At 44.4% G+C, this 144,179-nt stretch overlaps 1 protein-coding gene, 1 long non-coding RNA gene and 1 other non-coding gene across 8 annotated transcripts; 1 reads left to right on the forward strand and 2 right to left on the reverse strand.

The window, feature by feature from the left end:
- Positions 1–34,949: 34,949 nt before the first annotated feature.
- On the reverse strand, positions 34,950–76,357 carry ZNF217 (zinc finger protein 217). Of its 6 annotated transcripts, XM_055372780.2 has the most exons (6): positions 76,293–76,357; positions 65,542–65,614; positions 49,396–51,103; positions 46,206–46,322; positions 43,602–45,155; positions 34,950–37,139 (listed from the first exon to the last, which is right to left on the reverse strand). In XM_055372780.2, the coding sequence occupies exons 3-6, from the start codon at positions 50,759–50,761 to the stop codon at positions 36,991–36,993; spliced, it is 3,186 nt and encodes a 1,061-aa protein (XP_055228755.1). In that variant the 5' UTR covers positions 50,762–51,103; positions 65,542–65,614; positions 76,293–76,357; the 3' UTR covers positions 34,950–36,990. The 6 variants fall into 6 exon arrangements, with proteins under 6 accessions (XP_055228755.1, XP_055228754.1, XP_055228753.1 ...); XM_055372779.2 differs by lacking the exons at positions 65,542–65,614; positions 76,293–76,357 and adding an exon at positions 62,013–62,232; XM_055372778.2 differs by lacking the exons at positions 65,542–65,614; positions 76,293–76,357 and adding an exon at positions 61,664–61,732.
- LOC109024420 (uncharacterized) lies at positions 76,325–107,584 on the forward strand. Its single transcript, XR_002003924.4, has 6 exons — positions 76,325–76,450; positions 85,770–85,930; positions 100,123–100,217; positions 102,511–102,631; positions 103,139–103,560; positions 107,348–107,584. It is a non-coding gene; the product is annotated as an uncharacterized lncRNA (long non-coding RNA).
- A 28,962-nt stretch (positions 107,585–136,546) lies between these two features.
- On the reverse strand, positions 136,547–136,608 carry LOC115931761 (U7 small nuclear RNA). The gene has a single exon (XR_004068216.1). It is a non-coding gene; the product is annotated as a U7 small nuclear RNA (small nuclear RNA).
- Positions 136,609–144,179: the final 7,571 nt, after the last annotated feature.

Below are 144,179 nucleotides of genomic sequence, written 5' to 3' on the forward strand. Positions count from 1 at the left end.
TGGAGTCTCGCTCTGTCACCCAGGCTGGAGTGCAGTGGCACGATCTCACCTCACTGCAACCTCTGCCACCAGGGTTCCAGCTATTCTCCTGCCTCAGCCTCCTGAGTAGCTGGGATTACAGGCAGCATGCACCTGTAGTCCGAGCTACTCAGGAGGCTGAGGTGGGAGGATTGTTTGAGCCCAGCAGTTTGAGACTAGCCTGGGCAACATAGTGATATCCCTGTCTCAAAAATACACATTAAAAAAAAAACTTTAACTGCATAAAATGGATATTATCACGAGCAAAATCAATTACATGTATACAAAGGTATTAGTGTATTTATAAAAACAAATCTGAGGTATCATACCCTATGCGCTTCTTTATTAATGCATTTAATAACAAAATTCAGAGCAGGGTTTAATAACCACGATAATTCTAAAATCATGACAAGGTGAGTAATATTTCCAGATATCCACGGCTGCTGGAATGCTATGGGAAAAGATCCATGGCTTCAAATGGTGGCAAAGTGGCAGGTACTTGTGCCACTGCATGGTGTGTTGCCAACTTTCATAATCAAGGAAATGCTAAGTTAGAGTTAGAACTTAGAGAAAGTAACTGTTCGTAGACTTTCCCATGCAAGGTCACAGACCTCCTGAATTCTATCCCTGAAATCCCTGGCTCTGGTAAAGGGAGACAGACAAGCTGATGATAATACAGTGTGATTAAGGGCTAAGATTCGGGGAAGTAATACAAAAACGGGAACTGCAATTCCCCTTTTTAAATATGTCTGCAGGCCAGGTGCGGTGGCTCACGCCTGTAATCCCAGCATTTTGGGAGGCCGAGGCAGGCAGATCACGAGTTCAGGAGATGGAGACCATCCTGGCTAACACGGTGAAACCCGTCTCTACTAGAAATATAACAAATTAGCTGGGCATGGTGGCACACGCCTGTAGTCTCAGCTACTCGTGAGGCTGAGGCAGGAGAATCAACGTGAACCCAGGAGGCAGAAGTTGCAGTGAGCCGAGATCACACCACTCCATTCCAGCATGGGTGACAGAGTGAGACTCTGTCTCAAAAAAAAAAAAAAAAAAATCTGCAAATTTTTAGCCAGACTCAGTGGTTCAAACCTGTAATCCCAGCACTTTGGGAGGCCAAGGAGGGAGAGTTGCTTCACCCCAGGAGTTCGAGACCAGCCTGGGAAAGATAGCAAGACCCTGTCTCTGCAAAAAAATTTTTTAAAATAAGCCAGGTATGGTGGCACGCATCTGTGGTCTCAGCTACTTGGCAGGCTGAAGCACGAGGATCACTTGAGCCTGGGAGGTCACGGCTGCAGTGAGCTATGATCACGCCACTGCACTCCAGGCAGGACAACAGAGTGAGACTCTGTCTCAAAAATAAATAAATAAAATTGCAAAATTGCAAATTTTCTGCAAATTTTTGATGCTCCTCTCAAGAGGCAGAATGTAAGTCCTCACTAACCCACCTCCCCTGAATGTGCAAGACTTAGTGCTCATTTCTTTTTTTCTTCTTCTTCCTTCCTTCCTCCCTCCCTCTCTCTTTCTCTCTCTCCTTTTCTTTCTTTTCTTTCTTTTTCTCTTTCTCTGTCTCTCTTTCTCCTTCCTTCCTTCCCTCCCTCCCTCCTTCCCTCCTTCCTTCCTTTCCTTTCCTTCTTTCTTTCTGACAGAGTCTCACTGTGTCACCAAGGCTAAAGTAGAGTGGCATGATCTTGGCTCACTACAACCTCCACATCCCAGGTTCAAGCAATTCTCCTTCCTTAGCCTCCCAAGTAGATGGGATTACAGGTGTGCGCAACCATGCCCAGCTAATTTTTGTATTTTTAGTAGAGATGGGGTTTTGCCATGGTTGGCCAGGCTGGTCTCCAACTCCTGACCTCAAGCAATCCACCCACCTTGGCCTCCCAAAGTGCTCCCAATGTGTGAGCCACCATGCCCGGCATGGCTCATTTCTCATAAATAGAATATAGCAGAAGTGACATTGCATGACTTCCAAGGCCAGGCCATAAAAGACAATCCGGACATCAAGTGTCAGAAACATGAAAGGGAAGTCTTCGAAATTACTCCAACCTGGGTCATCATCTAACTATGGCTGCAAGAACCACCCCGCTGAGCCCTGCCAGCCCCCGAATCATGAGATACAGTAACAACAAACTATTATTATTGTTTTATGTCAAACCCAGACTAGAGAGTGGGAAAAACATTTTCCTAGAAGAGCTGGTGTTGAGCTAAGACTGAAGAATGAGTATGAGGTGGCCAAGCCAGGGCAAAAAGAATACCTTATGCAATTCATGTCAATTCAAGAGGACAATTTTTGTAGCCAGCTGCCCTAGATTTCACAGAATGCCCACATTGCAGACCTCCATGAACCCCAAAACACTTGAGAGATGCAAATATTTTGGTGTCCAATTTAAATTTCCCACACTGCTTCTTGGACTCAACTGCTGTATAGATTTCTTTTGTCTGATCTTGTGCACCAATTTTGGGTTTGGAAATATGGCCATGCCCCAAATCACGGAAACAATCTTCCGTTCTACGTCTGAAGAATCCTAGGCTTCAGTGATCATGAAAGACATTGCCATCATCTCCTCCTTTTACTACAATCAAACATGAAATAAAAGACCTGTTAAAAAAATAAATAAATATGGGGTCACCATATCCCTATTGTGTGATCTGAGGGATCCCCAGTGGGTCCCTACTTTCACCCATCAACATTCGCCAACCTCCAATTTTCTCATCCTCTCTGTTGTCTGATATTCTACTATCAACAATGCGTTTCTTGGAAGAAACTCTGCCCCTTTCCAAATCACATTTTTTCTCTTTTAAATGCAAGTCCCCTGGGGAAAGAAAGAAATGACTGTGACATTTAGTGCTAACGGTGTAGTATAAATTTGGGTATATAATTTCTTTTCTACTGGAGAGAAGAGATTAAACAACTTGACAGGATCCTTTGTAAGAAAGGGAATGAGATGAGAGGTACAAGAAAGTCTGGTGTTTTGGGTGGCTCCACATTTTTTCTCCTCTTCTCTTGATAACAGCATCCTGATTTCCTTTGGGAAACCACTACTCATTCTCAGTGAGTCTAGTTTGGGTGTGGCTGACTGCTCCATCCAGCTGCAAAGATGAGCAATCTGACCTGACCAATCAGAGTGCAGCATCTCCCTGGGTACAATGAGAGTTTCAGTGATTAGCACCTGACCCAAGCTAAGTCAATAAGAATCTTACCTGGGACTTTCAGAAGAACCACTGAGAAAGAAGTCAAAAAGGATTATTTTCTTTTTTTTTTTTTGAGACAGAGTCTCTCTATGTCGCCCAGGCTGGAGTGCAATGGCACAATCTCAGCTCACTGCAACCTCCGCCTCCCGGCTTCAAGCGATTCTGCTGCCTCAGCCTCCCAAGTGACAGGGATTACAGGTGTGAGCCACTATGCCCAGCTAATTTTTGTATTTTCAGTAGAGACAGGGTTTTGCCATATTGGCCAGGTTGGTCTTGAACTCCTGACCTCAAGTTATCTACTTGCCTCAGCCTCTCAAAGTGCTGGGATTACAGGCGTGAGCCACTGCACCCGGCCAAATTATCTTATTTTCTGTCCAACTTCTCCCTCCAGCAAACTGGGAGTCATCAATTCATAATCAGGCACTGGTCAGATAAAAATGCTTTAGACGCACAGGTAAACATGAGTTAGTGTCCAGTTAGTACAGACCAGGGATCTGAAAATTATAACCTTCCAGTCAAATCCGATGCCCCCACCCCCATGTTTTTGTGAATAAAGTTATGTATTTAGGTGCAATGGCTGATTTTGCACACAAGTAGCAAAGTTGAGTAGCTGCAACAGAGACCAGCAGGCCCACAAAGCCAAATATATCAACTCTCAGGCCCTTTACCAAATAAGTTTGCCAACCCCTGGTGTCAAGCCATGGAGAATATGTGTCTGGAGATGTAGAATCTGGGACTCAGAAGGCTCTTGTTAGGTTAGAAACTTTCGTCCTGGCAATGTTACTTATAATGAGCATTCACCCCTCTTCCTTCCTTCTCTGCAGGGTTAGGTGTGTTTGACTGCATTTTCTGCCTGATTTGATTGCAGCCAACTCTTTGGCAGCATTGTCACTCTGAGGCTACAGAGGGGACTTTTCAGTTAAACTTTCAAAGTCTGCAGCCTACTACAAATCACAGTACTGCTAAACTGAGACAAAGAATGAGAAAGACCTCTTATCCCTCTTTAAACAACCTGGATCCACGGGCTTCAGCAGCTGTGGTCATCTGGCACCAGCCCATCAGACAAGTCGCAAGAAAGGAAGATAAGAAATATGAGCTGGGTGCTCAGTGGCTCACACCTGTAATCCCACACTTTGGGAGGCTGAGGCAGGAGGATCTCTTGAGCCTACAAGTTTGAGACCAGCCTGGGCAACATAGCGAAAACCCTGACTCTACAAAAAAATAGAAAAAATTAGCAGGGCATGCTGGTACATGCCTGTAGTTCCAGCTACTTGGGAGGCTGAGGTGGGAGGATCGCTTGAGCCCGGGAGGTTAAGGCTGCAGTGAGCTGTGATCACACCACTGCATTCCAGCCTGGGCAACAGAGTGAGACCTTGTCAAACAAAAAAAAAAAAAAAAAAGAAAAAAAAAATATGAGTTAGGTAAAGCAATGCACTTTTCCAGAAACTCCCAGAAAGGACATAATTAACCCAGTGAGAAGGAATACCTAATTTAAAATTAGAAAAACGTGGGCCGAACATGGTGGCTCGTGCCTGTAACCCCAACACTTTGGGAGGCTGAGGGGGGCGGATCACTTGAGGTCAGGAGTTCAAGACCAGCCTGGCCAAAATGCTGAAACCCCGTTTCTACTAAAAATACAAAAATTAGCCAGGTATGGTGGCACGTGCCTGTAGTCCCAGCTACTCAGGAGGCTGAGGCAGGAGAATTGCTTGAACCCAGGAGACGGAGGTTTGCAATGAGCTAAGATCGCGCCACTGCACTCCAGCCTGGGCGACAGAGTGAGACTTCGTTTCAAAAAAAAAAATGAGAAGAATGATTTGGAAAACTTGATGAATAACAAAAATTGTTTAAACAATAGTGATTCACCTTTATCAAGTATTTACTATGTGCCAGATTTCTCTCAACTGGAATAAATTAACTCATGAAATATTGCTAACAATGTGAGGTTGATACTCTCATTGTCGTCATCTTACAGCTGAGAAGATTGAGGCTCAGAGAGGTTAAGTTACACAACCAAGGCAACACAGCCAGGAAGAGGCAATGTCAAGATTTGAACCCAGGCTCCTGAGCCACCACACTACACTAGAGTGAAGGTTCTACTACAGTTGGGTCAAGGTAGAGAGTGCTATGTATTATACTTGCTTATAAGCCTTTTTTTTTTTTTTTTTTTCTGAGACAGAGTCTCACTCTGTCACCCAGGCTGGAGTGCAGTGGCATAATCTCGGCTCACTGCAACCTCCACCTCCCGGGTTCAAGCGATCGTCCTGCCTCAGCCTCCCAAGTAGCTGGGATTAAAGGCGCCTGCCACCAAGCCTGGCTAATTTCTGTATTTTTAGTAGAGACAGGGTTTCACCATATTGGCCAAGCTGGTCTCGAACTCCTGACCTCGTGATCCACCTGCCTCAGCCTCCCAAAGTGCTGGGATTACAGGTGTGAGCCACCACACCTGGCCCGCTTATAACTCATTTTTAAAACCTCTCTCTTACATTTCTTCTTCACTTTTTCAACAACCTAATATTGAGGACCTACCAGCCTAGACTTAGGCCCTAGGGCCACAAAGATGAGTGAAAATCAATACTATTCAAAAGCCTAAAATTCTATCCAAATTATTTGTTTAACTCAAAGTTTTGATTTCTGGGCGAGGTGTGGTAGCTCACGCCTGTAATCCTAGCACTTTGGGAGGTTGGAGGTGGGCGGATCACTTGAGGCCAGGAGTTCGAAACCAGCCTGGCCAACATGGCAAAACTCCGTCTCTACTAAATATACAAAAAAATTAGCTGGGCGTGGTGACACGCACCTGTAATCCCAGCTACTCAGGAGGCTGAGGCAGGAGAATCACTTGAACTTAGGAGGCAGAGGTTGCAGTGAGCTGAGATTGCACCACTGCACTCCAGCCTGTGCGACAGAGCGATACTCTGTCTCAAAAAAAAAAAAAAAGTTTTGATTTCTGCTGGCAACTCCTCTTTGGGATGCTTTAAGCTGTTATCCCATGTTAGAGCCTCTGTATAAATCAATGTTTCGCCAGGGACATTAGCCATCCTCCAAAGATTCATGTACTCTCTTTACTACGTAGAGCTGTTTCAAAGTCTTCTTTGTGAAAAAGAAAAATCAACCCTCTTCAGCAGGATGAAAGTGACGGCCCAGACTAGATGTGCTGAGCTACCTCGGTTAGTAGCCTGGTGACCTCTGGGAAGGTTTCGGTGCACATGCTGATGGGCCTGGAAGCCTTTGGTTCTGAAGGATGGAGGGATGGAGGCAGCTCTGGCATTTTGTGGGTGGTACTGTTCATGTGTGTGCTCGTGTGTGTGTGTCTGTTTAGTGTGTTTGCTTTGGGCAGAAGGGTACCCCAAGGAAGTGATTTGGAAGGGAGGAAGGCAAGAAGAAGGTATTACAGCTGTCACCCTTGGAACTGGTTTTAAAAGAGGTGATAATGGAAGAAGCTGATTCACAAGAAACTTCTAGGAGACTCTAAGCCCAAGCGATGTTGCTTGGGTAGAGCTGGCCAGAAAGTGAGGCACTCATTTTGGGCACAAAAATTCAAGAGGTAGTTCCAAAACTTCAGTAATCATGGTAAATATTTTAATGAAATTTTTTTTTTTTTTTGAGACAGGGTCTCATTCTGTCACCCAGTGTCACCCAGGCTGGAGTACAGTGGCGCGATCTCCACACACTGCAACCTCTACCTCCTGGGCCCAAGTGGTTCTTCCACCTCAGCCTCCTGAGTAACTGGGATCACACACCTAGCTAATTTTTGTATTTTTTGAAAGGACAGGCTTTCGCCATGTTGTCCAGGCTGGTCTCAAATTCCTGAGCTCAAGCAATCTGCCTGCCTTGAACTCCCCAAGCGCTGAGATTACAGGCATGCAATATTTTTTTAAAAATCAAAATTAATACCAAAAATTCCATGACGAACAAAATACCAAAACTTAAAGGACAGGACTGGGGGGCCCTGGGGACAACATGTAGCGATGAGCTGGAGAGAGAAGGCTTCTAGCAGCTTCTGCAGGGAAACTACATGTCTCCGGCCCCTCAGGAGAGGTGCCCTTGGGGGCTTTCAGAGGCAGAGCCTGCCGCAGACACTGAGTACTTCAGAGGTGCATTGCAACAAGGCAGGGTAAGACACCATGATGGGGAGTGCATGTCAGCTCTGCTTCTGAGCCTGGATGAAAACCCAGCCACAGACTCCTCCAGAGAGTTGTGGAGGAAGGGAGGTCTTTAACCCTCCAATTATGGGCTGGGAGCCACGATAACTTGAACATCATCAGGGAGAAAGTGCTCATGGCTAGTGAAGCGCAGATGTGTTTATTTACTTTTACAACAAAGACGGATGCCCCTCCTAGGTGCCAAGTATGCTCAGCCACGGGGGACACAGAGCACCAGGAGGCAGGAAACCAGTCAACCCATGGTGAAGGAATCACAAATTATGAGGTGGCCTCAGTGAAGGAGAGCAGAAAGGGTCTAGGTCAAGATCACAGGCTTGATCCCAAGGAGCTACCTGAGCTGAGGTTAATATCTGCCTCTGCCTCTCCATTTCCCACTCTTTCCCCAGTGCTTTTTTTGAGACACTGTCTTGTTCTGTCACCCAGGCTGGAGTGCAGTGGTGCAATCTCAGCTCACTGCAACCTCCACCTCCTAGGTTCAAGCAATTCTTCTGCCTCAGCCTCCTGAGTAGCTGGGATTACAGGCATGCACCACGATACCCAGCTAATTTTTGTATTTTTAGTAGAGACGGGGTTTCACCATGTTGGCCAGGCTGGTCTCGAACTCCTGACCTCAAGTGATGTGCCCACCTTGGCCTCCCAAAGTGCTGAGATTACAAGCGTGAGCCACCAAGCCCGCCTCCAATGCCTCTTTACTCCCTTTTTTTCTTGCCTTCCCTCTTTTCTTTCCTTTTCCTATGCCATTGGAACCTCCCAGCCTCAGTCCTCTGGTAGAATTTGAGGCTGAGCAAGTTCATTACAAAAATATTTCTGAGCTAGGCATGGCGGCATATACCTGTAGCCCCAACTACTCCAGAGGCTGAGGCAGGAAGTTACTTGAGCCCAGGAGTTCTAGCTGTAATAAGCAATGATAGTGCCTGTGAATAGCAGCCATTTTACTCCAGGCTAGCCAACACAGAAAGACTCCTTCTATAACACTTTTTAAAAATATTTCTGAGCCGGGCACAGTGGCTCACGCCTGTAATCCTAGCACTTTGGGAGACTGAGACAGGTGGACTGCCTGAGCTCAGGACTTCAAGACCAGCCTGGGCAACATGGTGAAACCCTGTCTCTACTAAAATACAAAAAATCATCTAGGCACAGTGGTGTGTGCTTGTAATCCCAGCTGCTTGGGAGGATGAGACAGGAGAATCGCTTGAACCTGGGAGGCGGAAGTTGCAGTGACCCAAGATCATGCCACTGCACTCCAGCCTGGGCAACAGAGCAAGACTCCATCTCAAAATAGATAAATAAATAAAAATAAAAATATTTCTGGGCCAGGCACAGTGTCTCATGCCTCTAATCCCATCACTTTGGGAGGAAGACACGGGCAGATTGCTTGAGCCCAGAAGTTTGAGACCAGCCTGGATAACATATCGAAACCCCGTCCCTACAAAAACTATAGAAATTAGCTGGCTGTGGTGGTGCATGCCTGTTGTCCCAGCTACTCCGAAGGCTGAGGTGGAAGGATCGCTTGAGCCAGGAGGTCGAGGCTGCAGTTAGCCGTGAGCATGCCGCTACACTCCAGCCTGGGTGATGGAGCAAGACACTGTCTCAGAAAAATATGTACATATTTCTTTTATTTTTTTCTGAGACAGAGTCTCTGTTGCCCAGGCCAGAGTACAGTGGCCCGATCTCAGATCACTGCAAGCTCCACCTCCCGGGTTCACGCCATTCTCCTGCCTCAGCCTCCTGAATAGCTGGGACTACAGGCGCCTGCCACCATGCTCAGCTAATTTTTTGTATTTTTAGTAGAGACGGGGTTTCACCATGTTAGCTAGGATGGTCTCGATCTCCTGACCTCAGGTGATCTTCCCACCTCCGCCCCCCAAAGTGCTGGGATTACAAGCGTGAGCCACCGCACCTGGCCCATATTTCTGATATAAAAATAGGTGGGGGCTGGGCACGGTGGCTCACGCCTGTAATCCCAGAACTTTGGGAGGCCAAGGCAGGCAGATCACCTAAGGTCAGGAGTTCCAGACCAGCCTGGCCAACACGGTGAAACCCCATCTCTACTAAAAATACAAAAAATTAGCCAGGAGTGGTGGCAAGTGCCTGTAATCCCAGCTACTTGGGAGGCTGAGGCAGGAGAGTCGCTTGAATCTGGGAGGCGAAGCAGAGACCTGGGAGGTGAGCAGAGACCGCGCCACTGCACTCAAACCTGGACAAGAGCAAACCTCTGTCTAAAAAAAAAAAAAAAAAAAAAAAAAAAAAAAAAGATGGGAAACAAGAAAAAAGAAAAAATCAAAAAAAGAGACAAAAACAGGTGGAAAACAGAGAAAAAACTCAAAATTCTATATTCAGAATGATCTAGAGTATGTAAAAATATGTTCATTTAAAAAAGCAAAAATAAAACAAAAAAAACTGAAAGGAAGACAATGACAATGATCCTGGCCTTGGAATGCTGGGACCTGAGAAATAAGCCCACCTCTCTACATTCAGATGTTTTTCCAAAAAAATATATAAAATTTTTAAAAATGGACCAGGCGCAGTGGCTCACGCATGTAATCCCAGCACTTGGGCAGATCACTTGAGATCAGGAGTTGGAGACCAGCCTGGCCGACATGGTGAAGCCCCGTCACTACTAAAGACACAAAAATTAGCCAGGCACGGTGGTGCGTGCCTGTAATCCCAGCTACTCAGGAGGCTGAGGCAGGAGAATTGCTTGAACCCGGGAGGCAGAGGTTGCAGTGAGCTGAGATCGTGCCACTGCACTCCAGCCTGGGCGACAGAGCAATACTCCATCTCAAAAAAAAAAAAAAAAGTTTCTAATTAGACCTAGGCTAGACTTAGACTCCAGAAATGACTAAATAGAAAAATATACGTTATCATCCCTCATAAGAAAATTTACAGATGATATTTCTGTGAACATGAGATTAAATCCTATGGCCTTTTATTATGACATTTTAAAATTTATGTTCTGCCTCATTTCACAAAAGACTTAAAGCAGAAATTTGGACATATTTTATGGAAATAACTATTTAGCTGAGACTATGCTCCATTGCTGTAATATTCAAAATGGGGCTTTTTTTAATTATATATTCAGAGGAAGAAGTCCCGGGCATTATAAAGAAGAGACATTAAATCAGAGGACGGCAAACGTTTTCTGTAAAAGGCCAGAGAGTCCGTGTTTTCAGCTTTGCAGATTATACAGTCCATTCCACCATTAACTCACTCTGCCCTTGCAGCAGGAAAGCAGCCACAGACCACACGCAAACCAACAAGAGTGGCTGTGTTAGCAGAAAACCTTATTTATGGACTCTGAAATTTGAATTTTAGGTAATGTTCACACATCATGAAATATTACTCTTCTTTTACTTTTTTTTTTTTTTTTTTTTGAGACAGTGCCTTGCTCTGTTGCCCAAGATGAAATGAAGTGGCGTAATCTTGGCTCACTGCTGCAGTCTCCACCTGCCAGGTTCAAGTGATTCTCCTGCCTCGGCCTCCCGAGTAGCTGGGATTACAGGCACGTGCCACCACACCCAGCTAATTTTTGTATTTTTAGTAGAGATGGGATTTCACCATGTTGGCCAGGCTGGTCTTGAACTCCTTGCCTCAGGTGATCCGCCCCCCTTGGCCTCCCAAAGTGCTGGGATTACAGGCATGAGCCACCACACCCGGCCCTCTTTTACTATTTTTTAACTATTTAAAAACGTAAAAGCTATTCTTAGCTCCCTGGCCATACTAAAACTGGGAGCAGGCAAGATTTGGTCCACAGGCAGTGATTTCTGGAAACCTGTTCGAGAGCAACGTTTTCCAGTGTTTCCTGAGACAAAACCCTTCCTGGAGATGGTAATTGATGTCTTTCAAAAATAAAGATACGAGACAGGCGTGGTGGTTCACGCCTGTAATCCCAGCACTTTGGGAGGCCAAAGTGGGCAGATCACCTAAAGTCAGGAGTTCGAGACCAGCCTGGCCAACATGGTGAAACCCCAACTCTACTAAAAACACAAAAAATTAGCCAGGCGTGGTGGCGGGTGCCTATAATCCCAGCTACTTGGGAGGCTGACGAAGAGAATTGCTCAACCCCAGAGGTGGAGGTTGTAGTGAGCCGAGATCGTGCCATTGCACTCCAGCCTGGGCAACAGGAGCGAAACTGCATCTCAAAAAAATAATAATAATAATAATATATATTTTATATATATAATATGTTGGACTCTCAGTCAAGTAAAGTTGCATCAATACTAAGTTTAATGAGTATTTTTTCTAGAGAATTCTGAGTCTTTGTTGTGCTAAGGTGCATGGTAAATCCCCAAGAGATGCACCTATTATCCAGTGGTGAATCTTATTATTCATTATAAACATCTTACTAATAATAATCATATAATTAATGTTACTACATGGTGACCTTCTGCCAGAAACCATGCTGAACATTTTGTAGGGATTAACACATTTGCTGGGCACAGTTATTCATGCCTGTAATCCCAGCACTTTGGGAGGCTGAGGCGGGAATATTGCTTGAGCCCAGGAGTTCAAGACCAGCCTGGTAATATAGTGAAACCCCATCTCTATGAAAAACAATAGAAAAAATTAGCAGGGCATGGTGGTGCATGCTCGTAGTCCCAGCTACTTGGGAGGCTGAGGTAGGAGGGTTGCTTGAGCCTGGGAAGTCGAGAATACAGTGAGCTGTGATCGTGCCACTGCACTCCTGCCTGGGCAACAGAGCAAGACCCTGTCTTAAAAAAACACAAAACATGGATTCTTCACTAGAGTTAAGAATTTGTGAGATAAGAATCATTGTTAATAACTTATTCTACAACATTAATGTGCCAAAGAACACAGTTTTGGAAATGCAACTCTAGACCCTAGAACAGGGTTTCTCTACCTCAGCACTATTGATATTCCAAAGCTTCTTTGTTACCAGCACTATTCTGTGCATTGTAGGATGTTTAGCAGCATCCCTGATCTCTACTCAAGATGTTAGGACTACCCTCCCATCCCAATTGTGACTACCCAGGATGTCTCCAGACATTGCCATATGTCGCATGGGAGGCAAAATCACTCCCACTCAAGAACCACTGCTGGAGGCTGCTCCAAAGGTAGTGAGTTATCTCAATTCATTGTTCACAGTCCGTTACAGATAGAACTCCTGGTTCTACTCTTTCCCCTTCTTACTACTGCACTCGACTAGCCTTAACCAATAAATTAAAATATATATATAATATTTTTATATACTATGTTATAACGTATAATGTGTACATGAAATTATATGTAGGTCAGGGTGTGGTGGCTCACGCCTGTAATCCCAGCACTTTGGGAGGCTGAAGTGGGGGGATCACGAGGTCAAGAGATCGAGACCATCCTGGCCAACATGGTGAAACCCTGCCTCTACTAAAAATACAAAAATTAGCTAGGCATGGTGGCACACACCTGTAGTCCCAGCTACTTGGGAGGCTGAGGCAGGAGAATCACTTGAACCTAGAAGGTGGAGGTTGCAGTGAGCCGAGATCACGCCACTGCACTCCAGCCTGGCAACAGAGCAAGACTCTGTCTCAAAAATATATATGTATGTGTGTGTGTGTGTGTGTGTGTATGTACATATAATATATATAATTATATTTATAACATTATATATAACATATATGACATATGTTATATATAACATAATATATATTATATATATAATTATATATATTTTTAAAAACCACTGCTATAGAGTCTGTAGGAATGTGTGCAGATTTTTTAGTGGAAACTGTGTCAGAATGATCTTTTAACTGGATTTGAACAAACTTAGTCCTGGGACACTATCTTAAAAACAATTTGTACTCGTGGCTTATGGTGTAATCAACAAAACAAGTATTGCTATCTCTGATAAATCATCATGTGCGCTCCTTGTAACACTTTCTGGATATTCTAAAATATTCTAGCCTTTGACCCAATAATTCCACTTCTGAAAAATCTAACCATGAGGAAATCGGAAATGTGAACAAAGGTAAATGCACAAAAATATCAACATAGTGTTTCTATAAATAACGAACACTCCAAAGAAACCAAGACTCAGTTTAGAGTATTGGTGTCAAAATGTATGTTTCATTCATCAGTGGAAGGCGTTACATTGTTCAAAAATTATGACTACAAAGAATATTAATAACTGGGGGAATGTTTTCTCTTATACCATTAAGTAAACGAAAGAGGACCCAATTTTGATTATAAAGTTTAATCTTCGCCAGGCGCAGTGGCTCACTCCTGTAATCCCAGCACTTTGGGAGGTTGAGGCATGTGGATCACCTGAGGCCAGGAGTTGAAGACCAGTCTGGCCAAAATGGCGAAACCTCGTCTCTGCTAAAAATACAAAAGTTAGCCAGGCGTGGTGGCAGGCGCCTGTAATCCCAGCTACTTGGGAGGCTGAAGCGCAAGAATTGCTTGAACCTGGGAGGCAGAGGTTGCACTGAGCCCAGATCGTGCCCCTGCACTCCAGCCTGGGCAACAGAGCAAAACTGTCTCAAAAAAAAAAAAAAAAGTTCAATCTCAAAACAAAATGTTAATGTATAAAAAGAACAGTGCTCAAATGTTAATACTTCAAAACTGTGAGATTAGGCTGGGCGTGGTGGCTCATGCCTGTAATCCCAGCACTTCGGGAGGCTGAGGTGGGTGGATCACTTGAGGTCAGGAGTTTGAGACCAGCCTGACTAATATGGTGAAACCCCATCTCTACTAAAATTACAAAAATTAGCCAGGCGTGTTGTCATGTGCCTATAGTCCCAGATACTCGGGAGGCTGAGGCAGGAGACTCGCTTGAACCCGGGAGGTGGAGGTTGCAGTGAGCTAAGATCGTGCCACTGTACTCCAGCCTGGGTGACAGAGCGAAACTCTGTCTCAAAAAAAAAAAAAAAAAAAAAACTGGGAAATTATGAGTATTTTCTTTTTCTATGACCAACTAGGGGTAGTTCTTAATTTGTCAAGAAACCTTTCTCTTTTCTAAAGCAACTGAAGAAACCAGAGAAGAGTAAAGCTCATTCGTTGTTGCTACTGTTTGGATCCACTCCTTAGCACTATGTCCTCACTAGCTGTGTACAGGTGCAAGGTCTGGTGTCCTCATCTATAAAATGGGGATGATAAAAGGTTCCTATCTCAAATGTAGTTGTAACATTTAAATGAGACAATGCATGAAAAATGCTTGGCCCATTGGACATACTCCGTAACTGCGAACTATTTCCCGGTCTGTGGAAATGTACAATGTGTTCGGGGAAATTCAGATGAGTTATTTTTTCTTCGTTATCTTGATTTCCTTAAGAATTTTTCTCAAACCAAAAGAATTAACACCTTTAAAACAATGCCTTCCAACACTGATCTTTATGCAAGTCTCAATGAAGTTTTCACTGATTTGTTTTTCATGAGGGTTTTCTTTTTTTTTTTTTCAATTTAAAGGACAGTCCTTCAGCCTTCAATTATGTTTTTCCAACTGTCTTGCTTTCTCTTTTGTGAAATGATGGTGAAAGCAAATGCCAGTTGGATATTTTGAATACCCTTTCTTACCTGGCAAAATCAAAACTTGGTATCCTTACAACGGCATCAGTTTTTTTCAACGTTACTGGTTAATGAATTCCAAAACTCTGGGAGCTCTGGCTGTCCACCCAAATTAAAGGTTTTCCTGGACGCTTACTTTCATCTGCCGCTGTTGTTGTTGTTGTTGTTGTTTTGTTGTTGAGACACGTTCTCAGTTTGCTGCCCAGGCTAGAGTACAGTGGCACCATCACGGCTCACTGCAGCCTCAACCTCCCAGACGCCAGCAATCCTCCCACCTCAGCTTCCCGAGTAGCTGGGACCACAGACGCATGCCACTGCATCTGGCTAATTTTTCATTTTTTGTAGAGATAGGGTCTTGCTCTGTCGCTCAGACTGGTCTCAAACTCCTTGTTTCAAGCAGTCCTCCTGCCTTGGCCTGCCAAAGTGTTGGGATTGTATGCGTTAGCCACCAAGCCACCAAGCTTCATCTGCTTTTCAAGTAAGCATGTCATGCAATTGCCTGCCCTACCAAAAAAAAACAGTTCTTTGGAGGCTAAGCAGTGCCCTTTCCTTTGGGTCATCATCTGTGTGTGACAACATAAGTACCGGGGGAATCAACCTGAGATCTTATGGGGCAGCTCCAGATGCAATTGTCCGGTAGACAGGAGTGTATGCAGGGAGCCCTTGCTCTCCAGCTTAACAGGTCAGAATCCTCACTGTGACGGTATGAGCCAATGGCTGGTCTGGTTTACATTTGTTTACCCGGAGTTCTACAGTTGCTGATTAATTTCCTAAGGTTGGCCTAGAAATCCAGTAGCTGGTTTATTTTAGTTTCTCTTGCAGCCTTTGTTTCCAAGTTGCAACCAATTGCTATTCTTAGCTAATACTTCCCTCGTGTGGACAGAAGCTGCAATACCAGTGCCTGGGAGAAAAACCTTTTCTTCTGATCCATTTGAAGTCCTCTCTCTAACGGGCTGCCTTTAATAAAACTAAAAGCTGTCTACCTGCGTCTGGGTTCTGAGTGCTGTGGAGAGAGAAGGTAACCCAACTGAGTAGAGACTGCTCTAGGTTGTGAGTGCGAATCGAGGCTTCACTGCTGGGATGACGCCCCCTCAGGCCTCAGTTTCCTAATAAATAGAACAGGCCAGGCACGGTGGCTCATGCCTGGAATCCCAACACTTTGGGAGGCCAAGGCGGCAGATCACGAGGTCAGGAGATCGAGACCATCCTGGCTAACACAGTGAAACCCCATCTGTACTAAAAATACAAAAAATTAGCCGGGCGTGGTGGCGGGCACCTGTAGTCCCAGCTACTCGGGAGGCTGAGGAAGGAGGATGGCATGAACCCAGGAGGCGGAGCTTGCAGTGAGCGGAGATCATGCCACTGCACTCCAGACTGGGTGACACAGCTAGACTCTGTCTCAAATTAATTAATTAATTAATTAATTAAAAAGAAAATAAAATAGAACAGTAGCCTTCACACACTAGGTATAAGATAGAAAAGTTAAAAGGAAAATACAGCATATTCTCCTAGGCATAAATTAAAGTTCAATAAACACTCACTATAACTCAGTTATTGTAGAAATTTAATTATATGCCCAGAATTTATGTCACATATATAACAAAGTTTCAAATGTATTCAAATGTTACAGTTAATAAGATACAAAGCCATTCACTAGACCAATAAATGTCTTGATAGTCTTTGTTATTAAGGGTTGCCTCAACTAATATCATCCATTCATTTATTCAAAATATATTTATTCAGGCCGGACATGGTGGCTCATGCCTGGAATCCCAGCACTTTGGAAAGCCAAGGCAGAAGGATCACTTGAGCCCAGGAATTTAAAACCAGCCTGAACAACATGGCATTACCCTATCTATACCAAAAAATACAAAAATTAGCTAGGGATGGTGGTACATGCCTGTAGTCTCAGCTACTCGGGAGGCTGAGGTGGGAGGATCACTTGAGCCCAGAGGGTGGAGGCTGCAGTGAGCCAAGGCTGCACCATTGCACTCCACACTGGGCAACAGAGTGAGACCCTGTCTCAGAAACGAAACAAAAAACAAAACAAAACAAAACAAAAAACCCAAAAGATATTTATTTAGATGTATTCACTGAAGACTTAGCCAGGCATGATGGCTCACACCTGTTATCCAGCACCTTGGGAGGCCGAAGAGGGAGGATTACTTGAGGCCAGGAGTTTGACACCAGCCTGAGCAACATAATGAGACTTTGTTCCTACAAAGAAATTCAAAAATTAGCTGGGTATGGTGGCACGTGCCTATAATCCCAGCTACTCAGAGGGCTGAGATAGGAGGATCCCTTGAGTCTGGAAGTTTGAGGTTTCAGTGAGCTACAATTGGGACACTACACTCCAGCCTGTGCAACAGAGCAAGACCATCTTTAAGAAAAAAAAAAAAAAGCAAGTACTATTATTTAGACTAAAAGTCTAGGAAAGAGTATCACACTAATATGGGGTCTTAATATTGCAAAGTAAAAGAAAAAAGGAGCAGGGTGACCCACGTGAGCAAGCAGTTCCACTCCTAGTTATACACTCAAAGAACTTAAAAAAGACATTCAGACAAAAACGTGTCCAGCAATGTTCAGAGCAGCATTACTCACGATAGCCAAAAGATGAAGACCATCCAATGTCCGTACTGATGAATGGATAAACAAAATGTGGCCTGCATTAGGCTGTTCTTACATTACTATAAAGAAATACCTGGCCAGGCGTGGTGGCTCACCCCTGTAATCCCAACACTCTGGGAGGCCAAGGTGGGCGGATCACGAGGTCAGGAGTCCGAGACCAGCCTGACCAACACGGTGAAACCCCGTCTCTACTGAAAATACAAAAATTAGCCAGGCCTGGTGGCGGGCACCTGTAATCCCAGCTACTTAGGAAGCTGAAGCAGAAGAATCATGTGAACCTGGGAGGCGGAGGTTGCAGTGAGCCGAGATGGTGCCACTGAACTCCAGCCTGGGGACAGAGTGAGACTCCGTCTCAGAAAAAAAAAAAGAAACAAACAAATACCTGAGACTGAGACTGGGTAATTTATAAAGAGAGGTTTATTGACTCACGGTTCTGCAGGCTGTACAGGAAGCATAGCAGCTTCTACTTCCAGGGAGGCCTCAGGAAACCTACAACCACGGTAGAAAGCAAAGCGGGAGAGAAGCGTCTCAAATGGCGGGAGCAGGAGCAAGAGTTGGGTGGGGGTGCTACACACTCTTAAACAACTATATCTCATGAGAACTCACTATCATGAGAACAACACAAGAAGATGGTGCTAAACCATTCATGAGGATCCACCGCCATGATCCAGTCACCTCCCACCAGGCCCCACCTCCAACACTGAGGATTACAAGTGAACATGATATTTGGGTGGGGACACAGATCCAAACCATGTGTTGGTCTATCCACATCACGGAATATTATTCAGCTATAAAAAGGAATGAAACACTGATCCATGCTCCACCATGAGTAAGCCTCAAAAACATTATGCTAAGTCCCAGCTGGGCTCAGTGGCTCACGTCTGTAATCTCAACTTTAGGAGGCCTAGGTGGGAGGATCACTTGACCCCAGGAGTTCCCGACCAGCCTGAGCAACATAGTAAGACCTCCTTGTCTCCTCAAAAAATAAAAAAAAAAATTACCCGAGTATTGTGGTGAACACCTGGGGCCCCAGCTACTCAGGAGGCTGAGGCAGGCAGGAGGATCACCTGAGCCCAGGAGGTCGGAGTTGCAGTGAGCTGCGACTGCGCCACTGCCCTCCAGCCTGGGTGACAGAGCAAGACCCTGTCTCGAAAAAAAAAAAAAAAGTTACACTAAGGGCAAGAAACCAGACACAAAAAGCCACATAATTCCAGTCATATGGAATGCCCAGAATAGGTAAATCGATACAGACAGAAGCTAGATTAGTGGTTGCCAGGGGCTGGGGGAGGGAAGGATGGCAGGTGGTGGCCTAACTGGGCTTCCTTTTGAGACAATGGAAATATTTTGAAACTTGATAATAGAGGTGGTGGTTGCACAACGTTGTCAGTGTACTAACAGCTACTGAATTGTACACTTTAATATAGTTTTTCTTTTTGAATTTTTTTCTTCTTTTTACATATATTTTGTTTATTGGCCTCCAGCTTTGCATAATGTGGTATATTTCATGTTTTGTAAATTTTACCTCGATATAAATAAACATATACATTTTCAAAACATTTTTAAATGTGTGTGATGTTCTGATGAAGAGAACTCAGGCCCTTAAGCCCAGCAGTCTGTTTCCAGTCCCAACTCAGCCATGTGCCAGCTTTTGTGTGTGTGTGTGTGTGTGTGTGTGTGTGTGTGTCACGGAGTTTCTCTCTTATCGCCCAGGCTGGAGTGCAATGCAGCAATCTTGGCTCACTGCAACCTCCATCTCCCGGGTTCAAGCGATTCTCCTGCCTCAGCCTCCCGAGCAGCTGGGATTACAGGCATGCACCACCACACCCGGCTAATTTTGTATTTTTAGTAGAAACCTCAGGTGATCTGCTCACCTCGGCCTCCCAAAGTGCTGGGATTACAGGCATGAGCCACTGCGCCCAGCCCATGTGCCAGCTTTATAACCTTGAACATGTTCCTTAACCACTCAAAGTCTCGGTTTCCTCACCTAAAAATGGAAGAATATGTAGTTCCTTTTCTTTTGGTTTTGTTTTGTTTTGTTTGAGACAGGGATCTCATGCCGTTGGCCAGGCTGGAATGCAGTGGTGCGATCATAGCTCACTGCAACCTTGAACTCCTGGGCTCAAGCAATCCTCCCACCTCAGCCTCCAGAGTAGCTGAGACTACAGGCACACGCCACCAGGCCTGGTTAATTTTTAAACTTTTTGTAGAGATGAGGTCTCACTACGTTTTCCAGGCTGGTCTCAAACTCCTGGGCTCAAGCAGTTCTCCCGCTTCAGCCTCCCAAAGCTCTGGGATTACATATAGTTCCTTTCCATGAGTTTGTTGTGAAGATTAAACAACACATTTATCACAATTAACATAGCATCAGGATCAGAGTGAGGGCTTTGTAGCAAAGTTTTTGTTTGGTTTTGTTTTGTTATTTGGAATCAACGGAGCAAAAGCAAACACACATACACACACACACACACACACACACACACACACACACAGCCTTTGAAGTGAGACACGCGTTTGAATTTTGGCTCTGCCACCTACAACCTGGACCACACTGGGTAAAGCTGTTTAGACTCTCGAATCCTCAGTTTCCCAGCTCCTTAAGTACAGGATCTCATCTGACCTTCCTCATTAATACTGAATCACTTCAATTTAAGCAACGCCTGCATATATGACTGCTCACTAAAATATTATCTGTTGAGGCTGGCGTGGTGGCTCACTCCTGTAATCCCAGCACTTTGAGAGGCCCAGGCAGGCGGATCACTTGAGGCCAGGAGTTCAAGACCAGCCTGGCCAACATGGTGAAACTCTGTCTCTACTAAAAATACAAAAATTAACCAGGCATGGTGGTGCATGCTTGTAATCCCAGCTACTCAGGAGGCTGAGGCAGGAGAATTGCTTGAACCTGGGAGGCAGAGGTTGTAGTGAGCTGAGATTGCACCACTGCACTCCAGCCTAGGCGACAGAGCGAGACTCCACCTCAAAATTAAAAAAAAAAAATCATTGAAATGATACAATAGAATCTTAACTTTTCCAGTTATTTTACAGGTTATAATAATCAAACATGTGACAACATTAAGCACCCTGGTAGAGGCAAGATTTGCCAGGAGGCTCTCACATACCCCTGCCTCCCACAATACTACCCCCTCCTCCTATGATATGATGAGATGACAAGGCACTTTACCTCTGCATTATACTCCGCAAAACCCGTAATCCCAGACAATCATGAGAAAACATCAGACAAATCCAGACCGGCAGACATTCTACAAAACACCAACGAGTCCTTCCCAACACTGTCCACAGCATGAAAAACAAGGAAAATCTAAGAAATGGTCACAGACCAGAGAAGACTACAAGAGGCATGATGACTGAATGCAAGGTAGGATCCTGGGACGGAAAAAAATCCCACCACTAATGGGAAAACTGGGGAATTCTAAATAAAGTAACATACCAGTGTTAATTTCTTAGTGTTGACAGATGCATTGTGCTTATGTAAGATGGTAGCACTAGGGCTAGCTGGGTGCAGGGTTGGAACTTGGGTTGGAATTCGGGAACTCTCTGCAATCTCTTTACAACTGTTCTGTGAATATAAAATTATTCCAGGCTGGGCGAGGTGGCTCAAGCCTGTAATCCCAGCACTTTGGGAGGCCAAGGGCAGGAGGATCACTTAAGGTCAGGGATTCGACACAAGTCCAGCCAACATGGTGAAACCCTGTCTCTACTAAAAGTGCAAAACTTAGCCAGATGTGGTGGCGCCTGTAGTCCCATCTACTTGGGAGGCTGAGGCATGAGAATGGCTTGAACCTGGGAGGCGGAGGTTGCAGTGAGACGAGATCACGCCACTGCACTCCAGCCTGGGTGACAGAGCAAGACTAAAACTTTAAAAAAAAAAATCCCAAAATAAAAAAGTTTTTTTAAAAAAGTGTGTGTATAGGCTGTGCGCAGTGGCTCACGCCTATAATCCCAGCACTTTGGGAGACTGAGGCAGGAGGATCACAAGGTCAGGAGTTCAATACCAGCCTGGCCAACATGGTGAAACCCCGTCTCTACTAAAAATACAAAAATTAGCCAGGCATGGTGGCGGGTGCCTGTAATCCCAGCTACTTGGGAAGCTGAGACAGGAGAATTGCTTGAACCCGGGAGGCAGAGGTTGCAGTGAGCCGAGATTGTGCCACTGCACTCCAGCCTAGGTGACAGACTCCATCTCGGGGTGATGGGGGCAGTTGGGGGAGCGGGGTAGTGTGTGTGTAAAAACATTTTGTGAGCTATAAAATGTAGCCGAGGTGACCTTCCTGTGGCCTCCTGGTCCTCTAATGACCTCTGGCCTGTTGCCACCTCTGCAGCCTGCCAGTCTGATTTGCCTAAAACTAATTCACTGAATAATCAAATATCAAATGATCATTTCACTGACTTTTCCAATTGTGTTTTTAACAGCTTTTTTAAAAGCAAGAATATTTTAACAGCTTTAACAGAAAAGTACAATTTTGATTGCTGATTATGAAATGCAATTGTCTGAATAGTAGCTAACCAAAGCTGATATGCTGTCTGAGAAGCTGCTGGAAGAATCCTGAACATGCTAGAAAGTTGGCAAAATTGAAATCAATACAAACTAAAACATTCCCTTATGAAGTGTTACTTTTTCCAATCAAAATTCCAACTTTTTTTATTTTTTTGAGACGTAGTTTCGCTCTTGTTGCCCAGGCTAGAGTGCAATGGCCCAGTCTCAGCTCACTGCAACCTCCACCTCCCAGGTTGAAGCGATTCTCCTGCCTCAGCCTCCTGAGTAGCTGGGATTACAGGCACCCGCCACCATGCCTGGCTAATTTTTGTATTTTTAGTAGAGACGGGGTTTTAGCATGTTGGTCAGCCTGGTCTCGAACTCCTCACCTCAGGCAATCCGCCTGCCTCGAACACCCAAAGTGCTGGGATTACAGGCATGAGCCACTGCGCCCAGCCTCCAACATTCTTTATACAGTAGGGTAGGTTTGGCTATTCATGTTCTTCAAATGCTCTTTTTTTTTTTTTTTTTGACAGAGTCTTGCTTTGTCGCCAGGCTGGAGTACAGTGGCGTGATCTCGTCTCACTGCAACCTCCGCCTCCCGGTTTCAAGCGATTCTCCTGCCTCCACCTCCTGAGTAGCTGGGACTACAGGCACCTGCCACTATACCCAGCTAATTTTTGTATTCTTAGTAGAGACAGGGTTTCACCATGTTGGCCAGGATGGTCTCGATCTCTTGACCTCGTGATCTGCCCGCCTTAGCCTCCCAAAGTGCTGGGATTACAGGCGTGAGCCACCACACCCAGCCTTCAAATGTTTTTGAATAATGTGTTCTATTTTATTTATTAGGCAAATTTTAGTTCATTTTTGTCAATTTCACCAATGGCCCCTATCAGCCTTGTTTTTGTTTTTCTAAAAATGAACATTTTAATTAAGTTTAATTTACATAATTTTATTTATTACGCTATTTCTCCAGCTCCTACGATGTACTGGGCAGAATGTCATGTGCTTGGCAGAGAGTTATGAACTATGAACCAAACTGAAGTCATCCTTGACCTCCAGGAGTTTGTGGTGTGCCAAGGGCTGAGGGCAGATAAACTGATGCTCGCAGCCCTGCAAGTAACAGGAAAGTGGGAGTGCTTCGGGATCAGGCAGGAGAGGAGGCCCTACATGTGGGGGCAGCCACAGCTAAGAAAGAACAGCCAGCTGAGATCTGAAAAATGAATAGAAGTTTTTTTTTTTTGTTTTTTTTTTTTGAGATGGAGTCCCATTTTGTCGGGCATCACTTGAGGTCAGGAGTCTGAAACCAGCCTGGCCAACATGGTGAAACCCCATCTCTACTAAAAATACAAAAATTAGCCAGGCGTAGTGGCACATGCCTGTAATCTCAGCTGCTCGGGAAGCTGAGACAGGAGAATCTCTTGAACCCAGGAGGCGGAGGTTGCAGTGAACCAAGATCACGCCACTGTACTCCAGCCTGGGTGACAGAATGAAACTCAGTCTCAAAAAAAAAAAGAAAGAAAGAAAGAAAACTCAAAGCCCATCATTGTTTGAACCCACAAGATGCAAGTCTAATTTCAACAAGGAGGGGACCAGGCCACCCTGAAATAAGATTTTTAGAGCATTTCTAATGTGGAATTCACATTATTGCAAATTCGGTACATACTGTGGAACTCTAACAAGCCTCTAATTCACAACTTCAGATTTGCACAATTCAGATTTGCAGAAAATAAGACCTCACTGTGCCAGCTAAAGTCCAAACAGACCAAATGCTACTTCTCAAGGTCTTTCAGCTTCTCAACTCCAGGTGTCTTTTGTATCATAGATGAAAGGAGGCCATTGGGCTGGTTACGACTTATGACTATTTGCTTTATATTAAGGATCAGCAAAAATCAGTAAGAGTCACTAGAGGGTTTCACTCTTTTTTTTTTTTTTTTTGAGACAGAGGTTCACTCTTGTTGCCCAGGCTGGAGTGCAATGGCATGATCTCAGCTCACTGCAGCCTCTGCCTCCCGGGTTTTAGAAATTCTCCTGCCTCAGCCTCCAGAGTAGCTGGGATTACAGGCGCCCACCACCACACTCGGCTAATTTTTGTATTTTTAGTAGACACAGGTTTTCGCCATGTTGGTCAGGCTGGTCTCAAACTCCTGACCTCAGGTTATCTGCCCACCTCGGTCTCCCAAAGTGCTGGGATTCCAGGTATGAGCCCCTGCGCCCGGCCAGGGTTTCACTTTTCAACGTGTGCTGCACTCACCTGATCACCTTCAACTCTAACTGATAGTATCAAGGACAAATCAATAAAAGTTCAACCAAAAGGTTGTCTGGCCGTTGATTTTTAATGTTGCATGTTCACTTCCGGTCAATGAAATGGTAGATCTTGTCATTCTGCGACTTTGCACTCTTCATTGTCTTTTTTTTTTTTTTTTTTTAAACAGGGTCTCACTCTGCTGTCCAAGCTGGAGTGTGGTGGCGCAATCATGACTCACTGCAGCCTTGGCCTCCCAGGCTCAAGTGATCCTCCTGCCTCAGCCTCCAGAGTCTCTGGGACTACAGGCATGTGCCACCACCCCTGGCTAACTTTTTTCGTATTTTTTGTAGAGACAGGGTCTCACTATGTTGCTTAGGCTGCTCTCAAACTTGTGGGCTCAAGCAATCCTCCCACTTCAGCCCCCCAAAGTGCTGAGATTACAGGCATGAGCCATCATGCCTGGCCTCCTCAGTGTCGTTTTATTGACCACAAGATAATGCCCACATTTTCTTAACCAGCTCACCACCACCTCCTCAGCCTCTTCGTACCCTTTCCTGGCAGAAAACTCCTTACTCAAGGGCATCCCCCTCCTGATGATCCCTGAAATGTGCCTTGTTGCCTTTAACCTCCTCCCAAGACGGAAGTTCAGAGGCAACAGCCGGTGCAAACCCTCCCAGATCCTTGTGCAAGCCTCAGATTAGACAGCTCTTCTTCCAGGAAGCCCTCCCAACCCTCCTCCTGGGGGTCGGGGGCACTGACAGATGAAGCCTTCCAGAAATGGCAATCAAGTTCAATGAGGTGGAAGGAGCAGCTCCGGTCAACCCCGTCGGTGTCTCCGCATGAATATTCAGCCTCATTTGGAATTAACATCAATGATGCAATGGCCCCCGGGTCAGACACCATGATGGAAAACACAGCTGTGCTAAGTCCAGTCACTTAAACCTTCTGCTAAACCTCCCCACAGCTTCCCATCACACCTAGAGCAAAAGCTAAAAATTGGGATGGGTATGGTGGCTTACGCCTATAATCTCAGCATTTTGGCAGGCCAAGGTGGGCAGATCACCTGAAGTCAGTAGTTCAAGACCACCTGGCCAACATGGTGAAACCTCATTTCTACTAAAAATTACAAAAATTAGCCGAGCACAAGCTCGGCTTGTAGCACAAGCACAAGCTTGTAGTCCCAGCTACTTGGGAGGCTGAGGTAAGAGAATCTCTTGAACCCGGGAGTTAGAGGTTGCAGTGAGCTGAGATCGCGCCATTGCACTCCAGCCTAGGCGACAAGAGAAACATTCCGTCTCAAAAATAAAATAAAATAGGCCGGGCGTAGTGGCTCACGCCTGCAATCCCAGCACTTTGGGAGGCCAAGGCAGGTGGGTCATGAGGTCAGGAGTTCAAGACCAGCCTGGCCAAGATGGTGAAACCCTGTCTCTACTAAAAATACAAAAAACTTAGCCGGGCATGGTGGTGGGCACCTGTAATCCCAGCCACTCGGGAGGCTGAGGCAAAGAATTGCTTGAACCCGGGAGGTGGAGGTTGCAGTGAGCCGAGACAGCACCACCGCACTCCAGCCTGGGCAGTGGAGCAAGATTCATCTCAAAAAATAAAAATAAAAAATAAAATAAAATAAAATAAAAATTGGGCTGGGTGTGGTGGCTCACGCCTGTAATCTAAACACTTTGGGAGGCCGAGGTGGGCAAATCACCAGATGTCAGTTTGAGGCCACCTGGTCAACATGGCAAAACCCCATTTCTACTAAAAATTACAAAAATTAGCTGGGCTTGGTGGTGCATGCCTATAGTCGCAGCTTCTTGGGAGGCTGAGGCCAGAGAATCACTTGAACCCGGGCGGCAGGGTAGGCAGCAGAGGTTGCAGTGAGCTGAGATCACGCCACTGTACTCTAGCCTGGGTGACAGAGCAACACTCTGTCTCAAAAAAAAAAAAAAAAAAAAAGGAGGTGTATTGTGAGTCATAACCTCAATTTGTTCATACTTTACTCTGCTATTTTTTCCTTTTTTAAAATTGAAGTATAATACAGCCAGGATTGGTGGCTCATGCCTATAATCCCAGTACTGTGGGAGGCTGAGGCAGGAGGATTGCTTGAGGCTAGAAGTTCAAGACCAGCCTGGTCAACAGATCATCTCTACCAAAGAAAAGTTTTTAAAAGATTTTTAAAAATTAGTCAAGCATGGTGGTGCATTCCTGTAGTCTAAGCTACTCAGGAGGCTGAGGCAGGAGGATCACTTGACCTCAGGAGTTGGAGGCTACAGTGAGCTATGATCACACCACTGCACCCCAGCATCCCAGTGACAGAGTGAGACCCTCTCTGTAAAACAAACAAAAAAACTGAAGTGTATATATATATATATATATATATATATATACACACACATATATATGTATATATATACACACACATATATATGTATATATATATACACACATATATATGTATATATATACACACATATATATGTATATATATATACACACATATATATATGTATATATATATATACACACACACAAAAAGTGCCCAAATCATAAGTGTAGACTTCAATTTATTTTCACAACATAAACCAGCACCCAGACCATGGAACGAAAGGTCTAGAATCCCAAGCGTGTCTGTACCTGCTTGCTGTTTGCCCACCACCATCAGCAGCGCACACGCCATCCTGACTTCCAGCAGCATAGGCTAGTGCTACCCATTTTTGTCATTTGCATGAGTGGAGTCATACGGAACACACTCTTTTGTGTCTGGCGTCTTTTGCTCTGCATTATGTTTGCGAAGTTTCTCCATGTTGCTCTATGATTGTAGATCACCCGTTCTTGTCACTGTATACTGACCACTGCAAGGAGATGCCACAGCTTACTCATCCATTCCATTCTTGGCAGGCTTTTGCACCTTTGCTATTTTACTTTGTTTGTTTGTTTGTTTTTTAGAGATGAGGTCTCGCTATGTTGCCCAAGCTGTTCTTGAATTCCTGGGCTCAGGCGATCCTCCCACCTTGGCTTCCCAAAGTGCTGGGTTTACAGGCAAGAGCCACCGCGCCCAGTTTATGCTATTTTAAAGTACCAAACTATTGGTATTATTGTTCATGTACTACCATTATTTCTGTACTTAAGAAAATCTGTAACCAGAATAATTGATATCACATGGCACACCCAAGGAGGTATTTGTGGCATTAAAGTTGCATCTGGGCTGGGCACAGTTGCTCATGCCTGTAATTCCAGCATTTGGGAGGTCAAGGTGGGCGGCTCACTTGAGGCCAGGAGTTCGAGACCAGCCTGGCCATCATGGCGAAACCCCATCTCTACCAAAAATACAAAAATTAGCCAGGTGTGGTGGCACACACCTGTAGTCCCAGCTACTCGGGAGGCTGAGGCATGAGAATCAATTGAACTTGGGAGGCAGAGGTTGCAGTGAGCTGAGAATGCGCCACCGCACTCCAGCCTGGAAGACAAAGTGAGACTCTATCTCAAAACAAAACGAAACAAAAAACAAAACAAATAAAGTTGCATCTGAATAGAAGTTCAAGAAGCCTTGTGATCTCTGTCATCCTGAGTTTCATTCCCATTTGGGGCGAATGGTGAGTTGGATCATTTTCCTTGCTAGTCATCTTTAGGTCCCACAAACCACACTAAGCCTGGTCCATTTCCAGAAGTTTTTTTGTTTTGTTTTGTTTTTTTGAGACGAAGTTTCTCTCTTGTTGCCCAGCCTGGAATGCAATGGCACAATCTCAGCTCACCACAACCTCCGCCTCCTGGGTTCAAGTGATTCTCCTGCCTCAGCCTCCCGAGTAGCTAGGATTACAGGCATGGGCCACCACATCCAGCTAATTTTGTATTTTTAGTAGAGATGGGGTTTCTCCATGCTGATCAGGCTGATCTCGAACTCCTGACCTCAGGTGATCTGCCTGCCTCGGCCTCCCAAAGTGCTGGGATTACAGACATGAGCCACTGCATCCGGCCCAGAAGTTCTTGATGGATCCATCTGCAAATGAGGGATAGAGGGAAAAGAAGTGGGGAGACAAGAAGGCAGGAGGAAGGGGTGAGAGAACCAGGAGAGGGGAGCGGCTCCAGGCTCAACCCCACCCCGCCTGGAGCTTGAGCAACTCCTTCCCTTCCTTCAGGACTGGCTTTCTCCCTTTTCCCTCCAGGGCCAAATCCTGTCTCTCAGGACTTGACTCCTCCTTCCCAGGGTCATTTACTTTCCCCTGGGCTTTCTTGCCTTACACCCTCCCTAGAAAATACAAGCCCTGCCCCTGGAGCTCTCAGACCCAGCACCTGGGGCAAAGTGGAGAACACAATGGCAGTGAGAGTTCCTTTTTTTCTTCTTCTTTTAATTAAATTGGGTTTTGGGGGCCAGGAGTGGTGGCTCACACCTGTAATCCCAGCACTTTGGGAGGCTGAGGCGGGCGGATCACTCAAAGTCAGGAGTTGGAGACCAGCCTGGCCAAGACGATGAAACCCTGTCTCTACTAAAAATACAAAAATTAGCCAGGCATGGTGGTGCATGCCTATAATACCAGCTACTCAGGAGGCTGAGGCAGGAGAATCGATTGAACCCCGGTAGGCAGAGGTTGCAGTGAGCCGAGATCATTCCACTGCACTCCAGCCTGGGTGACAGAGCAGAGCAAGACTCTGTCAAAAACAAGGAAGGAAGGAAGGAAGGAAGGAAGGAGGGAGGGGAAGGAAATAAGGAAGGAAAGAAAGAAAGGGAGGGAGGGAGGGAGGAAGGAAGAAAGAAAGAAAGAAAAAAAAAACTGGGCTTTTGGCATCACTGGAAATAAATATCCATATAACAGTGGTGTCATTTTGCTCTGCTGTTACAATCACTAAGCACAAGGACTACACTAGGTAATGAACATACAAGCTAGCTCAAGGAACTTTAAATTTTTTTTGAATTATAAAAAATTTAAAGTTTATTAAAAGCGTTACTAACAGAGTTTCATCTTTTCTGCCGCATTTGAAATAACACAAATGTTCCCCACAGCATTTGAAATAACACAAATGTTCCATCTTTGAAAAGTTGCTCAACTATCAAAGTTGAATTTCAAAGCTGGTAGAACAAGGAACTGGCAAACTTTGTTAACACCCGTGCCACCTGGAGGTGACACTTTACAGCACTAAGTAAAATGCCCCATCATTGGTCAGTTAGTTCCATTGAGAAAAATAGCCTTGAATAGTTCAGATGTTCAGTTATTGATGGTCTTCAAGAACGCACTTCTCGCCTACAATTCGGCAGAAGTGTGTTGTGCTCATTGCCTTCTTCATAACTAGAGACTGGTTTGGTTCCCAATGCAACCAAATCCTCATTACTGCTTCAGCTAAATTCACACACATAACCATTTTGCAAAACTCACCCAGCCTGGGCAACATAGCAAGACCCTACCTCTACAAAAAAAAAAAAACGCACAGAAATTAGGCCAGGTGAAGTGGCTCACAGTTGTAATCCCAGCACTTTGGGAGGCCGAGACAGCAGATCACTTGAGATCAGGAGTTCGAGACCAGCCTAGCCAACATGGCAAAACCCTGTCTCTACTAAAAATATAAAAATCAGTTGGGTGTGGTGGCATGTACCTGTAATCCCAGCTACTCGGGAAGCTGAGGTGGGAGGATCACTTGAACCAGGGAGGCAGAGGTTGCAATCAGCCAAGATCACACCGCTGCACTCTGCACCTAGGTGACAGAGTGAATTCTGTCTCAAAAAAAAAAAAAAAAAAAGATTAGCCAGGCATGGTGGCAAGCACTTGTATGTAGTTCCAGCTGCTGGACAGGCAGAGGTGGGAGAATCCCTTAAACCCAGGTCAAGCCATGATCACACCACTGTACTCCAGCCTGGGAGACAGAGTGAGACTCTGTCTCAAAAAAAAAAAAACAAGTTATTATTATTTTTCCATTGAGATGGTCTTGTTCTGCTGCCCAGACTGGATAGAGTGCAGTGGTACAATCATAGCTCACTGCAGCCTCAACCTCCTGGGCTCAAGTGATCCTCCCACCTCAACCTCCTGAGTAGCTGGGACTACAGGTTTGCAACACCATGCCCAGCTAATTTTGTTATTTTATTTTATGTATAGACAGAGGTCTCACTCTGTTGCCCAGGCTGGTCTCCAGCTCCTGGCCTCAAGCAATCCTCCCATCTCGGCCTTCCAAAGTGCTGGGACTACAGGCATGCACCACTATGGCCGGCTAATTTTTGTATTTTTTGTAGAGATGAGGTCTCTCCATGTTCCCCAGGCTGGTCTCAAACTCCTGGGCTCAAGCGATCCACCCTCCTCGGCCTGCAGAAGTGCTGGGATTACAGGCAAGAGCCACCATGCCTGGCTAAAAGATTTTCTTTTCTTTTTTTTTTTTTTTTTTTTTTGAGAAGGAGTCTCGCTGTTTCGCTGAGGCTGGCGTGCAATGGCACAACCTCAGCTCACTGCAACCTCTGCCTTCTGGGTTCAAGTGATTCTCCTGCCTCAGCCTCCCAAGTAGCTGGGATTACAGGTGAGTACCACCACACCTCGCTAATTTTTGTATTTTTAGTAGAGACGGGGCTTCACCATGTTGGCCAGGCTGGTCTCCCGACCTCAGATGATCTGCCCACCTTGGCCTCCCAAAGAGCTGGAATTACAGGGGTGAGCCACTGCGCCCGGCCAGATTTTCTTTATATTAACATGTAGTGGGATTATTGTTGTTCTTGAATTTGTGAATTATTTAATAGTTTTCCATATCTATTAAGGTAAATATCAATAGCTGTAACCTATTCTTTTTTTTTTTTTTTTTTTGAGACGGAGTCTTGCTCTGTTGCCCAGGCTGGAGTGCAGTGGCGCGATGTCAGCTCACTGCAAGCTCCATCTCCCAGGTTCATGCCATTCTCCTGCCTCAGCCTCCGGAGTAGCTGGGACTACAGGCACCCGCCACCACGCCCGGCTAATTTTCTGGTATTTTTAGTAGAGACGGGGTTTCACCGCGTTAGTCAGGATGGTCTCAATCTCCTGACCTCATGATCCACCCGCCTCGGCCTCCCAAAGTGCTGGGATTACAGGCGTGAGCCACCGTGCCCAGCCAAGATTCTTTATAAAGCGTTAATTACATGGCCACCTCCTTTCATCCTCTAGGACCTGTTAGGTCCTGTCCTGACCACCCAGCTCTGGTGGGTTTTCCCAATTATTCTCAGTCTCCTGCTGATTTCCTCCCCAGCCACTACAGCAGGGCCATAACTGGTCTGTTGACCTTTTCTCCCCTCCCCTCCCCTCCCCTCCCTTCCCCTCCCTTCCCCACCCTTCCCTTCTCTTCCCCTCCCCTTCCCCAGCCCTTTTCTTTTCGAGACAGAGTCTTGCTGTGTCACCCAGGCTGGAATGCAGTGGCACGATCTTGGCTCACTGCAACCTCCTCCCACCAGGTTCAAGCAATTCTTGTGTCTCAGCCTTCCAAGTAGCTGGGATTACAGGCGCACACCACAAAACCCGGCTAATTCTTGTAGTTTTAGTAGAGACGGGGTTTTGCCATGTTGGCCAGGCTGGTTTGGAACTTCTGACCTCAAGTGATCCACCAGCCTGGGGCTCCCAAAGTGCTAGAGTTACAGGTATGAGCCACCGCGCCCAGCCATGATGACCTATTTTCAATATGTCTTCCACCACCAGCAACCCCACAAAGACAGCCCCAAGAGGGTAGGAAATGCTACCTGGTTCATGAGACAGATGTCCCTGGCACCCAGCCGGTACTAGCCCTAAGCGCCTGGCACTTAGTGAAAGCTCAATAAAGATATACTGAAGAAATAAAAGCAGGTAGAGAAAAGACCACCAACCTCAACCTCTCCAAAGTAGATTTCTTCGAGTCATTTGATGTTCAGCAGAAAACCGTGTTCTTTTAAAAAAGATTTTTTTTCAGCGTTTTTTTCGTGTGTGTGTGTGTGTGTGTGTGTGTGTGTGCTGTTTCATTCTCCAGGAAAACAATGAAACAGTGCTAAAATCAGCCTGTGCTAGTGTGGACTGTAAACTCCTTTTTAAATAAGAAAGGGAGATATAAATAGACCTGCAAATATGCCTGTATTTTCAAAAAGAATTAATGAAAAGATAAATCAAAAATTAATTTTTAGGCTGGGCGCAGTGGCTCACACCTGTAATCCTAGCACTTTGGGAGGCTGAGACAGATGGATCACCTAAGCTCAGGAATTCAAGACCAGCCTGACCAATATGGTGAAACTCCATCTCTACTAAAAATACAAAAATTAGCCGGGCTTGGTGGCATGCGCCTGCAATCCCAGCTACTCGGGAGGCTGAGGCAGGAGAATTGCTTGAACCCAGGAGGCAGAAGTTGCAGTAAGCCAAGATCGTGCCACTGCACTCCAGCCTGGGCTACAGAGCGAGACTCATTCTTAGAAAAAAATAATAATTTTTAAAAATGGTTACTTTAGGCTGGGCACGGTGGCTCACGCCTGTAATCCCAGCACTTTGGGAGGCCAAGGCAGGTGGATCATGAGGTCAGGAGATCTAGACCATCCTGGCTAATACAGTGAAATCCCATCTCTACTAAAAATACAAAAAAATTAGCCGGATGTGGTGGCAGGCACCTGTAGTTTCCACCTACTCAGGAGGCTGAGGCAGGAGAATGGTGTGAACCCGGAAGGTAGAGCTTGCAGTGTGCTGAGATGGCGCAACTGCACTCCAGCCTGGGACACTGAGCGAGACTCCAACTCAAAAAAAAGAGAAATCTGAAAGGTTCATTGGGCAGTGATAAGAGCAATAACATTGGCATTGTTTCTGTTATATACAGTAGGTTAAAGCCAGGAACCCAGCTTTTCAGAAAATCAAAAACAAAATCAAAGAAAACTCTAAAACGTGAGTTGGAAATAGCAGTATAATTCACTGAGGTTTCCTTTTTGATAGTATTTATTTCCTTTCCCTACATTAAAAAGGCCAGGAGCACAACCACCCAGGTAGGACTAAGTGCCCCTTGCACCCAAATTGCCCTAATTACCGCTTCCCATAAAAGGAACCCAGGATCCTTGGATAAATGACGGTTCCCAGGTGTGGGTCAGTACAGGTGGGATTTGGAACATCTCCGGTTTCGTGTTGGGGTTTGTTTTTAGAGACTGAGTCACGCTCTGTTGCTCAGGCTGGAGTACAGTGGTGCGATCTCAGCTCACTCCAACCTCTGCCTCCCGGGTTCAAGCAACTGTTCTGCCTCTGCCTCCTGGGTTCAAGCAACTGTCCTGCCTCAGCCTCCCTAGTAGCTGGGATTACAGGCATCTGCCACACCTGGTTAATTTTTGTATTTTAGTAGAGACGGGGTTTCACAGTTAATTTTTGTATTTTACCAGAGATGGGGATTCACCCTGTCGGCCAGGCTGGTCTGGGACACCTGACCTCAGGTGATCCGCCCGCCTCGGCCTCCCAAAGTGCTGGGATTACAGACGTGAGCCACCATGCCCAGCCAGAATATGTTTTAACAAAAAGTTAAGAAGCCTTCAGACTTTTGTCCTGCAAACACTGGGCCAACTTGGAACTCCCACTGACCAAAAACAAGAGACTCGAGGCATCAAAATGACGACCACATGCTCTCAACACATCAAGTGTATCAGACTTGTGAGCTCATACCAAAAATGTAAAAGCTTATTCCTGGGTCACCTCTGGAGAATGTTGGCACCAACTCATCCTCAAAGCTGGTAATCAAGAGGAATAAAACACAAACGAAACGAGCATTTCTCCTTTTTTTGGTTGAAACTGTGTTTCAGTGTAACCAAATAATCATAAGGAAGCTCTTCTTAATAGAATTTCAATTAACAGATGTGGAATTTGAAGAAGTCTTTAAAAGTAACTTTTGCAACATCAATGGCAGCTAAAATCCTAAGGAAGGTTGGTGGGCTGGGCATGGTAGGTCACGTCTGTAATCCCAGCACTTTGGGGGGCCGAGGCAGGCGGATCACTTGAGGTCAGGAGTTCAAGACCAGCCTGACCAACATGGTGAAACCGTCTCTACTAAAAATACCAAAATTAGCGAGGCATGGTGGCACACGCCTGTAATCCCAGATACTTGGGAAGCTGCGGCAGGAGAATCTCTTGAATCCAGGAGGCGGAGGTTGCAGCGAGGCGAGATTGCGCCAGTGCAGTCCAGCCTGGGTGACAGAGCAAGACCCTATCTCAAAAAAAAAAAAAAAAAGAAAAAAGAAAAAAAGTGTGGGGTTTTTTTGTTTTTGTTTTTGAGATGGAGTCCCGCTCTGTTGCCCAGGCTGGAGTGCACTGGCGCAATCTCAGCTCACTGCAACCTTTGCCTCCCGGGTTCAAGTGATTTCTCATGCCTTAGCCTCTTGAGTAGCTGGGACCACAGGTGTGCCCCACCACACCCAGCTAATTTTTGTATTTTTAGTAAAGACGGGGTTTCGCCATGTTGGCCAGGCTGGTCTCAAACACTTGGTTTCAAGTGATCCACCCACCTTGGCCTTCCAAAGGGCTGGGATTACAGGCGTGAGCCACGTGCTGGCCTTAAAATTGTGTTTATAAGCCAGGCATGATGGCTCGATACTCGGGAGGCCGAGAGCTGGAGGATCAGTTGAGCCCAGGGGTTCAAGGCTGCAGTGAGCTGTGATTGCACCACTGCACTCCAGCCTGAGTGACAGAGCAGGAGCACATCTCAAAAAAAAAAAAAAAAGATAGAAAACTAAAAAGTTAAATAAAACAAAATCAGAAACCAGAAACACAATAAACACTAAAACGCAAGATTGCAAAACACCAAATCTATATTTACACTTCCACATATAATAACATAACTTTAAGCTGAAATATATCATAAATAAAACAAGTAATGTCTACTGTTCGACAACTTAAGTATCAACAATTAAAATAAATCAAACTGGAATGAAATAAATACATAAACAAAAATCCAACGAATTGTACCTCTATTATATGTACTGTTGTCTCAAAGAAAAAAAATATAAAACCAGTAGTATACCAATAGTTAATACTGATGGACACAAAAACATATTTTGAAGTACAAAGGGCTGTAGGAAAATAATTGGTATCTTTATACATTCATAAATGTGGTTAAAAAGAGAAATCTGAAAGCCCAAAAAATTCCAGCATAATACAAATCGACTTGTTTTCAAATAGATTTGGTGATTCTTTTTTTTAAATACAGGTTTAAATTCCAGCCCTCTATTATCACATACCCCCTTTAAGATTTATGGTTCTAGTCACAGCAAGCTCTCTGTAACACTCATTGGATTAGGCAAAGATTGAGTCAATCATCTTGCAAATGTGTTAATCTTCAAAAATAGGCTATAAAAGTGCAAAAACTATGAAAACAAAATCTAGATTATGTACATATGGCTCAGCTTGTGAACAGGAAAAAAGGTCAATAGTGTACACTTTCCTGATACAAAGCACTTCATTGCAATGCCAGCAGACTGGTCTCAAATGAGTTCTCCCTTGTAACACAGGAGCTAAGACTTCTGTCAAGGAGGACGTCTCACGTTGCATAATTTAAAAACAAAAAAAATCTAGGATTACCCTTGCGCTATGGAGAACAGCGAGGCCAGAAAAATGAACAGTGCAAATTTATTTTTGAAAGTTTCTTAATAAAATATTTTGTGGTCACTAAGCCCATGTACTAATAAACTCAGCCATGGACAGCATATTAAAGAACAAAAGTTTAAAATATCCAGGAAGCCAGCTGGTGGCCATCTTCTCTAAAACCCAAATTGCATGTGCACTGAGAAAAATGTTACTGCTTCAAAACAACCAAAAATGGGAAAATAACTGAGGTCTAGAAACAGATTTTCTCTTTCTAGACTCCCAGCGGGCTCGGCCAGCAGTTCCTTATTCAAAATCAATGTGTCTATAATCAACTCTAGTATGCCCACAGTTCACCCAAATGCCAGATACAATTAAGACTACCAAATACAAACCTAAAATGTTCCCCCCAAAATTTCCCTTAAAACTGTTCCCCAATACCTGCAATTCACAGATATAATTTAGCATTTTTGTTTTTATATACTAATTTAGGCAAAACCCCCCCACCACTGAATCTTCCAACAAAAATGATTAATTTGATAGAAACAAATTTAAATAACTGCACATACAGTTTATGTTTACACAATGTGTGGCTGCTCTACAGAGAAAATGCTTGTCTGTAGACACACTCTCTTAAAAATCCTACAAGCCATCCCAACCCCCTCAGTCAGGGATCCTGGAGGTTCCAGGACAATCTGGAGAGGCGAGGAAGAAGGTGCCTTCCCCAGCTGAGATGCTCAAAGTTGTGATAAAATGCTGCCAGCTTCCGAATGGCTGACCTCGATATCTGCAGCACATATCATAGAGGGTCAATACTTCCATTAACAATTTTAAGACAACAATAGATTTGGGTGGATTCAACATAATACAAAATCATTAACAGTTTAAAAAAAAAAAAACATACATTTTAAATGAAAGAGCACAATAGCAGAAACTGCTCCAAGTGATGAGCTGCATTAGAGAAAAGGAATACACACAGTATTTGAACAAGCAGGTTTACAACTTAGATATTTACAGATTTTTACCTGAGGTGCAAGCATTATATACTTTTCCCCCATCCCGCCCCACCCAACCCAAATGATTTCTTTTCAGCAGCGCTCAAGTATGCAAAAATTCCACTTCTTATTTGGTCAATTCTAAGAAAAATATTATTCAGGGACAAAATAGAGATTTCCAGTCCCCATGTATGTAGGTTCCAACTGTTCCAACTAGTTTGTATTGCTATTTGGTACAAAAGTTAACAGAACAACTTTACAAAACTGTAGTGTTCCTTGCAGATTCCTCATATGTTTTATGTACAGTACAATCACAGCTTATTTCAGTAGCTTTCACCATTCGCTTCTCAAAGGATGAAGTAAAATTTAATTTCATGGGGAGTAAGCACTGACATCCACCAAGACCTAAGGAAAAAAACATTTTTTAAATGATTAAGATCAAAACTGAATACAGTTTAGAAAATTCTTTCTTTAAAAAAGCGTAATACATAGAACCAAACTGACCTAGAAATGCAATGGGTTCTATTTGTTGTTGTTTTCGAGACAGTCTCACTCTGTCGCCCAGGCTGGAGTGCAGCGGCACGATCTTGGCTCACTGCAACCTCTACCTCCCAGGTTCAAGCGATTCTCCTGCCTCAGCCTCCCAAGTAGCTGGGACTACAGGCATGCACCACCACACCCGGCTAATTTTTTTGTATTTTTAGTAGAGAAGGGTTTCACCATGTTGGCCAGGCTGGTCTTGAACTCCTGACTTCAAGTGATCCGCCCGCCTTGGCCTCCCAAAGTGCTGGGATTACAGGCATGAGCCACTGCGCCCGGCCCTGGGTTCTATTTAAGTTCAACTTTTGCTATGAAAGTATTAGGAGAATGACTAACTAGATAATGCTGCGAACTTTGGAGCTACTTTTAGTAATTTAACTGAGATGACTTAACCAAGAATCAGAATTCAGTAAAAGGCAGTTGCCATGCACAAGAAAATCCCAGCTACTCAGGAGGCTGTGGTGGGAGGACTGCTTGAGCCCAGGAGTTTGAGGCTGCAGTGAGCCAAGATCGCGCCACTGCACTCCAGACCCTGTCTCAGACAAACAAAACCAATATGTGAGCTGGTCCTGAGGATGAGAAAGAAGAGGTTGGAAAGCAGAGACAGTGCAGGCAGGATGTTCTCCAGATGAAGGAAACACAAGCAGAGAAGCTCAGAGCTCCCAGAGAGACACCAGCTCCAGATACAGGAACATGGCTGTTTGCTACTACTGATCAGTTGTAATGGATGCTGCAAGTAACCTGTTACTAAAATCTGCTCCTCATAATTCATAAATTATTTTTACGTTTTAATATAGAGTGGACTGAATCTTATTCCTGTGATGACAAAGCTTTACTCCCTCGTGTTCTTCATCTATTATCCTAAGCAGGAGAAAAGACTGCAGAACCACACAAGGCTCACGCTGCCCAGGGAGAACGTCATCTCAGTTCCCATATGAGTCCCAATGAAAATATGACAGAGAAATTCTGTCCTGGACCACGAGCATCTTTTCATCTTCGTATCCTAGCAGCCAGCAGGCACTTGGTGAAGAGGCTGCTCAACGAATATACAGTGACGGTTTTACGGGACAAGAGTTATCTGAGGAAGAACTAAATCTGCCCGTGAGCCCCAAGCTTTCCATTTAATCTTACTGTTGAATAAGTCATAGTATAACCTGTACACAGACATCACACCTTCTGCCCAAACTAATTAACTAAATATAAACTAACAAAACCAACATGCATAATTCTGATACTACTACTTGAGCCTTACGGGACGGCGGTGCACTACAGTGAGACCTTTAACATGTGAACCACATGCTCACATACTTGCTCCTGTCCCAGTTCCCCTCCTTGGCAGATAAGTACTTGCCAAGTCTTTGAACAAGTTCTTAAACTAGAACGTTGGGCATAGAGCCTGGATCTTTGCAGACCTAGGACAAAAACCAGGCTCCTGCCTCTCACAGGCAGAGCAGGGCTTTGAGCAAACTGCATAATCCATGCCTCGGTCTTATCTGAAAAGCATGCACAATACCTCCTAATGCTGGGTCACAAACTTTTTCTGTAAAGGGCCAGACAGTAAATAGTTTCAGCTTTGCAGGCCACGTGGTCTGTCACAACTGCCTGACATTGCTGCTGCAGCAAGGAGGTAGCCACAGACAATATGTAACAGATGGGCATGGTCATGTTCCAATAAAACTTTATTGATGACGATGCATGAAAAGCTAGTTTGCTCATCCCTTACCTAAGCCCTCTGCTGCAACAAAATTAAATGAGATCTTGATTATAAAACACTTCATTCAATGCCTAGCACAAAGTAAATGCTCAGTAAATTCCAGCCACTGTGACTGTTTTTCCTATTATCTTCACTAATATCCAAAGATCCTGAGGACTCTAATTTTAAAACACCTAAAAAATCAAAATCCAACTTAAAAGCAATTTTGTTACATTATATTAAGACAACTTAATGGTTTATTTCCGATCAAGTAAAATCAATCCCCGCCCCCCCCCACTTTTTTTTAGACTGAGTCTCGCTCTGTCACCCAGGCTAGACTGCAGTGGCACAATCTGCTCACTGCAACCTCCGCCTCCTGGGTTGTTCAAGTGATTTTCCCGCCTCAGCCTCCTAAGTAGCTGGGACTACAGGCACCCGCCACCACGCCCAGCTAAATTTGTGTATTTTTAGTACAGACAGGGGTTTCACCATGTTGGCCAAGCTGGTCTCAAATGCTCGATCTCAGGTGATCCGCCCGCCCTGACCTCCCAAATGGCCACCGCACTCAGCCAATCCAGTGTTTTTAATTGAAACATATGCTCACCTTTTTTCCCCCTAATTAGTGAATCAAGTTTTTTTGTCATTTGGTCGATAATGTGCATTCCCAATAAAATTCTCATAGTTTCTCTTTTGTGCCATGCTGTTAGATAAGTGTTGATATGACACAGGCCTTTTTCCTGATTGAAAAAAGAAAACATATTTAGAGTTAAGGTCAAACAATTAGGTAAGATGTGTATAGGTTTTTAGAAGTCAGTTTTCAAAATTTCTGACACTGATAATGTAATCACAACGCCTAAGTCACACAGTCGCATGCAAGTGTTTTCAGTTACAGCTGAATTGTTTTTATGACACTTGTTAGCACAGAATTTGGTTGATGTCACTAACATTAAAATTGTCTGGGCTGTCACTAGAAAGAATTAAAAAGCCGGAAAAAAATGACATCACAAAATACTTGAAACGTATATGCATCATGAACCAAACTATGTAAAAGTGTTGTTTTTTGTTTTTTGTTTTTTTTTAAATCATTTAAAAGGGGATTTGCCAGCATAGGCAACATGGTGAGACCTCTTCTCTACTAAAAATAAAAAATTAGCTGGGTATGGTGACATGCACCTTTAGTCCCAGCTACTCGGGAGGCTGAGACGGAAGGATGGAAGGATTGCTTGAGTCCCGGAGGTCGAGGCTGCAGTGAGCCGTGATTGCCCCCACTGCACTCCAGCCTGGACAACAGAGTGTGACCCTGTCTCACAGACGAGGGGAAAAAAAAAAGAGGATCTGACTTGCAACACACAGAGCCTTTTCCCCATTTAAGTAAAGACAAAGTTTTGATTCATGTCCATTTTAAGCACCATGGGGGGGAATGAAGATTTTTAACCAAAAGGCAGTAAAAATTACTATTTCATCACAATTTTTATAAAATCTACTGGAGTGTCCGAAAGCAATTGTTTTTTAATTTGCTATCTCTACTGAACCAATCAGCATCAAGCAATTCTTGACAGAGTGTTGTCACCACACAGAATCCTCAGTTTGAAACTAACACAAACTGAAATGTGCAAAACTGAATCTGTTTCTTTGGGGAGCACAAACCAGTAGAGCTTCTATGTGATAAAGGAAGATGCTGCAGTTTGATCCAGTTTGCCAAGGAGAAGATGTCCCTGGGACACTGAGCTACTTTTTTACACATACAGGTATGTGCCAGACACCTGTACGAAGTGACACCACCAGGACACGTTTCTATGGGGAAAACCCCAGTCACCTATGAGGTTAACAATCTACCTATGGGGGAAATAAGGTTGGTTTTAAATTAATACAGTTGTCCCTCAGTATCCAGAGGGCACTGGCTCCAGGACCACCCGCCCCCACCACCCTGGCCAACAGATAACAAAATCCATGGATGCTCAGGTCCCTAATATAAAACAGTGTCGTATCTGCAGTATTCATAGTATTTGTAGTACTATTTCTTTTTTTTTTTTTTGAGATGGAGTCTCGCTCTGTCGCCCAGGCTGGAGTGCAATGGCGCAATCTCAGCTCACCGCAACCTCCACCTCCCAGGTTCAAGTGATTCTCTTGCCTCAGCCTCTGGAGTAGCTGGGATTACAGGCATGCGCCACCACACCCAGCTAATTTTGTATTTTTAGCAGAGAAGAGGTTTCTCCATGTTGGTCAGGCTGATTCCCAAAGTCCTGGGATTACAGGCGTGAGCCACCGCAACCGGCCTTGTAGTACTATTAATTTACAGTATCGTAGCGTAACCTATTCACATCCTCCCACATGCTTTACTAACTTATTATTTATTTATTTATTTATTTATTTATTTATTTATTTGAGACAGAGTCTCGCTCTTTAGCCCAGGCTGGAGTGCAACAGTGCAATCTAGACTTACTCACTGCAATCTGTGCATCCCCGGTTCAAGCGATTCTCATGCCAAAGCCTCCCAAACAGTTTGGATTACAGGTGCACACCAACACACCCAGCCATTTTTGTATTTTTAGTAGAGACGGGGTTTCACCATGTTGACCAGTCTGGTCTCCAACTCCTGGCCTCAATTGAGCTGCCCGCTTCAGCCCCCCAAAGTACTGGGATTACAGATGTGAGCCACCACATCCAGCACCTCCCATATACTTTAAATCATCTCTACACTGCTGGGCATGGTGGCTCATGCTTGTAATCCCAGCACTTTGTGAGGCCAAGACAGGAGGATCACCTAAGGTCAGGAGTTCGAGACCAGCCTGACCAAAATGGCGAAACGCCATCTCTACTAAAAATACGAAAATTAGGCTGGCGTGGCGGTGGGTGCCTGCATCCAAACTACTCGGGAGGCTGAGGTAGGAGAACTGCTTGGACCCAGGAGGCGGAGGTTGCAGTGAGCTGAGATCACGCCATTGCACTCCAGCCTGGGCAACAGAGCAAGACTCCATCTCAAAAAAAAAAAATAATCTCTTCGTTATTTATAATACCTAATATGAAGTAAATGCTATGTAAATAGTTGTTATACTGTATTATCTAGGGAATTACGACAAGGAAAAGAAATCTGCAGATGTTCAGTACAGATGCCACCATCCATTTTTCCCCCAAATATTTTAGTCCCGCAGTTGGTTGAATCCACTGAGGCAGAACCCAAGGATATGGAGGGCTGACAACATTTAACAGCAAAACGGTTCACAAGACTCTTTAATCGGAAGTTCTTTTGCTTTCTGCTCTTGCCAGGTCAAGGGTCCACGTGTGGTCCTTACTGGACGCCCCCCATTCTGCCCCGTGTGGGAAGCATGTGACTTGATGCTGTACATGTAAAACATGGTTTCTGCTCTTAAGAAGTTTACAGGCCAGCAGGGAGTGGTAAAATGCGTGAGGAAGAACCCCTAGGCTGGGCGCGGTGGCTCACACCTGTAATCCCAGTACTTTGGGAGGCCGAGGCCAGTGCATCACCTGAGGTCAGGAGTTCAAGACCAGCCTGGCCAACATGCTGAAACCCTGTCTCTACTAAAAATACAAGAATTAGCCGGGCGTGGTGGCACGTGCCTATTACCCCAGCTACTCAGGAGGCTGAGGCTGGAGAATTGCTTGAACCCAGGAGAAGGAGGTTTCAGTGAGCCGAGATCGCGCCACTGCACTCAGGCTGGGCAACAAGAGCAAAACTCCGTCTCAAAAGAAAAAAAAAAGAAAGAAAGAAAGAAAAAAAACCCCGCAACTCCAGGTGGACTGGCACTGACTACTGAGCACACCATACATGTGCAAGGAAGAAAAAGGGCTGTGATGAAGTGAGGCAAGCTGGGGCCTCAACTGGCTGCATCTGGAATTTCAACAGCAAGACAAGAATGGACTACACAGACCAGTGTTCTCACCCACTGTTTCCATGATCACTCCCACAACAGAAAAATAAAATCGACAAGAAAAATTACTCAAGAATAAGGCTGGGTATGGTGGCTCGCGCCTGTAATCCTGGCATTCTGAGAGGCCGAGGCAGGAGGATCACTTGAGGCCAGGGGTTTCAGACCAGCCCGGGCAACAAAGCAAATCCCTGTCTCTACAAAAAAATAAATTTAAGTTAGCCAAGCGTGGTGGAGTGCATCTGTAGTCTCAGATACTTGGGAGGTCAACGCAGGAGGATCACCTGAGGCCAGGAGTTCAAGACCAGCCTGGGCAACTCCATCTCTACAAAAAAAATTTAAAAATCAGCTGTGCATGGTAGCAGCACATATAGTCTCAGCTACCTGGGAAGCTGAGGCAGAAGGATCTCTTGAACTCAGGAATTCAAGACTACAGTAAGCTATGATTACACCGCTGCACTCCAATCTAGATGACGGAGCAAGACCCTTTCTCTAAAAATAAAGTAAGACTAAACAAATCAAAAGAATAAAATGCACAGGGTTAAGAGTTAAACCCACAGAGTTAAGTAAGCCTTGGAGGACCACAAACCACTGCCGTATCTAAGAATGCTTCTCTCTGTGACCCCCAAGAACTTCTGGCTGCCTACCCCCCACCCTTGGGAGTGGTACCATCTCCTCTGAGAATGCCTGGATTAGCTATTAATCACTGTAGGCAGCCATTTAAACACAACGCCCCTCATGCAATACCTTCTAACGTCGAGCTGGATGCTGGACTACCAGCAGGCACACAAGTGTAAAGTGGCCCGGAGCCACCATAGGGCTTCTGAACAGTCAGCATATTTGGAGAATCGACCTCGCTGGAGCTCAGGAACCTTGGTTTGGGAGGCAGCGCCTGCGAGGGATACACACAGTCCTGCGGTAACAGTGATGTGATGCCTCTGACCATATGGTACTTGGGAAGGTCATAGCCTCTTCTGTAATTGGCCCCGGGCTGGTCAACGTCAAGGGCAACCACGCTGGACTTCAGCCTTTTTGGAAGGGGCTCACCAAATTCTGCTGCAGTGTTGCTGGCACTCCGATTACAGAAATAGTCTCTTCCCGGAGGTGCCCACGGGCTGTCGTTCTTGGCGGGGTAGTCGATGGAACCATTGATGTTACTGCTGCCGAGGGTGGGCTGAGAAGGAGCTACTGGGAGAGGTTTCAATTTTGTCTCGGGTCTTTTTGTCTTATCCGGTGCAGGGGAAACACTGGTTTTAGGAAACATCTCAGATTGCTGTTGCCTGGTGGCGGCCCCTTGGACCCCCACATTCTGCTGTGGTCTGTGGGACTTCAGGTTACTTGGGGCTAAAGTGCTAGAGTCTATCCCTGAAGTCAGAGGGGCCTTGCCTGGCCCAGGAGGGCTCTGCTTCCCCTTCGCAGATGGCAGGGATTTGGACTGCGCCGGGAAAGCAGACTTGGGCTTGGGTTTACAGAAACTAGAGAGGGGAGGCACATCTTTTCCCAGCAACGCTGGCGGGCATCCAGTACGTCGACTTCTAAGCAAGGACTTGTTTCGACAGTTTTTATGAACGTCAGGATTGTATTTATGCTCCAGTCTCTGGTGCATCATTAAAACTTCTGGATAAAATGTCTTGAAGGTACAAAATGGACAGGTGATACTTGGAATCAAACTTTTACTCAAAGAAATTGCCGGGCAATTGTGAAGAGCCCCCAGGGATAAATTTAAAGGTGTTTCGTGACAATCCACACTTGGCCTGTATCTGCAGTCAGCTGCAGTCTCCGTCTGCTTCTCTTTGGGGCTAACTTCAAGGTTATGGGTGGTACTGCCATCTGGAGGAGGAGTAACATCCACCTTGGTTCTACAGATGAGGTTATTTGCCTGAGTTTCAACTGCTGATCTCTTTTTTAACAGGTCCAGGTAAGCAGGGGTAGGGTTTTTATTCACTTTATCAGCACTGTCATCAGCTGCATTTTTATGGAAATCCTGAGTATCTTTATGTGCTGGTGAGAGGACAGCGCTGCCCAGAACATTCTGAAAAACAGAAGGCATCTCCTTAAGCTGCTTTGCAGGTGGACTGCCTGTAACATCTTTGGCACCATCAAAAAATCTTTTCAAATTTTTGGTTTGCGCACTGTCAGCGGTTAATAGTGCATCTTCAGTGTCCTGATTTTTACCATCGTTCTTGACTTCAGCAGCAACATCGGTTTGTTTTTCCTTGTGATGTCTCTCCAAGTGATACCTCAGAGATGTCTTCTGGGCTGCAGCATATTCACAAAATTCACATTTGTATGGTTTTTCACCTAAGGCAAGAAATGGCACTTTATTATAGAAGTGTATGAAAAGCACTGAAATAGATCAAATATCTATTTATTAAGAAAACAGGCTTCTTTCCTCCTTTTGCTTTCTCGATCTACTATCACATAGGATTTCTCATCAGTTCTTTATCATCCTTACTGTAATGAATATTTGAAATTATGAATGCCTATCTTCAATAGAAAAATTAACAGCAACACTTCTAACTTATTTAATCTTCCTAACAGCCCTAGGGAAATATGTATTATTCTACTTTTACAGCAAAGAAAACTAAAAGCACAAAAAGGTTAAATAACTTGCCCAAGGGTGCACAGATAGTAAGTGGAAGAGATGAAATTTCAAATCTACGCAGCCTCCTACATCATGATGTCATAGCTCCTTTCACAACCTCAAGACTACTAGATAGATTCTCATTTCATTCTCAATCATAAAGACATAAGATGCAGCATTTTAAAATACTGTAGCTTTTAATAAGATAAGAGTCAGGATATAGCAGTCATAAACTAAACAAATGAACTTTGTCCGGGCGCGGTGGCTCACGCCTGTAATCCCAGCACTATGGGAGGCCAACACTATGGGAGGCCAAGGTGAGCGGATCACTTGAGGTCAGGAGTTCGAAACCAGCCTGGCCAGCATGGTGAAACCCCATCTCTACTAAAAATACAGAAATTAGCCGGGTGTGGTGGCAGGTACCTGTAATCCCAACTACTGGGGAGGCTGAGGCAGGAGTATTGCTTGAACCAAGGAGGTGGAGGCTGCAGTGAGCCGAAATTGCACCACTGCACTCCAGCCTAGGTGACAGAGCAAGACTCCGTCTCAAAAAACAAAAAAGAAAGAAAAGAAATGAACTGCAAATAAGAACAATGGCTCAAGTTACAATGGCACTAAAAGAATAAAAATAACCACTGCAATCAACATGCTACATATTTATCCTTAAGCTAGTCCAAGAATCTGGCAGAGTATCTGAACAACAACAAAAAAATTAGATAACTACATAATTTAACTAACGCATGGTTAAAAAAATAAAAGTTCTTTACCTGTATGCGTTCTGAGATGAATATTGAGGTAATAATTTGAACGGAAAAACTTTCCACAATAACTACACTCTCTTGAAGATGTAAGATGTTTTATTTTTCCTCCATCATCATTTTTATCTTAAAGGAAAAACAAAAATATTTATATAAGAAGGTAGCTGAAGTACCTGAATAAGGCATGCTGACTTAAATATTCTTGACATAAACATTTTTGGAAAGCATGAAAAAATTCTTTTATATAACATCGGGTTAGAACAAAACGGCTAGACACACACCAAATGCTGTTTGAGGTTGTTTGAAGTTTTAGAGTGTTATAACATGATTTTGTTTTGTTTTTTTCTGGGTACAGCAGAGTACACTATTAAACATTCAGTTCTTCGTTTGCCTTAATCACAAGAAAGATCATTTCATAGACTGAATTGCCCAGGCAGCTTCCGGTTCTCAGTATCTCTGAGCAGGCAGGATCTTGCAAACTGAAGGTGGACATACATACTGGCGGGAAAAACTATCTTCTTCAGAATAATTTAGAAAAATGAGCCAATTACAAACCGTCAACTTCCCAACCACCAGGGGAAAAATAAGCCGTTTAAGGTTAGGATTAAACAACTGACCACTAGAGGGCAGCAAGCACAACTTAATCTTCAACAGAAAAGAAAGTTTGGCATTGGGCAAGCACCTAGGAAAGTTTGTCAAAATTTAGCAAAGTTTTGGAAAGCAGGCTGTATTGTCCACAAACACTCATGTGGGCGAAACAGATCTGACAAATGAAAACCTGTCCCCAAATGACACAGTGTTTGGCTTTAGTTTCTGCAGGACAATAGGACGATGTGTCTCACGTGCATCAGTAGAAGTTAGAGTCCACTGGAAGGAGGACAGAACTTCAAACACACACCAGCCCTCCAAAAGACAATCAGAGGTGCTGCCGTTAAAATACCACCCCCAAAACACATGAATGTTTAAGTTTTAAATAAATGTCCCCTCACTGTAGATCATATCACTATCCACCTGTAAGACAAAGACACACCCTTGATGATCTATATAGTGTCTAAAGAAAGAAAAAAAAAATTTACTTGATCTTCTTGTCTTAAAAAAGCCAGGATGATAGTACAATATGATAAATCTAGACTACTAAGATAATATAAGTTTAGGAAAATCAATTCCCCAAATACAGAATGGCCAGCTTTTCTTTCTTACAATCATACCCAAACTAGCTGGGTTTATAACTGGGCGTTGTTGCAACTTCCGACTCCCAACTATGTGTCAGGATTTATGGTATGTTGCGTCATATCCAAAAAGCTATGAAACGCCTTTTCTTTAGAACAAAGGACATGACATTTCCACATCTACCTGGTTCCCGCTCTTTCAAGCATCACCTCTGACTTTACAGTTATATTTTTTAAAGGACTGTGATCTTTTTACAAATAGGCTGTTGAAATTGTCCTTGGGAGGTGGAAGACAGGGGTCAATGAACCATTTTGCAAACAGGGAAATAGTAGCAAAGAAAGGTTAAGCAACTCATAATTGGTCACAAAACAACGCAGTGGTAGAACCAGAACTCAGCGCCAAGCTGGGGTGCTCCCACCCACAGCCAGGCATTCTGTCCTGCCTGATGATCTAGCCCATGTTTTCCACACCACCTACCAGTAACTGGCCTTTTCATTTCTTTCAGGGAACTGGGGCATCTCACAGGGCCCCTGCAACAGTACCGGCACTAGCAGAAACCACTTAGCTAACTGGAGTCTGTGTTTAAAGCCTCTTTTTATGATGCCATTAAGACATTAGATTTGTAGTATGCTAAGTGCTGGGTTTCCTGTGTCCCAGGAAACTCAAAAACATTCTAAAGATTTGATATACAGACTACAGTTCTCACGTCAATCACATGATCAGAAAAGGAACTGGCACTGGCTGAAGAGCAGATGAAGGAAGAGTCCAATCAATCGTGTGGGCAAATTCATCGTGGGTCTCATACACCCAGTTTTCCAAAGAATTCAAGCACACAATCAAGTGACACTGAGAGGAGGAGGAACTTGTTTTAACCAAGGACCACTTTAACAGATGCTTCCCTAAGACCGATTCACGTTCCCATTATTCGCTTGTCAATTATGGCCTGCCCATCAGGGTTTTTTCAACTGTTTCAAGCAGCAAGATCCTCTATCCAAACAAAATATTAAACTCTGATAGGAGAAGCTCTGGCTACAGTGAGGATGGGCGCAACTCCAAACACAGGTGGAATCCTTTGCCCTAGATAACGCCCACCAGGGCTCAGGAATATTATGTGAGCGTGCCTTCAGTGATCACCTTCTCTTTCTATAAATGCCATTAGTACACTGAAAATTCTGCTGAGCAAATGAGCCTTCTTAAAAATGTCTTCAGTGTGCTCACATTCCTTGTATTTTATGACAAATCATTTGGGTTCCTGAGGTACCTATAAATGGATACTAGCTTGCCAGACAGAAAGGACAAGGTTTTGGACAGCACCAAACGGCTGCCCAAATAATATTCCTGGCTCTAGTTGATCATCACTCCCAGTACCTTTTATGGCCACTAGAAATTCACTACAGAAAAAGATCAGGAACGCCAGAAAAACTTAAGTGAAGGCTAGGGTCTCTCAATGCTCAAACTATTGACATTTGGGACCAGATAATTCTTTGATGATGGGGCTGTCCTGTGCACTGTACCATGCTGAGCAGTGTCCCTGGCCTCTGCCCACTGGATGCCAGCAGGCACGCACGCACACACACGTGCATGCACACACCCTCACACACAGTATGACAACCAAAATGCCTCCAGACATTGCCAGATACTGATTGGGAACAAAATCGCCCCAGTTAAGAAGCAGTGCATTTGGGCTGGATGCACAAGTTATTTTTTTTTAAAAAGTGTGTTTTGTGAGCAAAACGATACACGTTTAAAAATATATATATACATTTTCAGAACAAGGAGACCTCTTAACTCAACCCTGTTATTACAGAAATGAGAAAATTAAGGCCCTGAGAGGTTAAATGACTTACACACAGTGATACCAAAAAGAGCCTGGACTTGACTCTGGCTCTCCAAACCCCATTCCTGGCCAGCGTTGTCTGGAGATGGGAATAGAGAGGGGGAGACGGGGAGACAGACAGACAGACAGACAGACAGACAGACAGACAGAGACACAGGCGGAACAGCACGGGACGGAGACAGGGCAGCTTACCCAGATGGATTCCTTCGGGAAGCCCATCCTCAGATCCGTCTTCAGAACCACCTTCCCCTCGATCCACGGCTCCATTTTCATCCAGAGGGGCGGCGAGGTCAGGAGAACACGTTCCCGGCTGCCTCCCGTCCACAGACATGGTGGGCGACTCCGCGCCGGCCCTCCGGTCCTTCTTGTGGACCCTGGAGTGCAAGACCAGCTGGTGGTAGGTTCTGAAAGCTTTGCCGCACTCGGAGCAGTGCGTGGGCTTCTCCTTGCTACTGGCTAACTTGGGATCCGCGTCCACGGAGGGCGCTTCGCCGTGGGAGTGTTTGCACTTCTCTTTCTCTTGCGAGAGGCCTGCACAACTGCCCTTATTTGTTTCTCCAAGCTCCTTCTCGGAACTCGAATCGTCATTGTCGGTGCTCCCTTCTTGCCCCGATTCCTTCACTTCCTGGCAAATGGCAACTTTTCCTTTGGTAGCCAGCTGCCAAGCCTGGAAGGTGGTGAACGGATCGAGCTGAGGGATGCATCTGACAGGCTTCTTCCCCGTTTCAGGGTGAGATTTTGGTCTCAAGTTGAACAACTGCAGGAAGTCTTCCCTCGAGGACGGCATTCCTCCTTGTGGAGAGTCTGTCTGCGCGCTGCTGGTACCGAAAGCAGTTTTTTTGGTGTGCACCTTGCGGTGCTCAATTAGACTTTCTTTATTTGGAAATAGGAAGCCACAAACCATGCAGATTTTGTAAGGAGAGGAGATGCTCTCGGCCGCGTGCACCTGGACGACCTCGTTGATCGTTGCTGGACTACTCTCCAAGCCTTGCTGCAGTTTGCTTCTGGCCCCCGATTTGCCATTATGTGTCCGCATGTGATTTTTAAGAAACCAAGGCTCCTTGAATCTTCTTCCGCACATGTTACACCCGTAAGTGAAAGAATCTTTGTGTGTTCTCATGTGGATCTCAACATCAAAAGCGACTCTAAATGTCTGCCCGCATACCTCACAGCTAAATTCATTTTCCTTGCAGTTCTTTTCCTTGGGAGGTTCTGTTCGCACTTGACTTTTATCAAGCGGACTAAGATACTCTGCTTCAACCCGAAGAACTGCTGGTTCACAGAGGGTAGGCCGGTGTTGCATTAAGACATGTTTATTAAGGTCTTCTGAATGTGTGAAGGTCTGGCTGCAGAACATGCAATCCAAGGGCATATACCCCTCGATTTGGATGACATTTTTTTCTTGTGTAGCTCGGAATGGAACAACAGCGGTCCCTTTCATTGACAAGGCGTCTTCCATCTCCATCTGACTGCCAAGAGAACTGCCAATCACTTCTGGCCCATCCATGTACATTAAGAGGGATTGAGTTGGCATGTTTCCTGTCACTTTCGATTGCATATAATCTCTAAGTTCCGTTGGGGAATTTCTGGAGTTGGAATAAGGCCACTTGTAAGACTTGTCACTCACCCCTCTAACAGCCCTGGGCTTCAAAAACCAGAGCAAATATTTATTATAAAAGTTCAAAAAGAAGTGTATAGTCCTCTAACTTCTTCGAACTTTTAGGAAGCTCAGTGATGGTGTCACTGGTTCTTTCCACAAACAAGGCATACAGGCTTCCCAATGCCTCGATTCAAATATGAATCAGCACAAAGCATTAGTTCTCTTTGTCTCCATTGAATGAGTGTTTCAATTGAGCAAGAAGTCAATCCCAGCAACCTGGAGACAAGGGATTTCCAAACCCTAGAGGAAAAAAAACAGAAACGGTTAGCTACACTCAGAGCAAAGAGAAGGCTGGTGTGGGTGAGTCATACGGTCTTTTCCACGCAGCAGAGAAGGTACCTAATTCAATTGCTTCACTTTTAACTAATATATAGGGCATCCTGTTAAACATGCTTGTTAATTAAATCATTGGCATTTTATCCAGTCAGTACACTTATTAAATCAGAATTTCATCCAGTTAAAATCCAGTTTAAATCAGTGCTTTACCGACTTAAATCTAAAATGTCAAGTTTTAGGTCAGAAATTGCTAAATTCAGCTGAATACATTTTAAATGCCACTAAAATGCACACGTGGATGCCATCAACAGCCTCCCTAAATCTAAAGACTATAAGAACTGTGAAAATTAAGATGAAAAAATTAGAACACTTTAGTAAACTAAAATATTTTAAATCCAGTGTATACAAAACAATTTAAAATTTGTTTCATATACAAACAAATCTGCATCCAAGAAATCTAAGTGCCCAAACACCCCCTTAGAGATTTTGCACATACAGAGGTCAACAAAATGAGCACAGAAATACAGAAACTTTTCCTAAAATCCCCATTCAAGAAATACTTAACACCTCAGAATGGTCACTCATCTTGGCCAGGGGAACCCTGATATATTTTGGTTCACTGGATATTCGAAACCTCAATCCACTGTTCAAATCCCGGCTTGCTTTCCACAACTTTCTGCCTTCAACAAGCACTGGGTGGGGCTTCCTAGTCCATACAACAAATAGGGAAAGACATACACAAAGCTCCTTTGTGAATGTACAGATTTAAAATAAAATCCTCAACAGGGCTGTTTCAACATGGCTTAGTCTTTCATCAGAAAATGGGTCCTCTCATTTTTTTAATCTACCTTTCACATCATGCACTGGCCAGGTGGAAAATTACTTTATTTAGCTCTGCTGCTTCTGGTTTAGAAGCTAATTTTCACTCCTGGAGAAGAATTAACTTCTAAAGCCAATACCCTCTGCCTTTATGGCAAACATTGGATAGGCATTGTTTTTAAATAGTCCCAACTACTTAAGTCAGTTAATTCCACCCAAGAAAACCAAAAGGCATGCAAACTACTCCCAGCAAAGTAACCTTAAAAAACAAAAGCATACTTTACTTTCCTCCCTCTCTCTACTTCCTTAAAGAGCAAGGAAGGCCTGCAGGCTCAGAGAAGCCAAGGAAACATCTCCTCCTTTACACTCCGAAATAGAAATTCTCATACTCCTTGTTATCTTTAGTTTTGAATAAACTAGATCTTTAACATTAAGCTTTTCTAAATAAGACTGCAGATCAAGGATTAGGGTAAAGGAAAGAATGTCCTGAAGTCTTTTCTTTGTTGCTATCACAATGGAGGACCAACACATGGGCTGGTGACCAGCTTGGTGTGATATAATAGAACACTCCAGAGACCCGAGTTCTAGTCACAACCTTCAAGTTGTCACTGCCACATACCACATCTTTCTATTATCTGTTTAATGCAGTTGGTTAAACTATAGGATGGCCTTTACAGTTCCAATATTCTGTGGTTCTGGGGATAGATCTACACATTGAAAAGAATATTCAATTACTCTGCTAATCAGAATATGAAGTGACTTACGTTTCTATACATAGAAGCTTAAGTTTCATTTGCTTATTCAACAAGTATTTACTGAATGCTAGCGTCCCAGGCAAGGTTTTAACTGAATAACAGCACATACCCTAGAAAAACAGTTATCAAATTCTGACAACGCTGTTTTCCCTGGCCAAGAACAAAGACTCATTTATTTGAGGTCCTTCCTACTTTTAGATGCTAAAATACGCTTATTTTTTAAAAAATCAAATAGTGGCAATAGGCAATAGTGGAGTTTTTTGGTTTTTTTTAAATGTCCTTATTTAGCAAAATCAAAGTTCAGTGAAAATTTGAAAAAAAAGTTAGTCCCTATGTCAGCTCTCAACATTATTACTGTAGTTTAGAAACTTGACTAATATGTGAAACTGTAATTTTGGGGAACTCCACTTCTCTACTGACATCCTTTAGAAAAAGAGACACCAGCTCCACAGTCTTGGGATTAGAAATATGATGTGAGGCCGGGCATAGTGGCTCACACCTATACTCCCAATGCTTTGGGAAGCCGAAGTGGGTGGATCACGTGAGGCCAGGAGTTGGAGACCAGCCTGGCCAACATGGTGAAACACCTTATCTGCTAAAAATACAAAAATTAGCTGGGCATGGTAATACACACCTGTAATCCCAGCTACTTGGGAATCACTTGAACCCAGGAGGTGGAGGTTGCAGTGAGCCAAGATCGCACCACTGCATTCCAGCCTGGGCAACAGAGCACGACTTTGTCTCCCCTCTCCGCCCAAAAAAAAAGAAATATGATGGAGTGTTATTTCCCACTCAAGGAAACAGCATAACTTAGTTACTGAAAATATTTACTAATAGAAAGATGTTTTGGTTCCAATTCTCAATTATCTGGGTTAAAGAAGTTACCATCACTCTCCACACAAGACCTTGTAGGATTATTTCACTGCGGTGAAGGACAATGAAGGAGGTTCAGTGGGAAACGACCTTAGGACAGAGGAAGCTTCCACTTTGCCTGGGAGGGTGAACAGCCTGGGAGACCCGGAGATGAGGGCAGGCATTCTAGGCCAAGGGGTCTTCTTGTGTGGTCAGATGGGGAAGGAAACCCTCCTGGCAAAACAGCAGAATTCTTTCTCCAGGAAAGCTTCTGAGACTGACTCTAATAGTCAATTGTGACCAACTGTCCTAGGCTCCCAGGGCCACAGCAATCCTTAGGCACCCCAAATATGCCATCCCTGACTACCCAGCACACCCTACCCCCAAAGTATTGTGACAGCTCAAGGATGACTTCCTCTGAAAACCTCTGTCCAGATCTAAAACCATCCTGTTTGTTTGCTTGTAACTGTCTTTTTCTAAAAGTAACACCTCAGGATGGAGACTCTGTTGCCTTGTCCACTGCTGCCCCCAATGCCTGGAACAAGGTGCCTGACACAGGATTAGGCACTCGACACATAGCTGGTGAATAAATGTCACGGAATTAGCACACGTGTAGAATCAGCACACATGTTTGGCCACAGTCACTAACCGTAACTGATCAGAAATTAAAATTAACTTGCATGTTCATCAAACCTTCTACATGGCTATCAGTGACTGCCATCTAATTGCCATTCTGCAACTTCAAGAGTACAATTTCAAGAGCATAATAAAAAAAATCGTATTTAATCACACCATAAAGTTGATCAGCACAAGCAAAAAAAAAAAAAACTGCACTATTTAGATTTATACTCACTCTCCTTATGACCCTCCAAAACAAAAATGCTGGGCATCCTAGGGCTATCTCTGACAGCAAATGCCTTCAGCTCTTGACTTAGAAACTGCTAACATACTAGACAAAACACTTCCTTAAACTCTAAGACAATGAATAATACTTTAAACCAGGTTTACATCGCTTAAAACCAATTTGCTCATCAGTAATCGTTAAAGTGCTTGTAACAATAAAGATGTTAATAACAGAATACAGCAAAATAGAAATTCTAATCTACTAACAGCAAATCACCATTCCAATTGAATGGGGTGTGTGCACAAACACAAGCCTTCCCAGAAGCCTCCAGCTCTCCACACTCCTGCACACAGAAGGCAGCAGTAAACCGATGGCACTGCTGATAAAGTAAATTGTCTTTCTCGACAAAGAACTGGAGGAGAAAAGCAGGATATTATAATCCAACACTATAATCTAAATGCTTCTAGCTTGCAAGAAAGTGAGCATTATGAACACGCTAAGCTTACTGAAAAGTACTTCACAAAAATGTTTTCCAATGTTTAAAAACATTTTAAAATCTTTACTCAGGTAAACGACAGAACTTAACTCATATACCCCCTAACACATAAGGCAAGTGGGCTATTGAGTATAGCCATATTTTGAAAGAAACTTCTATTGGGATTATTTAAGTAGATACTTTTAAAATTTACCAGAGCATAATCTTTGAAATCCAGTAGGAACCATATTGCTAGAAAAGGCTGGAATAGAAGTGTGATGTTCTTTAGGTCACTAATTACACACTGATTTGTGACTAAAGCTACCATGAATTCTACCACTACCTGTAGATCTTGAAATCAGCAAATAGGACACATTATACACTGCTTAATAAAAAGCACAGTAATCTGTGCTTAAGTACAGCTAACTAGGTACAACAGCCACTTTGCTGACAATTACTGTAACTTGGGAATATTTTTCTTTACGTCCTGATGTACTCAAACTGTTAACTTTTAGAAACAGCACAGCCTCTGTTTCTTCTGATTAACAGGTTATCTTACATTGTTGATATGGAATATGCATCTACCATAATATAGCTTTGAATAAGGTATTCAAAGTCCTCAAAAACACAGAAAAAATGTATTTATACACAATTTGTCATACTGCTAACAAAGCTACTTTTTCCCAAGTTACTGAGGTGTCCAAATAAGGAGTTATTAAAAAATTCAACTTAAATTGCTATTCTCTGGCCAATGCATTTGTACCCTGAAAACTACAAAATTATCTCCGAGACCTGGCTAGAAGTTTACATTTTCTCTGAAAGTTTTTCCCCTGTCTTTTACACACACATTTTTTCTTAATCTGACAAGTGGAGAAAACTCTGCATAGCCATCTACTAACAATCAAAAAGCTACAGGTTTTTTTATTTTTTATTTTTAATGCTCTAAATTCTTCAACACTGTTTCAAGGAAATTACTAGGGGTCACACCCATGAAGCTAAATGGTCAACCCAACTTTCCTAATTTAGCTGTGGAAAGATGCTTCCAAGTTAAGCGAAAGAAAAAGATTGGAATATTCAAAGTTTATATTTAAGGTTACAAGCTAAACTCTTCAACTTGGGAAGCTTGTAAAGGAAATAATTTCATTTTGCTGAAATTGTTCATAAATTACCAATTTTAAATAGGATTAGAGACCAAAGTACTATAAAAATATAATCATATAGCATATTTGAGTGTCATTAACTAAAAACTGCCTGAATTCATCTTAAATCAGTTAAGGTCAGTTAAGGGATCTTAGTAAGAACTTAAAGTATAACATACTAGTTTTAGTTTCAATATTAACAGATACTGTCATCTGCAAAGTGGTTTTTAAAAACATCCTGATCTGAAAAAAAGTTATAATATAAGGAAAGTGAATTTTTAAAAACTTTAATTAAGCAAGATTAAGCATTGCTATCCGTTTCTCCTATTACTACTACTTAACCAGTACAACCTTAAATATCTGTAAAAATTTGACAGGCCTAACTGCACCAAAAAAAAAAGATTTCAGCAAATTAATTAACTGTTAATAAACTGTTCTATCTTTACCTGCACTAACTCTCTGCAATGAAAACACTGAACACGTGTGTATACACACATCTATCTATATATATATACACACACACACAACTATGCCCACTACTAGACCACTACACCATACCACTTTTTCCAGTGAGCGCTCTGAATTAAACACAATTCAAGTAACCTAGTTAAATACAAGCTTAGGCAATGCCTTTTAAGGCATAAGATCGTTCTTCTGCAAGATTTAAATATTCCCCTCCCCATCCTATCTTTTGCTGACTACATACTAAAGTTGTATATCTGGCTCTTTCCAGTCACCTGTTTGCTTTCAAAATCAAGGGGAAAAGTCTCCTCTCAATTAATAATACAATCGTTCAGTAGATTTATAAACTGAAGAAAAACTCTATATTGATTACAAAAGAAAGAAAAACACTTCTTCAGTATAACTGAGGTGCTTTATGTTATCCTTATTTGATAGAGGTAGAAGTAAAAGTAACTATTATTCCTAATGCTGATTCAAGAAATGTCTAGAGTCTACATTTCCAGTCCACTTAACTACATTTTAAATTCCAAAGGTTTCCAGACACACCAGAAAATAATGGAACACCAACACAGAAACACTACACGAGTCTGTTAAAAACCTAGCTTCTGAGTCGGGGGGAGCTTTTCTATAGGAAGTACAGTCATGTGGAGGTCAGAAGCAAGTTTTGTAAAGCTTAATAAGAACAAAGGCTAAGTAAGGAATCCAACTAACTCTCTCATACAACTTCTTCAGCTGTCTTTTCAGGTTTAGTAATTTTATTTCTCAACTTTATCATAAAATTACCAAACTGTCCCCAAATTTCCAGTAACTCAATTATGCTGATACCCTGGGCAGGAAGTAATGGAGATGTTCAGAACAGTCAGTCAACAAATGTTCAAATGGAAAGCATTCCAACGTTAAATATAAAAGGGTAATATGTGGCGGCAGCTGGCTAGCGGGGGCTTCCCCCCTATTTATCTGGAAGATAGATGTGTACAAGAATTGAGCATGTCATCGTGAGCTGCAGATTTTAGGAAAGAATGGTCCCTGTTCTTCCACTTCCTTAAAGTCAGATTTCTATCTCTCCTCGTGGTCTAAATTCAAAAACCTTTGCCCCAGATACCACTGCAAATTTGTCTGTTATTACCGGCTGGGGAAAAATAACCCAGTTCACCTTACTCCAAAAACATGAGCATTTCAGAAAAGTTTTTATACTGCCTCTAAAATGAGGCCATTAAGTGATATTCAATAATCAGGCTTCCTTCACCCGAATTTAAGAAATTTCCTGCCGTCTTTGTGTAATAAATTTTTTTTTCTTCCATGTGCGTTTAAATTTTAACACCCCTCCCCCCCGCAGAATCTGGAGAAGAGGTGTGCGGATCAAGACTCCCCCACCCGCCATTGTCTCAAGTTTAATTTACATGCTGTAACCAAACCCTTCCCTCTTTAGAATATTTAACAAGATTGAGATTCCTTTAATTCCATGTTGGTAGCTGTTCTGTAAATACCTTTCAGGTTTTTATTTTTTAACATCCCAGTAATCTAAAAACTATTCTGTTTTTAGATTTCAATTGTAGTAACTGGATTTAAAATCTTATTACATTTATTTTATTAGTGGAATACTCAGTTTATGCAACTGTCTCATGTTTTCCATTCCTACTTTCTAATTCTAAGGCTTGAAAACAGCCATTGCTCCGTCCTTCAGCTTCACCTTCCCAATTCATTCATTAAACATTCCGCTCAGGGATTAAACTGAAATGGGAAATTAGGAAGGAACGATTTAAAACAAATCATACCCAGCAACCTCAAAATCTATAACACACAGGCCATATGGGCATACAGGAGATGGGACAATTTGAATTTTTTTTTTAAGCAAATGGAAACAAAGCCTCATATAAAACATAAAAAGGGTCCAATCATTTACTTTCAAAGAGTCAGCTAAAAGTAGCTCCTTTTTTAAAGTGGCATCTTTCAGGCAGTCAAGAGTCATTAAAACTACTCCAAAGTTCTTATCAACCAATATCATGTTTGTGACAACTGTGAGAAAAGAATGTAATTTTATAAAGTGGGAAAACAGCACATCTTTTGGGACCCCTGAGGCTCTAATCAGGCATCTCAGAATTAAGAGTGCTCCAGGGTTGGGAAATGGCTACCCTGCTGTGGCAAAAACATGCCATTTCATAATAAGTGTTGTTAAGAGAGAAAAAAGTGATTAGCATGTATCTGCAATGAGGAGATAGAAGGACTTAGTCATTGCCAGGCCATTATATTCCTTAATTATTTCATCAGTTTATAAGTGACTTGATGATTAAGTCTTATTTTCAGATTTCCTCCAAAACAAGTCCACTGGAAGGGGATTAGGGGCTCCTACTCCTCCCTGAAGTTTTCCTGCCAAAAATGGAGGCTCACAAAGAAAAATGCAAATCTACCCCCACCTTAAAAAAGTAAAGGCAGTCAAAGTCAAAACCTTCACTGCTCCTCCTTCCTCCCCTACTACCTGGAAAAAAATTTTGACCTGTTACCAAAATAGATTCCTCAGGGTAAAGGGGAGAAAAGTTTTCTACAAATTTTTTCTAAGTGGTGTATTAGTTCCTTTTTTTGAGTAAGAAGTGAAAGGGAATAGGAACCCAACACAACTGCTAAACTTCGATCTCACAAGTCACTAAAAAACAGCAAAGGTCAAACTGCAAAGCGTTAGAAAAGTGTTGTGAAGACAAAAGGATTAAAAGAGTGGGACACTAAAGAAAAAAGTGTGTGTCCTTCACCAATAAAAGTCATATCTTGTCCTCTACTTCCTCCTTCTGTAGGCAAATAAAGACAATTCTAAAGGACTAGCTTTCCTCATCACGCCAAATCATTAAAATTCCAAACAAACAGATTATTAATCCTATTCTAACAATTAAAATAAATGATAAATCTGCCTTGTAACTACTGACAACTGAATTTTAAATAAGTTACTGCCTCTTGAATTTAAATATAACCGATTAAAAATGGCAGCAACATCAGGGTTAAGAAACAAAACGAAACACTATTAGTCTCCAGAACCCTGAACAAAACAATATCTAAAATAAATATGACTTCTCAGAAGGAAAAAAGTTATCTACCATTAAGGACACACCTTAAAAGTTCTTAGCACACATTAAGTAAGCACAAACTAGTGGCTTGCCTGTTATATTTTCAGACAAAAAGCAATGAGGTTATTCCTCTGCACTTGTCACTGCAGACACATCAAGGCTTTTAGAAACTACATCTATTACTCATTGTCTAAGTATCATAAAACTTAGCATTTTAAGTCTTGTTTGATATCAATCAAGAAAGAACATCCACTTCAGGGGAAAGAAGTACAGTAAAATAAGAACATTGTAAATGTCCTTCTTGACATATACAAAAGAGAAGGTAAAAGGCCTCCTAAGACCCCTACCTAGTGGCCAGGCCTGGACGGCAGCTGTTGCTACCTCGCCTTTTCTTTTGTTGAGCTTAATCTCATGTCAAGTCATTCAACCAACTCAAAAGCAATGAAGACATAATTGAATCAACCTGAACTAAATCAGACCTAGGCTTCTTAAAACATACAGCTTAATGCTTCCAAACGATCTAGAAAACTAAGAAACCTAGCTACGCTGTAGGACACACAGTGGCCAATAATACAGGACCCCCAAACTGGCCAGTGGACCACTGCAACCGCCATTTACTTCCTCCGTGTTTAGGAATGTTCAACGCTCCAAGCCCCATAGGCTGATTCAGGAAGATAAACTGAGGCTCCAGGAATTTCGAAGTGGAACAATACACCAAAGCCTCAAACCTGAAATGACTATCCTTTTCTGGGGGGTGGAGGGAAAGAAAAAGAAAAAAAAGTTTCTGGGGCTCTCAGGGTGGCCCGGATGCCAGGGTCCCAGAAGTGGCCTTTTCTAGCTCCTGTAACTAAACCTGGCGGAAAACTCCCTGCCTGCTCACCCCACCCCCACCCGCCCAAGAATGCGCCTTCCCGTCTTCGGTGGCCCTACCCAGAATCCCAAAATGTGGGTTCCAACCCGGGCCCTGAACGTCTTCTCAAACCCCCGGGACCCAGGTTCCGGCGCGCGCCCCGCGTGCCGGGTCTTGCCCCTCAGGCGGGACCGCCCAGGCAGCCCCAAATCCAGCCTCCCGGGCCCCCAGCAGCGCCCTCCGCCTCTCCACCATCCCGTCCGGCTCGCAGTCGGGGCCAAATCGAGAGACAAGAGGGCTGTGCCTGAAACTGAGCGGTTTCACCACTCGGCACCTCCTGGCAGAAACTTCCCTTCAAAAAAAAAAAGAAAGAAAGAAAAGAAAAAAAAAGCAGCAGCACTTTTGGGCTAGCATTCCAATCCTTCCTGCCCTTTAGAGTTCCCAGTTCTGCTTCCAGCTGGCTTTGGGTGTTCCACTAGCATTGAGTTGTAAAGACATTCTTTTAAGTGTTTATAGAACATTAAGACTTAAAAAAATCTTTAAAATTAGAGGAGGGAAAAAAAAAGCCATCTTATCGCACACATCCAGGAAACGCAGCCCCGTGCATCCCTGTTCAGGGATGAGCAGGCGCCCCAAGACTCCCGGGGACAGATTTTTGGGCACCCGAGGGAGTCACGGGGCGCGCGCCGGGGTCCGCGGCGAGGCCCAGCCCCTCCCGCGGTCCCTTAGAGGCGCCCTCCGCCCGGCCCGTGTGGACCGTCCCGGCCATTGTTTACGGGGGATGCCCGTCCGGACGCATTGTTTTGGCCGCTTCCAACTTGCCCCGGCCCTTCCCCGGGCATCGCGGGGGACCCTACGCCGACCTTCCCCCTCCGCCCGCGCCCCAAGGGCCAACTGGGCAAATTGGGAGACCCGCCCCGCGGGGCGACCCAACTTTTCGGAACAGCCCCCCACCGCCCACCCCCGCAGACCCCCGCTCCCGGCGGAGATTCAGGGAACCCCGCACCCCAAGCCCTTCTGAATAGTGCGGCGTGAGTGTGACGGCCAAGAGCGGATGCAGCCGGGATCGCCCGCACCTTCCCGCGGGCGGAAGCGCAGGAGCCGGCTGGGGAGGGGGCGCCCTAGAGGAGCGGATAGAAAGCTGAGACGGGGAACTGAGGTCATCCTGGGGGGGACAAGACAACGAGAGCCGGGCGCCTCGGGGGCGGCGCGGGAGCCTCCGCAGGACCGGGCGGGCGCCCCGGCTGGCGCGGGCGGGGGGCGCGCCCCCTTTACCTGCGGCTCCGGCTCCTCGGCCATTTCCTCGCGCGGCGGCGGCCGGGACTGAGCTGACACCACTCGGGCCGGCCGGGTTTGAATGAGGAGGAGCGGGCGCGGAGGGGAGGGGGCGGGGAGGGCGGAGGGAGGGAGGGAGGCGTCGCGGAGTTTCTCTCGGCCTTTTGTGCGGACACCTCCCGGATTCCGCGCCCGCACCCGGCCCCCCAAAAGACACGGGGAGCCGCCGGCAAGCGGTGCAGCCATCCGCCGAGGGGCCTAGTGCCTTCGCGCCTCCAAGACCCCCCCAACAAAAAACGAGCGTCCCCCACCCCCACCCCCGCCCGGAGGATATAGGGGCCGGGCTCACCTCGGGCGCGGGGCTAAGGTGAGCGGGGCGGGGGTGCGCACGGGGGGCAAAGGCGCGGGCGCCCCCTACTCGTCCGCGCGGGGACAGTGCAGGCGCGGGGGGTCCCTAGAGCCGCCGGGGCGCGGCGCGTCCGGCGCCGGGGGACTGTTGGGTCAGAAAGTGTTCAGGGAGCAGCTGTTGCGCCCTCCCTCGGCCCCGCCGCTCGGAGACGCCCCGCCCCCTGCCTTCACCGGCCGCCGGCCACGCCCCACACCGCCCCAGCCCCGCCCCAGCGCCCACGTGACTAGCATAGACGCGCCCCCGCTCCGCCCCCCGCCGCCGACTCCGCCTCCGGGACGCGAGCGAGCGGCGAGCGCGCGCACTCCCAGTTCTCGCTCGGCGACTCCCGCGCACGCGCGCGCCGTGCCACCCTCCCCGCGCCCCCCGCCCCGCACCCCTCCTCCCGCCATCCGGCTTAACGTGGCGGGCGCGCGCCGCGGCGGTAGCCGTGACAGGTACCCGGGGAGGCCGGGGAGGGGGGGACCGCGAGGGTGTGCGCAGGCGCAGACCCGGCCCCGTCCCCGCCGCCCCCTCCTCTGCAAGGTGTGCCCGGGCGAGGGGAGGGGCCCGCGGCCCGAACCCCTGGGTCACCCCGAATTACAAACAAAAACCTTAACGCCGTTGCTCGCGGGTTAGAAGGCAGCTGTGCGCGAAAAACACCTCAGATTTTCTTCAAGCTTCAGGAAGGTCGAGAAGATAAACAGTTTTTAAATGAGTATCTTCAGAAAGCTATTTAATTGTTGTGATTTTTTTTTTTCCTGAAAGGGCTGGGCTTGCGCTATTCTAACTTGAGATTTCTAAACTTAGCCTAGGTTCCAAGAATCTACTTGGTTTTGATAGAAATCCATTTGGAGGAAACCGAGGACAAAAAAAGGGACAAAAAAAAAAACAAAAAACCGCTACCCTTTCCCCTCCTCCCTACGCACAACTCATTTAAAGCGTTTCCCAACTGTTTTTTTTTCCTTACTGAAAAAAAGGACAAAAAAAAGATCCTGATTCCTAAGGCCTGTGATATTTCCCCATTTTAAGTAAGCCTCGAGGAACCATAGACATAACAAGCACATCCACAATTTTTCTACCCCAAAATGCAAACTAATGCAAATGTGAAATGGATCTATGCAAGTCGCTACCAACAAAATAGCCAAATATTTGTGTTTTTACTGGCCTTCAGCATATCCAAAATGAAAAAACTTTAAAACACATCAAGAAAAGCATTTAAAATATCTATTTCCTAAATCAAAAGAAAGAACGCACTACAGAAACGATCCGGAGCTGGTGAGCAATGCAATCTTAATAAATAGGAAAAGGAATTTGAGAAGACAGCTCAGCAAAGGGGAAGAATTTGCCAAGTGTCATGTTTTGCTGTCATTTTATATATAACTACTAACCCCACATATGGTCTGGTTAGTCTTTTTAAAAAAGGAAGCGAATCAATTACTCACAATTAATTAGCAGTGCCAGTAGATTCTTAGGCCAGCACTAAAAAACTAAATTGGGTGAATTTTTTTTCACTCAAGTCCACTGATATTGATCACTTTTAGTATTAGGATTCCTTTTCTGACAAAAGGTGAATACCTTCCTTTAAAATACATTTTTTAATCTTATTGTCACATTCTAAAACACAGTCCAAAAACACTTCATAAACAAGAAACTTCATTTAACTTTATGAAAACAAATGACTATGAGCCTTGCTACACAACAAAGAAACTATGACCAAGTGGAACCAGGTTGAGCCTTAAGTGTAACCTCATTCTACATGTTAATGGATAACCTTTGAACTCTTGAGACCTTGAATGCTGTAAACACAATAGCACTGATAGTTAAAAATTCTAGTGTCAAAATCGAGCAAAAAGAAAAGTCCAAACTTTTCAGGGGGAATAGGGAAACAATCAAATATTTTGACAAATAATCGTTTCAGTAAGAACAAGGAGATTCCTGGCTCTCAGACCTTGTTGCTACTGAATTATTTTCTGAGCAAAAACGGTTGTGCTTGTTTTCCCCCTGTGCCCTCCAAAGCTACCACTTTGTTCACATTATAGCATCATGATTTGTTACTGTTTCGCCGCCTCTCTCAAAAAAAAAAAAAGAGAGAGCGCCTTATTATGTTGTAGCTTTTAAAACTGAAAGATGATTATAATTCACTGATCTGTCTGCTAAGAGTTTTATTTATATGTGATCCTCCTTATGTTTGAGCAAAGAATTACAAAGAACCTTGTCCTGGAGTCGTGCCAACGAAACTGGGAAATCGTTGCAAAATTCTGCCAGTGACTGACTGCTGGGTTGCAAATACACACTGTGTTTTCAGAAGGACATAGAGGGATCTGAATTCGCCCGGGAGGGCTTTTCCCTGAGACACATTCTTCCCTTAGAATGTGAGACTCATACTTCCCACTTATTTGGAAAGCATGTATAGTTCAAACAATTAAAATATGGAAACTCCAAAAGTAACAGGAGAACACTGGAAACATTTGGTTTTGTAATAAAAGCTAGGAACTCATACTGCACGAAGTGAAAATTGAAAATCGAACGTTGGTCTTCCTATGCTTAGCTCCACCCACAAGAAATCCAGCTTCGCCATCACTCCCTGCCTAGGCCATCTCTAAAGGAGTCAGGTGCTACTAGATGCCAGCAAAAAAAACAAAGAATGGAACCAAAAGAGAAGCTCTGCACATGGTACTTGGAGAAGGGGCAGAAAAGCCCCACTTCACCTTGTTTCAATGCAGCAAACATCAGCTACACCTCATTTTTCACAATTATCGAAACAGACAGGCCCTCCTTAAGACATATTTCCTAGTATGCGCTTATAAAATCACACCATTATCTCTAATTTAATCCTAGTGATATAAGGCCTCTTCGTTTAGCCAACATCTGATTTTCTATCCAGATCCTGCCAGTCACAGCATGCTCAGATCTAGTAACATAACAAAAAAAAAAAAAAAAGAAGAAGAAAAAAAAACAAAACTTCTGATTTGCTGTATTTAACACTTACTGGAATCCTCTTTTGAGACTCAGCCTTAATTAGAAGAACAGAATGAGGTATGATCTTCTTATTTCACAAGACTTTATTTTACTGTGGAACTATTATAGAAAAACTATTTGGAAACTGTGTGTAAATCCCTGGAGCTGAAACAGAGCCAACATAGATACGGGACGTAAAAGAATTCAGTGTTCAGAGCAGGAAAACCTGAAAAACTGCAGTGAGGAGTTAGCAGGAAAAGAACATGAAAAAGTTAGGCAAACCTGCCAGCATCTGCAAACTACAAAGGACATTTGAGAAGGAAACAGGGACAGCCCCTTGAACAAGACTAAATGCACTAAAGTAAGTAGGAATAACAAACAGCTCGAAGGAGCACCACATTGCTCTTTTCTATTAAGTTTCTTGATCCCATGCAAGTCACTCTTCTGTAAAGTATCACAATAATATACTATTAAAAATATATTTATATATATATATATATATCTGTGTGTATATATATATAGCAGAACTTACCTTTCAGAAGAGAAGGCAGGGTCTGGAACCTGATAACTCTGTAGGACTTCACTCTACCTGGCTCCAAACAATACTGGAAGAGATGTGATTGCCGGTTTTTATAAGCACAGCAAAAAGGGAGGGGTCAAGAATAAGACTTAATTTAAATAAAGGTTTCAGTACCCTCCCAACTTGATTGGATTAGTCAATCTTGATAAGGTTGACAGCATTTTTTAACTGGATTTGTCCTATTCGATGAATGCCCTCCCCCACTGCAAGCACAACTCATGACTCCTCTAATATTCTGGATAGTTTTCTGAAATTACCTTCACTCAAAATGTTAATGTAAACTCCCTTAAAAATTGCACACAAAACACAACACTGGGAACACCTCTTTAAAGTTTTCTGCCTTCATTAGATATTCCAAACAGGAAGTTTTGGAATGAGGGACGGAGGGGAAGAAGAGGGTGACTAACATTAATTGAAATTCAATCATCATTATAATCTCAAGCCAGAATCTTAAAATCTAATCAGGATATTTCATCTCCATCTACTCCACCCTACACAGACCTTGCATCCATCAGCAAACCTTCATATGTCTCAATTGTGTCCATTTATCTTTATCTCTAACAAAAGCCTACACCAGGTACCACTGGCAGGTGCCATGCACGTGAACGTGGAGTCTGCTGTTGGAAATGTGTTGGGAAGGGAGAGTTCCCGGTGAGAATTATGTACATTTAGGAGCTTTCCAAATACTGATGGCATGCTGAGCCATCAGACTGGATAAAATCACATGAAAGAGGTGCTAGTATTGGGCCCTTGGGTGGTTCAGCGCCTGGAAGTCAAGGAGAAGAAAGTGAGCAAAGGGGACTGAGAGGGAGCAGGCAGTGAGGCCTGAGGGACCGCAGGAGAACATGGGGACCCAAATGCAAGGGAAGAAAGGGTGTCAGCTCCATCACATGTTCTCCTCCAGACAGAGACAGTACTGTATATGCAGGTTTCTCCAAACTTCTTCCTTTCTAGGTTTCCCTTAATGCTTTCTCTACCTATAATCCAAGACTTTTACCCAAAAAGACTTTTACCATGGATATCAGATAAATTCACCACCCCTTAATGGCTTCCTATTGCCTTGAGGGAAAAAAAACTCCACAGCTTCCCCCACCAGCTCTGCAGATCTGGTCCCTGCCTAACTCCAGCCTCAAGTCCTGGCAAGCCCTTCACTGAGGCATCTAAACTCCAGCCTTCTCTCTGACCTAGAGCCTTCAGCCCTGGGGTTCCCCTTGCCTAGCACCTCCTTTCTCATTCTCTTCAAGAACTTGGCTTCTGTTCTTTCTGAGAGTAGTTTAAAACCCCTAGTTCCCTGGGAGGGGGAGGAGAGGGGGAGGCTCTGACATAGTGTCCTGGTTATGAACATCTTCTCTCCAATAACTTGGGCTCAGATACTCAGATTCTATCTCTGGAGAGCTGCATAACCCTAGAATATTATTTAATCTCTCTCAGGTTTTAGTTTCCTTATCTATAAAAGGGGAATGATGAAGATGATGAAGAAGACAATTATAATAATTGTTTGTGTTACTTATATAAGTAATAGTCACATTTCTTCAAGACTCTGGAGAATGAAATGAGACACACTACAAAGCTTGTGAGCCTAGAGTTTGGGGGGCCCTGGCACTGTTCTAGGCATGGGAGATAGAACATTAAGCAAAACAAACGAATTCCTTGTCCCGTTGGGGCTTATCTTCTTGAGGGAAGCAGACAACACACTGGTAGTTATATTTACAACCTACTGGGACTGGGTCATAGGAGAGGGGAAAAGCCTGCTGTTATAGATTGAGGCTCCCTGAGGAGCAGAGACCTCCCAGGAAGTCAGGTGGCAAATCATACCGGGATGGGGAGGAGTGTTCCATTCATTCAGAGGGAACAGAAGGTGAGAAGGACCAAAGAGGAAGAGAGCCAAGCTTGGAGAAAGAACTGGAAGGCAGCCAGTGTGTCTGGGGGCCATGGAATGAAGACAGGGTAGGGACAGAGGAGCAAGAAATCAAGGCAAGCCCGTGTGAAGACCGGGGATTTGACTCTCGTTGCAGCAGGATATCAGTGATCAGTTCTCTGTTCCCTAGTATTTGCCAAATCTGCAACACTTGATAGAGCTCTTTCCTGCCTTGCAGTTGGGTCCCCATGCTATCCTGATCTCCTCGCTGGCTGCTCCCTCCCAGTCCCCTTGGCTCCTTCTTTAGACTCTCTTCTTTGACTTCCAGGTGCTGACATGCCCAGGGCCCAATGCTAGCAACACTTTCTTATTCATGTGATTTTATCCAGTCCGAAGCTTCAACATGCCGTCAATATTTGGAAAGCTCCTAAATGTCCATATTTCCTACCTGGAACTCTCCCCTCAACTCCCAAAACACATTTCCAACTGCTGATTTTGTCTCTACATGAGAGGTCCCTGTGTTTACAGGGCAGAAATGTAGACCGTCCCATTCTAAGCGGCCACAATTGACCTTTTCAAAAGTCGTCGTCTGGTTATGTCATGGCCCTCGTGCGTCTTAGAATAAAAACAAATTCCCGATAACACAGCCCTCATGCATCTTAGAATAAAAACAAAGTTCCCAACTGGGCGAGATGGCTTGTGAGATGGCTCATGTCTGTAATTCATAATTCTAGCACTTTGGGAGTGAGAGTTGGGAGGACTGATTGAGTCCAGGTGTTTGAGACCAGCCCGGGCAACATAGCGAGACCCCATGTCTACAAAAAAATTAAAAATTAGCCGTTGTGCGCCTATACTCCCAGCTACTCAGGAGGATGAGGTGGGAGGATCACTTGAGCCAGGGAGGTTGAGGCTGCAATAAGCCGAGATTGTGCCACTGTACTCAGCCTGGGCAACAGAGTAAGATCCTGTCTCAGAAAACAACAACGAAACAACAACAAAAAAACAACAACAAAACAAAACAAAAGTCCTGAGAACATGGCTGTCAAGATCTGGTGGGCCATGCTAAGACTCTGGGATTTATTCCAAGAGCACTGGGAAGCCACTAAAGGAAATGGAAATAAAACCAAAAGAACCATTGAACGTCAAGTAAGTGTTTCTTTCCCAAGAGATATTAATGTCTCCCAAAAGACCCCATCCTGGTTTAACAAAGAGGACATGACAAACTGTAAGAAGTTGGAGTCCTGCTGGGTGTGGTGGCTCACGCCTGTAATCCCAGCACTTTGGGAGGCCGAGGTGGGTGGATCACGAGGTCAGCAGTTCGAGAGCAGCCTGACCAACATGGTGAAGCCCTGTCTCTACTAAAAACACAAAGGGAGGCAGAGGTTGCAGTGAGCTGAAATTGCGCCACTGCACTCCAGCCTGGGCGACAGAGTGACACCCTGTCTCAAAAAAAAAAAAAAGAGAGAAAAGAGAAAACTAAGGCTCAGGATCATTCAGTAACCTGCCTGAGGTCACACAGCTAACAATTTGTTTCCCTACTTTCCCGACTACAATGAAGCCAATGCACTAGTTGAACCCAAGGTCAGACTCCCCCCCTTTATCACCAACCTAAATTTCCTCAATTCTAAAAATTGGCACTGATGCATATTTCTTGACCCCCTATTTCCAGGATGTTTACCAGTCAGTCATGTGTGGCTCTGGGGCAAGGTTGAAACGTCCGCACCCACTGTCCTCCCTTCCCCACATTCTGGAACAGCAATACAGTGTTTCACTTGGTTGCCTGAGGGCTAGTTTCCTCCCACCTGTGTCACTCCCTTGAGTTCTTGGTATACCTGTATTCAGGACCCTCTTCTTCACCAGACTGTAACAGACTGTAAATCTTTTTTGTTTGTTTGTTTGTTTTTTTTGAGACGGAGTTTCGCTCTTATTGCCCAGGCTGGAGTGCAATGGTGCAACCTCGGCTCACTGCAGCCTCCACCTCCCGGGTTCAAGCAATTCTCCTGCCTCAGCCTCCTGAGTAGCTGGGATTACAGGCGCCCGCCAACATGCCCTGCTAATTTTTTGTATTTTTAGTAGAAACAGGGTTTCACCATATTGGCCAGGCTGGTCTCGAACTCCTAACCTCAGGTGATCCACCCGCCTTGGCCTCCCAAAATGCTGGGATTATAGGCGTGAGCCACCACGCCCAGCTGAAATCTCTTTTGAAAGGGAAACCGGGCACAGTGGCTCATGCCTATAATCCCAGCACTTTGGGAGGCCAAGGCGCTAACCTAAACCCAAGAGTTCAAGACCAGCCTGGGCAATATGGCGAAACCCTGTCTCTATGAAAAATATAAAAATTAGCTGGGCATAGGGCTGCGCACGGTGGCTCACGCCTGTAATCCCAGCACTTTGGAGGCCGAGGCAGGTGGATCAGGAGGTCAGGAGTTTGAGACCATCCTGGCTAACACGGTGAAACCTTGTCTCTACTAAAAATACAAAAAAAATTAGCCAGGCGTGGTGGCAGGCGCCTGTAGTCCCAGCTACTTGGGAGGCTGAGGCAGGAGAATGGCATGAACCAGGGTGCGGAGGCTGCAGTGAGCCGAGATTGCACCACTGCACTCCAGCCTGGGGGACGGAGCGAGACTGTCTCAAAAAAAAAAAAAAAAAAAAGTTAGCTGGGCATGGTGGCTGGCACCCATGGTTCCATCTACTCAGGAGGCTGAGATGGAAGGATCTCTTGATCCCGGAGAGGTCAAGGCTGCAGTGAGCCGAGATGGCATCACCGTACTCCAGCCTGGGCCACAGACCCTGTCTCAAAATAAAAAGAAAGTGGGGAAGAAAATGTAATACAAATTAATATACCAACAGCAATTAGAGAGTACCTTTTCCATAGAGCTGGGAGAGGGAATGTTTGTAAAATTAAAATGTTCTATGCTAGAAATCAACTTTCCTTCTATGCCTTCTTTATTTCATCCCTTATAGCTAGTTAATAAATCTCACAAATCCTATCCTTCTAATCTCTCTGAAATGTACCCTTTCCTTTCTATTCTCACCACCCATGTTTCTTTGTTTCCTTGTAGCCTGTGTAATAATCTCATAATCGCATCTCCTGTACCTGCCTTCTTTCTAGTCCAGAATACTTTTTCCTAAATTCCGCTAATAACCATCCTGCTACTGCTTTGTGTGAAATTCTCCAAAAAAAATTTTACTTTTCCAAAATAAGTCAAGCTCCCTCTCTTAGGATGCAAAACCACACCATGGTCCCAGCCAATCTTTCAGCCTGATTCCCTCAGTATATATTTATTGACCTCTCCTTCCTCCCAAGCACTTGGCTAGATAGTAATTAAAGAGTGAAGCACAAAACAAATTGGATTCCTCCCCTCATGGAGCTTATATTTTAACAGGAAACATAGACATTAAATAAATTAAAACACAAAAAAAAGACAAGAATATAATTACAGTATCTATCCTAGAGAAATATCACTCATGCAGAAAGCATACACAAGGATGCAGCACTGTTTCCAATAGTGAAAAGCTAGAAACAACCTACATGTTCACCAAAAGAAAATGGCCACAAAAACTATACCATATCCAAGTTATCCAAATTTTAGAATATAGACAACAGGCCGGGCGCGGTGGCTCACACCTGTAATCCCAGCACTTTGGGAAACCGAGGTGGGTGGATCACGAGGTCAGGAGTTCAAGACCAGCCTGGCCTACATGGTGAAACCCCGTCTCCTCTAAAAATACAAAAAAATCAGCTGGGCACAGTGGCAGGCGCCTGTAATCCCAGCTACTGAGGAGACTGAGGCAGGAGAATCGCTTGAACCGGGGAGGCAGAGGTTGCAGTGAGCCAAGATCGCGCCACTGCACTCTAGCCTGGGTGACAGAGCAAGACTCCATCTCAGAAAAAAAAAAAAAATAGAATATAGACAACAGGCCAGGTGCAGTGGCTCATGCCTGTAATCCCAGCACTTTGGGAGGCAGAGGTGGTCTGATCACCTCAGGTCAGGCGTTCGAGACCAGCCTGGCCAACATGGCGAAAGCCCATCTCTACTAAAAATACAAAAATTAGCCGGGCGTAGTGGCGTGCACCTGTAATCCCAGCTACTTGGGAGGCTGAGGCAGGAGAATCACTTGAACCCAGCAGGCAGAGGTTGCAGTGAGCTGAGATCATGCCACTGGGCAACAGAGCGAGACTCCCTCTCAGAAAAAATACACAGTGAATAAAATGTTTACTAGTTCCATATCCTGCTTTTGGATAAACATTTGATACACCATTCTATACTTACTCCTCTCTTTGCTCTATTCTGACTGCCTGCACCCCTCCCCGCCACCCAATCCCCCAACATATATGCCATATATATAAACATCAACCTGTAACCACCCTAATCAGCCCCAAGGTCACTCGAAATGCCACCTCCTTCAGTTACTCTCTCCTTTGTTCAATGCCTCCTTTATGACACTGTCTGCATTATGCCTAGCCCTGGGTATGTTATTTCTCTTACTACCTGAATAGGGGGGAGGCTCTTCCAAGGGAAGACCAGTTTCCTCCATGCTGTGGAACGGTCAACGCACAGTAGGTGCTCCAATATTTAGCTGTTCCGCTGTTCTGTGCTCCTTGGATTTTTTTTTTTTTTTTTTTTTTTTTTTTGAGACAATGTCTCACTCTGTCGCCCAGGCTGGAGTGCAGTGGCGCGATCTCAGCTCACTGCAACCTCTGGGGTTCAAGCGATTCTCCTGCCTGAGCCTCTTGAGTAGCTGGAATTACAGGCGTGCACCACCACACCTGGCTGATTTTTGAATTTTTAGTAGAGACGGGGTTTCACCATGTTGGTCTCCAACTCCTGACCTCAAGTGATCTGCCTGCCTCCCAAAGTGCTGAGATTGATTACAGGTGTGAGCCACTGCTCCTGGCCTCCCTGGATTCCTTTTTTTTTTTTTTTTTTTTTTTTTGTTGCCCAGGCTGGAGTGCAATGGCGCAATCTCAGCTCACTGCGACGTCTGCCTCCCCGGTTCAAGCGATTCTCCTGCCTCAGCCTCCCTAGTAGCTAGGATTACAGGCGCCTGCCACCACACCCAGCTGATTTTTTGTATTTTTAGTAGAGACGGGGTTTCACTATGTTGGCCAGGCTGGGCTCGAACTCCTAACCTCAGGCGATGCACCCGCCTCAGCCTCCCAAAGTGCTAGGATTACAGGCATGACACACCTCGCCCGGCTCCTGGATTCTTTAATACACTCGTTTTTTTCCTATCTCATGTGACATGTACATATTAAGCACCCACTATGTACCAGGCATTGTTCTAGATGCTGGAGATGCCGCAGGGAACCAAACAGATCAAAATGCCTATCCTCATGGAGTTAACATTTGATATTATAGTGTGTTAGATATTATAATAAGTTCTATGGAGAGAAATACAAGGGGCAAAGGGGCTACAGAGTGGAGGGGTGGTGAGGGAAATGTTAAATAGATTGGCCCTGAAAGGCTTCATCATAGACACATCTAAATAAAGATCTGAAGGGGGTGACAGTGGGAGCCACAAGGAGTTCTAGGGGAAGAGCATTCCAGGTTCAGGGACAGGCAAGCGAAGTCCTTGAAGCAAAGTGCACCCACTGTTTCAAACAACAGCAAGGAGGCCAGCATGGCATTGTGGCTGGCGTGGAGACAAGCCAGGAAATTAGGATGGGGATGGTGCATCTTGATTGCACGGATCTTTCTGGCCATGGTAAAGATTTTGAATTTCATTCTGAATGGGCCTGAGAGCTCTGAATAATCTGAGCAAAATGGCCGGGCTCGGTTAGTAAGTGGCATATTCAATGGGTTCACACAATCAAGAGCGCTCCTAAAATAGTAACACAGGGTCTCTCTCCTTTGCTGAAATCACTCAGATATTTCAATGTATCTCTATTTCAGGTTACTTCTACAACCATAACAGTAATAATAATAATAGTAAGAAGAGGGCTGAGTGCAGTGGCTGGCTCATGCTTGTAATCCCAGCACCTTGGGAGGCCAAGGCCGGCGGATCGCTTGAGTCCAGGAGTTCGAGACCAGCCTGAACAACATGGCGAAACCCTGTCTCTACAAAATATAAAAATTATTACAAAATTAGCCAGGAGTGGTGGCAGGCACCTGTAATCCCAGCTACTCAAGAGTCTGAGGCAGGAGATCACTTGAACCCAGGAGGCAGAGGTTGCAGTGAGCCAAGATCATGCCATTGCACTCCAGCCTGGGCAAAAAGAGTGAAACTGTCTTAAATAAAATAAAATAAAAATGTGCCGGGCTTGGTGGCACGCGCCTATAATCCCAGCTACTCAGGAGGCTGAGACAGGAAGATAATTTGAGCCCAAGAGGTCGAGGCTGCAGTGAGCAGTGTTCATGCCGCTGCACTCCAGCCTGGCTGAAAGTCTCAAAAAATAAAATAAATAAATAAAATAAGAAAAACAGGGAGGAGAACAGGAGGGATAAGAAGGGGAAAAACAGGCCAGCCTCGGTGGGAAGCCAGCACCTTGGGAGGCAGAGGCAGGAGGATCACGTGAGGTCAGGAGTTCCAGACTAGCCTGGCCAACATGGTGAAACCCTGTCTCTACTAAAAGTACAAAAATTAGCCAGGCATGGTGGTACATGTCTGTAATCCCAGCTACTTGGGAGACTAAGGCAGGAGAATGGCTTGAACCCCGGAGGCGGAAGTTGCAGTAAGCAGAGATGGAGCCACTGCACTCCAGCCTGGGCAACAGAGACTCTGCCTCAAAATAATAATAATAATAAAAGGGGAAAAACAAAATGATTTACTGCACCCCCACTATGTGCCACTCTCAGCTCCAAAGCTGATTTATGTTATGGTGTTACTTAGTTCTCCTGATAACCTTCATGCTTAAATCCATTTGCAGATGAGGAAACTGGGGCCTGAGGTTAACTTTCTGACTTAATTCTCTTGAAGATCTACAACTAGAAGAAAGTGGGATTCTAGCCCAGATCCAATGCCAAAAGCCATGCTGACTCATACCATTATTTTCTGTCCTAAGTGGTTGACCTTGGCCTTAGGAAAACAGAATAATAATAACGATCACTGATTGGGCATTGACTCTGGGTCAAGCACACCATCCTCCATTTTGAGATCCCCCAGCAGAGTTGGAATCCAAGTCTCCCAGAGTACAAAGTGGCACCTAGGAGCAGTGACCGCCCCCCCCCCCCCCCAGCAGGTCAGGGCTGAGCTCTTGAAAATGGCTCTCTGGGTTCAAACCAAAACTCGATTCCCCAGCTGTGCCGCTTTGGGGCTTCCTTTGAACTCTCTTTGACTCCATTTTCCCCATTTTACAGATGGGGATAATAGAACTCCCTAACGGCCGGGCGCGGTGGCTCCAGTTTGTAATCCCAGCACTTTGGGAGGCCGAGGTGGGCAGGTCGCTTGAGCTCAGGAGTTCAAGGCCAATCTGGGCAGCATAGCGAGACCCCTCTTCGCCGTCTCTACAAAAAATACAAAAATGAGCCAGGCATGGTGGCTGAAGCCTGTAATCCTAGCACTTTGGGAGCCTGAGGCAGGAGGATTGCTTGAGTCCAGGAGTTCAAGACCAGCCCTGGCAACATAGCGAGACCCCTATCTCAATTTATTTTAAAAAAAAAAATAAATAAAAAATAAAAATTAATAGGCTGGGCACGGTGGCTCATGCCTGTAATCCCAGCACTTTGGGAGTCTGAGGTGGGCGGATCACGAGGTCAGGAGATTGAGACCATCCTGGCTAACACAGTGAAACCCTGCCTGTACTAAAAATACAAAAAGTTAGCCGGGTGCAGTGGCACGCACCTGTAGTCCCAGCTACTCAGGAGGCTGAGGCAGGAGAATCGCTTGAACCCGGGAAGCGGAGGTTGCAGTGAGCTGAAATCGCGCCACTGAACTCCAGCCTGGGCAAAGAGCGAGACTCTGTCTCCAAAAAAAAAAAAAAAAAAAAAAAAAAAAAAAAAAAATATATATATATATATATATATATATATATATATATATGCCAGGCACGGTGGCTCACGCCTGTAATCCCAGCACTTTGGGAGACCAACGTGGGCGGATCACATGAGGTCAGGATTTCAAGCCCAGCCTGGCCAACATGGTGAAACCCTGTCTCTACTAAAAATGCAAAAATTATTTTTTTGTATTTGAGACTTCATGTCAAAAAATAAAATTAAATTAAAAAATAGCCGGGTGCGGTGACTCACGCCTGTAATCCCAGCACTTTGGGAGGCTGAGGCAGACGGGGTGGATCACCTGAGGTCAGGAGAAACCCCCTCTCTACTAAAAATACAAAAAATTACCCAGGTGCTGCGGCGTGTGCCTGTAATCCTAGCTACTCGGGAGGCTGAGGTAGGAGAATCGCTTGAACCCGGGAAGTGGAGGCTGCAGTGAGCCGAGATGGCGCCACTGCACTCCAGCCTGGGCTACAGAGCAAGACTCCGTCCGTCTCAATAAATAATTAATTAATTAATTAAAATATAAAAATAAAATTTAAAAAATAGTACTCGCTGACAAGTGAATTTGGGAGGAATAAGCAAGACCTCACTCGTGGTAACGGGCGCGGGGTGGGGGAAGTCGGGGGGTGGCACACAGCGCTCAATTAAGTCACGCCATTATGATCACGACCACCGCCCGCGGCCGCAGAACCTGCCCGCTCTGCACACCAGGGCGGACACCCACAGACGCGTCCTTCACCCGCGCAGGGACCTGCCAGGGGCGCTTATACCGGAGGGTGTTCAGAGCAGGAAAGGAAGAGATCAAATCTGAACCCGGATCCGTCTCCTACAGAACCTGAGTCGCTCAATCATCAGCTAGATCGCCCCGTGTAGACAAAGCAAGTGGAATTATTTGAAGAGTATACCTTGAGCTGGGCAATCCTCATAGAAGGTGGGAGACGACCTGCCCTTCAGTGTTCCTGGAACATCTTCTCCAAAGTGGAGGTCGAGCCAGGCCTAAGAGGAAAGAGAGGGCAACTGCGGACGACCCCACCGCAGAAGAGGTGAAACCGACGGGCTCCAGGTAGGTGTGTCCTCCCCAACCACACCCTCCCACAGGGCCCTGAGACTGGGGAAGGCCGGAGATGAGATTAGGGTCAGAGCCACACCCCTGACCCGCGTACAGGACAAACTGAAGCCACGCGTCTACACTGGCGCTCCGAACTGAGTTGGCCCAAAGCTTCTTCACCGCTTCCAGCGGAGGGCTTAAAGCGGTCCCCCCAGCCCTCACACAGCGGGTTTTCTCAGAACCCAGTCTCCAGAGACCGCCTGGATTCAAATCCTGCCGCCGCCCTCAGCCGCTGGGAGAGCCGGGCCTTGGCCTCACCTTCTTCCCAGCCTCACCTGCAGAATGGGCGTGTCCCGAGGGTTAAATGCCCTCATCACCATGAAGCCTTAAAACGGTGCCTGGCACATGGCGATACGCAATAAACGTCCGCCAAAATGACGTTAGCCAGGATTCGCCCCGGAAGGCTGCCTGTTCTCATACAGCCCTTCAATGAGGGCTAATCCCTTTGGCTCCTTTAACAACTTTTTTTTAATGTGGTTAGCACATTTTGTTGACTTTTTTTTTTTTTTTTTACAAAGACCAAGTCAGCATGTCCTCTTAAAAATATCTTAAGAGATTATGTTTTGTTCCTACTTGCTTTGAGGAATGACTTCGTCCTGGTTGAGTGGGGTGAAAACAGTGAAATGCGAACAAGGATAATAAGACCATCTTTCCTGTACTGTTTCTTAAAAAAGGAGGGGAGGGAGGAATTAAAAATTCAGATGCTGGATTTTAAAGACTGTCATGCTAAGTATTTTCTTATCAACTTCCTTCTCTTTTTTTTTTTTTTGTCCTCTTATAAACATAACAGTAGTTGAGTTTTTCCTTTCTTCTTGACTCAAAAAAAAACTGACACATAAACTTCTCCAAACCAATACAGCTGAACTTTCTACAAAGATTTGTAACTGATATATTCCTTAAAGAAAATAAGAATGCTCTGAACAGAAATAAACAGTTTCTGCAGCAGTTTTATTTGAAGCCCACAAATAAAAACAGCATGTCCCCAAGGAAACAAAATAGAATTGGGAGTCGCAGCTAAAATGGCTCTGCCCTAATCCTCTCTTACCCAGTACTACGGGGTTTGTTTACAGGAAACCCTTGCCACGAGAAGTTTTCTGCTAGTTTTCAACCGTATTTTGGCATCATCAACTCAGGCATATGGAAACAAATTAAATATTCAGCTTTAAAAAAAATTACAAAGTAAACGAAGAGAACGCTGACCTGTTCCTTTCTACCTTCTTCAGGATGGGTAGAGGCATGAAGAAATGCAGGCTCCCCTCCCCCTCCGGGCCACGCTTCCCGGCTGGGTGGAAACTATCTCATTACCACATTTTCAACAAGTAGACCAGTTTCCTCCTTTAATCAAAGTTACTTTGTGGTTGTTTGGCAGTCTGCGCATGCCATGTTTTTATAGCTATAGAAAATGCGTATTTATTTATTTTGAGATGACTATGACCATATGACAAACCTAAGTCAGCCTCTTATAGCCAATGATTTATAAGAGCTCTGAAAAGCCCGGCCTTTAAACATTTTAATAGAGGCTCTCTCATCCTTTGTAAGTGGAAGTGTAAATTGGTACAGTCCTTTTGTAAACAACTCAATGAGACAAGTCAAGGGCCTTACAAATGTTCATACATTTGGATGCAGCAATAACAGTCCTGGAATCAATCCTAAGGAAACAGCCCTAATGTAGGAAAAGGTGTTAGGAACAAAGATCTTCGTGGTAACAAGATTTACTACGAGGGGGAGAGCAATACACGTTCACTCTCCATGCATGTGTGGAGGCACACAAATAAAGGAGTGGTTAGTCATCCAAGTTATGTATCCCCACACGATTACACACAGCCATTTTAGAATTAGAAAGCTTTGAAAAATAGGCCATTGGGAAATATTTATAATAGCAAATGAAAAAACCGAGATGCAAAGTTGTATTTTTAATGAACTCTAATTTTTTCTATTAGTAATGAAAAAAGGATGTGATATACATAAAAATATTTAAATTGATTTTATCAGAAAAATTTTAGTACAGACTGAATATTATATGAAAACAAAAAAATTTTATTTCATTAGCTGTGATAATGGCACGGATTATTACAGAATATGTATATATATATATTTAAAGATGTATACTGAAGGATATAGAAGAATGACATGACATAGGAGAATTTATAATACTTTAGTAAATAAAAAAACAAGAGAATTGAACCAAAGGTGGTTAACATCTTGAAACTAGAACTTGTCCAGGCACAGTGGCTCACGCCTGTAATCCCAGCACTTTGGGAGGTCGAGGCAGGTAGATCATGAGGTCAGGAGATCAAGACCATCCTGGCTAACACGGTGAAACCCCGTCTCTACTAAAAATACAAAAAATTAGCCGGGCGTGGTGGTGGGTGCCTGTAGTCCCAGCTATTTAGGAGGCTGAGGCAGGAGAATGGTGTGAACCCGGGAGGCAGAGATTGCAGTGAGCTGAGATCGTGCCACTGTACTCCAGCCTGGGCGACAGAGCGAGACTCCATCTCAAAAAAAAAAAAAGAAACTAGAACTGGGCATCAGATATGGGGGTTACTCATTACACTATTTTTATTATTCTCTCTACTTTCGCACACATTTCAAAATTTTTATTAAAATTGTTTCTTTTTTTCTTTTTTACCCTTAATCCTAGGACGGGTTATATTTAAAAATTTTTTTAATGTTTGTTTTTCAATAATGGCATATGTATGACCCTTTTTCTACTTTCTATTTTTCTCTAATTATTTTTCATAATATACTTATATTACCTTTGAAATAAATTAACATTTATTTTACCAAAAAGAAATTTAAAATAAGGATAGTAAACAGTTCCACAGAAAAGTTTTTCTTGCCGTGTAATTCTAGTGAATCCTCAGAATGCTATGATAAGCCTGTGTGCCTTAAAATGTGAGCTTCTAAATGGTCCAAATCTTTTGGGACGGCACCGTGCCATCTGAGACTGCTGTAAATATGATCAGCTGATAAAAGGCCAGCTGCAACTAACCATTTTAAAGATTAGGAACCATTTAAAAACACACACACACACACACACACCACCTCTGGCCTCTTAAGTGTTAAGTGGCAAGATATTCTGGTTTATTTCTAAAGTTTCATGCAATAATCACGTAAGCACCGAGCAGGACAGAATTCTACATACCGCCAAGCTGACTCAGAAAGAAGGGTTCCACATTCCTTAATTAGCCGCATGAGAAAAGCACCACTTCCTGCGGTGGAGTTCCCATTTCATCCAGCCACTCCACTGGCTCAGTACATCCTCAAGTCCACGAAAAAGATTTTCATAAAGTCTGGAGACACAGTGTTGTTTAATTTATTTCATTTTACTTTGTTTTGTTTTATCCTACTTTATTCTATTATACTCTATCCTACTATATGTATTCTAATTTTTACAAATTGAAGATGTTTGTAATGACGTAAATTCTTTGTTTCTAGACTTTATGGATGCCTGTATATACTGAAATCACAGTTGGAGGCAGAGTAGGTGAACACTTGACCAACTTGAAAATACAGCTTTCACTTTGGGAGGCCAAGGTGGGAGGATCACTTGAGCCCAGGAGTTTGAGACCAGCCTGAACAACATAGTGAGACACCCCCATCTCTATTTTTAATCTTTCTTTCTTTTTTTTTTTTTTTTAAGACAGAATCTCACTCTGTCACCCAGGCTACAGTGCAGTGGCATGATCTCGCCTCACTGCAGTCTCCCTGTCCCGGGTTCAAGCAATTCTCATGTCTCAGCCTCCCGAGTAGCTGGGACTACAGGCATGCACCACCATGCTCGTCTAATTTTTGTATTTTTAGTAGAGATGAGGTTTTGCCATGTTAGCCAGGCTGTTCTCGAACTCCTGACCTCAAGTGATCTGCCCACCTAAAACTCCCAAATTGTTGGGATTACAGGTGTGAGCCACACACACACCCGCAGCCCCCACCACCACCAGTCGTCTCTATTTTTTAAACGAAAGAAAATACAGCTTTCTTGATTATTAACAGTCAAAAGATTCAAAGTCCTAGACCAGAAGTTTCTTTTTTAGTACCTATGACTTAAGTTTATGATTTGGATTAAAGTTCTCTGGCAGAACACCTACAGGATGCCAAAGCCTGAGGAAGATTTCCAAACAAGATTACATGGTTTTCCAATGGGATACATTTGATCACCTGTGAAAACATGGTGGCAGTACTACTGCAACCTTAAATGAAAGGGCAAATTCTCAGGAAACACATTCTACTTGTAAATATTGGATGTAACCATTGTAACAGTTATTTACTTTTAACTTCAGAGATTTTAAAGAAATGTAGCCGGGCGCGGTGGCTCATGCCTGTAATCTCAGCACTTTGGGAGGCCGAGGCAGGTGGATCACCTGAGGTAAGGAGTTTGAGACCAGCCTGGCCAACATGGTGAAACCCCATCTCTACTAAAAATGAAAAATTAGCCGGGCATGGTGGCAGGCGCCTGTATGTAATTCCAGCTACTCGGCAGGCTGAGGCAGGAGACTCGCTTGAACCCAGGAGGTGGAGGTTGCAGTGAGCCGAGATCACGCCATTGCACTCCAGCCTGGGTGACAGAGCAAGACTCAAAAAAAAAAAAAAAAAAAATTTCTAGATTTTTTTCCTTTTTCCTTTTCTAAGCTTTTAAAGATTTTATGTCTGTCTTAGTTTTCAAGTTATACAGCAAAACACTGTAGATCCATTACAGAAACACTAAAATTTTAGGGTATAAGAATTCAAAGCTTCTATTTTCTGGAACACAAGGGCACCCCTCATTGCCAGTGTATTCTATTGTGTTCTGTTTGCATAGAATCCAGCCTAAATGCTGCCCACATGGAGTGAGTTGCTAGATGGACTGAAATAATCCTAGCAAACTTGTAATGGTTTGGGCACAACCACTGCTCCTTTGCCATCTAGCTGGTACTGCTGCTGTTACCAGGTCTGTTAGATAGCGACCGATGAGGCCTCCTGGCCTTGTTGATATTTCTTTGCCTATCAGTGGATCGTTAGTTGGAGTATTTCCTTAGTCACAGACCGGCCTTTTATTGGGATGTTCTCGGTAGGAACTACATTTGCAGATAACAGATGGTTATTTAAATAAGAATGTGAAAAATACATATACTCTTTCTCTTCCGGGGCCTAAGATGGTTTTTGCTGATTCTTACACCTGTAGCTGTTTTCATGAGTGGATATCTGATTTTTTAAAAATCTCTCATGACATGTAAATGTTTAAGTTGTTTGAAAACATTTACATTTTCTGACCAGCCAGCAACACTTAAAATCTTCCATAGTTCCTAAGATTAAGAAAATAGGAGAAAGCTAGAGAGATTTGGCAAAGTATGTAATAACCTAGCAAGGAAATTCTTGAGCAAGAGTATATGGGTTTGAATTTATTGGAACATTTGAAAGCAATTAAATTTTTTTTCCTCCAAACTTATTTTTGTCCTTTTTAAAGCACACACAGGCAAACAACTGAAAAAGATCATTGCAAGTAAAATGAATCATTAAGCTGATCAAGCCTAGAAACCACCACCAGAGGTATTTATAGCATTTTTAGGGTGGAGTAGCTATAATCCATTCTCAGACTTATTATAAGTCTCAAGATCCACCCTTTGAAAAGCTAATCCTATCCTCAATCTTCAAATTTAATTAGTATTTATTGATCTCATATGGAACGTCCAGCACAGTGTTAAAAAGGACCATCTTCATCAAAAAAAAAGAAAAATAAAAAAACAAAAAAATGGAAAAAAATAAAGAAATTAAAGAAAAAGCAAATAAAACAAAAGGTACCATCTTCCAAATGTGAGAATAGGTGCTCAAATGATATCTATGGTTCAACTATACATGTGTGTTGAACAAATGTAAACAGCATATAGTAGAAGCCACCGTAAATGAATCAGAATGATTCAGGTTAACTTTACAGTAAACTAGAAGAACACTGCTATTAGATCTGTGTATCTGCCATATTTCAAATACAAGAGTCCTCACATTTTACAAGGTCACTTAGGAAAGATTAGAGGACACACTTTAATATGCAATGTATAATTCTTTTTTTTTTTTTTTTTTTTTTGAGACGGAGTCTCACTCTGTCACCCAGGCTGGAGTGCAGTGGCACAATCTCGGCTCACTGCAACCTCCGCCTCCTGGGTTTAAGCAATTCTTTGCCTCAGCCTCCTGAGTAGCTGGGCTTACAGGCGCCCACCACCGCACCCAGATAATTTTTGTATTTTTAGTAGACATGGGGTTTCACCATCTTGGCCAGGATGATCTTAAACTCCTGACCTTGTGATCCACCCACCTGGGCCTCCCAAAGTGCTGGGGTTACAGGCATAAGCCACCATGCCTGGCCAATTCTTTTGTTGTTGTTGTTCTGGTCATGCAATGTATAATTCTTTTTTGGTTGTTTGTTTGTTTGTTAAGGAGTCTTTGCTCTGTCACCCAGGCTGGAGTGCAGTGGTGCGATCTCAGCTCACTGCAAGTTTCGCTCTTGGGTTGAGGCCATTCTCCTGCCTCAGCCTCCTGAGTAACTGGGACTATAGGCGCCCGCCACCATGTCCAGCTAATTTTTTTGTATTTTTTAGTAGAGACAGGGGTTTCACCAGGTTAGCCAGGATGGTCTCAATCTCCTGACCTCGTGATCCACCTGCCTCGGCCTCCCAAACTGCTGGGATTACAGGGGTGAGCCACCATGCCTGGCCTTTTTTTTTTTTTTTTTTTTTTTGAGACGGAGTCTCACTCTATTGGCCAGGCTGGAGTGCAATGGCATGATCTCAACTCCCTGCAACCTCTGCCTCCTGGAGTCAAGCAATTCTCCTGCCTCAGCCTATGAAGTAGCTGGGATTACAGGCACCCGCCACCACGCCCAGATAATTTTTGTATTTTTAGTAGAGATAGGGTTTCACTATGTTGGCCAGGCTGGTCTCAAACTCTTGACCTCAGGTGATCTACCTGCCTCGGCCTCCCAAAGTGCTGGGATTACAGGCGTGAGCTACTGTGCCCGGCCGCAATGTATAATTCTTAAAGAATACTTTTTTATTTTTATGATTAGAAAGCCTTACTTGGCTGGGCATGGTGGCTCACATCTGTAATCCCAGCACTTTGGAAGGCTGAGGCAGGAGGATTGCTCGAGGCCAGGATTTGGAGGCTGCAATGAGCCACGACTGTGCCACTGCACTCCAGCTTGGGCAGGAGAGCAACACCCTGTCACAAAAAAAAAAAAAAAAAAATTAATCCCTACATATCATTATAGAAAATTTCAAAATTGCACCCATAAACCCAACACATAACATGCAGAAATAACCACTGTTCCAATTTTGCTGCCTTCCTGCAGCTTTAAAAAAAAATAGCCATTTTCCGAAACATTATCTGGGCGTGGTGGCATGTGCCTGTAGTCCCAGCTACCTGGGAGACTGAGTCGGGGGGATCACCTGAGACCAAGAGTTAGAGGCTGCAGTGAGCCATGATCATGCCGCTGCACTCCAGCCTGGGCAACAGAGCAAGACTCTGTCTCTAATGATTGAGAATAATAATAATAATGTAAAGCTTTTTATTTTTCCTTTTTTTGAGACAGGGTCTTGCTTTGCACTGTCCCCCAGGGTGGAGTACAATGTCAGGATCATGGCTGAGACTAAAAGCTCATGCCACCACGCCCAGCTAATCTTGGCTTTTTTTGTTTTTTTTTTTTTGATGGAGTCTCACTCTGTCGCCCAGGTTGGAGTGCAGTGGCGAAATCTCGACTCACTGCATCCTCCACCTCCCAGGTTCAAGCAATTGTCCTGTCTCAGCCTCCCGAGTAGCTGGGAATACCGGCACGCGCCATCAAGTCCGGCTAAATTTTGTATTTTTAGTAGAGATGGGGTTTCGCCATATTGGTCAGGCTGGTCTCAAACTCCTGACCTCAGGTGATTCACCCACCTCAGCCTGCAAAGTGCTGGGATTACAGTACAGGCTTGAGCCACCGCGCCCAGCCATCTTTGCATTTTTATACAAATAAAAATAAGTAAATACGGGCTGGGTGCAGTGGCTCATGCCTGTGATCCCAGCACTTTGGGAGGCCAAGGCGGGTGGATCACTTGAGGTCAGGAGTTCAAGACCAGCCTGGCCAAATCGTCTCTACTAAAAATACCAAAATAAATTAGCCGAATGTGGTGGCTGGTGCCTGTAATTCCAGCTGCTCAGGAGGCTGAGGCAGGAGAATCACTTGAACCTGGGAGGCAGAGGTTGCAGTAAGCTGAGATCACGCCAATGCACTCCAGCCTGGGTGACAAGAGCGAAACTCTGTCTCATAAATAAATAATTAAATAATCTTTACCCTGGTCCTAGGGATGACCCTGCAAAGGGAAGGGGACTCAAGAGTCACGGGAACCACAGTGGGTGGGAGAGAGACTGACTTTTCTCTGTGTACCTTTTGATATCAGAACTATGTTTTAACTTCATAAAAGATACATATGTCGATTTTTTTTTTTTGAGACAGTCTAGTTCTGCCGCCCAGGCTGGAGTGCAGTGGCGCGATCTCCGCTCACTGCAAGCTCCTCCTCCCAGGTTCTCGCCATTCTCCTGCCTCAGCCTCCCGAGTAGCTGGGACTACAGGTGCCCACCACCACGCCCAGCTAATTTTTTGTACTTTTTTAGTAGGGATGGGGTTTCACCGTGTTAGCCAGGATAGTCTCGATCTGCTGACCTCGTGGTCCGCCTGCCTCGGTCTCCCAAAGTGCTGGGATTACAGGTGTGAGCCACCGTGCCCGGCTCTTCTCTTGTTTTTTATTTTAGAATCAATTTTTCTGGGGTTAGGGCAGGGGTGGGGTGAAGGGCACAGTAACTAATCATAGGACACCTCTATTTTGCCCTTGAGTAGATTTTCAGAAAAGCCTTGACAACACCCCCAGAACTAGATGGCCTAACCAAATAAAATGGCAACACCTAAAGATACTTATAAAATAAATCTTTAGGCCCGGCACGGTGGCTCACGCCTCTAATCCCAGCACTTTGGGAGGCTGAGGAGGGCAGATCACGAGGTCAGGAGATCGAGACCAATCTGGCTAACACGGGGAAACCCCGTCTTTACTAAAAATACAAAAAATTAGCCCGCATGGTGGCAGATGCCTGTAGTCCAGCTACTTAGGAGGCTGAGGCAGGAGAATTGCTTGAACCCGGGAGGCGGAGGTCGCAGTGAGCTGAGATCACGCTACTGCACTCCAGTCTGGGCAACAAAGTGAGACTCCATCTCAAAAAAATAAAATAAAAATAAATAAATAAATCTTTACACTATTTGTGGTTTATATTCTAGGGCTTTTTCACTCATTCCCTAGGCATGTGGGACCTCGAGGATGCCTAATCAGCTAACGGGAGGTGGCTTGAGTAGGATTTGCTGCCAGCTAAAGCGTGAGATGCTACTGCGTGTGCAAGGCAAGGCTTTCTTCAGCGGCATCATCTTCCAAAATAGCCCAGGTATATCTCACCAGAATTAAACCGGGCTGCAGGTGGCCTTTCCTCATACTTGACCAATCACGTGATTAATTTAGATCTGTTCTGAAGTATTTATTTAAATCCATTCTCTCCCTGAGTAGGTGTGAACTTTCCTCGTCCTACTATTTCTTTGAAATATTTCCACCTTACATGAATGAGCCATTGCACTGGAGCAAGTTTTCTTCCAGAACATAAAATAGATCATATGTATTCACACAAATGTAAAAACGATGTGCAATTTGAGCTTTCCCTCAAAGAAAATAACAGTGATTCTGGTTTTAATTCCTGGTATTAAATGTTGCAAGATTGGTAATTTGATATCCAGTGTGAGAATCTAACATGGGGTGCCTCTCTTCTTTGTCTATCTCTATTCTATTTCTTTTTCTTTTTTCTTTCTTTCTTTTTTTTTTTTTTGAGATGGAATCTTGCCCTTGTTGCCCAGGCTGGAGTGCAATGGTGCAATCTCGGCTCACTACCACCTCTGCCTCCCAGATTCAAACGGTTCTCCTGCCTCAACCTCCTGAGTAGCTGGGATTACAGGCGCCCGCCACCACGCCCCGCTAATTTTTGTATTTTTAGTAAAGACAAGGTTTTGCCATGTTGGCCAGGTTGGTCTCAAACTCCTGACCTCAAGTGATCCACCTGTCTCAGCCTCCCAAAGTGCTGGGATTACAGGCGTTGAGCCACTGCGCCTGGCCCTCTATTCTGTTTCAATCCAACTATATGTCTGGTTTGAGGAAATAGCCAGGGACCCTCGCTGTGATTAGCCCAACAACCCAAGCAGGGCTGACTCCTGAAGCCAGAGTAGTAACAATCAGTTCTGGCCTGGCTGGTCACGGTGGCTCACGCCTGTAGTCCCAGCACTTTGGGCGACTGAGGAGGCGGGGGCAGATCACTTGAGGTCAGGAGTTCGAGACCAGCCAGGCCAACATGGCAAAACCCCATCTCTACTAAAGACACACAAGAAACTGACAGGGTGTTGTGCTACACGCCTATAATCCCAGCTACTCAGGAGGTTGAGGCAGAAGAATCGCTTGAATCCAGGAGGCAGAGGTTGCAGTGAGCCGAGATCGGGCCACTGCACTCCAGCGTGGGTGACAGAGTGAGACTCCGTCTCAAAATAAATAAATAAATAAATAAATAGGCGGGGCACGGTGGCTCATGCCTATACTCCCAGCACTTTGGGAGGCCAAGGCAGGCGGATCACAAGGTCAGGAGATCGAAACCATCCTGGCTAACACGGTGAAACCCCGTCTATACTAAAAATAAAAAAATTAGCCGGGCGTAGTGGCAGGCGCCTGTAGTCCCAACTACTCGGGAGGCTGAGACAGGAAAATGGTGTGAACCCGGGAGGCGGAACTTGCAGTGAGCCGAGATCGCACCACTGCACTCCAGCCTGGGCGAAAGAGCCAGACTCCGTCTCAAAAAATAAATAAATAAATAAATAAATAAATAAATAAATAAATAGTCAGTCCTGACCTAACACAACAGACATGAATGGCAAAAAGTTTGATTGTGCAATTTTCTCCATAAGAGGACCTGAGGCAGGTCCTATGCTTGTTGTCTAGAAAATAATTATAATGTATTTTGGATTCATCCATACTAAGCAGTTTTTGCTTTGTTAACTGTTTCACTTTATGAGATTTTTATTTTGAGAACAACGTGTGGTGAACGTTGGGATGTTTTTTTCTTCCTCCTCTTTTTTTTCCCTTCTGCTTTAAAAGTAAGATAAGCTTGTATGCAAATAGAGTTCAGGGTGACCACAGTAACATTCTCAGCTTTATTTACTGAATTACGGAGTCTCCCTTCACTTGATTAAGTTCCATTTGCGTATCTTTAACATGAGAAACACTTTATTCCACTTTATTCCATTAATGAGTCATTTGAGACATCTTCAGAGTTTATAGCAATGCTGAAAGAATGGATGTCTTCTGTATGAAAACTTAGGGGTTGTTTATGTTCAGAGAAAGAGAGAGACAAATAGAGGTTTTTTTAAAAAAAATTCTAAAACTGAAATGTGCTCAAATGAATTAAAGATATTTGAAATATATTTATGTATATATTTCTAACTAAAGAAATATATAGTATAACATTCTCATTCTATGAAGAAATAGGCTATTTCCTTTTGTGCTACATATAATTCGTTTTCTTTTTTCTTTTTTTTTTTTTTGAGATGGAGTCTTGCTCTGTCACCCAGGCTGCAGTGCAGTGGTGCGATGTCGGCTCACTGCAAGCTCCGCCTCCCAGGTTCACGCCACTCTCCTGCCTCAGCCTCCCGAGTAGCTGGGACTACAGGTGCTCGCCACCTCGCCTGGCTAATTTTTTGTATTTTTAGTAGAGACGGGGTTTCACCGTGTTAGCCAGGATGGTCTTGATCTCCTGACCTCGTGATCCGCCTGCCTCGGCCTCCCAAAGTCCTGGGATTACAGGCGTGAGCCACCGTGCCCGGCCATATAATTAGTTTTCGAAGAAGAATAATAACTCTATATGTTTACTATTTTTATTTTTTTAATTTAATTTAATTTTTTTTTTATTTGAGACAGAGTCTTGCTCAGTTGCCCAGACTGGAGTGCAGTGGCACGATCTCGGCTCACCAGAACCTCCACCTCCTGGGTTCTAGCGATTCTCCTGTTTCAGCCTCCTGAGTAGCTGGGATTACAGGCGTGCACCACCACACCCAGCTAATTTTTGTATTTTTAGTAGAGATGGGGTTTCACCATGTTGGCCAGACTGGTCTCGAACTGCTGACCTTGTGATCCACCTGCCTTGGCCTCGCAAAGTGCTGGGATTACAGGCGTGAGCCACCGCACTCGGCCTATTTTATTATTTTTTATTTTATTTTTGGAGAGCAATGGCACAATTTCGGCTCACTGAAATCTCGACCTCCCGAATTCAGGCGATTCCCTTGCCTCCCGGAGTAGCTGGGACTACAAGCGCCCACCACCACGCTCGGCTAATTTTTGTATTTTTATTAGAGACAGGGTTTCACCATGAGGGCCAGGCTGGTCTTGAACTCCTGACCTCAAGTGATCTGCCAGTCTCGGCCTCCCAAAGTGCTGGGAATACAAGCTGTGAGCCACTGCGCCTGGCCTGAATTTTTATTTTTTTTTTTGAGATGGAGTCTTGCTCTGTCGCCCTGGCTGGAGTTCAGTGGCAAGATCCCAGCTCACTGCAACCTCTGCCTCCTGGGTTCAAGCAATTCTCCTGCCTCAGTCTCCTGAGTAGCTGGGATTACGGGCATGCGCCACCACACCCAGCTAATTTTTTGTATTTTTGGTAGAGACGGGTTTCACCATGTTGGCCAGGCTGGTCTCGAACTCCTGACTTCAAGTAATCTGCCTGCCTCAGCCTCTCAAAGTGCTGGGATTATAGGCATGAGCCACCGTGCCTGGTTGAATATTTTTAAATAGGAAAACAAAAGAGAGAGAAAAAGAAAGACAATCTCAATGCTTTTCTCAGAAAGAACAGGAAGCCTCAAGGAGGAAGTAGGTGACAGTTTATTTTTCAACAAGCACACGTTATCAAGTGAATGAAATTCCTCTGGAAGCTATAAAATTGAAGATTGGAGGATGGCAGTGTTCAGATAGCATGAAAGGTTGCTCACTATTTAGGAATTTTTTTCAAAGCTAAGTTATTAATGAAAGCCAATTATTTGCACTTTTCCAGAAGGAAACACTGAGTCATTCATGAAATGATCTAAGATTTTGAAACTTGCTTACACCATTTTTTTCCCCTCCTCCTTTCTTACCTGTGCCAAAAACAGAAAAGCCAACTACTCACTGGGGCCTAAATCCAGGGAACCTGCACCAAATTAGCTCAAGACTGGAGTAATTTAACAGACTCGTGATGCCCCGAAGGCTTAGGTCCTACCAGGATGGTAAACTCTGAAGTGCCTCCATTGCCCCCGCAGGGTGCAGAGCACAGGGGCCTGGTCCCCACCTCTGGAGGGCCTGTGATTAACTGGTTCTGGCTCAGTAATTATTTAGCCATATCCCTGGACTGCCTCCAAGTTTCAAGTCGAACAGCAAAAGGGCGTGGGCCCACAGATAGGCAGGACCGTGTTCCTAGGAGGCATTACTTATTTACAGCCAGATCCCTACGGAATTTGGCCAGAGATGGGATACAGATGAGAATGTGTTTGGCTAGGAAATACTGACTTCTTGATGCATTTATGGAAAGTTTGTGAGCTTAGGCCAGTAAACCATGTCAAAAACACAGTCAACAAATGTTTGTTTCAGGAATAAACTGTGAGCGAGGTGGTTTTAACCTAGGGACAGCTTCATTCTGTTTCTTTCCTGGTGAGACTATTCCTAGGTAATTTTTAAAAAACGTAAGTTGAGGCAAATTCACTAAGAGTCAAACCACTGAAGTTTCTGGTTAGGCCATCAGTGGAAGCTGCTTATTTCATCTTCACAAACAACTGTAAGTCCATGTAGATAAATAATGTAGACAAGGAAACAATGTTTTGATCCAAACAATACAGAAAAGCTTGGAATTGTGCCTCCTTAACGTAACACCTTATGTTTGCATTGTTCTGTTAAAAGGATTTTACAGATACATTATCTTAAAATGTCACTGCAAGGTACAGAGGGGAAGTTGAATGTCCCATTTCACAGATTAGACAACGGTGGCGCAGAGAGACCATGACCTTCCGAAGGTCACAAAATTAGTACATTGCAAAGTCCATGCTTAAATCCAGGGCCCCTGGCAAGAGTGCTGAGCTTGCCCCTTACAAACCGGATCTGAATGTTCCCTTCTGTATACCAGGACTCTGTGAGCTTATGTCCTTTGGTTTTGCATTAAACCTGAGCTTTTAGCTCCTAGAATTCACAAGAAATATTCAAGTCTATTTCCACTCCCTACCTTGAAGCTCCTGGTCTGTTTTCACAACAGGGGATGTGCCTGTTTGAGAAGGAAGTGGTCTAGAGTCTGGTATTAGTGTAAAATGGCTTCCTCTTTTTCTCCTTGAATTTATTCTGGTAGTATTTTATCCCAATACTCCTCCCCTGCACCAAAAAAATCCCAAATTCTGCAACACAATTGAGGAACTTAAAAAAAAAAGAAAAGAAAAACCTTTCTCATCCACTAAGATGTTACTAATGATCACCAGTGATTTTTAATTCCCTTTGTATATGTGTGTATTTTTCAGCTTTTTTTTTAAACAATGATATAGGGTGGGGTTTTCTAACATTTAGGGAAAAAATTATTTTTAAAAAATCTCATTCTTTTTGTGTAATTCACATGGTGTAATTCAGACAATGGGTGGTTATTACTAACACCAGTAGGAAAAAATATCACAGGAGCTTCATGACAAATCCTTAGGCAGGGTTTAGGTCTCACTAATTTAGAATATGCCTGGTAAGCACTGGTTAAAAATTGATGATCCCGGGAAGTCTTTCTCAAACGATTTTTGTAAAATACCTAGGAGACCTTGAACGGTCTGTTACGGAGGTTCCAATCCTGAGGAGAAGGACGGAGGGTGGCGTTCACGAGGGATACTGCCTATTACTCAGCTAAAAGTCCCCTTGGCTCTGCCCTCCTCCTCCTCCTCCTCGTGCTGCAAGCTGGGAGGAGTCAGCGTTTTCTCTCCCTAACTGGCATTTTTACTAGGCAGAATAGTTGTCTTTTGTGAACGTTTTCATTTTCAAGACATATAAAAGAAAACTTTGTTCTTTAGTAAGTGATTTTCTCCCGCGACAGGGAGAAGGGTTACAAATCCCTCCCTCTCCAGCGGAGTTTTCTTATCTCTTATTTACAGAGCAGTAGCCATTTTGGGGAGGGGGAAAAGTTGTCAGCAACTCACGTCCTAATAATGGCAGATATTTTTCTTAAGCCCTCAACGTGTCCCAAGCACTCTCCCAAGAGTTTTACATGTATTAAGTCAGTTAATCCTTCCTACAGCCTTATGGTATACGTGCTATTAGGATCCCGATTTTACAGAGGAAGAGACTGAGGAACAGAAATGTAAACTAACCTGCCAAGATCACACAGAGGCTGGGATTAGCTCTCTGACCTCTGTCCCAGAGGAAGAATTTTTTTCTAATCTCACGAGTATAGGTGAAAGTCAGAGTCTCATTACAGATTGAGACTGAACAGAAAGTTGGAATCCATTGAAAAAGAGGTGTGTGACATTGATCAAGGCCAGCACTTTTATTTTTGCCCATTTATACTTCCTTAAAAATCTATGCGCCAACTCTGTTGTTACAACACAAACATGCAGTGGTTCCCTAGCCAGGTCAGGTCAGCTAGAAAATACAACATACGCTCTTGAACAACTAGATTTATTTCAACCCAATTTTCAATGTTTATATAATTCAATTGTAAAATGTTAAAACTTGGAGGATTTTATTCACCAGCTGAAGGACTCATAGTTACTATCTTAAAAAACAGCAGTGAATAAGCAAACTATAAACTAACAAAAAAACCAAGCACAACAAAACAAACAGCAGATTAGGTTTAATCATAATGCTTGGGAGAATATGTATTTGGCTTAATTATATTTTCTTCTTCTTTTTTTTTTTTTTTTTTTTTTTTGAGGTGGAGTTTCGCTCTTGTTGCCCAGGCTGGAGTACAATGGCACGATCTCAGCTCGCTGCAATCTCCGCCTCCTGGATTCAAGCGATTCTCCTGTCTCAGCCTCATAAGTAGCTGGCATTGGCCGGGTGCAGTGGCTCACACCTGTAATCCCAGCACTTTAGGAGGCCGAGGCAGGCGGATCACGAGGTCAGGAGTTCAAAACCAGGCTGGCCAAGAAGGTGAAACCCCGTCTCTACTAAAAATACAAAAAATTAGCCGAGTGCAGTGGCAGGCACCTGTAATCCCAGTACTCGGGAGGCTGAGGCAGGAGAATCGCTTGAACTCGGAGGGCGGAGGTTGCAGTGAGCTGAGCTCGCGCCACTGCACTCCAGCCTGGCGACAGTGTGAGACTCCGTCTCAAATAAAAAAAAAAAAAAAAGAAAAGTAGCTGGGATTACAGGTGCCCGCCACCATGCCCGGCTAATTTTTGCGTTTTTAGTAGACACAGGGTTTCATCATATTGGTCAGGCTGGTCTCAAACTCCTGACCTCAGGTGATCCACCTGCCTCCGCCTCTCAAAGTGCTGGGATTTCAGGCGTGAGCCACCGTGCCTGGCCAATTATATTTTCTAGTTACTCAGCTATCTACAAATAAAGGTTTTGTTTCGTCTTTACATATTTTAAATATGTCTTACTATATATTTATATGTATACATAAATATTTCTTGTACTCTTTTAATATGTAAGAAATAGTTTTCCATCTTTAAACATGTTTAATATGGTAAACATCCTTTTTTATGAAACAAGATTGAATATCAATAAACTAAACCACAAGTAGAAAAAACTCATTTTTCATGGAGAATTCACAGTTCTTTAATGCTCTCATTCTGAATCTGAATAATCATTCATGATGAAATAGAAAGCACAAATAAGTTTTACCCACATGGACTCTTCATAACATTCCCTGGAGGCTTCCTTTTTCAGACCAAATCTTTAATATCAGTTCTGTCCTTATGATTTATCTCTTCCTCCTTCAAAAGAGAAAGTAAAAAAAAAAATAAAAATTAAAGGCTTTTTTTTTTGAGACGGAGTCTCACTCTATCGCCCAGGCTGGAGTGCAGTGGGGCGATCTTGGCTCACTTCAACCTCCACCCCCTGGGTTCAAGTGATTCTCCTGCCTCAGCCTCCCGAATAGCTGGGATTACAGGCACCTGTCACTGTGCCCGGCTAATTTTTTTATTTTTAGTAGAGACAGGGTTGCACCATCTTGGCCAGGCTGGTCTTGAATTCCTGACCTTGTAATCCACCCACCTTGGCCTCCCAAAATGCTAGGATTACAGGCATGAGCCACCGCGCCTGGCCTAAAGTCTCAGTTTTTATACATACACACACACATATTTTTTAATGTGGCACATACTATATAGAATATTGCAGTGCAATTTTAACAAGAGAAAGAAAAATGATCTTTGAGACACAATTGAAATTGAAGTACACAGAACTTATAATGTTCATTAAAACTTGTCTTTATTATACAGTTTCTAAACACTGAAGGACACAGGCAAAAGCTATGACCAGTATAAATTTAATTAAGCTTTCCATTCTGTGTATGATGAAAAGAACCGAAGTCTGTCATTTTAAAGTGAACTCCATGTAAATCCCAAGAGAAAAGTGTAAATGATTTTATTGTATGAAAAAGTTCAGTGAACTTTGAAATTCTTATTGAGCATAATAGACTTATACTGATCAAACCAGGCCAGGTGAAGTGACTCACACCTGTAATCCCAGCACTTTGGGAGGCCAAGGTGTGAGGATCACTTGAGCCCAGGAGTTTGAGACCAGCCTGGGCAACAAAATGGCACCCCATCGCTATTAAAAAAAAAAAAATTAAAAATTAGCTGAATGTGGTGGTGCACACTTGTGGTCCCAGCTACACAGGAGGCTAAGGGCAGGAGGCTTGCTTGAGCCAAAGACGTCAAGGCTGCAGTGAGCTATGATCGCACCACTGCACTCCAGACTGGGCAAAAGAGTGAGCCCCTGTGTCTAAATAAATAAATAAATAAATAAGAAAAAGCCAAACCCCATGATGCAAAAGATTTTGCCAATCCCCCTGCACCAAGAAGTGGTGTTCCCTCACCACAAACAGAAGATGTTTCATTCAGGGAATCCTTCACTAAAGAAAGACATAGTAAGCCAATGCAGCCAAAAAAAATCATCTATGCAAAGTCCATGGCTGTCTTCTATCTTTAGCATTACAGATTTCAGAATCAAATAGATATAGGCTGAGTGGGGTGGTTTACATCTGTAATCCCAGCCTTCTGGGAGGCCAAGGTGGGAGGATCATTTGAGGCCAGGAGTTGAAGACCAGCCTGGGCAAAATAGCAAGACCGCATCTCTATTACACTTAATTTTTTTTTTTGTCTTTTTTTTTTTTTTTTTTTCATTTTTGTGGAGAACGGGGCCTCCCTATATTGCCCAGGCACGTCTCGATCTCCTGGGCTAAAGCTATCCTTCTGCCTCTATCTCCCTGAGAGCTGGGATTACAGGCATGAGCCATTGTGCCCAGCCTTGAGGAGAGTTACACTTCTTTTTTTGGTCTTCTTTTTTTTTTTTATCTCTATTAAAAATAAATAAGGCTGGGCGCAGTGGCTCGCGCCTGTAATCCCAGCAGTCTGGGAGGCCGAGATGGGTGGATCACCTGAGGTCAGGAGTTCAAGACCAACATGGTGAAATCCCGTCTCTACTAAAAATACAAAAAATTCCCCAGGCGTGGTGGCACATGCCTGTAGTCCTAGCTACTTGGGAGGCTGAGCAGGAGAATTGCTTGAACCTGGGAGGCGGAGGTTGCAGTGAGTCGAGATCGCGCTATTGCACTGCAGTCTGGGCAACAAGAGCGAAACTCTGTCTCAAAAATAAATACATAAATAAAAATAAATAAAAAACAAATAGATATAGAAAGAGGTTTATGACATGACTGATCTGTAATCTGAGAAAAATCCTATCAGTGTGCAATACATGAAAATCTTACCCTGGGCCGGGCGCTGTGGCTCATGCCTGTAATCCCAGCACTTTGGGAGGCCGAGGTGGGTGGATCATGAGGTCAAGAGATTGAGACCATCCTGGCTAACACGGTGAAACCCTGTCTCTACTAAAAATACAAAAAAATTAGCCGGGCGTAGTGGCGGCACCTGTGGTCTCAGCTAACTCAGGAGGCTGAGGCAGGAGAATGGCGTGAACCCGGGAGGCAGAGCTTGCAGTGAGCTGAGATCGCACCACTGCCCTCCAGCCTGGGCAACAGAGCTAGAGAGAGAGACTCTGTCTCAAAAAAGAAAAGAAAACTTGCGTAGTGTTTGCAAGTCAGCTTCTCCTTGGCACAGGAAATAGAATACCCGAGGCCCATGATAATTTTAGGGGCCCACAAAAATACTTTTATTTTAATTTATTTTAAGGACAGAAGAGAACATGAATAATATTCATATATATAGTAATATAAAGCATTCATATATAATATATAGTAATGATTCCAGCCTGAATTATATTTCCTCTTCAGGCCAATGTAGTCATAAAATATAATTTTTCATATCCTTTTATGGAGGAAGGGGTCCACAAAGGCAAATATATCTCAGGCCCTTAAGAGTCATGATTGGGCTGTGTATGCTATGGAAACCTGTAAGGAGCTTGGAGGTGGAGGGAGTTTGGATGAGCCTATGAGGCTTCTAGGTAGGAGGGACCCATTGAGTGGAGACCTGAAGGGAGAACAGAAATCAACTATGCTAAAGGCAGGGCAGAGGCCGGGCATAATGGCTCACGCCTATAATCCCAATACTTTCAAAGTCCAAGGCAGGTGGATTACTTGAGATCAGGAGTTCGAGACTAGCATGGACAACATGGCGAAACCCCATCTCCACTAAAAATTAGTCAGGCATGGTGGCATGTGCCTGTAATCCCAGCTACCTGGGAGGCTGAGGCAGGAGAATCGCTTGAACCACGGAGGCGGAGGCTGCAGTGAGCCGAGATCGTACCACAGCACTCCAGCCTGGGCAACAGAGCGAGACTCCATCTCAAAAAAAGATAATAATAAATAAATAAAAAATAAAGGCAGGACAGGGAGGAATGAACACTGAGAAGGCAGAACAAGGAAGAGTTTTCTTTCTTTTTTTTTTTTTTTTGAGACAGAGTCCTACTCTGTCATCCAGGCTGGAGTGTAGTGGCGCAATCTCAGCTCACTGCAACCTCCGACTCCCAGGTTCAAGCGATTCTCCTGCCTCAGCCTCCCGAGCAGCTGGGATTACAGGTGCACCACCATGCCTGGCTAATTTTTTTGTATTTTTAGTAGAGATGGGATTTCTCCATGTTGGTCAGGCTGGTCTCCAACTCCTGACCTCAGGTGATCCACCCGCCTCGGCCTCCCAAAGTACTGGGATTACAGGCGTGAGCCACCTCACCCGGCCAGGAAGAGTTTTCTAAGTAGAGGGAACAGGATGTGCAAAGCCCCTGGGGTAGGAAGAAACAGGAACATTTGAAGAACTAAAAGAAGAAAGTAACACTGGTTAGAGAAACTGCAGCCAGGGGAAGAATAGTGTGAAAAGAAACAGAAGCCAGTCAATGCTGGGCTTATAGACAATGGGAAAATATGGTCTGTTTTTTTCTCTCCTTTGCCTGATCTCTAGTTTGCTTACAAAAGGAAATAAAGATTTCCTTTTATTGGTTTGCAAATTGTACATGAGTATCTACTTTATCTTTTTTTTTTTTTTTTTTTTGAGACAGAATTTCGCTCTTATTGCCCAGGCTGGAGTGCAATGGTGCGATCTCGGCTCACCGCAACCTCCGCCTCCTGGGTTCAAGTGATTCTCCTGCCTCAGGCTCCCAAGTAACTGGGATTACAGGCATGCACCACCACGCCCGGCTAATTTTGTATTTTTAGTAGAGACGGAGTTTCTCCATGTTGGTCAGGCTGTTCTCGAACTCCCAGCCTCAGGTGATCCACCCACCTCAGCCTCCCAAAGTTCTGGGATTACAGGCGTGAGCCACCTCGCCAGGCTAGTTATTATCTTTTTTTTTTCTTTCTTTTTTTTGAGAAAAGATCTCACTGTGTTGCCCAAGGTGGACTACAGTGGCATGAACATGGCACACTGCAGCCTTGACCTCCTAGGCTCAAGCGATCCTCCTGCCTCAGCCTCCCAAAGTGCTAGGATTACAGGCATGAGCCACCACACCTGGCCAGTTATTATCTTTTTAGTGCTAATAACCATCTAGGTTTTGGTTGTTTGTTAGGATTTGGAGATATCTCTGAAAAAAGAAGGAAGAAAGCATTCATGTTTCTTCATATAGAATGAGCCAATTTATAAAAAAAAGAAATGAACCAACTTTGTCTTTCAGAAGTTTTCTTAGATACTGAGATTTGATAGTGAGGCAGGATAATCCAGTTGTCATCATGACTATTATAATTTGAAATGTTCCCAAAAGCTTTATGTCTGACTGTAAACATATTCATGAAGATTTTAGTTTCACAATACTTACTCTTTACCGTTATAGAACAAAGGTAATGTATTTTGGTAACTGCGAGGTAAAAGGAGAATTAAAACTGTAAATACAGGCCTCCTTCAGTATTTATGGGGGATTAAGTTCTAGGCCCTCCCATAGATACCAAAATTCACAGACGCTCAAGTTCCTTGTATAAAATGGTGTAGCATTTACATATAACCTAAACATATTCTCCAGTATACTTTGTCATGTCATCTCTAGAGTCCTGCTTTTTTTTTTTTTTTTTTTTTTTTGAAATGGAGTCTCGCTCTGTTGCCTAGGCTGGAGTGCAATGGCGCGATCTCAGCTCACTGCAACCTCCGCCTCCCGGGTTCAAGCAATTCTCCTGCCTCAGCCTCCTGAGTAGCTGGGATTACAGGTGCGTGCCACCACGCCTGGCTAATTTTTGTATTTTTGGTAGAGACGGGGTTTCACCATGTTGGTCAGGCTGGTTTCAGACTCCTGACTTCGTGATCTGCCTGCCTCAGCCTCCCAAAGTGCTAGGATTACAGGCGTGAGCCGCCGCACCGGCCTCTTTTTTTTTTTTTTTTTTGAGACGGAGTCTCGCTCTGTTTCTCAGGCTGGAATGCAGTGGCGAGATCTCAGCTAACGACAACCTCTGACTCCCGGATTCAAGCAATTTTCCTGCCTCAGCCTCCCGAGTAGTTGGGACTACAGGCACATGCCACCATGCCCAACTAATTTTTGTATTTTTAGTGGAGACGGGGTTTCACTATGTTGGCCAGGCTGGTCTTGAACTCCTGACCTCGTGATCTGCCCGCCTGGGCCTCCCAAAGTACTGGGATTACAGGCATGAACCACCTCGCCTGGACCCAACTTATTTATTCTGTATTCCTTTTTTTTGAGACGGAGTCTTGCTCTGTCGCCCAGGCTGGAGTGCAGTGGCGCGATCTCGGCTCACTGCAAGCTCCGGCTCACTGCAAGCTCCGCCTCCCGGGTTCACGCCATTCTCCTGCCTCAGCCTCCCGAGTAGCTGGGACTACAGGCACCTGCCACCATGCCCAGCTAATTTTTTGTATTTTTAGTAGAGACGGGGTTTCACCATGTTAGCCAAGGTGGTCTTGATTTCCTGACCTCGTGATCCGCCCACCTTGGCCTCCCAAAGTGCTGGGATTACAGGCGTGAGCCACCGCGCCTGGCCCCAACTTATTTATTCTTAATATCCACTAGGCCAAATACAGTGGTTCATGCCTATAATCCCAGCAAATTGGGAGACCAAAGTGAGAGCCTGGCTTGAGCCCAGGAGTTTGAGGCTGTAGTGGGCTATGATCGTGCCACTGCATTCCAGCCTGGACAACAGAGCAAGAACCAGTCTTTATTGATTGATTGATTGATTGATTGATTGAGACAGAGTCTTGCTCTGTCACCAGACTGGAGTGCAGTGGCGCCAACTGCAACCTCTGCCTCCCAGGTTCAAGCAATTCTCCTGCTTCAGCCTCCTGAATAGCTGGGATTACAGGTGCCCGCCACCACGCCTGGTTAATTTTTGTATTTTTTAGTAGAGATGAGGTTTCACCATGTTGGCCAGCTTGGTCGTGAACTCCTGACCTCCGGTGATCCACCTGCCTCGGTCTCCCAAAGTGCTGAGATTATAGGCGTGAGCCACCGCGCTCAGCCAGGACTACTTTTTAAAATAATAAAGTCTGGGCACGGGCACAGTGGCTCACCCCTGTTATCCCAACACCTTGGGAGGCTGAGCCTGGAGGCTCACTTGAGCCCAGTGGGTTCCAGACAAGCCTCGAAAACATAATGAGACCCTGTTATTTTTTACAAATCGTAAAGATTTGTAAAATCCTTGTAACATTGTGCCATCGCACCCCACCTTGGCCACAGAGCAAGACGTTGTCTCAAAAAGTAATAATTCGTTAAGAACTTAGACAAGGTCTATACATTGTGCTTGGTTGTTATTCTGCATCTATCATATATGAAGCCTGAAGCCTGCTGCTGGTGCAGGGTGTGTACCTAAGAAAAGCACCTTCCTCTCCCCGCCTTGCCCCTTGGCGACGAGGCTCAAGGCTCCAGGCTGAAGAATCAAGTTGATCATCACAACAGCAGTAGCCTCCTAAGCACTCTCTGCAGCTCCACTCTAACTTCCCCTCTGGGCTCTTCTCTTCACAGGTGCCATTCATGCCACTGATCTTTGTTGAGCTCCTACTGTATGCCAGATACGTCAGGACACATTACTGCAAACAGAAACCTTGGTCTTCATGGAGGTAACAGCTTAGGGGTTTAGGAGGGGAGATTTTAAAAAATGATAAACAAGATAGTAAGTTAAATATAGAAAAGACAGATGATGATAAGCTATTAAGAAAGAAGGATAGGGCCGGGTGCAGTGGTTCATGCCTATAATTCCAGTGCTTTGGTAGGGCAAGCTGGGTGAATCGCTTGAGGCCAGGAGCTAAAGGCTAGCCTGGACAACACAGCAAGACTCCGTCTCTACAAAGAAAACAAATTTGAACAACATTTTTAAAAATTAGCTGAGCAGCCAGGCACAGTGGCTCATGCCTGTAATCCCAGCACTTTGGGAGGCTGAGGTGGGAGGATCACCTGAGGTCAGGAGTTCCAGACCAGCCTGACCAACATGGAGAAACCCCATCTCTACTAAAAGTAGAAAAATTAGCTAGGCGTGGTGGCGCATGCCTGTAATCCCAGCTACTCGGGAGGCTGAGGCAGGAGAATTGCTTGAACCCAGGAAATGAAGGTTGCGGTGAGCCAAGATCATGCCATTGCACTCCAGCCTGGGCACCAAGAGCAAAACTCCATCTCAAAATAAATAAATAAATACACAAAAATAAAAATAAAAATTAGCTGGGCAGGCCGGGAGCAGTGGCTCAAACCTGTAATCTCAGCACTTTGGGAGGCCAAGGTGGCAGATCACCTGAGGTCAGGAGTTTGAGACCAGCCTGGCCAACATGGTGAAACCCTGTCTCTTCTAAAAATACAAAAATTAGCCAGGTGTGGTGGGCATTCCTGTAATCCCAGCTACTCAGGAGGCTGAGGCAGGAGAGTTGCTTGAACCCGGAAGGGAGAGGTTGCAGCGAGCCGAGGTTGCATCATTGCACTCCAGCCTGGGCGACAAGAGCGAGACTTTGTCTCAAAAAAAAAAAAATTAGCTGAGCATGGTGGTGCCCACCTGTATTCCCAGCTATTTGGGAGGCTGAGGCAGAGGGAATCTCTTGAACCTAAGTGTTCAAGGTAGCAGTGGGCTAGGATTGTGCCACTGCATTCCAGCCTGGGTGACGAGAGAGAGAGAGAGAAGAAACAGCGAGCCAGGCACGGTGGCTCACGCCTGTAATCCCAGCACTTTGGGAGGCCGAGGCGGGCGGATCACGAGGTCAGGAGATCGAGACCATCCTGGCTAACGTGGTGAAACCCCGTCTCTACTAAAAATACAAAAAATTAGCCGGGCGTGGTGGTGAGCACCTGTAGTCCCAGCTACTCGGGAGGCTGAGGCAGGAGAATGGCGTGAACCCGGGAGGCGGAGCTTGCAGTGAGCCGAGATCGCGCCACTGCACTCCAGCCTGGGTGACATAGCGAGACTCCGTCTCAAAAAAAAAAAAAAAAAAAAAAAGCACAACATGTGGCCTGACCCTACCATCTTGGACAGCACAAATGTAGATTTCTATCATCACAGGAAGTTCAGTTGGACAGCATTGCTCTGTAGGATTCATCTGACTCTGTTTTTCCCAGATAGATAGATAGATAGATAGATAGATAGATAGATAGATAGATAGATAGATAGATAGACAGATTTTTTTTTTTTTTTTTTTTGAGATGGAGTCTTGCTCTGATGCCTAGGCTGCGGTGCAGGGGTGGAATCTCAGCTCACTGCAACCTCCTTATCCCAGGTTCAAGCGACTCTCCTACCTCAGCCTCCCTAGTAGCTGGGATTACAGGTGCCCGCCACCACTCCCGACTAATTTTTGTATTTTTAGTAGAGACGGGGTTTCACCATGTTGGCCAGGCTGGTCTCAAACTCCCGACCTCAAGTGATCCACCCGCCTCGGCCTTCCAAAGTGCTGGGATTACAGGCATGAGCCGCCGCACCAGGTCATGTTTTTATTTATTTTTTATTAGATACTGGGTCGTGCTATATTGCCAGAGCTGGTCTCAAACTCCTGGGCTCAAATGACCCTCCCGCCTCAGCCTCCCAAAATGCTACTTTTCCTTTTTACGTGTTAAAGAAACCTGGACACATGTCTGTAAAAGTTCCCCACATTTTAAACTCTGGTGATTTCCAACTCCCTGGTGTTATTGAACCTGTTTCTCCATTCTCTGTACTTCCTGTAAACCAGGAGTTAGACCTGGAGGCTTGATTAGATGCAGGGTTGATTCTTGGGAGCAGTTGAAGATGACAGGCAACCTGATTCTCGGTATTGTGTTAGAAAGCACACAGAGTGAGTGGAATCTAGAAGGATGTACACCAGCACGTTATCGGTAGTTATTTTGGGGAAGTTGAGTGACCTTATTTTTGCTGATCTAAATTTTATTTTATTTTTTTCACAGTGAGCATGCCTTTCTCCTGAAAAATAAAAAATAGTTGGTGTTTACTGCAGTCGTATGCCAAATACTGTGTTGAGAGATTAATTTACATGAACTCATAGAACCCTCAGGACAAGTTTATGAGGTATTTACCATCTATGCTCTGCAGTAAGTATTTATTTATTTATTTATTTATTTATTTATTTATTTATTTGAGATGGAGTCTCACTCTGTTTTCCAGGTGGAGTGCAGTGGTGCAATCTCGGCTCACTGCAACCTCTGCCTCCCAGGTTGAAGTGATTCTCCTACCTCAGCCACCTGAGTAGCTGGGATTGCAGGCATGTGCCACCATGCCTGGCTAATTTTTGTGTTTTTAGTAGAGATGGGAGTTTCACCATGTTGGCCAGACTGGTCTCGAACTCCTGACCTAAGGTGATCCACCTGCCTCAGCCTCCCAAAGTGCTGGGATTACAGGCGTGAGCCACCGTGCCTGGCTGCAGTAAACATTCAGAAATATGAAGTAACTTGCCCGAGTTCATATGGTCAGTCTTGGGTAGAGGTGGATTTTATCTCTCAACTGTCTGACTCTGAAGGGATTCTGATTCTGGAAAGTGTGGCATGCAACCTGAGAGACTTAATTTCTTTCTGGAAGATTCCCTTAAGTTATTCTGATGCAGACCCAGGCCTAAGAACCACAGCCTCTCTGCCCACCACATGATGTCACCATCCATAAAACATCTGCTCTCCAGCCTAAATTTGCTCTCAGCTGAAAAGTATTCTGTGCCCATCACATGTGAAGCCTGAAGCACGATGCTGGTGCAGTGGACCCAACAAGAGCACCTTCCTCTCCCCGCCTTGCCCCTTGGAGACGAGGCTCAAGGCTGAAGAATCAAGGTGATCATCACAACAGCAGTAGCCTCCTAAGCACTCTCTGCAGCTCCACCCCAACTTCCCCTCCAGGCTCTTCTCTTCACAGTGCCATTCATGCCACTGGTCTTTGTTGAGTTCCCACTATATGCCAGATACGTCAGGACACATTACTGCAAACAGACAGAAACCTTGGTCTTCATGGAGGTAACAGCTTAGGGGTGTGGGAGGGGTCAGTAAAAAACAGATAAACAAGATAGTAAGTTAAATATAGAGAAAGGCAGATGATGATAAGCAAGAAGGATAGGGCTGGGTGCAGTGGCTCCTGCCTGTAATTCCAATGCTTTGGTAGGGCAAACTGGGAGAATCGCTTGAGGCCTGGAGCTCAAGAGCAGCCTGGACAACACAGCAAGACTCCATTTCTTAAAAAAAAATTTTTTTTTTTTTTGAGACAGAGTTTTGCTTTTGTTGCCCAGGCTGGAGTGCAATGGTATGATCTGGACTCACTACAACCTCTGCCTCCCCAGTTCAAGCGATTCTTCTGTCTCAGCCTCCCTAGTAGCTGGTATTACAGGTGCATGCCACTACACCCGGCTAATTTTTGTATTTTTAGTAGAGACGGGGTTTCATCATATTGATCAGGCTGGTCTCGAACTCCTGACCTCAGGTGATCCACCCGCCTCGGCCTCCCAAATTGCTGGGATTACAGGCCTGAGCCACTGAGCTCGGCCACAAAAAAAAAGAAAAAGAAATTAACAAATTAGCCAGACATGTTGGCGCCCAGTTGTACTCTCAGCTACTTCAGAGGCAGGCTAAGGCAGGAGAATCCCTTGAGCCCAGGAGTTCGAGGCAGCAGTGAGCTAGGAATGTGCCACTGCACTCCAGCCTGGATGACAGAGTGAGACAGAGAGAGAGAGAGGAAAGAAGAGGGAAGGAAGGAAGGAAGGAAGGGAGGGAGGAGAGAAAGAAAGAAAAGAAAGGAAAGGCCAGCCACAGAAAGAAAAGAGAAAGAAGAGAAGAGTAAAGAAAAGAAAAGAAATGAAATGAAATGAAAAGGAAGAAAAGAAAAGGCGAGGTACAGTGCCTCATACCTGCAATTTAAGCACTTTGGTAGGCTGAGACCGGAAGATTGCTTGAGGCTAGGAGTTTGAGACCAGCCTGGGCAATGTACCAAGACCTTGTCTCTACAAAAATTTTTAAACAGTTATCCAGGCTTGATGGCACATGCCTGTGGTCCTAGCCACTCGGGAGGCTGAGGTGGAAGGATCACCTGAGCCCAGGAGGTTGAGTCTGCAGTGAGCCATGATCATGCTATTGCCCTCTAGCTTGGGCAACAGAGCAAGAACCTGTCTCAAAAAAAAAAAAAAAAAAAAGAAGAAAAGAGTAAGAAGAAGAAGGAGGAGGAGGAAAGGAAGGAAAGGAAGGAAAGGAAAGGAAAGGAAAGGAAAGGAAAGGGAAAAGGGATAGGTTGAATAGGGATTGTGTGTGTGTTTGTGATTTTTGAGAGCATGGCCAGGGAAGTACTCCCTAAGGCAGGGGTCAACTAATTACGGACCGAGGCCAAATCCAGCCTACTGCCTGTTTATGTACAATGGCAAGCTAAGAATTGTCTTACATTTTTAAATAGTTGAAAAAAGTCAAAGGAAGAATGTTTTCTGACACCTGAAAGTAACTTATGTGACATTCTATCTCAGTGCCCACAGTGAAGTTTCTTTTTTGTTTTTTCTTTTTTTTACCCTGAGTCCCAATCTGTTGCCCAGACTGGAGTTCAATGGCATGATCTCGGCTCACTGTAGCCTCTGCCTCCTGGGCTCAAGCAATTCTCCTGCCTCAGCCTCCCGGGTAGCTGGGATTACAGGGGTGTGCCACCACGCCCGGCTAATTTTTGTTTTTTTTTGTTTTTTTTTTTTTTGAGACAGAGTCTGGCTCTGTCGCCCAGGCTGGAGTGCAGTGGCGCAATCTCAGCTCACTGCAAGCTCCGCCTCCCGGATTCACGCCATTCTCCTGCCTCAGCCTCCTGAGTAGCTGGGACTACAGGCGCCCGCCACCACGCCCGGCTAATTTTTTGTATTTTTAGTAGAGACGGGGTTTCACCATGTTAGCCAGGATGGTCTCGATCTCCTGACCTCGTGATCTGCCGGCCTCGGCCTCCCAAAGTGCTGGGATTACAGGCATGAGCCACCGCGCCCGGCCTAATTTTTGTATTTTTAGTAGAGATGGGGTTTCACCATGTTGGCCAGGCTGGTCTTGAACTCCTGACCTCAGGTAATCCACCTGCCTCAGCCTCCCAAAGTGCCGGGATTACAGGTGTGAGCTACCGTGCCCGGTATCAATGAAGTTTTATTGGAACACAGCTATGCTCATTGGTTTACTTACTGTCTGTGGTTGCTTTTGCCTGACAAAGGCAGAGTTGAGTATCTGCCACAGAGACCCTGTGGCCCACAGAACGTAAAATATCCACCCTCTGGTTTGTTTCTTTGTTTGAGAGGGAGTTTCGCTCCTGTTGCCCAGGCTGGAGCGCAATGGTGCGATCTTGGCTCACTGCAACCTCCACCTCTCAAGTTCAAGCGATTCTCCTGCCTCGGCCTCCTGAGTAGCTGGGATTACAGGCATGTGCCACCAGGCCCAGCTAATTTTTTGTATTTTTAGTAGAGAAGAGGTTTCACTGTGTTAGCCAGGATGGTCTTGATCTCCCGACCTCAGGTGATCCGCCCTCCTTGGCCTCCCAAAGTGCTGCGATTATAGGCATGAGCCACCACGCCCAGCCTACTCTCTGGTTTTTAACAGTTTGCTGACTCCTGCCCTAAGATGTCATTTGAAGAGACACCTGAGGCAGGTGAGGGAGCCAGTCATGCATTTATCTGGGGGAATATTCTAGCAGATGTCACAGCAAATGCAAAGACCCTGAAATAGGATGTGTGCTGTGTTCTTGGCAAGGCATGAAACTCACTATGACTGGAGCAGAGTGGATGAGGTCAGAAAGAAAGGATGGACCAGATCACGCACAGTCTTTGCTCCTAGCCTGAGGCAGATGGGAGCCATGGCAGGTGTGTGTGTGTGTGTGTGTCTGTGTGTGTGTGTGATAGGGTTTTGCTTTGTCATCCAGGCTGGAGCACAGTGGTGCAATCATAGCTTACTGCAGCCTCAACCTCCTGGCCTCAAGTGATCCTCCCACCTCATTCTCCCGAGTAGCTGGGACTACAGACATGAGCCACCATGCCTGGCTAATTTTAAAATTTCTTGTAGAGACAGTGTCTGACTACGTTGCCCAGGCTGGTCTTAAACTCCTGTCCTCAGGTGGTCCTCTCACCTTGGCTTCCCAAAGTGCTGGGATTATAGCTGTGAGCCACTGCACCCACCCGCCATGGCAGTTTTGAGGCAAGCGGTGATGTGGTCTGGCTTATTTTAACAGGATCTCTCTATTTTAAGAATAGACTGGCTGGGCACGGTGGTTCACATCTGTAATCCCAGCACTTTGGGAGGCCAATGCGGGTAGATCACCTGAGGTCGAGATGAGCCTGGCCAAAATGGCAAAACCCCGTCTCTACTAAAAATACAAAACTTAGCCAGGTGTAGTGGTGTTTGCCTGTAATCCCAGCTACTTGGGAGGCTGAGGCAGGAGAATACCTCGAATCCGGGAGGCAGAGATTGCAGTGAGCCGAGATCACGCCACTCCACTCCAGCCTGGGCAACAGAGTAAGACTCCACCTCAAAAAAAATAAAAAGAATAGAGTGAAAGATAGAGTGAAAGGGAGGGCAAGAATGGAAACAGTGAAACTAGCAATGAAGGCACTCTAATAATCTGGATGACAAATGATGAGGGGTTGAGCCAGGGAGCTGACAGAGGAGCTGGAATTTATCTAGTGGGATTCTACATCCATGTTGAAGGTACAATAGACAGGATTTGCTCTAGACTAGATACATGAGGGAGCAGTCAGGGATGACTCCGAGGTTTCTGGCCTAAGCCAATAAATGCTGGACTCTCCTTTACCAGAACTGAGAAGACTGTGGGAGGAAGACAAGGTACTCAGTTTGTGTTATAGTAAGTTTAAGATGCCTTTTGGATGTTCCAGTGGAATTGTCAAGTAAGTAGCTGGATATGGAAAGCAAGAGCTGGGAAAGGTCTAAGTTTGAGATACATATGTGGGTGTCAGCATCGTAGGGCCATAGCACTGGACGACATCACTGAGACAAGGGATGCAGATGGGAAAGAGAAAATGTAACTCATACCATGCTTGTTGCTTACCCCATCCCGCAAACGACCTCTCCAGTGGGCTTTCATCTTTTTGCATAATAAAATCTAAAGTTCTTACCATGTCAATGTTTCCAGAGCACTAGTCTTACCAATTTTCTCCTGGCCTATCAGCTATTAATATCACTGCACTATCCTTTCCTTTCTTCTGGCCGCAGCTCATTCAGCCCTGGGGTCTTTGTCTGCAGTCTCCTCTGCCTGGAATACTCATAGACTTTTGCATGGCTTGCTGGTTTACTTTATTCATAGCTTGGTCCAAATATGAGCACTGCAGGGACCTTCCCCAACTCCTTTAACCAAACAGCTCCCCATTCATCTTGTGTCCATGACCCTGTTTTATTTTCTTTCTACCTATAAATTTGTATGTTTAGTGTTTGTCTTCTTTGGTGAAACTGTAAGCTTCCACTAGGGCACGGAAATTGTCTTACCGTTGAGCAAAGCCTGACATCATAGAAACTCAAATATGTGTTAAATTTAATGAGTAAATAAGGGAGGTACAATAATTTTCTGCTATTTACAGTCTGCATTTTCTACCCAAAAGCCTAGCAATGTACCCCATAAACACTCAGTTTAGGAGAAGGCTTTGGGCTCAGTCACAGGCTTCAACACTAGACATGTAGGCAGTAACAGAGGGGACTTGGGAACCAGAGAGTGCACCTTCCAGACAAGGAGGGCAAGATAAAACATTCCTGAGTTTGGGCAGTTTTATATGATGATCAGGATAGGTAACTATAAAATAAAGTGAGATGAGACGGGAGGAACAGGCAATGGTTAGACAGTTCCTTTCCAGTTCCTTGTCTGCCCTATCTTTGCAGGTGAAGGGGCTTCTCTTGGGTGTTTGGCAAGGCAAGTTTTGGTCTGATTCTGCATGGGTGAAGATACGAACACCAGGATGGAAGACTTTACAGGGATATCCAAGTTGCAGCCAAACAAAGTCTCACTCTGTCGCCCAGGCTGGAGTGCAATGGCATGATCTCAGCTCACTGCAACCTCTGCCTCCTGGGTTCAAGTGATTCTCCTGCCTCAGTCTCCTGAGTAGCTGGGATTACAGGCACCCTCCACCACGCCCGGCTAATTTTTTGTATTTTTAGTAGAGACAGTGTTTCACCGTGTTAGCCAGGATGGTCTTGATCTCCTGACCTCCTGATCCGCCCGCCTTGGCCTCCCAAAGTGCTGGGATTACAGGCGTGAGCCACTGTGCCCGGCCTTCTTTATTTTTTTGAGACAGAGTCTTGCTCTGTTGCCCAGGCTAAAGTGCAGTGGTCCAATCTTGGCTCACTGCAACCTCCGCCTCCTTGGTTAAAGGGATTCTCCCGCCTCAGCCTCCTGAGTAGCTGGGACTATAGGCGTGCACCACCACACCCTGATAATTTTTGTATTTTTAGTAGAGATGGGGTTTCCCTATGTTGACCAGGCTGGTATCGACCTCCTGGCCTCAGATGATCCACCCGCCTCGGTCTCCCAGAGTGCTGGGATTACAGGCGTGAGCCACTATGCTTGGCCACAAAGTGACTTTCTGTAGGTCTCTGCCAACAAAGAGAATCAACTTTCATCTATTCCTAAAATAAAAGCACCTTGGAGAAGGAAAAACGAGAAAAAATGAGCAGTTATGGGCTGGGTGCATTGGTTCACGCCTGTAATCCCAGCACTTTGGGAGGCCGAAGCAGGTGGATCACGAGGTCAGGAGCTTAAGACCAGCCTGGCCAATATGGTGAAATCCTGTCTCTACTAAAAATATTTAAAAATTAGCCAGGTGTGGTAGTGCGTGCCTGTAATCCCAGTTACTCGGGAGACAGGCAGGAGAATCGCTTGACCCCAGGAGGCGGAGGTTGCAGTGAGCCGAGATCGAGCCACTGCACTCCAGCCTGGGCAACAGAGCAAGACTCTGTCTCAAAAAAAAAAAAAAAAAAATGAGCAGTTATGTTGAAAGGACAGAATTTGGAAGGGCAGCTTGTTGAAATATAAAAGGAGGGTATTTTAGGGCAGTGAAACTATTCTGTATGATACTGTAATGGTAGATACATGTCACTATGCATTTGTCAAAACTCATAGTCCTGTACAACACAGAGTGAACTCTAATGTAAACTATAAACATTAATTACTAATAATGTATTACTATTGGTTCATCAAGTGTATCAAATGGACTACATTAATGCAGGATGTTACTAATAGGGGGAATTGTACAGATGGGAGGGAGTTGGAGAAGAGGGCATATGAGAACTTGTCACACCGTCTGGTCAATTTTCTGTAAACTAAAACTCCTCTAAAAAAATAAAGTCTGGGTCGGGCGTGGTGGCTCATGCCTGTAATCCTAGCACTTTGGGAGGCTGAGGCGGGCAGATTACCTGAGGTCAGGAGTTCGAGACCAGACTGGCCAAAATGGTGAAACCCCATCTCTACTAAAAATACAAAAAAATTAGCTAGGCCTAGTGGCACACGTCTGTAGTCCCAGCTACTCAGGAGGCTGAGGTATGATAATTGCTTGAACCCAGGAGGCAGAGGTTGCAGTGAGCCGAGATCATGCCATTGCACTCCAGCCTGGGTGACAAGAGCAAAACTCCCTCTCAAAAATAAATAAATAAATAAATAAATAAATAAATAAATAAATAAATAAATAAAGTCTGTTAATTTAAAAAAAATAAATGCTTAAAAGGCACTCTGTCTAATGAGTATAAAAATTGGAAGGAAAATGACCCTTCACTTCACTGTTGCATGAACAGGAAATGGAAATGTTTTTGGGCATATGTATCTCTTGGGAGAGTGAGGTGGAAAACAATACCAGCCACCATTCTTTAATTTGGATTGATCCACTGTTCTTGATTTTGAAAAGCAGGTGGCTTTGCTGTGGTTTTATTGTTGTTGCTCTTTTTTGTTTGTTTGTTTGAGACGGAGTCTTGCTCTGTCGCCTAGGCTGGAGCATAGTGGTGCGATCTCGACTCACTACAACCTCCGCCTCCCGGGTTCAAGCGATTCTCCTGCCTCAGCCTGCTGAGTAGCTGGGATTACAAGCACATGACACCATGCCCGGTTAATTTTTGTACTTTTAGTAGAGACAGGGTTTCACCATGTTGGTCAGACTGGTCTCGAACTCCTGACCTCGTGAACCACCCACCTTGGCCTCCCAAAGTGCTGGGATTATAGGTGTGAGTCACTGTGCCCGAACGTTGCTCTTTAATGTTAGTATTTTGTTATCCCAAAGAAAGCTCTCAGACCACGGAGACTCTTAAAAGACAATATCAAATGTTTCAACAACTGACAAACCTCAGACTTCCTGTATTTCTGTAAGTTGCAGTTTTCCCTTCCTTCTTCTTCTAATTTGTTAATATCTCTGGGGCCACAGGCTCTCTCTCTCTCTCACAGGTCTCTAACTAGATCAGTGGATCAAAGGTGAGGCTTTGCTAAGTAATCAGGGTAATTTCACCAGTGTAGCAAGCTATTAAAAACAGACCTGCAGGGTTTTTCAAGGACAACCAAGGTATTGATTTGGCAACCAAAAACTCCTGTAGTGCAAGCAATAATACACCAGGGCCAGTGTTTCCAACACCGTCACAACTCCTCCCCCTCCCTGTCCCTAGTGACATTACAAAAGGCACAGCTAAGGCCGATACTCCAGCTCCTATGCCCCTGCTCCTGTCTTCAAAAGGAACGTCACTGTTATAAATTAGACAAGGGAAGAAAAACCTCATTTCTTTGATGATTTTTTTAAAGAGCTTTGTTTTCCCACGCATAATTGTTCTTCCTATTCATTATGCCTTTATGTAGACTTTGCTTTTTCCTTTAAAGAATACACTTCTTATGTAATTTGTTTTGCATTTCTGGAATGAGGAACTTTTCTGCTCATATTGTTGTTAAAATCTAGACAACACGCCCGTGTGATAGATCACCCTGAGCCTTGGAAGGAAATGATTCACCACAATACTGTAACCGAAAGTCTTCTAACACCAGGGCTGGAAGGCAGGCTATGAACCGCCGCATTACCTGCGTGCAGCAGCAATGGGAGGCAGCCACAGGTTCCCTCAGCCTGCCTAGCTCACTTCAGCTTTGTTCCTGTTCTGTTTCCTCCGCCCGAGTAGCAGGATGCTGGAAATTCATCCTCCATTTTTAAGTTTTAAAAGAAACCCAAAAATTGTGATTTTTTTTTTTTTTTTTTTGAGACCGAGTTTTGCTCTTGTCACCCAGGCTGAAGTGCAATGGCACGATCTTGGCTCACTGCAACTTCTGCCTCCCAGGTTCAAGGGATTCTCCTGCCTTAGCCTCCTGAGTAGCTGGGATTTCAGGTGCCCAGCATATGCCCAGCTAATTTTTGTATTTTTAGTAGAGTCAGTGTTTCACCATGTTGGTCAGGCTGGTCTTGAACTCCTGACCTCAGGTGATCTGCCCATCTCAGCCTCTCAAAATGCTGGGATTACAGGGGTGAGCCACTGCACCCAGCTGGGATTTTTAATAAGCCACATCTGCCCAAATGGGCCTTTCCAGGCTACTGTCTTATAATTTTGCACTTAAATTTGTATTTAAACCACGCATTAATGCACTGTATGGAAAAAGTGAACACCAAACATATCTATTACTAATAAAAAGATTTCAAACAATAAAGCCAAAAGAGCAGAGAAACTAAAAATAAAAAATATGTATTTTATTTTCCTCTGCATGTTTTTGGTGAAGGCAGATCATAGATTACGCCCATGTCAGAAACAATGCAATTTTATAATTCTTATGAAAAATGGGCCAGGCGCAATGGCTCATACCTGTAATCCCAGCACTTTGAGAGGCCTAAGTGGGTGGATCACCTGAGGTAGGGAGTTGGAGACCAGCCTGACCAACATGGAGAAACCCCGTCTCTACTAAAAATACAAAATTAGCTGGGCATGGTGGTGCATGCCCGTAATCCCAGCTACTAGGGAGGCTGAGGCAGGAGAATCGCTTGAACCCAGGAGGCAGAGGTTGCAGTGAGCCGAGATCGCTGGTTGTGGTGGTGTGCACCTGTAGTCCCAACTAGTCTGGAGGCTGTGGTGGGAGAATCTCTTGAGCCTGGGAGGTTGACGCTGCAGTGAGCCAAGATTGTCACTGAACTCCAGCCTGGGCAACAAAGTAAGACCTTGTCTCCAGAAAAACAAAAACAACAACAACAAAAAACTAATTAATATTTCAGTAAAATTTAGGTATAAATTTGGCAAGAATATAGTTCTTCACTTTTTTTCACTATGCTGCTCTTTTCTAAAATCAATTGATGAAATTTAAAAATCCGAGTGAATGTGTGTATGAAAACTGAATTAATCTGATATTTTCTTATATACATTTGATTTCCATGATTACAGCTGAAATTGAGTTTAAGCTAACACAAATATTCAGGTGTTTTCCCTCCCTCCCTCTGTCCCTCCCTCTTTCTCTTTCTTTCTCCCTTTCTTTCTTCTTTCTTTCGACAGGATCTCTCTCTGTCGCCCAGGCTGGGCGTGGTGGCGGGTGCCTGTAATCCCAGCTACTGGGGAGGCTGAGGCATGAGAATCACTTGAGCCTGGGAGGCAGAGGTTGCAGTGAGCCGACATCAGGCCACAGCACTCCAGCCTGGGCGACAGAACGAGACTATGTCTCAAAAAAATAAATAAAATGAAATGAAATTATGATAATAATAATAATAATAGTGCAGGTCTTAAGAGTGGGCTGTGTGGCTGGGCGCGGTGTAACCCCGGCATTTTGGGAGGCTGAGATGGGTAGATCACCTGAGGCCAAGAATTCAAGACCAGCCTGGCCAACATGATGAAACCCATCTCTACTAAAAATACAAAAATTATCCAGGCATGGTGGCGCGCACCTGTAATCCCAGCTACTTGGAGACTGAGGCAGGATAATCACTTGAACCCAGGAGGCAAAGGTTGCTGTGAGCCAAAGATCATGCCACTGCACTTCAGCCTGGGCGACAGAGCAAGACTCTGTCTCAAAAAAAAAAAAGAGTGGGCTGTGACAGATGGATGACAATCCATTGAAAGCAGGTCTCAGCCATTTAGGTCAATCTGGGCAGCTGCTTATTTCTGTAAATAAAGTTTTATTGGAACACAGTTGAGCCTACTCATTTACATATTGGCAATGGCCTCTGTTCTACTTCTGGTTAAGACAAAGCCTCTAGCGCTCAAAGCCTAAAACAGGTATTAGCTGATGCTTTGCAGAATGTTTACTGACCCCTAATCTAAAGTATTTAGTACAGTTACTCGCATCTGGAAGATACCTGCTATTTATATGTTAAGTAAACTCAAAGGCAAAGATCAGCTTCTGTTTATCATTCTTCCTTTCCCTGGGTTCAACAAAGGCCTTGCACATGTAGTGTGTGCTTTGTGAAATATGAAGTTAACATAATTCATGACAATAAAATATAATTGTCATGATATAGCGTTCAGAGAAAGTTGATAAGTAATAAAACTTTGGGCACAGTTTCAATTTAAAATAATCCCAATCTACTTTTTCAGTATTCCGCAATTTCAGTTAGAGTGCAAATAATTATGTAATATTGGAATGCCATTCAACTGGCTTGTATTTATGTGAAGAGAAGTTGGTCAATGTGAAAGGAAACCAACATTACCATCTTTTTTTTTTTGAAGCTGTAATGATCATAAGATAAAATGTAAATGCATTCTGCAAACTTCAAATAATGTGTTTTAATGGCCTAAACCCCTGGCAAAGTTAGCTTTTAGAGCAGACACATAATAAAATTGGGTCCTGAATACTGTTGGTGCATCATCGGGTAGAGGCAGAGGAAGAAAGAGGGGAGAGGCCAGGCGCAGTGGCTCACGCCTATAATCCCAGCACTTTGGGAGGCTGAGGCAGGCAGATCACTTGAGGTCAGGAGTTTCGAGGCCAGCCTGGCCAAAATGGTGAAACCCTGTCTCTACAGGAAAAAAAAAAATTTAGCTGGGCATGATGGCAAGTGCCTGTAATCCCAGATACGCGGGAGACTGAGGCAGGAGAATCGCTTGAACCTGGGAGGCAGAGGTTGCAGTGAGCTGAGATGGGACCACCGCACTCCAGCCTGGGTGACAGAGCGAGACGCCATCTCAAAAAAAAAAAGAAAAAAAAAGAAGAAAGAGGGCAGAAAAAGAATGGAGCGAGATATCATTAGCTCACCACTCCAGCTGAAAATCAGTTCAAAGTAGAGCTCTGTCCCATACCAGTCCCCAGCATGGGCACTTCTAATTACAGTCAATGAGCATTTTGTTCGTAAGGGAGAATTTTTTTTTTTTTTTTAATAGAGACAGGGTCTCACTCTCTCGCCCAGGCTGGAGTGCGGCAGCATGATCATAGCTCACTGCAGCCTTGAACTCCTGGGCTCAATTGATCCTCCTGCCTTAGATTCCTGAGTAGCTGGGACTACTGGGACTACAGGTGCAGGTGTGAGCCACCACGCCTGGCCTCGGGGAGAATGTTAACTTCTAAGTAGAACTTAACCAGAGGCAACACTCAAGAATTCCCAACAGCAGCAGGCATAGTGGCTCCTCCATGCCAGCATTTTGGGAGGCTGAGGCCAAGGATCCCTTCAGCCCAGGAGTTCCAGATGAGCCTGGGCAACGTAAGGAGACCTCATCTCTCTCTCTCTCTCTTTTTTTTTTTTTTTTTTTTGAGGCAGGGTCTCACTCTGTTGCCCAGGTTTGGAGTACAGTGGCACGGTCTCGGCTCACTGCAGCCTCAACCTCTTGGGTTCATTGCCTCAGCCTCCCGAGTAGCTGGGATTACAGGTGTGCACCACCATGACCAGCTACTTTTTGTATTTTTAGTAGAGACAGGCTTTCACCAGGTTGGCCAAGCTGGTCTGGAACTCCTGACCTCAAGTGACCCGTCTGCCTTGGTCTCCCAAAGTGCTGGGATTACAGGTATGAGCCACTGCGCCTGGCCATGGATTTATTATTATTATTTTTTACTTTTTTATACAAAGACAGTAACCCCAAGAGGACAGAAACCTGCTCACAGCAGTATTTGGCACCTAATATGACACCTCGGAGGTACTCGAGGCTAATTTGTTGAAAGGTATGAAAGCAGGTTCTGTTTTTTTGGCTCTGTTGCCCAGGCTGGAGTGCAGTGGCGTAATCTTGGCTCACTGGAACCTCTGTCTCCCAGGCTCAAGTGATCCTCCCACTTCAACCACCCCAGTAGCTGGAACTATAGGCATGTGCCACCACAACTGGCTAATTTTTTATTTTTTGGTAGAGATGGGGGTCTTGCTGTGTAGTCCAAGCTGGTCTCAAATTCCTGGGTTCAAGTGATCCGCCCATCTCAGCCACCCAGAGTGCTGGGATTATAGTTATGAGCAACCGTGCCCTGTTAGCGGGTTATGTTCTAACCCCAGACAATGAACATTTTCCCTGCCCTCCTGGAGTGTATGTTTTAGTCAAGAAAGGCTGAAAGCGATCAAGAGAGCAAACAAGTTCATTATTAATAATCGTGATAATTGCTCTGAAGGAAACGGGGCCTAAGGTCAGAAAACCAGAATCATAATTTTTGTTCTTGACCCAGGGCCAGGCACAATATTTCAACGATGCCAAAAACTCAGTGATTTACATAAATTATATATATATATACAATTTTTTTCTTTTTCTTCTGTCACCCAGGCTGGAGTGCAGTGGTGCGATCATAGCTCACTGCAGCCTAGAACTCCTGGGCTCAAGTGATCCTCCCACCTCAGCCTCCTGAGTAGCTAAGACCACAGGGGTGCACCACCACACCTGGCTAATTATTAATTAATTAATTATTTCAATGTTTTATTTAAAAAATTATTTATATAGAGATGGGGTCTCACTGTGTTGCCCAGACTGGTCTCAACCTCCAGGGTTGAAGCCATCCTCCCACCTCAGCCTCCCAAAGCGCTGATATTACAAGCATAAGCCACTGCACTGGGCCTATATAAATAATACTTTAGGCTGGGCACAGTGGCTCACGCCTGTAATCCCAGCACTTTGGGAGGCTGAGGCGGGCGGATCACCTGAGGTCGGGAGTTTGAGACCAGCCTGACCAACATGAAGAAACCCCATTTCTGCTAAAAATACAAAATTAGCCGGGCATGGTGGTGCATGCCTGTAATCCCAGCTACTCGGGAGGCTGAGGCAGAAGAATCACTTGAACCTGGGAGGCAGAGGTTGCGGTGAGCTGAGATCGCGCCACTGCACTCCAGCCTGGGCAACAAGACCAAAACTCCATCTCAAAAAAAAAAAAAAAAAAAAATTAGCTGGGCATGGTGGCACACCCCTGTAGTCCCAGCTACTCGGGAGACTGAGGCAGGAAAATCGCTTGAACCTGGGAAGCGAAGGTTGTGGTGAGCCGAGATTGAGCCACTGCATTCCAGCCTGGGCAACACAGCGAGACTCTGACTCAAAAAAAAATAATAGGCCAGGCGTAGTGGCTCATGCCTGTAGTCCCCGCATTTTGGGAGGCCGAGGTGGGCGGATCTCTTGAGGTCAGGAGTTTGAGACCACCCTGGCCCTCATAGTGAAACCCCGTTTCTACTAAAACTGGAAAAATTAGCCAGGCGTGGTGGCGCACGCTTGTAGTCCCAGCTACTCAAAAGGCGGAGGCAGGAGAATTGCTTGAACCTGGGAGGCAGAGGTTGCAGTGAGCCAAGATCACTTCACTGCACTCCAGCCTGGGTGACACAGCAAGACTTCATCTCAAAAAGAAAAATAAAAAAAATCAAAATAGGCCGGGCGACATGGCTCACGCCTGTAATCCCAACACTTTGAGAGGCCGAGGCGGGCAGATCACGAGGTCAGGAGTTCGAGACCAGCCTAACCAACATGGTGAAACTCCGGATCTACTAAAAATACAAAAAAATTGACAGGCATGGTGGTGCGTGCCTGTAATCCCAGCTACTCAAAAGGCTGAGGCAGGAGAATCACTTGAACCCAGGAGATGGAGGTTGCAGTGAGCCGAGATTGCATCACTGCACTCCAGCCTGGGCAATAGAGTGAGACTGTGCCTCAAAAAAATAAATAAATAAATCAAAATAAATGCAAACAGCCCATGATGAACAAAATATCAAACTTTTATATAATGACAGAACTGATATTAGGGTAAGGATGGCAAGGTGAGCCCTGCAATAGTTTCTCTGCTCCTGTTGCTTAATCTACAAAATGGGATAAAATGGGATAGTATCTACCTTTTTTTGTTTTTGAGACGGAGTCTCCCTCTGTTGCCCAGGTTGGAGTGCAGTGGCAAGATCTCGGCTCACTGCAACCTCCGCCTACCGGGTTCAAGCGATTCTCCTGCCTTAGCCTCCTGAATAGCTGGAATTACAGGTGCCTGTCACCACGCCTGGCTAATATTTTTGTATTTTTAGTAGAGACAGGGTTTCACAATGTTGGTCAGGCTGGTCTCGAACTCCTGACCTCAGATAATCCACCCGCCTGGGCCTTCCAAGGTGTGGGATTACAGGCATGAGCCACTGCGCCTGGCCTAGTATCTGCCTGTTTTTTTTTTTTTTTTTTTTCTTTTTGAGACAGAGTCTTGCTCTGTCACCCAGGCTGGAGAGCAGTGGCGTGATCTTGGCTCACTGCAACCTCAGCCTCCCAGGTTCAAGCAATTCTCCTGCCTCAGCCTCCCGAGTAGCTGGGACTCCAGGCACGTGCCACCATGCCTGGCTAATTTTTTGTGTTTTTAGTAGAGACCGTGTTTCATCATGTTAGTCAGGATGGTCTCAATCTCCTGACCTCGTGATCTGCCTGCCTCGGCCTCCCAAAGTGCTGGGATTACAGGCATGAGCCACTGCGCCCAGCTTAGTATCTGCCTTTTAAGGATTTATGAGGATTTGTCCAGAACTTCACACAGGAAGAGCTCAATACATGCTTATTACTCTTTTATTATTTTCATCAATATTATTAATCCTATGGTTGTGTACCACAGAACAAATATTTAAGCAATAACATCAAAATAATTTCAGAAAACTAAATGGGCTAGTTACTGTATTTTGTCGAACCTAAAACATCACCATTTGTGAGATTTTCCATTATTTTATTTACTTATTTATTTATTCTGTAGAGTTGGGGTCTCTGTCACTATATTGGCCAGGCTGGTCTCGAGCTCCTGGGCTCAAGCAATCCCCCTATCTTGACCCTTCAAAGTGCTGGGATTACAGGCATAAACCGCTGCATCTGGGCATGTTCCATTATTTTACGGACTATTAAATAAATGTTTTCAAATAATAGCAAGATGCCATGTAAAAACTAAAGTGCACTTTAGAATTGATAAAATATAGTATTTGGGCCGGGTGCAGTGGCTCATGCCTGTAATCCCAGCACTTTGGGAGGCCAAGGTGGGCGGATCACTTGAGGTCAGGAGTTGGAGACGAGCCTGGCCAACACCCCGTCCCTACTAAAAATACAAAAATCAGCTGGACATGGCGGCTGAGCGCCTGTAATCCCAGCTAATTGGGAGGCTGAGGCAGAAGAATAGCTTCAACCTGGGAGGCGGAGGTTGCAGTCAGCTGAGATCCCACCAGGGCACTCCAGCATGGGCGACCCAGTGAGACTCCGTCTCAAAAAAAAAAAAAGAATATTCTGAGAATAAGACTACATATTGGGTGCAGCATGCACTGCTTGGGTGACGGGTGCACTAAAATCACAGAAGTCACCACTAAAGAGTTTATCTATGTAACCCCAAAACCACCTGTACCCCAAAAGTTATTGAAATAAAAGTTTAAAAAATCAAGCTATTATAGGCCGGGCACGATGGCTCATGCCTGTAATCCCAGCACTTTGGGAGGCCAAGGCGGGCAGATCACCTGAGGTCGGGAGTTTGAGACCAGCCTGACCAACATGAAGAAACCCCATCTCCACTAAAAAAATACAAAATTAGCCGGGGGTGATGGCACATGCGTAGAATCCCGGCTACTCGGGAGGCTGAGGCAGGAGAATCACGTGAACACGGGAGGCGGAGGTTGCAGTGAGCCAAGATCGCACCATTGCACTCCAGCCTGGGCAATAAGAGCAAAACTCCATTGCAAAAGAAAACTAAAAAAAAAAAAATTAAGCTATTATCATTACATATGTTTATTATACTCTTTGCACATAAAAGTTTATACATTTTCGGCCGGGCGTGGTGGCTCACACCTGTAATCCCAGCACTTTGGGAGGCCGAGGCGGGCGGATCACAAGGTCAAAAGATCAAGACCATCCTGGCCAACATGATGAAACCCCGTCTCTATTAAAAGTACAAAAATTAGCTGGGCATAGTGGCGCACGCCTGTAATCCCAGCTACTCGGGAGGCTGAGGCAGGAGAATCGCTTGAACCCGGGAGGCAGAGGTTGCAGTGAGCCGGGATTGTGCCACTGCACTCCAGCCTGGCGACAGGGCAGGACTCCATCTCAAAAAAAAAAAAAAAAAAAAAAACCTTTATACATTTTCTAGCTTTTATTGTACATTTCATTTTATCAACATAAAATTAACCTTTGGTTACTAAAAAAAATATATTGATAGATGGCAAGCATGCTTCCAAACGGATTGGACTTGTTGTAGTCAATTGATGTTTATGATTTAAAAAAAAAAAGAAAACAAAACCTGTTCATTTAAACAATCATTATTATTTCCAGGTATTTTATGAGGAAAGGGCTTACACGGACATTTCTGTAACTAATAAATTATTTTTCTGCTTCTTTAGAGTTAATTATTCACAGTTACTTTGCGTAGTTACATGAGTTAGCTCTTCCTAACATTAGTAGTATTTGTTTTGTTTTGTTTTGTTTCTGGAAAATTTTCATCTAAATCACCATGGGATATAATCACCATTCCACATGTTGCTTTGTTCAGTTGTACAGCACCTACCTTAGCCTTTGTAAAATTTGGCAAATATCACTGCTTTCTGGTTAAGTTCTGTGGAAGAAGGCAGAAAAAAAAATTACACCTCCCTTGTCCCTTGTTGAATTAAGAGTACACAGACTTCTCTTTCCCCTTTTTTAAAATAAGTATCTTGGCAGTTGAAAACAGGTGCTAATTCAGTTCATTCACGATATGAGAAAGATCAATGTACATTTGAAACTCTTTTCGGAGCAGAAAATTGTTAAGAGTTGAGCAAAACAGAAAGCAGGTCCTTTTCTAAATATAGCAACGTCATATGACCCCACTGGTCTTTGTACTCAGAGAATTAAGGTATTAGACACATTGCTCCATGGATGCAGCATATAATTACTCTGGGGAAGAAGGACTATGACCAACGAGCACAGATATTAATATAAATATTGGGCTTGTGTCTGTCTTTTTTGATCTAAGGAAATAGACTTTTGAATGTTGCTGGGACATCCCCACATGACAGCTTGTCATCTCTGTAAACTTTCCCACTGCACACAGAAAACAGTTCTTCCATCTCTTTGGTTTTATTTTTATACCCCTTTTCACAGCAGTCAATGTTTAAACACTTTTCAAACAGTAGACTTTTTTTTTGTCTATTTCCTTCTTTAACTGTGAGGTCTCAAACTGATGCTAATTCAGTTTTGTCGGTTATCATGATCATTTATGATACTATATAGTTCTCAATTTAGGTCCCCTGTAATTAATCTCTGTGAACGTGGTGTTTGTTTTGTTTGGTAACAACTCTTTATAGGGTAATTTGGACATGTATCCTTAAAGCTTTTAGTGCTTTTTAATTTTTTTAATCTTTATTTTTAAAGACCATTTCAAGTTTACTGTGTATCTGGTAGAAATTAAAGATTAAATTGGGAGTGCAATGTTCAAGAGCTATCACTGCATTTAAATGTGTTTATCTGCAAGCTAAAATTCTTAACACCACCATTCTATTTTGCAGGAGGTAAGTCTTTCCAGCCAAGCAAGGGTTTGCAAAGCCGAGGTTAGTCAGTAAGGGCCGATACATACTAAAATTGAGAAAAGGCCTGTCCAAGCTTGGGGAAAAGCAGCTGTTCTCACACTGCTATCAGCATTTATCAAGGGGGAAATTTTTGTGTTTGCCCTCTGGGCCCACGGGAGGGAAGGAGTAGAAGGAAGTAACTATGATAGTTGCATATTTGAAGGAAGCAGAGGCCTCAGCTGGTTGCTAAAAAATCAATTTAAAAAATAAATGATGGAGCTCAGGCATACGGCAAGTTGTGGACTGAGAATTTGGTTTCAGGATTAGGGTGTTTCTACTTGGAAATTTACCATCCAGTTCCCTGGACCTGTCTTGGGGCATTTTTGTTGTTGTTGTTGTTGTTGTTTTGGTTTTTTTTTGAGACAGGGTCTCACTGTCTCCCAGGCTAGAGTGCAGTGGCGCGATCTTGGCTCACTGCAACCTCTACCTCCCTGGTTCAAGTGATTCTCGTACCTCAGCCGCCCAAGTAGCTGGGATTACAAGTATGGGCCAGCACATCCGGCTAACGTTTGTATTTTTAGTAGAGATGGGGTTTCACCATGTTGGCCAGATTGGTCTCAAACTCCTGACCTCAGGTGATCAGCCTGCCTCCACCTCCTAAACTGCTGGGATTATAGGCGTGAGCCACCGCCCCTGACCTCGGATTGAGGATACTCATTGATTAGTTTCAGATGTCCCTTATGAAATCAATTTCTTCATAAACCTTTTACTCCGTATTGTCTTTTACAAAAAAGAGTACATTTCTGTACTATTATATACTTAAAATTATTTGTTAAACTATGTATTTTTGACAAGTAAATCCAAAGACTCCAAATTTTAAAAAATAACCCCTTTTCAAAACAGCCTTCCCAAAGTTAAATTAAAAGTTGAGTTGGGGCTGGGCACAATGGCTCGCGCCTGTAATCCTAGCACTTTGGGAGGCCAAGGACAGCGGATCACGAGGTCAGGAGTTCAAGACCAGCCTGGCCAATATGGTGGAACCCCGTCTCTACCAAAAATACAAAAATTAGCTGGGCATGGCGGCGTGTGCCTGTAGTCCCAGCTACTTGGGAGGCTGAGGCAGAAGAATCACTTGAACCTGGGAGGCGGAGGTTGCAGTGAGCCAAGATTGTGCCACTGCACCACTCTAGCCTGGGCAACAAGAGTGAAACTCCATCTCAAAAAAAAAAAAAAGTTGAGTTGGTCTCTATGACCTTTGCTTGTCTTTAAAAACAAAAAAATTAAACAAACTGCTTTTCTGGAATGTCCCTTGCAAAATGATAAATTATAACTTTATCAACTTCCCTAGAGGCCTTCAAAACAAAAGGAAAAAGTTAAATTAAGTTCAATCACTCTATTAGTTCATTCTAAAAGGTAACATTCCCCGAAATATATTTTTGTTCAGAGTACAACATTTAAAGAGCCACGGGGTGGGATGAGGTGGTTCAGGCCTGTAATCCCAGCACTTTGGGAGGCTGAGGCCAGCGGATCACCTAAGGTCAGGAGTTCGAGACCAGCCTGGCCAACATGATGAAACCCTGTCCGTACTAAAAATACAAAAATTAGCCGGGTGTGGTAGCATGCACCTGTAATCCCAGCTACTTGGGAGGCTGAAGCAGGAAAATTGCTTGAACCCGGGAGGCAGAGGTTGCAGTGAGCTGAGATTGTGTCACTGCACTCCAGCCTGGGCGACCAAGGCTCCATCTCAAAATAACTAATTAAGTAATTTTAAAAACCCTCAAAATAAATATATAAGTAATAAAGAACCACGAACGCAGCTTTCCTTTTTGAATGCTGAGTGAGGATCCCTGGCCAGAGGGAAACTTGGGCAGATACCGGTCACGATTCACCAGGAGCACTCCGGATTCAGGGTTTTACTTCCTTAATTACAGAACTGAAACTGGCTAAGTGTTGACTGATCAAGAGTTAAGAGTTTCGAAGTTAAGGAAGCAGTAAACTCATTTCCAAGAGTTGTCTTCCCAAACTACTCCTTCTCCTAATACGTGTAGGATTTTCCTAGTCTAAGACAGAGGTCTCTCTCTCTCTCTGTCTCTTGCTCTCTTTCTTTCCCTTTAATAACCCCAAATATTTGATAGTTCATTAATATGAAAGAGAGTTTTGTAGTTTACTTAATAAAATGTTGAGCACCTCCAGAAGGGAGAGAATTTCCCCCAATAACATTATCTATGGACATTTTCTGCCTTTTTGTGAAATCTCCCTGAAGCTTAGCCCTGCCTTCATTTCTGATTAATCACTTCGGCTCACAAGATAATTCAGGAACCACACTCCACCGGCAGTGAACTATCTTTAGGAGATGAATTTATTAAAACTCACTGTTTGATTACTTGGGTTTGATACGGTTCAGCATTTTTCGAATACAATTAGAGATATTTAAATCTTTCCAATAAAAGGAGAAGGTGGATTTTTTAAAAATCCACCATATGTCTCTAAATCATTTTCATTTTATCTAAAGAATGGGGAATTTAACATCTCCAGAAATATCTGGCTTCCTTTTTTTTTTTTTAATGTAGTCAGTAGGTCAAAAAAAAAAACCCACATGTAATAGGAAGTGAACATATTATACACGTTTTAAAAATTTGGTCATATATATATCATTTAAACCTGAGTCCTCTAAACTTTGTTCCTATAGAATTTTCACTGTATATTTTCACACATATATATCTATTTTTATATGTTTATCCATACGTAAATGCTTACACACAGTGAGGTTATTGAGAAAGTAGTCTTGGAATCCAGATACTAAAACCACAACACTTTAGAATTGGAAACCATACAATTTTGTTTATTCCAGCTCTATCATTATAGAAAGGGATACTTGGGCTGAGAGAAGTTATTTAGCTTGCTTGAAGATCTTTGGATTCTGGTCCTGAATTTGCCACATAATAAATATTGCACTTAACCTTGAGGGTTTCTGTTTCCTCATCTGTAAAATAGGTCCACTGGAAGACGATTTTTAATTTAGTTGAATGTATCTGATTTTGCAAACACGGGGGTTTTGGAGCATGCAAAAGAGGATGATGTTCAGGAGTCCAAATGACTAGTCAGCCCAACCTTTTTAGCCAATGGATTCATTTATTTTGGCCCTGGACAGGTATTAGCTGTCCTTTAAAAGATTGGCTTCTGGCAGTTTGGGTTTCCCCCACGCATTTGCTTCTGTGTATTTTTATCAGCCCTCGACTCAGAAGAATCCAATTAGAGTCAATTCCTTTAGTGCAAGTGGCAGCAAATACTAGACTATCCAGAATTGTCAGAATCTTGTTTCCTGCTTTACCCAGCCGTCTTGTCTCCATTTTACATAGTTTTCAGCTTTGCTGGAGGAATAGGCCTGTTGTACTTTTTGGAATTTCCTCAGCCACTCATCATTTCAGGCTGAACATTAATGATTTATCCAGCAAAGGTTATTAAAATTGACTGTAGTCTCTGAAGAAAGGATAGTTTGTCAAACCCACATCTTAAGACTAATTGGATATATTTTGCATGAATTGTGATTAATGCAAGGTAATTTCAGAGGATGGCTTTTGCTAATTAATAAATCAATCACATTGACTCATCTTGGTAGACTGAACTTTAAAAGTTCATTACTGAGTTGCTCAAAACCAGAATCCCACACATACATAGTTTAGTGGTTTAAGGCAATTCTTAAGAAAGCAAACAGATTGAGCAATACTTTAATTCAGAAACAAATTGCTTAATCTGTGTCCTCTAAAAATAACGTGCCTGAGAAAGAAAAACTATAAAATACAGGCAATACACTAACATATTCCTGCTTCTTGATTGATTTCACATATACAACAAAGCTCACATTATTATAAAAGACTTGGAAAGGTCATATGGAAACATCACACTACCAATAGAAGGATTTCTGAAGTAGTTGAAAGCACCAATTTTACCTAAAACAACAAAACAAAACAAAAAATGTAACCAAGTTGTTATAAATTGTCCGCTCTAAAGTTCTAGAGATCTTATGGAATAAATGCAGGCTATTATTATTATTATTTTTTGCTTCTGCCCAAAGCGAAGTTTAGTTATTTAAAAAGCCACTGGAATTGTGCTTTCAAGAAAGCAAAAATGGCTTGTGTTTTTCATATTACTTTGAAAGGGACAGACATGCCCTTCAACAGAAAGCAATAAGCTGCCATTCAAAGAATGGAGTTTCCCTGCAGCTAATGGCAGTGGGATCTGAATCAGATAATACACATACGTAGAATCTTTAGGACCAAACCACAAAAAAAAAAAAAAAAAAAAAAATCAAAGCAAAGCAAAAAGCAAAACAAAACAAAACAAAAAAAGAAGAAGTGTAATTCAAGTCCTGTATAAATTAAACCTACAGTAATTTTCTCAAAGTGTATTTTCTGTTTTCGGTTACTAGAGTATTTTAAAACTTTCTCCATGAACAAATAGGAATGTCCATATACAAAAAAAAGTGGAACCTGGATTCCAGCCAGGAGGGGTTTGCAACCACGTAGAACAATTGGAGACTTAACAATCTGTAATATTCGTGTTATATTCTATAATATTCACTGAAATAGACCTCAATGACTTTGAGCTCAGGACTCCATGAATTTCTTCCACATGTGCTTCCTCTGGATGATGGGGGAGGCAGGGGAAAGGGAGAGCAAACAGCTGCTTGAGATGGGAGGGGGCAGAGAGGTGAGGAGGAGAGGAGCTTAGGAGGACTGAGATCCTCATTACCTACCCTCAATAGCTGTGGCACAATAATTCTTTTCTTTTGGAATGCAAATATGGTATTTATAGCCAATCAGGTCTTTTGAGTGGATTAACATTTAGTCCTTTTGATATGGGAAGAAAGAAGGGGGAAGGAGAAGGGAGAAAGAAGAAAAGAAATTTAAAAAAATTAAAAGTAGGGAGAAATAGATTAATCCTGACAATAATATAATGATCTCGATAGCTAAACTACATCGATGTTTCTGGGGTGCCAGGTATAGGCTAACACTTTCTTTTTATACTTATCCCCTAAATCTCCAATTAAGTAAACCTTACCCTAGCTGACACTCCCTCAGTTTCTTCAAATCTTTTAGTCATCTTTCTTGAGGGCATTTAATGTTTTTCCTACTTTAAATTCACACTGTTGCTAAAGACCGTCTATATAAGATAGGTGCACTATTCATGGCACAATTATGCGGTTCTCAGTTAAAATGTGATAAGGGAAGATATAGCTGGATTCTCCTATGATGTAATGTAGTCTTTGAATGACACTTTAAACAGTCACAACTTTTCTCCATTGGGATCCCCATTCTGCCCCTCAAAGCTGTGTGATCTTGGGTACCTCTTCACACTTCAGTTTTGCCATCTGTAAAATGGGTATAGCAATGGTATCAAGCCTTAAGCGGCATTATGGAGGCCAAATATGCTAATGTGTATGTTTGGTGTAGAGTAAGCCCCAAATAAAGACTAGCCATTGTTTTCGTGGCCATTTTTTGTCTGTTGAGAAACTGTTAATGCAGCAACTTTCTCCGGGTTAGAGTTGGATTAACTAACAAGCTTCTGAGGAAAATATTAAAATTTCCCGTGATTTCCCACAGTGGCTATTTAATATATATTACATCAAGCAAGCAGGTAAAGAAAAGCAATACTTTCAGGTGTAAATACAGCACCTGGATTGGGTTGATTTTGGTAATTCGGTTTTTTTCCTTAGACAAAGCTAGGTTTTCAAGCCAAACAGTACACAGCTGTAGAAAACACTTAAAATTTCAAAAGGCTGCTCTGTATGTGTAATTACTATTATTATTATTATTTCAGACAGAGTCTTGCTCTGTCGCCCAAACTGGAGTGCAGTGGTGTGATCTCGACTCACTGCAACGCTCAAGGGATTCCCATGCCTCAGCCTCCTGAGTAGCTGGGTGTAAAATTACAGGCATGTGCCATCACGCCCGGCTAATTTTTGTATTTTTAATAGAGATGGGATTTCGCCATGTTGGCTAGGCTGTTCTGGAACTCCTAACCTCAAGTGATCCGCCCACTTCGGCCTCCCAAGGTCCTGAGATGACAGGTGTGAGCCACCTTGCCCGGCCCCGTCCCGTATGTGTAATTATGTATCTACTTTTATTCTTGATGTTGTTTATAAGTACATTCCCTCTTGTTTTTCTTACTCATTCTTACCAATGGACTTAAACTTAATTTTATTGGACTTTACAAAGAATGAGTGATTTTTTTTATTTATTTATTTTTTTTGAGACGGAGACTCCGTCGCCCAGGCTGGGGTACAGTGGCGCAATCTCGGCTCACTGCAAGCTCCGCCTCCCGGGTTCACGCCATTCTCCTACCTCAGCCTGCCGAGTAGCTGGGACTACAGGCGCCCCGCCCAGCTAATTTTTTGTATTTTTAGTTTAGACGGGGTTTGTTTCACCGTGTTAGCCAGGATGGTCTCCATCTCCTGACCTCATAATCCGCCCGCCTTGGCCTCCCAAAGTGCTGGGATTACAGGCGTGAGCCACCGCGCCCAGCCGAATCAGTGATTTTACTGATCAAAAAGTATTGGTTGTTTTTTATTTATGTGACAACTTCCGCTCTTAAGTTTATGAATTCCTTTGTATATTAGATTATGGAAGTGTCTTTAAGAAATAAATACAATTTTAAAATATCTATCTACAGGTAATATCCACATCTCTATGTCTATCGATAGAGAATAACATTTAGGGAAACGGAGAGGGGAGAGGGAGCTAGAATGGGAAGGGCACCTCACAGATGATTTCTCCCCTAACAAATTTTTGTTTTGTTTTGCTTTGAGATTTTACTTTTTTGCAAGAAGAATCTATTTAGGTATTAGTTGAATTTTTCACCGGTCAGGTCCAAAGAACAAGGGGGGGTGGGGAGGGGACGGCGGGAGAGTGCGGCAGGGTGTGGGCGGGGCAGGAAGAAATGGGGGCCCACCCTGCAGGCTTTCTTAGGTCCTTTTCTCAGCCATTTTCCTCCTTCCCCAACCGGAGAATTGCCCCGCGTGTGCAAGGAGCGGCGTGCCTCCACGCAGCAGCAGCAACAACAGCCGCGCGAGTGGCCGCAGCGTCCACGCCGCCCGCGCGAAGTCGGTGCGCACAGCCTGGCGCGAGTTCGAAGCTGGAGAGGGCTGTAAAATAGATTGGGGGGCGGGGGAGACCACGTGATTTTCTGGAACGCTGGCTCGCTTCTTTATTTTGATTCTCGAGTAAACTTACAATCCCCAAAATGCGTTGAGGGCATCGGAAAGAGTAAAGTCACGTTCCGCTGGAAAGGATCACTTCTTAAGTTCACATGAACCTATTCTTTGATCCTCCTTCATTGCTGCTTAAGATTTACTTCTCTTTCAAATCAAATAATGTGTTTCTTTCTCATTCTGAGAAAAGCTTTCAAGATGTGATTTCCCTTTTGAAACACTTTGAAGTCTTTCCCCAGCACATCCTTTCTTAAAGGGATTTGGTAAGAGGAGATAGGCCTGGAGGCCAGGGCATTTTAAAGTCACTTTCCAAATACCCTATGTTCTCTTAAAGAGTCTTGAATTGAAACATCCCAGCTGCTGGAAGACGTTTCCAAATGTGACTCTGTGGCTGCAACACCCTAATGTCTTCTCTCCTAGGACCCTGGTGGATCATAAAGACAGACAGAGCAGAAAGGAAGCCTTTAGTTTTTTAAGTAAAGCCACTTCCATGGGCTTGCTAAAACAGCAAGGATTCTCACATTTAGTTAGTCCTCTCTGTTAGGACATCAAGGGAGAAACAGCTGAAATCCAGGGCTGAACATTTCCTGGCGCGGCTAGATTTGAAGCTTCCAGTATGTGGAGTATCACCTTCATTCCCTCTGGGGGCGTCTATATGGTTTGTGCCAGGTGGGAGCACCTGCCCCGTGGTGGCCAAAAATACTGACAGCAATTCAAGCTTCTCACTTCCGAATGAGATGTTTGTACACGAAGTGACCTTTAATTGTGTCTTAGAAACTCATGTCAGATCAACATGTGGTTTCATTTATTCAGGAGAGGTTATTACATTTCAAGCTGTTTTGTGTTAGTTTTTAGCATTTAAATGAAGTATTTTCTCTTTCATATATTTGATGTGGCTCAAAGAAACTTGCTTCTTTTTCTTTTTTTTCTTCATAGATTTTATTGTTTGATTAGATCTTTTTGTCAAGTCAGATCAAAGATGGCTTTTCTTTTCTTTAGGAGAGAGATCTTTTATGAAAACAAATCAATAGAACAGATTCCACAGTAAAGAGGCATTTTGTTTAAAAGATTTTGAAAAGAGGAAAAAGATTACAATGAGGGTAGAAGAGAGATGTTTTTATTTTTGTATTCTATTCGTCTGTCAAAGAGTTAGATGAAAGCAAATACTTTGGCATTCTCAACTTCAGATTTACTGTGGGGAGGCTTTGCAGACTCAGCTAGATAGACACATCCTTATGGAAGAATTCATTTTACCTTTTAGCATCTGGAAATATCCAAGAGCTGGTGGTTCCTCCCTACCTATCCCTGGTCCCTCCTAAGATCACGTAGATGCTGGATTCTTGGCTTTCTGGCATTTTTTTCAGATGAACTCCTTCACATGCTTCAAGAGAAAATGCAGGAGTTTCTAGATAGCATTCATGTTATTGTAGCAACTTTTAGTTCCCTCTATCCAGGGGCTACCACAGTATATTGAAATGATGTGCTTATTTGGTGGCTATGCTGCTATTTGGGGGCAGGAAAGGGCTGGTTCACCTGGTCCCTCTCCCTGCTTGTCGGAGCTCAACAAATATTTGTCAATCTGAACTGAACAAAGGCAGAAATGTGGTCAGTATTCCGTGTGCTATTTCTTTTTTTTCTTTTCTTTTTCTTTTTTTTTTTTGGGGGGGGGATGGAGTTTCGCTCTTGTTGCCCAGGCTGGAGTGCAATGGCACGATCTTTGCTCACCGCAACCTCCACCTCCTGGGTTCAAGCAATTCTCCTGCCTCAGCCTCCCGAGTAGCTGGGATTACAGGCACGCACCACTGTGCCCAGCTAATTTTGTATTTTTAGTAGAGACAGAGTTTTTCTCCATGTTGGTCAGGCTGGTCTCGAACTCCCGATCTCAGGTGATCCTCCCGCCTCAGCCTCCCAATGTGCTGGGATTATAGGCATGAGCCACCGCGCCCAGCTCCTTGTGCTATTAAAAAAAGATAATTAAGATTATATTGGGAGTATTTGGCAGTCACCAGGTAAATAACATCTGTAAAACATCATAGATGGAATATATGGATGCCTCTAGACAGCACTTATTATCTCACTCAATATGTGTTTTTCTTATCTGTCTCTTTTTAAAAAAAAAAATTTTTTTTTTATTTTTAAATTTTTTGTAGAGACAGTGGTTTCACTGTGTTGCCCAAACTGGCCTTGAACTCCTGGGTTTAAGCAATCCTCCCACCTTGGCCTCCCAAAGTACTGGAGTTACAGGTGTGAGCCACTGCACCCAGCCAGTACCTGTCTCTTCAGCCTAAGATGTCTGCTCCATCAGGGCAGGATTTTGTGGTAAACATTTAGAACAATGCCTGAGACATAGCAATAGCTCAGAAGTTATTTGAAGCAATCTACACATTTCCTCTTCCCCATTTCTGGGCATGATGAAGGGGTAAATTAAGAACAGTTATCCAAATAATTCAAGTAAAAGACAATCTTGAGGCCGGGTGAGGTGGCTCAGGCCTGTAATCCCAGCACTTTGGGAGGCTCAGGTGGGTGGATCACTTGAGGTCAGGAGTTTAAAACCAGCTTGGCCATCATAGTGAAAACCTGTCTCTACTAAAAATACAAAAAATTATCTGGGCATGGTGGTGTGCGTCTGTAATCCCTGCTACTCGGGAGGCTGAGGCAGGAGAATCGCTTGAACCCAGGAGGCAGAAGTTGCCGTGAGCCAAGATCGTGCCACCGCACTCCAGCCTGGGTGACGGAGCGAGATTCTATCTCAAAAAAGAGACAATCTTAAGTGATTTGCCAATCCAGAAACCTCAGTTGTGTGGTTGCTACAATTCTCCAGTTGCCTTGGCTGTGAGTGAGGACTTAGGCATCCAGAGAGTACATCATGTATATAATAGTTGATGCCTCTCCAGTGCCCCAAACAGTATTATCAATATATCCTTTTGTTTTGTTTTGTTTTGTTTTTGAGACAGAGTCTTGCTCTGTTGCCCAGGCGGAATGCAGTGGCATGATCTTGGCTCACTGCAACCTCCTGCTCCCAGGTTCAAGTGATTCTCCTGTCTCAGCCTCCCAAGTAGCTGGGATTACAGGTGTGCACCACCACACTCAGTTCAATTTTCTATTTTTGTAGAGACGGGGTTTCTACAAAACCTGTCTGGCCATGTTGGCCAGGCCGGTCTGGAACTACTGACCTCAAGTGATTTGCCTGCCTTGGCCTCCCAAAGTACTGGGATTACAGGTGTGAGCCACTGCCCCCGTCTCCAAACAATATATTCTTTATTCATTCAAATAATCAGGCAATTCCATGAAAACAATCAAGAAAATGCATTGGGCCGGGTGTGGTGGCTCATGCCTGTAATCCCAGCACTTTGGGAGGCCAAGGCAGGAGGATCACTAGGTCAAGAGCTCGAGACCATCCTGGCCAACACGGTGAAACCCAGTCTCTACTAAAAATACAAAAATTAGCTGGGTGTGGTGGTGCGCGCGCCTGTAGTCCCAGCTACTCAGGAGGCTGAGTGAGGCAGGAGAATCGCTTGAACCCAGGAGGCGGAGGTTGCAGTGAGCTGGGATCCCACCACTGTACTCCAGCCTGGCGACAGAATGAGACTCTGTCTCAAAAAAAAAAGCATTGATTTTTGTATCAAAGTATCCTGAAGAATTGCTGAAACAAAAATTTTAAAGTATGTCTTGTTCTCTCCATTTCTTCTAACACGCTTCAAAGGGTGGATGCTTAATAGAACTTTCTTGACTTGACCCCAGCCAAGGAAATTTAAAAAGTCAAAGCATTTGGTGTGTAGGATATAAGCTCCTTAGTGCCTGAAACCCAGTGAAGTCCTGCTCTCTGCTGTGGCTTACACACCTGGCAGAATGCCTGGCATACAGTGGGTGTTGATGAATGAATCGTGTCTGTCTCAGCTACTGTTTTATAGATTGAACTTTAGGTACCACTTCAAATCTTGAAAAGTTCTGGGAGAAATTTCCCCTGCATTTACAATGTAGTGGTTGAATGGCTAACCATTTAATTTGAACATTTAGGCGGCCACTTGTATGCGCAATTAAGTTTCCAACCACAGTTTTGCTTGTTAATTACATAAGGCCTCTGTAATTAACAACGTGTGTGAAATACACCAGGTTTTTGGTAATAGAAGAAACAACAAGGAAATATATATGTATATTTCAGAGAAATGAGCATTGAAGGAATTCTGGGAGTCAAAAACAAAAAAATCAAAGCAATTAGATAGTGTTTTCCCCTTGTTTACAGCCAAGGGCCTCTGGTAGCAGGTATAGGCTCTGGTAAAAAAAAGAAAAAAGATTTTTTTTTTTCTCAGGCCAATGCATTCTGGCCAGCCTAATTTATTTACTCAGTGCATTGGTTAGCTTTTTTCAATTTTTCAAAATTTTTTTTCTTTTTTTTTTTTGAGACAGAATCTCACTCTGTTACCAGGGCTGGAGTGCAGTGGCAGAATCTTGGCTCACTGCAAACTCCGCCTCCCTAGTTCAAACGATTCTCCTGCCTCAGTCTCCTGAGTAGCTGGGACTACAGGCGCTCACCACCGCACCACCACCACGCCTGGCTAATTTTTGTATTTTTAGTAGAGACGGGGTTTCACCGTGTTGGCCAGGATAGTCTCCGTCTCTTGACCTCATGATCTGCCTGCCTCGGCCTCCCAAAGTGCTGGGATTACAGGCGTGAGCTAACGTGCCCGGCTCTTTTTTTTCTTTTTTTCTTTTCTTTTTTTTTTTTTTTTTAAAGCAACAGGATCTTGCTCTGTCCCTCAGCCTGGAGTGCATTGGGCGGATCATAGCTCACTGTAGCCTCCAACTCTTGGGATTAGGGATCCTCCTGCCTCATCCTCCAAATTAGCTAGGAATACGGGCATGCTTCATCAGGCCTGGCTTTTTTATTTTTTTGTAGAGACAGGGTCTTGCTATGTTGCCCAGGCTGGTCTTAACTCCTGGGCTCAAATGATCCTCCCACCTCAGCATCCCAAACTGCTGGATCACAGGCATGAGCCAGCATGTCTGGCTGTATTGGTTAGCTTTTGCTGTGTAACAAATCACCTGAAAAGTTAATAGCTTAAAGCAACAACCATTTTTTATAGGCCATATTCTTCTTCGTTTTTTTTTGAGACAGGGTCTCACTCTGTTGCCCAGGCCAGAGTGGAGTGGTACGATCATGGCTCACTGCATCTTTGCCCTCCTGGGCCTAAGCCCCCCACCTTGGTCTCCCAAGTACCTGGGACCACAGGCATGTGCCACCATGCCAAGCTAATCTTTTTTATCTTTGTAGAGATGGAGTCTCACTATGTTGTTCAGGCTGGTCTTGAACTCCTGAGCTCAAGTAATCCTCCCATCTTGGCCTCCCAAAATGCTGCAATTACGGGCATGAGCCACTGCACCTGGCATATTCTAGATTTAGCCAGATGGGCTGATCTCTACTGGGCTCTCTCATGTATCTGTGGTCAGCAAGTCTAGGATTGCCTTGCTCCTGCATCCACTGATTGTCACAGATACAGATACTCAAGGGGTCCTTAGCTGGGACAGGTTGTCTCTGTTCTATGTGGTCACCCATCTTCTGCCTGGGTGATACAGGGTCTTGCTGTGTTGCCTGAGCTGGAGTGCAGTGGTGCCATCATGGCTCACGGTAGCCTCAACCTCCCAGGCTCAGGAAAATCCTCCTGCCTTAGCCTTCTAAGTAGTTGGGACCACAGGCATGCAACTACCACATCCGCTACTTTTTTATTTGTAGAGTTGAGAGTCTCACTGGGTTGCCCAGGATGGTCTCAACTACTGGCCTCAAGTGATCCCATCTTGACCTCCCAAAGTGCTGGGATTACAGCAGGTGTGAGCCACCACGCCTTCCATATATATTTTTTGAAGATTTCTAATGTGACCAGAAGTACCTGGAATTGGATGCTTCTGATAGTTGTACTTTACTCACATTTCAAATTTAGCAATAGAGATTATAAAGAATTTTTATGTATACACACTTGTGCACACATACCCTACAGTCTTGGGAATGTAGATTAGACTCTTTTTTTTTTTTTTTGGAGACGGAGTTTCACTCTTATTCTCCAGGCTGGAGTGCAATGGTGCGATCTTGGCTTACCTCAACCTCCACTTCCTGGGTTCAAGCAATTCTCCTGCCTCAGCCTCCTGAGTAGCTGGGATTACAGGCATGTGCTACCACGCCCAATTAATTTTTGTATTTTTAGTAGAGATGGGGTTTCTCCGTGTTGGTCAGGCTGGTCTCCAACTCCCGACCTCAGGTGATCCGCCTGCCTCGGCCTTCCCAAAGCGCTGGGATTACACGCGTGAGCCACCTCACCCAGCAGACTCTTGAAGTCTATAGGGAAGAGAGGTGTCTCAGCTAACTTGAGGTATTAAGGGAATGGCATATGGCAATAATAATAACAATAACCATCATACCAATAGCTGGGTCAGGATTGCTGCCCTAGTGATCTCATGCAAATCCATTAGCCTTCCTGAGCCTTGGTTTTCACATCTTATTTTCCTGTAAGACGTTAGAGAACTACTTGAACACTTTTCGCACAAGCAGACTTTAAACTTTAGTGTATTACACATACATTAGCAATTATTATGCCCGGAAAGCACTGGCTTTTTTTTGTAGCTGAACAATGTAAATCTATTTTCAAACCCAATAAAAAAGGATACATTAAAATTATTTTCTTCTATGGCTGGGCGCAGTGGCTCACACCTGTAATCCCAGCACTTTGGGAGGCTGAGGCGGGCGGATCACCAGGTCAGGAGTTCAAGACCAGCCTGGCCAACACAGTGAAACCCCGTCTCTACTAAAAATACAAAAAATTAGCCGGGCATAGTGGTGAGCGCCTGCAGTCCCAGCTATTCGGGAAGCTGAGGCGTGGTGGCCGGAGCGTGTAATCCCAGCTACTCGGGAGACTGAGGCAGGAGAATCCCTTGAACCCGGGATGCAGAGGTTGCAGTGAGCCGAGATTGTGCCACTGCACACCAGCCCCTGCGACAATGTGAAACTCCGTCGCAAAAAAAAAAAAAAAAAAAAATTACTTTCTTCTGCAGTAGGGATTGTCCAGGCAGAACAGCAACAACAACAACAAAAGAAAACAAAATAATAAGTTTATGATTGAAAATCAAATGCCTTACCCAATCTTAAATTCCAACTTTTATTTTTATTTATTTATTTATTTAATTTAATTTTATTTTTGAGATAGAGTTCACTCTTATCGCCAAGGCTGGAGTGCAATGCAATGGTACAATCTCTGCTCACTGCAACCTCTGCCTTCCGGGTTCAAGCGATTCTCCTGCCTCAGCCTCCCAAGTAGCTGGGATTACAGGAATGTGCCACCATGCCTGGTTAATTTTTGTATTTTTAGTAGAGATGGGGTTTCACTATGTTGGTCAGGCTGGTCTCAAACTCCTGATCTCAGGTTGATCCACCTGCCTTGGCCTCCCAATTTCCAACCTTTTAAAATTCACATTATTTTGATGATGATCACTGTGTTTGAGTAAGGATTGTGGGATCCTTGCCTTTGTGGGCTGAATATTGTATTCACAACATTGGGCACAAAACTGAATACAGTGCCTGGCTTCTAATAGGTGCTTAAGATGTCGTTTTTTGGCCACGTGCAGTGGTGGCTCACGCCTCTAATCCCAGCATTTTGGGAGGCTTGGGTGGACAGATCACTTGAGGTCAAGAGTTCGAGACCAGCCTGGCCAACGTGGTGAAAACCCGCCTCTGCTAAAAATGCAAAAATTAGCTGGGCGTGGTGGTGTGTGCCTGTAATCCCAGCTACTCGGGAGGCTGAGGCAGGAGGATCACCTAAACCCAGAAGGCAGAGTTTGTAGTGAGCTGAGATCATGCCACTGCACTCCAGCCTGGGGGACAGAGTGAGACCCTGTCTCAAAAAAAAAGAAAGAAAGATGTAGGGTTTTTTTTTTTAGTTTTTTGTTTGTTTGTTTGTTTGTTTTTTAGTTTTCTTAAGGGGGCTTTCCGGCGAAAACCAGAAAGCCTGCTAGACAAATTCTAAAAGAGTTGTAACACTAAGATGTAGTTGTTGAACAATAAAATAAATGAATGAATAAATGAACGAACTTCTGCTGTGGGATGTTCTTTTTTTTTTTTTTTTTTTCTGTTGAGATGGAGTCTCCCTCTGTCGCCCAGGCTAGAGTGCAGTGGTGCAATCTCGGTTTACTGCAACCTCTGCCTCTCAGGTTCAAGCGATTCTCCTGCCTCGGCCTCCCAAGTAGCTGGGATTACAGGCGTGTGCCACCATGCTCGGCTAATTTTTGTGTATTTAGTAGAGACGGGGTTTCACCATGTTGGCCACGCTGGTCTCAAACTCCTGACCTCAGGTGATCCGCCTGCCTCGGCTTCCCAAAGTGCTGAGATTACAGGCATGTGCCACCGTGCCCGGCCTTTGCTGTGGGATGTTCTAAGTGAATGGATAAACTTTATGTTAGAGAAAGCCCCGCCCACATTTATAGGGTTTATTTCCCTGTTGCAGGTTGTTATAAACTTGTGCTCAGGAGTCCTTCATCTGAAGACTGAAGTCCAGTGTAGTGCTGAGAACCACTCCCTTACCGAGAGCGTTTAACACAACATAGCCATAATAATAGCTGCCTAATAACCTTTTCCTTTCTGCCTGGCTCAGAGCTACCTTCATTAAAAGCTTTTCTGGGGGTTTCTCTTTGTTCCAAGACCCCCTCCCTTGTCTCTGTGTGGGGGAGCTGTTCTCTTCTTTCTTCCTTCTTTCTTGGTTGTTAAACTTTTCGCTCCTTAAAACCAAAAAAAAAAAAAAAATGTTTTTCGGGCTTAGAGTTTGAGCTCTTGGGTCAGAGGATTTGGGTTTTAATCCCTGTCCTACTGTTCACTCTCGTGTGACTTTGTGCAACTTTCTTTTTCTTTTTGGCTTGCTTTTGTTGTTTTGTTTTCTTTTGAGACAGGGTCTTGCTCTGTTGCCCAGGCTGGAGTGCAGTGGTGCCAGCTGAGCTCGCTGCAACCTCTGCCTCTGGGTTTCAAGTGATCCTCCCACCTCAGCCTCTCAAGTAGCTGGGATCACAGGTTCGTGCCAATACGCACGGCTTTCTTTTTCTTTTTTCTTTTTTTTTTTGAGACAGTCTCACTCTCGCCCAGGCTGGAGTGCAATGGCACAATCTCAGCTCACCACAACCTCTGCCTCCCGGGTTCAAGCGATTCTCCTGCCTCAGCCTCCTGAGTAGCTGAGATTATAGGCATGTGCCACCACGCCCGACTAATTTTGTATTTTTAGTAGAGACGGGGTTTCTCCATGTTGGTCAGGCTGATCTTGAACTCCTGACCTCAGGTGATCTGCCCACCTCGGCCTCCCAAAGTACTGGGATATAGGTGTGAGCTACCGCACCCCGCCCTGCTTTCATTTTTTCATCTGTAAAATAAGAAAGGTAAGCCAGGCATTGTGGCTCATGCTTGTAATTCCAGCATTTTAGGAAGCCAAGATGGGAGGATCGCTTGAGCCCAGGAGTTCAGGATCAGCCTGGGCAACATAAGGAGACTCCATCTCCACAAAAATAAAAACATTAGCCAGGTGTGATGGCACACGCCTGTGGTCCCAGCTACTTGGAAGGGTGAAGTGGGAGGACTGCTTAAGCCTGGGAGGTCGGGGCTGCAGTGAGCCATTATTATGCCGCTCTGCTCTCGCCTGGGCGACAGAGCAAGACCCTGTCTATAAATAAATAAATAAATAAATAAATAAATAAAGGAGCTAGCTGGGCGTGGTAGTGTGCGCCTGTCATCCCAGCTACTCACGAGGTTTAGGTGGGAGGATTACTTGAGCCTGGGAGTTCAAGTCCAGCCTGGACAACATGGTGAGACCTCATCTCTTAAAAATTAAAAATCAACAACTACAAAAAAGAGGGAGGTAGTAGGACCTATTTCATGGAATTATTATAACTATAAGAATAGTTATGTTTGGCCAGGTGTGGTGGCTCATGCCTGTAATCCCAGCACTTTGGGAGGCCGAGGTCAGGAGTTCAAGAGCAGCCTGGCCAATATGGTGAAACCCCATCTCTACTAAAATACAAAATACAATACATACAAAATACAATACAAACAAAATAAAATACTAAAAATACAAAAATTAGCTGGGCATGATGGCGGGCTCCTGTCTTCCCAGCTACTCAGGAGGCTGAGGCAGGAGAATTGCTTGAACCCGGGAAACGGAGGTTGTAGTGAGCTGAGATCATGCCACTGTACTCCAGCCTGGGTGACAGAGTGAGACTCTATCTCAAAAAAAAAAAAAAAAAAAAAAGAAAGAAAAGAAAATGTTATGTTTGGATAATATTTACTGAGTGCAGTCGGGCGTGGTGGCTCACGCCTGTAATCCCAGCACTTTGGGAGGCTGAGGCAGGCGGATCACCTGAGGTCGGGAGTTTGAGACCAGCCTGACCAATATGGAGAAACCCTGTCTCTACTAAAAACACAAAATTAGCCGGGCATGGTGTCACACGCCTGTAATCTCAGCTACTCGGGAGGCTGAGGCAGGAGAAGCGCTTGAACCCAGGAGGCGGAGGTTGTGGTGAGCCAAGATCGTGCCATTGCACTCCAGCCTGGGCAACAAGAGTGAACTCCGTCTCAAAAAAAAAAAAAAAAAAATTTACTGAGTGCTTGTTATGGACTCTGAATGTGTCTCCTCAAAATTCATATGTTAAAATCTAGTCCCCAATATGGTGGTGTTTGGAGGTGGCGGTTTTGGAAGGTAATAGGTTATGAGGGATGATCTCTCATGAAAGGGATTAGTGTCCCCTTAGAAGAAGAGGCCACAGAGTTAGCTAATCCTCTTTCCACCATGTAAGACTACAGGGAGAAGTCAGCTGTGTACAACTGGTAAGACGGCCATCACCAGGGCCCAACCATACGGGTGCCCTGATCTTGGGAATTCCGGCTGTCAGAACTGAGAACTACATGTTATTTAAGCCACCTAATCTATGGTAATTTGTTATATGAGCCTGAACTAAGACAGTGCTTATTACATGTCAGACATTTTCTCATTCGTAATCATCACCGTAGAATCCATCAAGGTAGGTAAATTAAGTCATAAAAATATACCCCACCCAATGCAATAAAGCTCTTTGCATGACTGTATATACCTTTAAAAACATTTTCTTTCTTTCTTTCTTTCTTTCTTTCTTTCTTTTTTTTTTGAGATGGAGTCTCACTCTGTCACTCAGGCTGGAGTACAGTGGCACCATGTTGGCTCACTGCAACATTTGTCTCCTGGGTTCAAGCAATTCTCCTGCCTCAGCCTCCCGAGTAGTTGGAATTACAGGCGCCCACCACTACGCTTGGCTAATTTTTGTATTTTTAGCAGAGACAGGGTTTCACCATGTTGGCCAAGCTGGTCTCCAACTCCTGACCTCAGGTGATCCACCTGCCTTGACCTCCCAAAGTGCTGGGATTACAGGCATGAGCCACTACACCCGGCCTCATCTTTTATGAATTGTCCCTTACACAAACATCTTTGCAAACCACTGGTTTAGGAGACAGTAGAATAAAGTAATGGAAAAAATAGCTGTGGATTGTTAGGAAATAGTAGAATATTTTTAAAATAGGATAATAAAATATAGGTCTTTTTTTTTTTTTTGAGACGGAGTCACAAGACGGGAGTGCAGTGGTGCGATCTCGGCTCACTGCAACCTCCGCCTCCAGGGTTCATGCCATTCTCCTGCCTCAGCCTCTCGAGTAGCTGGGACTACAGGCGCCCACCAGCACGCCCGGCTAATTTTTTTGTATTTTTAGTAGAGACGGGGTTTCACCGTGTTAGCTAGGATGGTCTCGATCTCCTGACCTTGTGATCCGCCCGTCTCAGCCTCCCAAAGTGCTGGGATTACAGGTGTGAGCCACCGTGCCCGGCCAATATAGGTCTTTTTTTTCATTAAAAAAAAAAAAACAAAAAAAAACAAGGATGACTCACATTTTATCCTCTTGAAGAACTCAGTTGTTCTTTGAGGAGTGACTAGTTCCACGGTCAATAAATTCAGGAAATATAATCTCCCCTTGAAAATCTACAACACGTGTTCATATGTAAAATGCACTAAGAAGTTCTGTAGGAAAGAAAACAGTTTGATTTTCTCTAACCCAGCGTGTCCTATGCTGATTTAACCACAGAAATTTTCGTTGTAGTGTATTCTACGACTTTTTAACATTGTGGAATATAGTCTGGAAAACTCTAACAGATTGCTGTGTCTACAAGAAACCCAAGCAAGCATGGTACACTCATCGGAATCAGAACATAACTTCACATGAGATGTTGGTTAGAATCCAAGGGGCAAGGCAGGCAAATGACCAGCTCATTCATTTTTCTTTTTCTGTTTTTTTTGAGACAGAGTCTCACACTGTTGCCCAGGCTGGAGTGCAATGGCTTGATCTCGGCTCACTGCAACCTCTGCCTCTGGAGTTCAAGCGATTCTCCTGCCTCACCCTTCTGAGTAGCTGGGATTACAGGCATGCGCTGCCATGCCCAGATGATTTTTGTATTTTTAGTAGAGACATGATTTCACCATGTTGGTCAGGCTGGTCTCGAAATCTCGATCTCAGGTGATCCGCCAGCCTCAGCCTCCCAAAGTGCTGGGATTACAGGTGAGAGCCACCATGCCTGGAAATATTATTTAATTGAGAAAGTTATTTATTCAGTTTTTCTATTTACACTTTCTTGGTTTTTTTATCATGCCCACTCTGCACTCAAGTTTTCTCTCTGTATTATTTATTTATGCTTTATTATTAAAATTTATAAATAGAGGTGGGGGTCTTGCTACATTGACCAGGCTGATCTCAAATCCCTGGCCTTAAGTAATCCTCCCACCTCAGTCGCTTTCAAAGTGTTGGGATTACAGGCATGAGCCACCACTCGAGGCCAAGTTGCTTCTCTGCTTCGTATGTTCCCAACTCTTCTGAAAAGAGATTTTGCTATTGTCTAAACCACTTGTGTTCAGCTTTAAAGAAAAGTACAAAGAGACTTGAAGTCATCTGAGAGTCTACCACATAGAAAAGAGCATCCTTAACTCTTGGTGAACATCGTTTTAGGCTTCTCTTACACAGTAATTTTACATAAATACAATTAAACTCTACAAATTCTGTGCAATATGTCATAGACTTTTTTTTTTTTTTGAGACGGAGTCTCGCTCTGTCGCCCAGGCTGGAGTGCAGTGGTGCAATCCCAGCTCACTGCAACCTCTGCCTCCCGGGTTCAAGCGATTCTTCTGCCTCAGCTTCCTGAGGAGCTGGGACTACAGGCGCCTGCCACCACGCCCAGCTAATTTTTGTATATTCAGTAGAGATGGGGTTTCACCATATTGGCCAGTCTGGTTACAAACTCCTGACTTCGTGATCCGCCCACCTCGGCCTCCCAAAATGCTGGGATTACAGGCGTGAGCCACTGAGCCTGGCCCGTCATAGACTTTTTTCTGCAATAATAAACATAAATTAACATTATCTTTGTTAATGGATGAGTCATAGTTTATGCAACCCTTTGACAGCTTTTTTGTTTGTTTGTTTTTTGTTTTTTTGAGACGGTGTCTCACCTTTTTGCCCAAGCTGGAGTTCAGTGGCACAATTTTGGCTTGTTGCAACCTCAGCCTCCTGGGTTCAAGTGAGAGTAGCTGGGGTTACAGGCAACTGCCACTGCGCCCGGCTAATTTTTGTATTTTTAGTAGAGACAGGGTTTCGCCATGTTGGCCAGGCTGGCCTCAAACTCCTGACCTCAGGTGATCCGGCCCACCTCGGCCTCCCAAAGTGTTGGGATTACAGGCGTGAGCGCCCGCACCCAGCCTTTTTTATGTTTTATGTATATTTTTTGAGACCGAGTCTTACTCTGTCACCCAGGCTGGAGTGCAGTGGCGTGATTTCGGCTCACTGCAACCTCCGCCTCCCGGATTCGAGAGGTTCTCCTGCCTCAGCCTCCTGAGCAGCTGGGATTACAGGCATGCACCACCCCCGCCCCAGCCAATTTTTGTATTCTTGGTAGATGCGAGGTTTCTCCATGTTGGTCAGGCTGGTCTTGAACTCCTGACCTCAGGTGATCAGCCCGCCTAGGCCTCCCAAAATGTTGGGATTACAGGTGTGAACCACCGCGCCCAGCCCCCTTTGACAGCTTTTGAGGGACATTTAGTTTCTTTGCAATTTATAATTATTCTTAATTGAGCCTTGTGCAAACACCCTAGTGTGTCCAGACTTTAACATTTGAGAGGTGTGGCCGGGCGCGGTGACTCACGCCTGTAATCCCAGCACTTTGGGAGGCCGAGGCCGGCGGATCACGAGGTCAGGGATCAAGACCGTCCTGGCTAACACGGTGAAACCCCGTCTTTACTAAAAATACAAAAAATTAGCCAGGCATGGTGGTGGGTGCCTATAGTCCCAGCTACTCAGGAGGCTGAGGCAGGAGAATGGCGTGAACCCGGGAGGCGGAGCTTGCAGTGAGCCGCGATAGCGTCACTGCACTCCAGCCTGAGCAACAGAGCGAGATTCCGTCTCAAAAACAAAACAAAACAAAACAAGAAAACCTTTTGAGAGATGCTCTCCTTTTTTTTTTTTTTTTTTGTGCCTTTTCTCACTTTGTGGTCCAGGCGGGAGTGCAGTGGCGCCATCTCTGCTTGATTTCTGCTTGATGTAACCTCTGCCTCTCAGGCTCAAGTGATTCTTGTGCCTCAGCCTCCCAGGTAGCTGGGATTACAGGCGTGTGTCACCATGCCTGGCTAATTTTTGTATTTTTAGTAAAGACGGGGTTTCACCCGGTTGGCCAGGCTGGTCTTGAACTCCTGACCTCAGGTTGACCAGCCTGCCTCAGCTTCCCAAAATGCTGGGATTACAGGCGTGAGTCATTGCACTCGGCCTCTCCTTAAGGTAAATCCCTAAAGGTAATATATCTGCATCAAAGCGAACCTGTGTTATTTTTTGTTTTATATTGCCTAACTGCCTTTTGGAAAGGTTATACCAAATTACCCTTATTCTGAATGTGCAAGAAACTTTTATTTTTATTTTAAAATTTTATTTATTTATTTCGAGATAGAGTCTCGCTTTGTCACCCAGGCTGGAGTGCAGTGGCGCAATCTCGGCTCACTGCAACCTCTGCCTCCCAGGTTCAAGTGATTCTCTTGCCTCAGCCTCCTGAGTAGCTGTGATTACAGGCGCCTGCCACCACGCCCGGCTAATTTTTTTGTATTTTTAATAGAGACGGGGTTTCACCATATTGGCCAGGCTGGTCTCGAGCTCCTGACCTTGTCATCCACCCGCCTCTGCCTCCCAAAGCGCTGAGATTACAGGCATGAGCCACCGCGCCAGGTGGAAACTTTTATTTTTTTTCAGACAGGGTCTTACTCTGTCACTCAGGCTAGAGTGCAGTGATACCATCATGGCTCACTGCAACATCTGCCTCCCAGGCTCAAGCAATCCTCCCACTTCAGCCTCCCAAGTAGCTGGGACTACAGGTGCACACCACCACGCTCAGCTAATTTTTGTATTTTTTGTAGAGATGCGTTTCCTCATTTTACCCAGTCTTATCTAGAACTCCTGGGCTTGAGTGATCTGCTCTCTTCGGCCTCCCAAAGTGCTGGGATTATAGGTGTGAGCCACTGTGCCCGGCCTG

The sequence above is a fragment of the Gorilla gorilla genome, chromosome 21 (genome assembly GCF_029281585.2).
Source record: "Gorilla gorilla gorilla isolate KB3781 chromosome 21, NHGRI_mGorGor1-v2.1_pri, whole genome shotgun sequence".
Taxonomy (NCBI): domain Eukaryota; kingdom Metazoa; phylum Chordata; class Mammalia; order Primates; family Hominidae; genus Gorilla; species Gorilla gorilla.

Coding starts and splice junctions, on each gene's coding strand:
- ZNF217 (XM_055372780.2), bottom strand. CDS start 50,761: ATGCAATCGAAAGTGACAGGAAACATGCCAACTCAATCCCTCTTAATG. Junction 45,156..46,205: donor TCATCTCAGAACGCATACAG/GTAAAGAACTTT, acceptor TTCTTGCCTTAG/GTGAAAAACCATACAAATGT. Junction 37,140..43,601: donor ATCCAGCTCGACGTTAGAAG/GTATTGCATGAG, acceptor TTTTTTCCTTAG/GTCTTGGTGGATGTCAGTGC.